The sequence below is a fragment of the Siphateles boraxobius genome, unplaced genomic scaffold (genome assembly GCF_051911475.1).
Source record: "Siphateles boraxobius isolate OS27281-9 unplaced genomic scaffold, OSU_SipBor_1 46, whole genome shotgun sequence".
NCBI lineage: Eukaryota > Metazoa > Chordata > Actinopteri > Cypriniformes > Leuciscidae > Siphateles > Siphateles boraxobius.
The window spans coordinates 5,587,980-5,732,158 of NW_027509097.1; the positions used below are offsets into that span (position 1 = coordinate 5,587,980).

Genomic DNA, 144,179 nt, shown 5'->3' on the forward strand with positions numbered 1-144,179 from the left:
GAAATCAGTAGCTATATTAATATCAGTGATAGGCCTACTGGCCTTCATTCGTAAAAAGATGCTATTAAACGATTATTAAAAATATACTGTCTTTATGTTGTTTCTACATTACAGTGGAAATTGGGTCTCACATAATTTCAATTTTATTTACACACAAAACATTAATGGTGAACATTTTTGACTTTATAAAATGATTCTCTCTAGTCTTGGCAATTGGCCCCTATTAAAAAATAAAAAAGTAAGAAATCTTTTTGTTATACATAGTTTAGTAGCCTAGCCTACTTTTATTTTTGGCAGAATTGATCATTACAATCAACTTAATTATGTCCTGCATTTTGTATCACCATAGTCCCTAAATGTATGTAAATGCAGGAAATGGGATTCGAATAGGAAAAAAAATTCCCCCATTTTGTGTCCCACCCACTTCTCAAACCAAAGTTACACCCTTGTATATATATATTTATATCCATAAATAAATTTTGATCACTTAACTTATTGATTGCTATCAGGATGTGAAGTGACTTTCAACCAGCTTAACAAAAAAAATAATTCTGGAACATATCGCCTACCTGCCTTAAAGTTTTGGAAATAGTTTAGCAAATTCTTAGTAAACTATATGGTTGGCATCACTTATGTAGTCAGACTCTTTTAATTTGCCCAGAAATACTACAAGAGAAAATCACAAATATTCAAGGATAATCAGAATAAGCAATTCTTCCTCCAAATTATTGTTTATTAGGCTAATTAACTTACTGCAGTTTGTGGTTGTAAAAAATGGCGCATTAATAGCCCACAGAGTTCAATTAAAGTAACGATCTGCATGTATTGGTAGTTGTACGTCATCTTTTAAAGTAGTTAATCCAATCAGAGCTGATTGTCGAAGTCGAAGAGCTGATTGCTGATTGTCTAAGTCGAAGATGTAGTCTACGTTTTATTTTAGCAATTATGCAATAATCCATATGTTTCCCCAGTACTCTCATCAGGGTAAAAGTTGTGAACCATAAAAAAGAATAACTTCGACACTCTAGTCAATTACTTTCGATCGTGTAGGCTACGTTAAATATTAGCGTCAGTCACAGCTGCGCTTGTGGCGCAATCTCCTCCCCTCCGCGGATTCCCGCAGAATCAGTCAGGAATCGCTATGAGCAAGATGGCGCTGTGTCTTTCAGCACTGAACAGCTCCCATCAGGCTTATTAACAAACAGTTCAATTGGGCTCAAACATTCGAAGGAAACGAAGGCCAGAATTTGTCTCGGTTTTTCTTCTCCAGTCGGACACATAAAGGAATGATCCACAGGGCGAGCGCGCGCGTCGTTTGGTGCAGAGAAGCAGAAGAAGCAACCGCAGACCCTCTCCTTGAAAATGACCAGAGAAGATTCAAATGAACACGGCAATGGCTTGCGGTGAAACACATCCATAATGGACTGCATAACCAGTGGATTTGTCCGGCTATTCCCCTATTCTAGCTCTATAACATGGAGCAGCGAGGGAATGACCTGTTTGACCAGAAAATAAACTCTTTATTTTAACATCAGAGACATCGTTGCAGGACTTCTTTGCACGTTATCTTCAGCATGTTAGACACTGTTACACTGCTGATCATGTCTGCGTTTTACAACCCTAGCTTTGCGCTGAGCTCTCATTTTGACTCAGGTAGGCTTTTTTATGTTTATTGTATTCATTTAACTACGTTTTGTACTATTTAGTACCACATTGCATTCTGTAAAAAAACGTTTCTGTGGAGATGCGCAAAATTCTCGTCTCAGCAGCACATGAAGGGCTGCTAGAATGAGATCTTCTAAAAGATGCGTTTTGAATGAATGTTTATTGCAGTTGTACACGGAAAACTCGTAATCTGATAATTTCGTTGATATCTAATGATCGATATCAAATTGTATACTTATTTCAGAGCATAAGCCATATAGGCGAAGGCAAACACTCAATTTGTCTCTCAACACGTCCACTGATTCACATGCCAGAGATGGAGGTGTAAGACTAGGAGATTGATGCACAGGTAGCCAATTCTGATTGGACAAGCAGGACACTATCAACCTCAAGGAAAGGTGTGTGTGTGTGTGTGGTGAATGAAATCGAAGAATATAATGACTGATAATGGGGTATAGAGTAATCTTTGTGTCATGACAAGGTCAGATAATGGAATTAATGGGTTGTTTTAGACAGGTAGCCTACACACTGATATAGAATCATGTTTAAAATTACACTTTCATACATTAAAGATGTGCATGAAGCATCTCTGCAGGGCACAGCTGATTGGTTCCTGCTGTATCAGTAGTCAACGAGGTTGCTGCTCAACCTTCAAATACTGGTCTGCTTTTTCTGTAGCAGTTGCAGCCCACTTTCAGAAACCCTCCCTCAGCTCCACATGTATAGATCTGCTACGGGTTATTCATGTATATAGTGTATATTACAACAGCAGCATGTCTTACTTGGTCACTGCAGTGATCGTGTATGTTGTATATTGGCAGTAGCGAGTCCCGTACTTGCTCTGCAGCAGCGTAGCAGATCTATTCCACCAAAACTAAACATATTAACATTGTCATTTCTAGTACCATGCCAAACACTCAGAGAGTTGTCATGACAGAACTATATGTTGTTATTTATTTATTTTCACACTTTGGTTGCTTCAGATGACAAAGTTAAGATAAAGTTATTGCTTAATTGTACTGGAAAAATATAAAGTGCAGATGATGGTAAATGCTAATTATCCTTAAGTGTCCCGCTTTAAAAATTATTCACTTTACTTGTTTTCACACTGCTTTTTTAATTGAAATAAAATACATAATAATAATAATATCTGTAAATAAATTCTCAGCTGGCACTCATTGAAGCTCCTCTGCAAACCCTGATGTTGTTCCCAAACTTTATGTATTATATTTATTTATGAAGAATCTTCGGAAAAAGATGTTGTCCATGAAACAACAGTTCGAAGTTTGTCATGCCCCAGAAAGGACACAAAAAAGCATTAGGAGATGTGCATTATAATCAAAGTCTCCTGAAACCATTCAATAGTTTTGTGAGAAATAAACCTAAATTAATTTTTTTATAAAAAAAAACATTTGCCCTCCATTTGCTGTCAAATCAATTACTGTCTGTAGAGGCATAGGATAAGGTTGGAGATCAATGTTTTTCGATCCCGAGACATTTGATATCATTGACGTCCAATCTGACGTATCTAAAGGCACCATAGCCTGTTTGTTCTCCACACAAAGCTATTTATTTGTATTTCACTGGCTCAAAAAACTACAGCATATGGGTTTGGAACAACATGAGGTCGTGTAAATGATGCAATTTTTGGGTGAACTACCTCTTTAAAGCCTCCCTATGGTGTGTAAATGAGCCATCATGTGGGTTGGTGAATGTGGGTTCACCAATGGTGAATGGTATTCCCTCCCTTTTATATTAGGACTCGGCTTGTTGCCTCCTCACATGGTTCCTATGGTTACCAAGAGGGTCTGCTGTTCCGGAGAGATTCCATTTCTCTGGATTTTTATTTTTACAGTACCATTATGAGATGTGCTATTCTTAACTTTATCAAACCCTTTTTGCAGTATTCTTCAAAGTCTCCATATAAACTTTCTCAAATTGGAATTTCCAGTTTTACATTTTCAATTTGGAGTCACAGACCTCTTCCCCTCCTCCGAATTTAATTATTTCCGTCAATGGTGATGAAAAGGGGAACAAGCTCTATCTGTCAAAGTGATGAATGGAAGTAGGAGTCATCCTGGAGAGGCTAGGAATGATTAGAAGGAGAAAAAGAAAACAAAATCTGCTCTCGTAGTCCTCCTGGACTTGTTTTAGACCAGGGTACTGAAGCCTGATTCCAATTGATTCGTTTGTATTCTTTCATCAAATCTTTGCGACAAACTTGTAGGCTATCTGTCTTTACAATAAATGTAATGCTTTTTTGTGTTAAGCCTCTGGTGCTCCTCGCGAGGCGGTCCAAAAATGACTGAATGTTTTTTATTTCAATTAAATAAATGTACTTTATTTTAGTTCGATAATGTTTTTTATTTCATATTTTGTATTTTTAGGGTATTTTATGGTAGTAAATTATATTTATGGAATTGGTATGACCCATTATTACCTGTTAATCACTTTTTGAATATAGGTCTGAAAGTTAATCACTTTTTGAATATAGATCTGAAAATTGAATTTCCTTAACTTAAACTGTTGTAAATCTTGAATGATTTGGATCACAGACTAAAGTCTGGTCTATTTTTAAAGAAGAAACTTGGCAGATTATTTCTGAATTGAAAGTTTATAAAGTTAAACTAAAAGAGTCATAGAAGTTTAAGTTTATTATTATGAAAAAATCATAAAAATACTATTTTAAAATTTTATACAACATTTTATATTTTTCAAAAGAAGTCTTAATCTAAAACTGTGAGAATATCAAAGCCACAATTTTCAAAAAGTGAATTTTGGTAAGATTTTGTTTGGGAAATGTACCAAACATTTCCACTAGATGAAATTAGCTTCCCATTCGTTTCCAATGTGAACAGTACAAATGTGACTTTTTTTCAGGATTTTTTGTGTGTGTTCACATAGCAAGTGTTAAAACCTTGTACCATTACGATGAAGTAAATAATTCTAAAAAAATAATTTAAAAAATGACATTAAAAATGTTTATGCTGTCACGGTGCAGTCTGAAATTTAAGGACACAATCTGGAAAGAATTCTTCTTTCATCCCATCATTTGAATTTGAATTGTTGTACTAAGGTGAATGACTCACAATGACTAAGCCAACAGTTTTGACCATGAATCATGATGATGCAGCACAGAGCCTCATTACAGCTGGATCTTCTTAATGGACCAAAACCATGATTTAAAAAATAAAACAGCGTGGCTCTAGTTGGACAGTTGTTCCTGAGAGTATGTTGAGATTTACTACGACTTCTCAGTAATATAAAAATTGAAACGACGGAGAGGCTTGGTTATTGTAATGATGACATCATCTTTTTGGAAGCAGTGTTTGTTGGGTAATTGCTGGTGGTGTTGGCGGCCATCCCATGCCAGCCTCCAGAGCTCATGTTTCCTGACCGCCAGACAATCAGACTGTCCTGTAGCACTGAGCTCTTCCTGAAAGAACAATTGCTGTTTATTCCTTGCCTGTGTTTATTACCCTGACCAGAGACAGAAGGATCGGTAAGAAAACATTACAATGAATTATAGTAGATTATATGCAAATTGATATATGCTAGTGGAGAAAAGGAAAAAGGCAAAATTTGACATTGACCATAATGAGATTTTGTGAACATCGACAAATTCCTCAAACTGTCCGAAAGAGTGTTTAGAATGTGGCTGAGATTGAGAAGAGAAGCTTATTTGTGCTCAATTGTGTTTATGAAAGACGTAGCTATTACAGGATGATCAAGTGATGGTGAAATGGCATCGGGTGTAATGTAAACAAGCTGGGATAGGTCAGTGTGTGGTGCGTGGCGCTTTGGTTTACTGTATGCAGTTTTGATTTATTTCAGGTTGACTGAATTATTTGGTACAGAATGTTCTTGAAAGAAGTCTCTTATGCCGAACAAGGCTGCATTTACTTGATCAAGAATACAGTAAAAATAGTAATATTGTGAAATATTATTACAATTAAAAATAATTTTGTCTTATTTAATATGTTTTAACATGTAATTTATTCTTGTGATGGCAAAGCTGAATTTTCCGCATCATTACTCCAGTCTTCAGTGTCACATGATTTTAATATGCTGATTTGCTGCTCAAGAAGCATTTCTTATTATTATCAGTGTTGAAAACAGTTGTGCTGCTTACTATTAGCCTGGCATACCAGACCTACATCAAGTTGTTAGGTCTGAGAACTCTCCATTGGCATGCCTCAATCCGAGGGGCGGGATAAACGGTTGTCTTTCAAATTCCCTCTGCACACAATAGGATAGCGCTTCAACCAACCAGAGCAACGAAGAAGGTGACGTAGTCAGAGCGACGGAGTCAGAGTCAGAGCTTCTTTGTTCTTGTTTCAAAGAAAAGTTCAACTTCGAGTCACGGCCAAAGCCGAATCGAAAGACCGCTGTTCGCCAGCAGCAGCAGCCATTCTTTGTTTTCAAGTAGCAATGAACCGTCGCAACTCTTTCGTCATTATGTTAAGCCCGCCCTCCGACTCTATACACCAGGGGTGTCAAAATCAGTTCCTGGAGGGCCACAACCCTGCAGAGTTTAGCTTCAAACTTTATTAAACACACCTGATCCAGCACATCAAGGTCTTCAGGATTACTAGAAACTTCCAGGCAGGTGTTTTTGGAGCTGGTTGGAGATAAACTCTGCAGGACAGCGGCCCTCCAGGAACTGAGTTTGACACCCCTGCTATACACGATCTGATTGGCCTGACCACACAGTTGCTAGACCACACTGGCTGCAAAATTATTTTTGCTGCCGCTAGGGTACGTCTAGATTTCTAGGCTAGCTTACTATTTTTGTGGAAACCGTTATTTTTTTAAAGTATTCTTTGACTAAAAAGTTCAAAAGAACAGCATTTATTTGAAAATTGATTTAAAATCAATTTAATGCATTCTTGCTGAATAAAATTCGGCATATTCCCCTCAGGTGTTCAGAGTTCAGGTCTGGGCTTTGTGCAGAAGTGCGTTGTGTTGCTGAAACACAAGATGTATGCCTCATCTTTCTCAACATGTTGGTTTAAGGATATTGCATGGCTGTTTGCTTGATTTTATGTACCTGTTAGTTATGCATGTAGCTGAAAAAGCCAAAGCTGTTAATTATAAGGGGGTGCCCACATGCTTTACCAAGCTTTCATTTACTCTCATCAGTTCTATTTTAAATAAAGCTCTCCACACCTACTCGTTGGCTCCAAGCTTAGTCATTTGTTCCTTCAGGGTCAGTTACAAACAAGCTCTCAGTATTGTTGCTAATGGCCTGTGGCATTACTGAAGAACTACTTTGAGTATGTGAACTTGGAGTTTTTGGAGTGAGGAAATAGGAGTATTTAGGAGTGCAGGAGATGGTGGAAGATAATCGATCCTGATTGAGAGCAAGAGACTAGAGCAGTTAGAACCCCCCCCCCCCCCCCCCCCCCCACTCCTAGGAATAGATGCCACTCCTGCATGATGGAGTCTGAATGATACTATTTTCTTTCTCTTTATTTCGAACTCTTTATTGATTAAGAATCATCATAATGGATATGATTGCACCCAATATTGACTATGCCACTCCAGTGCAACACTATATTTCAGATGGCAATTAAAAATAAGAGGGATATGTTTGCTTTGACTCTGACTCAATGAAGAGTTTTCAAATCTGTGTGTGTGTGTGTGTGCTGTTGCTTGTAAATTTGAATGCTTTTCCTGCACTATCAAACTATATTATCAAATCTTTGAGAAAACAAGGCCAAGTGCAAGACAGCAATACTATTTCAGGGACCTGCAATAATGCCCTGAGTGGAGCTATTCAGTGTAAGAGAAAAGGAAGATGGTGACCTAGAACAGCACTGAAGTTTTTTTTCCTTGATGAGATGCAGTATAATCATAGCAGGAAAAAAACTATTATAATTAATATATACATAAATAAATAAATAACTATATATGTGTAGGCAGCATCCCACTAAACAATTTTGAATGCCATTTTATGCAAAGATTATGCGATGCAAATCCCTTATCTATTTAAGGGATTATTTATGTTATCTATGTTTAAGGCAGATGTTGCTACAACTTATATACTTCAGTGATGAAACTGGCAGCTGTTTTGCAAACATATTCAAACAATCCCTCTAGATGGGTCATGACCCCCTGTAACCACCTCCTGCTACTCAGTTTCTCCCTCTTTAGTTCTACAGGACATCAGAGCACTAAAGGACTGATGGCCCTCAGTGTCTGGTTGAGAGAAGTTGCTCACCATCACACTCACTGCAGGCTGCAGTGACCCAGAAAATACAGATGGATTGCACAGGAAAATCACTCAATAGAACAAAACGCTGAAAGAGCATACTGTTGAGATGAGGCATTTGACTGTAGGAGTAGCATGTAAAAAATGAGTTTGTACACAAAGAATGGGCTTGTTTTAAATCTTGGTTCGAGATGGTATCGTGGTGCTCTGTAAACGGTACCTTGTGTGTTAAACTATATGTAGCAGACTTTTAATGCCCCATTACTTCTGTATCAGCACCACGGAGAGCTCCGGGGAGAAAAAACAAACACCATTACATTGCCTCCATTACATGTTGAAGTGCAGCAAGGCTAATATCCATTATGATCCTTGCTCTCTCTCCTTTTGCTGGCATTCTCAAAGGATCTTGTGAAACAGATAGATATTGAATAAGATAAAGGAAACCCTTACTGCATAAAGTGCTCATTGGTTCTTACAGCATTACAGAGAGCCCCCTTCGAACTGCTGTAGTTAATTGAGCCGAGAATTCTGTCAATGAAGACAGTGCTCCTGACTGCGCTGACTAGGGGACCTGCAAGCATTTTCAGTCAACAAATCGTGCCTGGAATTCGGACCGGCCAACTCTCACGTTGTCCTAAGACCCCAGCCTGGATACCTGCCCAAGGATCCCACCACTCCTTTCAGGGACCAGGTGGTGAAACTGCAGGTACTGCCCCTGGAGGAGGCAGACCCAGCCCTGGCTGTGCTCTGTTCTGTCCGCGCTTTACGCCTGTACATGGACCGAACGCAGAGCTTCAGGACCTCAGACCAGCTCTTTGTCTGTAATGGAGGCCAGCAGAAGGGAAAGGCATGCTTTCCCAGTGTTATCCAATAATCTCATTGTATGGGTCATCCAGATCAACTTTCTCCCATCTTCCGCCCCAATAGGTGCTTGGGGATCAGGTGGCCTACGCGGAGCTCTGCAAGGAGCAGCAATAGTGGCGCTTTGGTAGGGATCCCAATTCCCAATGATATGAGTAGTATGAAGCTGCAGAGTCAGAGCCTGCAGCTACAGTCCCCCACCCAGAGTCTCAGACCCCTCGTTTTTCGAGACAGCGCCTCCTATCAAATTGGATCGGATAAACATATGAAGAACTTAAGCCAAAACGTGAGTATCGTCAATTTTATTTAGCGAATCATACTCATTCGATTTCTTTTTTAATCAAACTACTTTATAGCTCATCGATACACCAACATATGAATAGTCCATTTAATATTTGTAAAGATAGTTTGTAACAAAATTTGAGCCGTTAATGTTTTTTCGCCTTTTTCCCCGAAAATATTTTGATAGCTAACGTTAGCCTAGAACCTTGGACTTTTTGTAGACAAGCCCTAAAAATTTGATTAAAATTAGTTGACATTAAAGTAGACCAATTAAATACATTAAGTGTGTTAATATCAAAGAATGTCATCATTAATTATTTAATCAGATTTACCGTTTGACCTTTTTTTAATTACCGGACATTTTCTCCTAAAACTATAAATTGAATTTATTAATGCCGGAGTAGCCTAATTATTTTACTTTATATAATTTATGTAGACTACTTAAATTAGTTCTTATAAAACTTAAGTATTAAAATGAATCAATATTAATTTAACTGTGATATGAAGTTGTTGCCAGCCATTTACAACTCATACAATTGCCTAATAATCACATTTACTATGCCTTCACTATGTATTAACCAGTCTATGGTATTAACATGTGAGCTAGAATGTGTCATTTGGCCTTTTGTTTGGGTTCCTTGTTTTAATTTGTATTGACTGAAATTTGACTGTATGGGCTCCGTGGGGTGGGCTTAATTCGCCTACCATAAAAGTAATTATTTTACCTTTTGCATTTACATTACATTTTACATTTATTCATTTAGCAGACGCTTTTATCCAAAGCGACTTATAAATGAGGAGTTTTTTTTATGCAATTGAAGACGAGAAGTAAAGTCACTAACACAATTCTTTCTTCTTGTTTACAGCAAGATGATGTTTAGGTGATTGTTAAATAAAGTACCGAATTGTTTATTATTGGTGTTTTGTCTATTCTTATTTGAGTTTTGCTTCGCATTCAAAATATCAAAAAACAGGTTCTGTAATGTTAGTATGGTATAATGTTAATTAGACCATTATATGTTGAACTGAAAGAAAAATTGGAATTTGAATTTAAAAAAAACATTGTAGCAATATAATATCACATAATATTTTTCAGAAGATAGTTCAATCTGTAATTGTATCCCTTCCATCAGTAATTTTCTTTCAATTACACCCACGCTCAAAAAATAACTACTGGGTAATTTGTTAGTCAGAGAAAACAATGAGTTTTTTTGGCACATGCATTAAGCAGGGAACGCAAATATTTCTTTGGATAACTTTAAATAAAACGTGACAGTAATATTGCATCCTATTGTTTTCAATGGCATTGACGAGGGGTCTGAGAACACGGGACTCTGTGTGCGGGTGTTATACGATCTTCCGAACAGCAGGAGGCGATGTCTCGAAAAACGAGGGGTCTGAGAATGCGGGACTCTGGGTGGGGGACTTTAGCTGCAGGCTCTGAGTCAGCAGCTTCATAATATTGAATGATATGGAATGTCTTGGTTACGTATGTAACCCTCGTTCTCTGAAGAATTTAGAGATGTTACGTCCCGTCACCACAGGGTCGCCACATCTTGTTTAGATTTGTAACACAAACCAAAAAGTTCCAGGCCTCAGCTACAACTACAGTGTTTGAGGGGAAAAGAAAATGTTGTTTGCTGGTAGTTAATGAAGACCATAGACGAGCATTATGCAAATTTGTAACGAACGTTTCTGGCAGTTCAGAATCGAATCTTTCTTTTGGGACACAATAACTGTTTTGGACTTTGATCTTTGAAACCTTGCAACCTTTTACATTTACAAACAGCTATATTACCACAGCATAATAGGGCACTTTAAAGGAGAAAAGATAGAAGCCGTTTTACTGGTGTTCTCAGATTTAGTCTGCACTGTTTGTGTAGCACATGTTCCGATAAACTGAAGGAATAGTTACGTAAAGCTGCTGTTCCAATCACCCAGGCTGGAAGAATCTAGATCTGTTTTTACTGTTGCTAGAACCGAACCTGCTATTTATGGATAATTGAGCCCTGACCTTCAAAGCCCACATCATGTGATATGCATTGAAATTAATGAAACATATGTAGCCTCCCTGTCTCCATGGCAACCCCTCTTCAGCATCCATGGCACAGTGTGAGCACACTTAAGCTTTCGGTTCTCAGTGTGTAATCACACCGTGGCCATCTATAACCACGGCAACAGCAGGAAGATTGCAACGGCAATAGAGGCTTTAAAGTAATTAGAGGCACTGCCTGAATTCTGTTCTTTTAGATCCATTATTCAGAGGAGAAGGGAAAATCCTCATTTTGCTTGAAGTGAATTGTGATTCTCCACCTGGTAGTTCAAAGACCTTTCATGCTGTAGTCGCCATTCTAATATTATCGTTTGGTGTACTTGGTAACTAGTATTGGACATTTCTGCTTTGTGGTTTGTTTACTCCTTGGTAACTGCCAATTTAGAATCTTAATAAAAGTTTCTTGCACCAAAAACAATTTTTCTTCCTTTAATTTACATTTATTCAACTATCCCTTTCCTGACCATTTGCTTTCAGATTACTATGTAAAGGGCCTCTTTGGATTTGAAGAGAGAAACAGCACTTTCTAAAACTTTTTGTATAGTTTTTACTAGTTATGCACCGATACCGATACCAGTATCGGTATCGGGCCCGATACCAAGCTCATGTACTTGTACTCGTACTCGTAAAAATACCCCGATACCAAAGACCGATACCTCACGTATATCCTCAGTTTATATTTCTTAATCCTTATAAACACTCTTCCTGCAGTTATAGTGTTGCTAGATTTAATAGTACACTCTAATATTTCACTTTACACTTTCGGCTGTGATTACATTGTTACTCAGTGTTATTTTAAACATTTGTTCTGTGATTTCTTTGGCACTTTATGACAAATTTGATTGTCTTGTTGTCTGTGATTTCTTTAGCATTTTGACAACTTTGTGACAGGCAGGTAAAAATTACATTCATTATGTCCTTGGTTTTGCCCTTTGGAGGTTATTGGACACTGTGAAATTTGGGCTTTGAAAATTTGTGATAAGCACAATAAGAATGAATTATTTTTTTAAGTTTATTTAAGTTGTTGAAAATAAAGATGCTGATATGTTCATTAGTCTCATTGTGTTGTTCTTAGAAAATTGCCACATAAAACGAGAACCCCCCAGTACAACAGGCATCGGTATCGGTATCGGCGAGTACCAGGAAAAAAATATCGGTACTCGTACTCGACCCTTAAAAAGTGGTATCGGTGCATCCCTAGTTTTTACTGTTCCATTCTTTAATAACACCTTCTTTGCATTGAAATGTGTACATGGTCCAGGTCTTATGGTGAGAAATGAATGGGTGCACGTTATTAATGGGTGCTCAACTTTCAAATACTTAGTCAGTGTCTGCTGTAACAGTTACGCACTTTCAGAAACCCTCCACCTTTCCCAGCTCCACCTGTATAGATCTGCTACAGGTTATTGATGTATGCTATACTTTACAGCAGCAGCATGTCTTACTTGCTCACAGAAGTGTATTGTGTATGTATTGTTGTGTATGTAACTGTCCCGTACTCTACAGCAGCAGAAATAATCAACAGCAGCAGCAGATCTATTACAACAAGACCAAACATATTAACATTGTCATTTCCATTACCATGCCAAACACTTCGAGAGTTGTCATGACAGAAATGTATGTGGTTAATTTCCAAGAGATATGTCTTTTAGTCAGACACAAATAACTCTTAGCCAGTGTTTATAATACAAATATTTAAATTAGAGAAATGGTTAGAGGCTGAAAACAGAAATAGTAGATCTGCATACATTCCAGCTCCTAATATCAAGAAAACCAGGGAAAAGATTCAATTAAACTCTATCACAGAGTCAAATATTCTTTGTCCTCATTTTATTCTGTAGTACATTGTCTTTTTTTATATTCCTTCATCATTCTTTTATCAAGCTGCCTGATGCTGTAGCAGCTCTCGGGAACCTTGTTACACAGCACCATTAACTCCTACTTCACTCATGTATGTGTTTAAAATTTAATGTCACATTCTCGTTCTCAGAGTTTGAGTATTCTCTCTGGGTATAAGCATCCTGACCTAAACCAGATAGGAGTGCGAGGAAAGACATCAAAAACAGACCTAGCAACATTTGTTTTTGGTGCAAGTTACGTAACTTGAGTGGCACGAAACCATGCAGAGATCTGCATCTCTGAGAGGAGATGATGTGGTGGGTGTCTAGCAGGATCAGAAATTAGGCATTTAGATTCCCAAAGGCCCCGCAGCTGGTTCCCACTACAGAGATGGAGAACATCAGAGAGAGAGAGTGTCAATGCTGAATGACAGTGAGGTTGATGGATGAGAGATAAAGCTTGGGCTCTGGTGAGCTGCCTACATATGCAGCATTTTAAGTAACTCCCGACACGAGGGCTTTTCCAGAAGTTAGGCTGTATTTTTTACCTTACAAGATATATCTTTTGGTCAAATCCTAAGGCGGTATTGCGTGTATCCTTTGAATGAATGAAGAAATTTTATTTCCTTTATATATCCTTCATGATGGAGGCAATCCCTAGCCTGGCTAACATCAGACCTAGTCTCATTGAGACTTGGGTCTGGGAACCACATGTTCATTTTCTGGTATTTGAGGCGTGGTTCACGAATACCCAGATCCGTTTATTAAGTGCTACGAATGTCTATCAAAAGCGCCTGTACGTAGCTCATAGCCAATCGTTTCAATTATACTAGATGACGTATGTAGAGCAAAAGAAATTAGACGAGGAAGAAGACGATGGGTCAGAGATTTATATGTAACTTACACGATGGCGTTCAGCGACTATTGCTGTTTGTGCTGCATCGAAAGGTAACTTTGCGTCTGCTGCCATGTTGGATCCATAGGTAGACATCCCAAGTCCCCAGAAATTCCGGGAGTCTCCCGCATATTGATAGCGGCTCCCTGGTGCCCGCAAATTTGCAAAATCATCTAGCTGCTCCCTCCCCGTTCTGCGATTGGTCCCCTTGCTGAGGCGAAAAATCTGGTCCAAGGAATCCAGACTGCCTAGCAGCGTGAATAAAATAGCGCTGCGCGCAAGGCATTATGGGGAAACCCAGGCTAGACAATGCCATCATGTACTGGAAAATCTAATAGAACAGACAAGTTAGAGAGAAATATTAATTATAAATATTCTTATAAATAAATATACATTTACCATGTCCTGTGATTTTTTAAGATTTAAGATTTTTGTTTGTTTGTTTTTGAAAAAAGTCTCTTTTGCTCACCAAGGCTGCATTTACTTGATCAAAAATACATCAAAAACAGTTATATTGTAAAATATTATTAAAATTGTAAATAACTTTTTTTTATTTTAAAATATTAATTTAAAATGTAATTTATTCATGTTTCTGCATAGGTAGAATGTTCCAAATCAGTCACTCATTGCAGTTGTGATGCTCTCTTAGCAGGTAACTGCTTTTTAAAGACAGTAAAACAACAAGAAGGCTCACTAGATTTTGGAACAAATCAATGAAGTGACTGGAGGAGGAAAAGACAGAGAAAGGTGATTGATCCATATGTTAAGTTTATCTATTGATTTTGCATTTCTCTATCCATCACTGACTCTTTTAGTGGCCATACGATGTGTCCTCGCTGCAGGTGAGCTTAGAGAACACACAGAGATGCTTTTCCTGTCACAAGCATTATGTAGACCCGCTGACTGAAGGGGAGTTAGTTGATTAGACAGTCTTCTTACTATGCACGGATAGGAATGCAGTATTCATGTGTGTGCGTTTAAAATGGGCACACGTTCCTGTGCTGTGACTGAACAGGAAGCCCAAGTCATCTTTTTCACCATCATACCCTGTATATCAATATTCTGAAGCTGTAAGATACATTTTGAGATAAAAGAAAGTTCTAAAAACTGTTAAAATGCCTTAGATGGAGCATCCACGCCCACAGTCCATTCACTGACCGTCTGATGCAAAATTGCATACCAAACTGGCAGAACTAGCAATCTGATTGGCTGGCGCTGAGCAACTTCTGGGAGTCGGGTGCAGAATTCCGCTTGAAAAAAGGTTTAAGCAATGAGCACCTTTGAACAAATCACTGGATTTGATAAAGTTTCCTAGTGGCATCAAATTTAAAAGATACTGACTTTTATCTGAGGCACCTCTTTGTTTTCAGAGTATGTCTATAAAATAATCTATATTTATCACTAGCAGATGGACATAAATTCTGTTTTCAAAGTCTGACCAGATAATTTCTTTTGTTTTCTCTTCAGTCATTCTTGGCATGGTTTTGTTGGTTTCCAACTGTTCCAACTAAAATAACAGCATTTGATAGATTAGACAGGTCCATGAATCATGCATCATAGAGATATACTACATAGAGATTTTGTTTGCCTTGCCAATGTTTTCTTGTTTGCTCAGGAATTATATTGCTAGTCTTATTTAAAGAGAAAGATCTGGATTGATGGAGAATAATGGGTCTTTGATCCATATAAACCATCTCATAATTCAAACCTTTAATATTAGTTTGCTTTTCTCAGCACTAATCAAGAGCTTCTTGGATCCAGGTAAATTCAGGATGTGCCGTAGCTTTTGAAAGAACACATTATCAGGGTTTGGGGTTGAGGAGATGAGGCGAGGACTCAAAAACTACCCCGAGGGGAAAACATGACTCGACTCGACTACAGGAAGAGAACACAAGGGTAAAAAAAATAAAAAATACCACATAGAAATAACTGCAAACACAAGGAGAATTAATAGGGAGCAAGCAAGGCATGTAATGAGAGAGGACAGGTGGGGCAAATTAACCAGTAATCAGGTAACAAGGTGGGCGGGGTTAGACAATGACAGGAGAGCACATGGCACAAGGAAAACACATGACAAGCCATGTGCTCACACCAAACATGACAAAAAACACAAGCCATGTGCTCACATAAAACGAGACATGAACACACGCAGCCAATGAGAACACGCATAAGCCACGTGTTCACACAAAACACAACATACGTGGACTGAAGAGCGTACGGCCCGAGTGAACTCGAAACCGCACGCTCACATGGCAAGACAGAGCGCACGAGAACGAACGTAAGCTCATCCTGTGCGCTCACAACAGAAAACAAACACGCGGAGCATGGATGTCCGAATCCTGACACAGAACCTAAACCAAACTAGACCGACGTGCCGGGATCCAAACACCATGCCCCGCACATGTAACAAGACACGTAGACAAGAGAGTTCACAGCTCGACCACGCTCTAAACCGCGCACTCAGACAAAGACGAGACAAAACCAGGAGTGTCAGAGCTCTGTCACAAAACCAGGAATTGAACTAGACAGAACTGACAGAACCCTGACACACATACTTTAAATGAGGCCTATAAAAAGTAAACATTAGGCATTGTTACGTCCCAGGGCGTAGTTATTATGTGTGCAATGTTTTGGTGTTTTTTTCTTTCTTTGTTCTCTCTCTCTCATTCTCTCATGTCCAAATGGGGGCCAGCTGATACGAATTACTATCATCTCCTGGTTCCCACTGATTGGCTCCTGACTAGGGAAGCTTGTGGATAAAGCTGGAAAGGAAAAGCCAGTTGGAGGAGATCCTCTTTTGACTCCAGGGTGCCCAGACTGTCTTCTCCTGCCTCACCCCTTTGCATGTGTGTTAAGAGCAATTGTACATCTTGTTGTCAATTGCTGACATTGTTGATTGTTGTTGATCTGAACAGACTTGGACTGCGGTTAAACCAGCTCTTTTTACATTCTTCAAACCAGTTACCAGACTCCTTTTTGATTTAAGTTTATTTTGGAAGCAGTAGGGAGGAGGATGCCATTTATGTTATGTCCACCTTTTTCTCCTGTGTTGGGCTAGAGAGGGAGTGAGGTAAGGTATTTGTTATTCTTTTCTATCTTATTTTGAAAGGTTAAGAAGGCTTTTCTCCTATAGTCAGAACTTTATGTTTATTGTTTTGGCCTTGTCCCCTCCCGAAGCCTATTGATGCTTTCCGTTTCCTTTTGTACTTTGGATCAATCCAAATAAAGTCTTTTTGAGTTCTAAAAATCTGTGTGATTTGTGGAGTGAGACAGGGGAGGAGAGTTCTTGGTTGCCCACTTGTTGATAATTTCCTTGTTACTGCCTCCCTGACCCCTTAGACTGGGGAGGCACGTAACAGGCATGGAAGAGTCTCAGGTCATAATGAGAAAGTTAAGAAAATGAGATTCAGCTCAATGAGCACAGTGGGAAAAACTTGATAGATTTTTTTCTCTCTCTCCTTCTTTCCATTGTGCTGATGGAAAAGTGCCAACTACTAAAATAAATTAACTGTATTTTAAAGTAGGTGTATAAGGACCAAGGGAATGGGAAGGAAGGACTTGTGGTTTATTGGGTTGTTGATTTAGCATAACACAAGCACCAGTAAACCCCAAAAGTGTTTCTGACAAACACACACTTCTCTGCTGTGTATCCGGCCTTCCTGCACAGTAGTGCTAAAGTAAGCCAATCTGTGTACCTGTTGTAAAAATGTGTCAGACTTTCTGGTGACTGTACAAAAAGAAGGCCATAAGTATTTGGGTTAGAGTCTCTACAAAGAAGGATAAATGACTTTGACTTGTTATTCTCTATCATAATGAATACAATACTGAAGGTTTTCCATTGTAGATGGCATATTTCACTGGGAGTTACATAATCCCCACGTTAGTGAGCCCAGCACGGTTCCAAGACCTTCATGCTTTAATGAAGACAGGGGCACCACGGGGCGCAGACTTCACTGCAGCTACACAGATGCTAACAGCCATGCTTAAGTGTGTGTGTGTGTGTGTGTGTGTGTGTGTGTGTGTGTGTGTGTGTGTGTGTGTGTGTGCATTAATAGATCCATGCAGCTTCTTGAAAACAGATACTTGAATAATTCCCTCTTTAAAACCTTTTGAAACGTAGTTGTTAAAGTTAATAGAAAACTTGAAATTTTGTCTTTGCTTGTCCAAGATTGCATGTCAGCACTGTATGCATTTATGCATACACTATGCGTACTTGTTCACTATTTCACTCTTCACTGCAGTGAATGACACATAGTTGCCTATATGAAGAAAGAGTCAGCATAAAACCAGCTTATTTGTACAATGCTTTTATATTTGAATAAACACTCCGCTGTCTACCGTTTGCAAAACACTGTCATAAAGGTCATAAAATGAGACATGCACATGTTGATCTACCATATAATCAATGGATCATTCATCAACATTGGTTAAAAACATTAACTGTTACATCCTAGGTAAGGATTCATGATTTATTGGCACCATATACCTCTGCAGATGATCTGCTTGGGGCGTCACAAATATGGCCGCAGATTCGGGGCACATTTGAAATTGAAACTGAATCTTCTCCCGGATGGAGCCAGTTTGTTTGCTCTGATGCGTGTATGTCTCTAGGGTGCTGTGTTTCTCATGTACTCAGGCTGTATTTGGGGTCAGTCTGACAGAGTGAGCAGCTCTTTGACCATATGTGCATTATGTCTATGTCCATTTTCAGTTTGTCTGTCATGGGCCGTGGTCCAGCTCCACCCCTCCACCCATCCCCTGATTCGCCTTCTGTTCTTACATTCTGTCTCTTCATCAATATTATTAGGCTTCAGCTTATTAGATTAAACACTTTATCATGTTTGAACAGACTGTCTCTCTCTTTTCTCTGAGCATGTTTGGCATTCAGCTTCTACTATCCCTCATTTTTAATCTTTCATCTCTAGCTTTTTGTCTGTTTTTCGTGCTGACTGTGCAAAGCTGTTGGAGATAGTCGAGTGAGAGATGTGAGTAATGCCAGCACATTAAAACTACCTGAGTAGCAGCGTAAGGATAAGTATGTGTCATCTAGAGAGTTCTCTCAGCACAATGTTTAAGCTGATGTCCTGTCTTTGCAGCATTTTCTATCTCACTATTGTTTCTGCAATAGCATTGAATTGCTTCCTAGCTCAGTGGTTCCCAATCCTGGTCCTGGGCTGTGTCCAAAATCGCCCCCATACCCTCATTCACTATTCCCTAAATTAGTCCACTAACATAGTTTACTTGAGGGAATGAATGAAAACGAGTGAGCGAATTCGTACACCGAGTGCGCCGGAAGGTCTGCCGTTCGGTTCAGATTGAATGAGTGCACTCGATAACTTCCACTATAGTTTCGGACACTACTACAAATGGCTGTTCCCTAAAATAGTGCCCTATTTAAGTGTAGGTAGGGGTGATTTCGGACACAGCTCCTCCCCGACTGCACACGCCAACTCTCGCCGATCGATCGGTTATATGCAGCGGAAGTCGAACGCACCTAGTTAAGTGCTAGAGTCATTGAATCATTCATTCAAACCAATATTTTTGAATAATTCATTCAGATTCATTAAACGTTTTCAATAGACTGCATCAATTATCATTTCATCAGAACCTCTAGTAAATTACTTTATTTGTTTAGTTGTCAGTTCAGAATCAGGAAAAAACTGTTTGTGATCTGTTTGAAACCAAAAAAAACGTCATTTTAAATTTATCCAAAATCGTGCAGCTCTAACCTGATTCATCAGCCTGGGGCATCAGGGCCCCCCCTCAGTTTAAACCATGTTCCGGGTTCCATATACCAAAATACTATGTTTTCTATGAAGTTTTGAAGATGTTTTTTTGAAGATATTAATACTAAAATTACACACTAAATACTAATAATTACACACTACTGTGTAAATTACACTAGTGTTTAGAAATTTAGAACACATTCGTATTCACATCATACAAATTCATATGAATTTTCCTGTGGGACCAGGTTGGAGCTTTGCCTCCTTATTTCAGTCCACCAATTTAAATGTGTATATGTCAGTTAACACTGTCTGATTTTGGCAAACAGACCTGTCACTGGCAAAATCTGTGTGTGTGTGTGTGTGTGTGTGTGTGTGTGTGTGTGTGTGTGTGTGTGTGTGTGTGTGTGTGTGTGTGTGTGTGTGTGTGTGTGTGTGTGTGTGTGTGTGTGTGTGTGTGTGTGCGTGCGTACGTTTGTGCGTGCGTGCGTGTGTTGACATGTCTAGTAAGGCTGAGCAATTTTATCGATTCTGCGATATAAATCGATATTTTTTTTCCCAAGAAAGTATCGATTTTTAAGCCGCGAGTATCGATACACAAGTCCCATGCAAATACCCCGTGTTTACCCCCATTCGCTTTAAAGCTTGGACGTTTTCGGTTCTGCTGTCGGTAGCTACTGGAGAAAATAGAAAATACACGTAGGCTACTATTTATTATTGATATAAAGACGTAATCTTGAACATATTTATCTCGCCAGCCAGTTCTATATATAATAATATTAAACCATTTGTCTGTGATGCAACTTTGCTATTCGCAGTCCAGAAGAGAGAGAGCGATCTCTCACGCGGAGCCACAGCGCGCGCGCACAACATGACACGACAGCCCTGCTCAATGACTGACAATCAAGACAGAACTAAACATTCAAACGTGGTTACACTTCTTTAGATCTGGGATAATATTCTAATATTATTTTAGATTCAGCTTTCAGAGATTATAAAAAGAAGATATTTGAGATGAAACCAAACTAACTGCATTATAGAGCAACTTCCTTCCCTTCACAGCGATGCGCTGTCATTTCTTCCCTAAAACCCAAACGTACCGTCAGAATCAGCACGATCGGTGATTGTTGTAAAATGCAGTCTCTACTGTTGCTAAATTGAGGACGCGTTTAATCATTAAAAGAGCTATTAAAAGCACAAACATCTGCGCAAGAGTTGTTCACAAGGCGACGCGCGCTCCGAAATGGACTGCAACGAGACAAGAAAAGTATAGGCTACTTAACTTTGGGCTTCATGTGCGCATCTAAACTATCAAATATACATAATAATATAAAAATGACCAGCTATGAGATTCACTGAAACACAGTTTATTCACTTAAACAGTTTATGTCTTAAATGGACGTAAATAGTTAGGAGAAAATGATGGTGCATCAGTCACCTATTAGATCTGCACTCGGTCTTAAAGGGGCAACGACTAATAAACCTGCTGACGATTGAGCCATTATGTGAATCAAACAACAAAAGGCACTCACAGCTCTTGAATGAATAACTTAAACTTGTCCACTCAGAGACATATATTGTGTAAATCAAGTTTTTAGTTTTCAGTTCAAATAATTCAATCCAAGTAAATGGAACACTCACAAGATGTCACCAAAATCACTCTATCCCCTTTAAATCTTTCAGAAAATGATGTAAGTGTATCGAATTATATCAAATCGTATCGAATAGTATCGTCGGCTGAATATCGTGATATACAGGTCCTTCTCAAAAAATTAGCATATTGTGATAAATTTCATTATTTTCCATAATGTAATGATAAAAAATAAACTTTCATATATTTTAGATTCATTGCACACCAACTGAAATATGTCAGTCTTTTATTGTTTTAATACTGCTGATTTTGGCATACAGCTCATGAAAACCCCAAATTCCTACCTCAAAAAATTTGCATATTTCATCCGACCAATAAAAGAAGTGTTTTTAATACAAAAAAAGTCAACCTTCAAATAACTATGTTCAGTTATGCACTCAATACTTGGTCGGGAATCCTTTTGCAGAAATGACTGCTTCAATGTGGCGTGGCATGGAGGCAATCAGCCTGTGGCACTGCTGAGGTGTTATGGAGGCCTAGGATGCTTCGATAGCGGCCTTAAGCTTATCCAGAGTGTTGGGTCTTGCGTCTCTCAACTTTCTCTTCACAATATCCCACAGATTCTCTATGGGGTTCAGGTCAGGAGAGTTGGCAGGCCAATTGAGCACAGTAATACCATGGTCAGTAAACCATTTACCAGTGGTTTTGGCACTCTGAGCAGGTGCCAGGTCGTGCTGAAAAATGAAATCTTCATCTCCATAAAGCTTTTCAGCAGATGGAAGCATGAAGTGCTCCAAAATCTCCTGATAGCTAGCTGCATTGACCCTGCCCTTGATAAAACACAGTGGACCAACACCAGCAGCTAACATGGCACCCCAGACCATCACTGACTGTGGGTACTTGACACTGGACTTCAGGCATTTTGGCATTTCCTTCTCCCCAGTCTTCCTCCAGACTCTGGCACCTTGATTTCCGAATGACATGCAAAATTTGCTTTCATCTGAAAAAAGTACTTTGGACCACTGAGCAACGGTCCAGTGCTGCTTCTCTGTAGCCCAGGTCAGGCGCTTCTGCCGCTGTTTCTGGTTCAAAGGTGGCTTGACCTGGGGAATGCGGCACCTATAGCCCATTTCCTGCACACGCCTGTGCACGGTGGCTCTGGATGTTTCTAGTCCAGACTCAGTCCACTGCTTCCACAGGTCCCCCAAGGTCTGGAATCATTCCTTCTCCACAATCTACCTCAGGGTCCGGTCACCTCTTCTCGTTGTGTAGCGTTTTTTGCCACACTTTTTCCTTCCCACAGACTTCCCACTGAGGTGCCTTGATACAGCACTCTGGGAACAGCCTATTTGTTCAGAAATTTCTTTCTGTGTCTTACCCTCTTGCTTGAGGGTGTCAATGATGGCCTTCTGGACAGCAGTCAGGTCGGCAGTCCTACCCATGATTGCGGTTTTGAGTAATGAAACAGGCTTGGAGTTTTTAAAAGCCTCAGGAATCTTTTGCAGGTGTTTAGAGTTAATTAGTTGATTCAGATGATTAGGTTAATAGCTTGTTTAGAGACCCTTTTCATGAAATGCTAATTTTTTGAGATAGGAATTTTGGGTTTTCATGAGCTGTATGCCAAAATCATCAGTATTAAAACAATAAAAGACCTGAAATATTTCAGTTGGTGTGCAATGAATCTAAAATATATGAAAGTTTATTTTTTATCATTACATTATGGAAAATAATTAACTTTATCACAATATGCTAATTTTTTGAGAAGGACCTGTATATCGTATCGTGAGCTGAATATCGTGTATCGTATCGTATCTTGAGATTAGTGTATCGCTACAGCCCTAATGTCTAGAGGCCCATTAATGCTGTTCTGGCATTTTAGAAATAAGTGAAAGTGTATGACCTGTCTAAGCACCAGACTGTTCCATTTAAATCACCTGTCAGTCATCTCCATGGAAACATTATCCAGCCTTATGATTGGTTAGCAGTTTGGGCTTAGTTAATGTTAATAAATCTGCTAGTTTGAATGCTGATGTTCTTGACTGCTGTAAGTTAAAGGTTCTCTTTTAGTGGTTTCCCACCAGGAACAGGGTACACGTTTCCTTCAGTTCTCATGGCTTTGCTCTGGTTCACCCCCACCCATCCCTCATCATTTAGTCATTAGAGCTGCTCCCGCTCTCTTCCTGAGCTGACAGAAAATGGCTACCAACCCCTAAGCTCCTCTGGAGGAGAAAGAGAGGAAAGAGCAAACAGCAGTCAGAAGTTATTTTTTTTTTCTTTTTTTGTAACCCTAGATGTTCACTGCTTTAAAAAAACAGTTTGCTCTTAAAACATTGTTCTGTTCCTGCTTCTTTTTTTTATAACAAACTAGTGCAATGCCCGTGCAAAATATGTTTTTGTGTGTTTTTAGTAATTGTTGGAGTTGCTGAATAGCCTAAGCTACTATTACACAGGAGCCTAAACTCTGAGAAAACGATAACGTTAAGAGCACCATAATAAAATATAATATTCAGAATTAAACAGTTTAGCTGACTTACAGATTCAGTTAACATCCACAAATTAATAAGCGCAACAATTCAGGGGACGTTCAGACCGGAGCAGCTACACAGTGAACTCAGAGAAAACGCTACGCTTGAGCAAACAGTTTGTGAATAGGCTATTACAAATGATGGCAGTGAATAAAATATAATATTCAGATATTTTTAAACCATAACTCTAATGTCAGAATGTTTATTTTGGGGAGTGGCCACTCAGTGTGTGTGTGAGAGGGGGAGTGGCCACTCAGTGTGCAGTGTGAGAGGGGGAGTGGCCACTCAGTGTGTGTGTGCAGTGTGAGAGGGGGAGTGGGCACTCAATGTGCAGTGTGAGAGGGGGAGTGGGCACTCAGTTTGCAGTGTGAGAGGGGGAGTGGGCACTCAGTGTGCAGTGTGAGAGGGGGAGTGGGCACTCAGTGTGCAGTGTGAGAGGGGGAGTGGGCACTCAGTGTGCAGTGTGAGAGGGGGAGTGGGCACTCAGTGGGCAGTGTGAGAGGGGGAGTGGGCACTCAGTGTGTGTGTGAGAGGGGGAGTGGCCACTCAGTGTGTGTGTGCAGTGTGAGAGGGGGAGTGGGCACTCAGCGGGCAGTGTGAGAGGGGGAGTGGGCACTCAGTGTGTGTGTGAGAGGGGGAGTGGCCACTCAGTGTGTGTGTGCAGTGTGAGAGGGGGAGTGGGCACTCAGTGTGCAGTGTGAGAGGGGGAGTGGGCACTCAGTGTGCAGTGTGAGAGGGGGAGTGGGCACTCAGTGGGCAGTGTGAGAGGGGGAGTGGGCACTCAGTGTGTGTGTGAGAGGGGGAGTGGCCACTCAGTGTGTGTGTGCAGTGTGAGAGGGGGAGTGGGCACTCAGTGTGCTGTGTGAGAGGGGGAGTGGCCACTCAGTGTGTGTGTGCAGTGTGAGAGGGGGAGTGGGCACTCAGTGTGCTGTGTGAGAGGGGGAGTGGCCACTCAGTGTGCAGTGTGAGAGGGGGAGTGGCCACTCAGTGTGCAGTGTGAGAGGGGGAGTGGCCACTCAGTGTGTGTGTGCAGTGTGAGAGGGGGGGTGGGCACTCAGTGTGCAGTGTGAGAGGGGGAGTGGGCACTCAGTGTGCAATGTGAGAGGGGGAGTGGCCACTCTGTGTGCAGTGTGAGAGGGGGAGTGGCCACTCTGTATACAGTGTGAGAGGGGGAGTGGCCACTCTGTATACAGTGTGAGAGGGGGAGTGGCCACTCTGTGTGCAGTGTGAGAGGGGGAGTGGCCAGCAGCTAGAGCGGCGAAAGCCAATGTGTGCTTCTTTTACCGATATATTTACAGATATCTTTTGCATTTCTAATCCAAATAACGTCAAACTTGGCACTACACTTACTTGTGCCCGTAGCAAGACACCTGTCAAGTTTGAAATCCATCGGACTTACGGTTCGAGAGAAATGCGAATAACACATATTAGCTGATCTGTTAGCTGATTAAACAGTAAACAGATATGCGAATTTCAAAATCAGTTTTTGTGCGTGTTTTTTAGTAATTGTTGGTTTGGTGTGTTTGAGTGCTTAATGTTACAATTACACAGCAAAAGTTCAGTGACATTTTTATTTGTGCATGGTAAAAGGCAAATACTGATACTGATATAATGACATACAATAAATATGGAAAATTTAACTACATGGATGCAAAAAAAAATTATAATGGTGATATTAGGTGACATGTATTTGGGTATCTGTGTACAGGTAGCAGGATATTAGATAAGATTAGATTAGATTAGATTAGATTAGATTAGATTAGATTAGATTAGATTGACGTTACGTTAGTGTCAACTTTGTTGTCATTTTGCAGATTACAATTATATAGACAATGAAAGGTAGTTAACGAGTTCGTTTGCCCATAAAATCTTTAAGATATTAGGTTAAACTTATTTGGCTTGCTGTCCGCTGGAGAGGGGCTCGATGAAGCAGCTTCGACTCGAGCTCTGATATACCCCCCAGTGGCTAAATGTAGGACCTGTTAATTAAAGGGCAAGGTACCTAAGATGAAGGTGGAGTTTGGGGAGGTGGAGGGATACTGGAACAGCTGATACTAGGGAGAGGTAAGCGGCTGCTTATATACTCTGTTTGTTGATTGAAAGATTGGATGGGCTCGCTCCTCCCTAACTTACGTTTAGGAACTTCATTTAGCGTCTTTTATGTTTAGTTGGTGAATAGCATAGGCTACTATTACACAGTAGCGATAATGTTAAGCGCACCAGAATAAAATATAATATTCAGAAGTAAACAGTTTAGCTGATTTACAGATTCAGTTAACATCCAGAAATGAATAAGCGCAACGATTCAGGGAGCAGCGACACAGTGAACTTCGAGAAAACCCTACGCTTGAGCAAACATTTTGTGAATAGGCTACTACAATTGATGGCCGTGATATATTATATAAAATATAATATTAAGATATTTTTAAACCCCAACCCTCTAATGTCAGAATGTTTATTTTTAAACCACAACCTTCTAAACATCATCTAAACATCTTCAATGTGTGCTTTTACGGAGATATGCGAATAACAGACACACAGACAGACGTTTCTGTAATTTATAGATAGATGTATGCGTGTCTGTGTATAGGCTATATTATATTTATATATACTGTATATTATATGTGTGTGTGTATTGTATATTTCTTAATCGCTATTAATCGATTTGACAGTATGCACTGTATGTGCAAAATCAGTTTTTCTGTGTGTTTTTATTAATTGTTGGTTTGGTCTGTTTGAGTGCTCATTGTTTCAATTACACACCAAAAGTTCAGTGACATTTTTATTTGTGCATGGTTGAAAGCAAATACTGATACTGGCATAATGACATGCAATAAATATGGAAAATTGAACTACATATTGAACTACTAACTACTGACAATTAACTACTTCTGAATAACTACAATATTCAGAGGTAAACAGTGTAGCTGACTTAATGTTTCGCTAACAGAATGTTTATTTTTAAACCCAACCCTCTCTAATGTCAGAATGTTTATTTTTAAACCACAACTTCAATGTGTGCTTCTTTTACCGATATATTTGATGATATCTTTTGCATTTCTAATCCAAACAACGTCAAACTCAGCACTGCACTTACTCGTGCCCGTAGCAAGACACCAGTCAAGTTAGAGATCCATCGGACTAACGGTTCTAGAGATATGCGAATAACAGACACACAGACAGACAGACAGACAGACAGACGTTCCTGTAATTTATAGATAGATGATTGGAGAATATCAGACATGCACATCTCCCTGTATTCCATGCTATTGTTTTCCTAGAACAGCAGTTGTTCAACCTATCTTATTTTTTAGATGTTAAAGCATGGGGTGCTGGGAAGCAGGGTTGTGCAAAATTTAAGAAAGGGTTCCTTTTCAGTATGTGGATGGAATTTAAATGGAATTGGATCCCATGGAATGACAGCAAGAGGCCAGGCTGGGGAGACGACCTGGAACAATTGAGTTCCATCATGTTTTTAGCGCCATTATAAAGAGTTTGGGGTAAATTACAATACCATGGGATATTTAGTTTCCTTCTATCATCCATCCATGCATTTTCCAAACCAGTTGTCGTAGGGCCACTGTGTCATCTCAGTGTCATAGGCCATATAAGGAAAACACCCTGGACATTCATTCTATCATGGTGAATGTTTTATTAAATATAATTAAATTTATACAGGTACTGTACACTATTGTTCAAAAGTTTGGGGTTGGTTAGATTTGTGTTCATATTTTTGAAAGAAGTCTCTTATGATCACCAAGGCTGAAATTATTTTATCAAAAACACAGTAAAAACAGTAATATTGTAAAATATACCAATTTAATATTGTCACAGTGTTGGTTTGTGTTTACCCGGGTGTCCACTAGAGGTCTCTTTCCCTTACTGTCACCATTCATTCTGGAACTGCATTTCCCACGATCCTTTGTCTGTTCTCATCACTCATCATTGCACGCAGCTGTTTCTTATTACATTGTTAAGTTCTGTGTATAAATACGAGGGCCGTTTCTCAAAACCAAGAATGCAAAGAACGGACTTGTGTTCTTGGGGAGAACGCTCTTGCTAGTTGTTCTTGGAAGAATGAACTTACAAGGTGACGAGCACACAGAACGCTGCTGACAGTTTGAGGCGATGTGTTCTTGCTGGTATTGCGCTATACCCCCACACAGCGCCGTCATCAGTACCCAAACATAACAAGAATTATTGATGATAACAGCCAGGTTTTTAGCATGACTGCCCGGTTGGCTCGCTATCTACACCCTCGTGCGCTTATGGAGATTCTTCACTACCGAAAATGTTTGAGCATATTTTCGATTCGCCATTAATTTTCGTAAAAATGGCAATATTTGAAATCTACACAGTAGATTTCTCGCATCAAATGTTCTCAGAAGTGAATTTAGTGATCAAATAGCATACGAAATTGTAGAAAAACGACTTACTGTTGTTCTGCCTTTCTGCTCCCCGCTTCTTCCTTGAATGCCGAAATGAATGCTGGGATATTTCTGCCATCAAGTTCACACAAGTTAGCAACCGATGCATCCTCGGTAAAATGGGCGTGTCAAGAACACTTCCGGGATTTTTAACCGTTCTTGCCAAAATGCAAACTTGTGTATTGAGACAGTACTTGGGCAGCGACTGATGACGTTTCACAAGTCCACAAGAACACAAGTACAGACAAGAACGCATATTGAGAAACAGCCCCTGTCTGTGTCAGTCCATGTCACGGAGTTGTTGTTAGATGTCACCACTTCCTTGGTCGGTTTTCTTGTTGGTTTGTGTTTTGTTTTCATGTTTAGTTGGATTATTTGGATTTTGACCCCTGCCTGGAAGACTACGATTTGGATTACCCTTATATTAATAAACTGCTGCAAACTTCTGTCTCGTGTGTGTCGTGACAAATATAAATATTTTATTTTTGAAATGTAAATTATTCCTGTGATGGCAAAGCTGAATTTTTAGCATACTTACTCCAGTCTTCAGTGTCACATGATCCTTCAGAAGTCATTCTAATATGGTGTTTAAGAAACATTTCTTATTGTTATGATGAAAACAGCTTAATATTTCTTTGTGTCTGTGAAAACCGTGATAATGACTTTGTCTTTGATGAATAGAAAGTTCAAAAGAAAATGATTTACTAGAAACAAATAATTAATTGTTACATTACGAATGTCATTAGTTTTTTCTTATAATTTTCAAAATATCAATTGTGTCAATCAAATCATTATTTTAACACTTTGGATTATTTGTTAAATTTACCTTTGTACACTAGTCAGGTTTTATTTCAAAGAAACCAGCAAATGAATTATTTTATGGAGTTCCTTTGTCACTAATTATCAAAATAAAGTTTTCAGAAAACTATATACATTTCAGTCCATTTATATACCATTTGGGTTTGAGTCCAAAAGGCATGTACAATTTGGTCAAAGCTGATAAACATGAAAATGGCTGTATTTTTGTGGTCCTTGGCTCAATTTTCATTTGTGAAGTATATGGTGCATTGTCTCTGTCTTTGGTGCTAACTGGCTTTCTCTTTATTTTCTGCTTTTAAGCTTTTTATCTTGAAAAATCTAGCCTTCAATGTGCTTAAACTGATGATTGCTGCTCATATAGATGTTCTGTTTAGACTTTTATTCTCTCTGGGTCAAGGTTATTATAGTTTTGCATTTTTCATTAGTTTTTATTTCTATTTCGTTTTGACTTTTTGTTTTCAAATTCAGTTTAGTTTTAATTAGTTTTTAAAGTGGGTTTGCTAGTTTAGTTTAGTTTTTATTTTTTGAAAATGCTTAGTTTTAGTTTAGTTTTTATTAGTTTTAGTGTTAGTTTTAGTCTTTTTTTGTAATTTTGGTTATTTGTCAGGGGCAAGATTCAAGAAGGTCCGAAAAAAGTATTGTGTAATAATAACTCAACAAAAACATCATACAATTTTAGAAATATGTATTCAACAAAAACACCAGTAGCTACATAAAATGTACATATGTGACCCGGGATGACAAAACCAGTCATATGGGTCATTTTTTTAAAAATTGAGATTGAGATCACATGAAATCTGAATAAATAAGCTTTCCATTGATGTATGGTTTGTTAGGATAGGACAATATTTGGCTGAGATGCAACTATTTGAAAATCTGGAATCTGAGGGTGCAAAAAATCGAAACATTGAGAAAATCGCCTTTAAAGTTGTCCATTTATGTTCGCGATTGTGCTGCATTCACTCACAAAAATAAATGTTTTATACATTTACGGTAGGAAATTTACAAAATATCTTCATGGAACATGATCTTTACTTAATATCCTAATGATTTTTGACATAAAAGAAAAATTTATAATTTTGACCCATACAATGTATTGTTGGCTATTCCCACAAATATACCCGTGCTACTTAAGACTGGTTTTGTGATCCAGGGTCACATATGAGCACAAATATGTAAATACGCTACACAACACTACGCAGTAAGTGCAAAATGTGTAAGTGAGTGTGCCAGGAAAAAACCTAAATAGCCAAAAGACTAAAGAAGACACACATGAACGGCATGTATCAACACATTTATGAGCCACACAAGACATTGCTAGGAGCTCAATCTCTTTACCTCTACAAAATCCACACGCCGTACCAAAAATCAACGTTACACATCTTCTATACAAAATGCACAACCTATACAAATACAAACCTATACAAATCCCACAGCTGTACAATTTTCACACCCATTCTAAATTTACCCTATACAATACTCATCTGGATTGAAGCAGCAAACATTAGAGTAAAAAAATGACATAACATTATTTAGCTTTAGCTAATATTTGAATCACAGCTTATATCGTGTTTTGACATCGACAACCCAACTGCATTTTACCTCAAACTTTCTAAAGAAGCCGCAATCGCTTCTCGGGTCGACATTAACACGCTGAAAAAATTGTATTCAGAATTTAAAATATTTGTTATACTACTTTTTAATGTGTGATTGTGTAAAGGTGTTCACGAGATACCAACCTTTTGCGAACTTGCTTTCAACGAACACTCGTTTTCATGGAGACGCGGTGTGCACGGAGGGGAGGGTCTGTGTGTGTGTGTGTGTGTGTGTGTGCGTGCGTGCGGGCGCGTGTATGTGAGAGAGAGAGAGAGCAGGGAAAGGAAATGCAGCTGAACGAATACGCTGCGTTTTTTAAAAATGAATAACGAAACGCAATATGTGGCGGCCGGTGCGGCGGCCCAAGACATTGACAAAGACGAAAACTAAGGACATTTACTCTATAATTTTATTTTATTTTAGTTAGTTTTGCCAAACACACATTATAGTTTTAGTTAGTTATCGTTTTTTTTGTAATGCCTCGTTTTTATTTTTATTTCAGTTAACGACAATGTTTTTTCCCACCTTTTCGTTTTTTCGTTCGTTTTCGTTAACGATTATAACCTTGCTCTGGGTTCATTGTTACGCTATAAAACACTTTTAAGATGAGAATGTTCTGTCAGTTCCAGTAAACATTTTAGACTAAAGTTTGATTGCCAATTGAGAGTTTGATTGGGCCAAATCAAACCTCAAAGACAACAAATTTTGAGAGTACCTGAATTTGAAAGCCTTGTAATGGCTCGATTAAATTGGAGTCATTGCGGCAGTCGCACTTTGAAAATACGGTCTGGAATTTAAGCTCACAGGATCCAGACATTGTGTTTCAGAGAATGTGTTAAGATGAAGATAACTAGACAGTCATCTCAGAAATAGCTTGTTGACTAATGTGACTGTCAATTGTTCACACATCTAATCATTGTACAGTCTCATTTGAGCAGAGAGGCAGAATCATTAGTTCTGATTGTAATTACTACAGCAAATGTCTTCATTCTAGACTAGCATCGAAACCAGATCTACTAGATAGTAAATTAATTGTCTGTAGTTTTAATTTTAAGCATCATTCATTATTGATGCTTTTCATAAGGTTGTGTGTAGCAATTGACACTGACTTGGTATCTGAAATTTTGTTCTGTCACATTAGTCAGTGTACACTGGTTTGTACTGTGTTTTGCTCATGACATATTTGTGCACTCATGCAACCAGTCATTATTTATTTAGATTTAGATAGCACTTTGCTATTCCTTGTTTCTGTAAGTATATTGTGTATACAATTGCCCCAAAAAGCATTTGGACACTGTTGTCCACATTTGTCACATTTGTATGAATGTCATTATAAAAATATCAGCAATCTGCAATAAATACTAAAGCTTTTCTCAGAACTAACTTCACATTTTTGGCTATTGCTTTTAACCAAGGTTTACCAAGATGATTTTTAGAGGATTAATGAAGTCACTTCCTCTCAAGTTCACACAGGTATTATTTAGCAGAGTAACCACACTACCTTTCAAAAGTACGATTTTAAAATGTTTTTGTAAGAAATCTCCTATGTTCACCAAGGCTGCATTTATTCAATCAGAAATACAGTTAAAATTTAATATGTGAAATATTATTACAATTTAAAATTGAACGAATTAGTGGACCAGAAATGTTGTTCAGTATAATGTAAATTTTAAACTTTTGTTGCTGCATTTCTGCTGCAATAGTGTAAGTAAAGGAGTTTAGTTCAAATTAATTGAGGGATAAGAATAAATGCAAGTACAAATCAATTCTAAAGTCTTATTTCAGTTTTGAAGTGTATGTGTGCCCTTCCGTTAGTAATATCTGTTCTCAGGAAGGCTCTCGGGCCCTCTCAATGTCTTCATTAAGACAGGACTCAATAGCAGTGATCTCACAGTATGTGGTTTTATAGGTTTGACAATACTTTTTTTGAAAACATCCTCACAAATGTAGTGGAACATGTCAAAAACTGATTTTGCAGACATTGAGTTGTCCTTACTATTTGACAATTTTATTAATGGGTGTGTGTAATTTTATCCCTCACCCTGTAACAGTGACAATATTTTTTTCTTCCAAACATCCTTTTGTGAAGGGTGCTTGAAAGGGTCTTTGTCACTTCCCTTCGGTGTTTCATCACTGCATGTGATTTGATTCATGAATACTAATTTCAGCCTTCATACTGTGCACTTTGATTCATCCTTTTTTACCAGATATGCTTATGTCAGAACGAGACCAGATTGCACTTAAATTCATTCTCGATTACCTGCTTTACCAAGCACAAACGATGTAACCCAACTGCATTAGTGCAGTGTCTCTATAGTAGTGGTTTAGCCATATTTCTGGTGTTTCTGCTGGTTTGAACTTAATGATTTACGTCTGATTGTAATGCAGCTGCAGTGAGTTGTTCAGCACCAGAAACAATCAAATATAGATGAATGCATTTCATGAGACCTCACAACATATTGCTTATGAAATGTGCCAAGTATACTTGTATATAAACATACTCACATAAAACCATAACTTCATCCTTTTTAGATAGATAGATAGATAGATAGATAGATAGATAGATAGATAGATAGATAGATAGACAGATAGATAGATAGATAGATAGATAGATAGATAGATAGATAGATAGATAGATAGATAGATAGAGTAGCATGGAGATAGATAGCATGTATTCTTGGATTGAGGGAATGTGTCGGAAAAACAGAGCGTTTTGCAGCCAACTGCAGATTTTACACTCATTCCAGTTTCCACGGCAACTACTGAAGCTGAATTTGAAATGAAAATAAGACCCTGCCTGTCCAATAAATAAATGAAGTAGCAAATACGGCATCATTGACAATAACAATCATTCCTAGGGTTTTTATTTTGTTGTCCTAGTTGATGAATTAGATTGCATATTCCTTGTATAAATTATGAATTAATTATGCTCTTTATGACTTTATGTGCTTGGCCTAGCCCTAGCACTTCTTTAATAATATATGCGACCCTGGCCTGCATATCACAATATTAGATCAGACAGTTTAAAAGGTAAGAGAAAACAGCAGAATGTTACAATACATACATTCAGCCCATGGTCCTTTTGGCTTCAGCATTTTAATTTGTTTCCTGAAACAGAAGAAACTCAATGGTGGATTAAATTCAGTATGTGAGGCCAAACGTTTCTCTCGCCGAGGTCATATGTCATATGGGTGAACAACACAGCAATAATTTAATGCCATTAGTTAGCAGCAGACATTCGATGCTAATGAAGTCCTTGCAACTAATTGATCTAAAATCTAAGGCTGAGCAATTTTATCGATTCTGCGAAATAAATCGATATTTTTTTCCCCAAGAAAGTATCGATTTTGCGAGTATCGATACATAAGTCCCATTCAAATCCCCAGAGTTTACCCCCATTCGCTTTAAAGCTCGGAAGTCATCGGTTCTGCTGTCGGTAGGCTACTGGAGAAACTAAGAAAATACACGTACTATTTATTATTGCTATAAAGATGTAATCTTGAACATGTTTATCTCGCCGCCAGCCAGTTCTATATATAATAATAGTAAACCATTTGTCTGTGATCCAATTTTGCTCTATAGTCCAGCAGAGAGATAGCGATCTCTCACGCGGAGCCACAGCGCGCGCGCACACATCACAGCCCTTAATGAGGACAGAACTAAACATTCAAACGTGGTTACACTTTAGATCTGGGATATTATTCTAATTTTATTTTAAATTTAGCCTTTTAGAGATTATAAAAAGAAGATATTTGAGATGAAACCATTACAGACTAGACGCAGAGCAACTTCCTCCCCTTCACAGCGATGCGCTGTCATTTCTTCCTAAAACCCAAACTTACCGTCAGAAACAGCACGATCGGTGATTGTTTTAAAATGAAGTCTCTAATGTTGCTAAATTGCGGACGCGTTTAATCATTAAAAGAGCTATTATAAGCACAAAAATCTGCGCAAGAGCTGTTCACAAGGCGACGCGCGCTCCGAAATGGACTGCAACGAGACAAGAAAAGCCCTACTTAACTTGGCTTCATGTGCACATCTAAACTATCAAATATACATACATATATAAAAATGACCAGCTCTGAGATTCACTGAAACACAGTCTATTCACTTAAACACAGTTTATGTCTTAAATGGACGTAAATAGTTGGGATAAAATGATGGTGCATCAGTCACCTATTAGATCTGCACTCTGTCTTAAAGGGGCAGCGTCTAATAAACCTCCTGACGATTGAGCCATTAATGCGAATCAGACAACAAAAGGCACTCACAGCTCTTGAATGAATAACTTAAACTTGTCCAGTCAGAGACATATATTGTGTAATTGATGTTTTTTGTTTTCAGTTCAATTAATTCAATCCAAGTAAATGGAACACTCACAAGATGTCACCAAAATCACTCTATCCACTTTAAATCTTTCAGAAAATGATGTCAGTGTATCGAATTATATCGAATCGTATCGAATCGTATTGTTGGCTGAATATCGTGATATTTATCATATCGTGAGCTGAATATCGTGTATCGTATCGTATCGTGAGATTAGTGTATCGACCCTCGACCCCTTCATTTTGACCGAGTCTACTCAATATGTTCAGGCAGATCAATAGACCACAATGCAACACGAATGTGACGTCACAGCAGATTGCGCTTAATTTACCCTCACCTCCACACAACTCTAGTGTATGATATTGGAGTTATTTTGACATTTAACCGCATAATACTTGTAGCTGACTGTTATAGTTTTTTGTATTGCTATCATTTTTTGTTTGTGTAATTTTTTTGATTTTCTCCAACAGCCCAAGCCTACACATAGGCCTACAGGTATAGAATGGTGCATAAAACTAATTCATAAGAGGAAAAAAATGTTAAATAATAAATCATCGCAGATTCCAAGTGATCAAGGGTTTTCCATTTCCGCCAGTGGGCACACATGCAACTTAAAGGGTTAGTTCACCCCAAAATGTAAATTATTCCATAATTTACTCACCCTCAAGCCATCCTAAGTGTATATGAATTTCTTCTTTCAGCCAAACACAATCAGAGTATTAAATATTTATAACTTTTGTTAACCCTAATCACTAGCTTCGGGGAACTGTCGTACACGAGTCCAGTTCCGGTGGAAGAGTGACATCTGACCCGACACATGACATATTGACGAACGGGAAAGCGCAGAGGATAGAGCAAAAAAAAAAAACATCGATGACGAATTAAAAGTCTAAAATGAGAATTTTTGAAGAGAAATGTAAGAAAAGCTTGAGTTTGCAGCCCAGCCCTATTTGTTTGAACAGCGAGAGGCGTCTACTCTCATCTTAGCTACTCCTACATCATATGTCATACGTCAGGTCGGAGGTCACTCTTCCACCGGAACTCGACTTGCGTACGGCCGTTACCAGAAGCCAGTGATTATAGTTTATAATGTTATAAATATGGAAATTTTCTTACAAAAATGCAGCGCTTCGCTTCAGAAGGCATTTATTAACCCCCTGGAGCATTATGGATTACTTTTATGATAGATTGATCCGCATTTTTGGGCTTTCAAATCTCAGTTTTTCACTTCCATTAAAAACGCTTGGAAGCCAGGATATTTTTAAATATAACTCCAACTGTGTTTGGCTGAAAGAAGAAAGTCATATACACCTAGAATGGATTGAGGGTGAGTAAATTACATTTTTGGGTGAACTAACCCTTTAAGCAATGGCGGACATCTGAGTGAACGAGATGGAGGGAAGTTAGCGAGGGAGGGGCATAAAAAATGGACTTAAACGCAACCATACAGAAAGGCAGGACAATCCTGAGAATGACGATCAGTAAAAAGTAATGTTTGCTTCTCATACTATTTAAACAAACATTACAGCTTTAATTTGATCATTAAATGTATCATTTTTACTGAGAGGTAAAATGCTAATAGTTAGCGTTAAAGTTATAAAATGGCCACAAAGTTCAGGTGTGACAAGTGTTCAAGTGTGACAGGCTAAATTCCATTTAAAACTGCTTTAATCAGCAGTCATATTGTATTATAATTATTGTGCATGCAGTTTTTATGGCCTTATCGACATTTCAAACCAATTACTGAAATTAAAAGATTGGTAAAAGCAGTGAATAGTGACCAGTTACAGCATCTAAGAACACAAACTTATAGCATTATATATATTTCTTCATGTTGAAAATCTTTTTTGTATCTGTCTTGCAGATGGCGCTCCACTGAGTGACCTGCCCTTGTCGTACTCTCTGACTGTGGTGGCTGTGTCTTTCTCTGGACTCTTTACCTTCATCTTCCTCATGCTGGCTTGCCTCTGCTGTAAACGAGGTGACATTGGCTTTAAGGTGAGACCCTCTTTCATTTCAATCTCTTTTTAAAACAATGGCTCTTAAATCCCAACATGATTTACAGGGACTAATCTTTGAAATAAGCCGACTCAGTAAATACAAGTTCCGATCAGAATATTCATAATAAAATACACTATGTTAGTCTCAGGTCAATGGTATAAGCACACAATGCAAATCTCTACAGTATATTTCTCATGTTTTCTTGTCAATTTTTTTCAGACTTTTTTATAAAAATAAATAAATAAAATTATTGTTTCAAGCTAGATTCATTCATGTTTATTGTTTAGTGAAAATGTAGAAAAGGACAATATATACTTTAAATTCAAGATGCATTCTAATAATAATTGCTTCTCCACTAAATTTATCTTGTTTTACATTTTTTTTTTAATATTTTACATTTTTAATTAAAACAAACACTATTCCTTAAGAATATTATTTTCAGCAATGCACCAACAATGATAAAACGATAACATTCTGTATTGTATAGTAAATGCTCTGGCTTTCTCATGCTACTGTCTGTGAATATGTAATGCATAATGTGCATTAATGATGTGACGGAAGACCCGGAGGCAAAGATTTATTATATTTACCAAATAAGTAAATAAATGAGCATGAAATATTGATGTGAGTTGAAATTATTATGCGAGGAGAAAGAGAGCATGGAGTGAAACATGAGCCATAAAACTAGCTATAGAATCACTTATTATCATTTAGCCGTTATTACACAAAAAATTGACCAATTACAATCAAGTGTTAAGACAAAGTGTTAAGTGTTTAATCACGAGAAAGGTTTCTGGCTGGGGGAGATTTCAATCAGTCTTTTCAGCAGTGAATTAACACAAAAACATCTCTCTCTGTTGCGACTTCTTGGCCTGTTGTCGTCCTGCAGTTATGAATGAAATTGTAAAGTCTGAAAAGCATCATTCATGCATCACTTCTGAGCCTGTTTCAGATCTGTAGGAATGCTTTGATCAGCTACTTGAAAAGTAGCACAGCGCATGCACACATGCATCCTGTTCAGCTGCATGTCCTCTTGCCCTTTTGAAGACCAAGAGTTTCAGAGAAAAGCCATTTCTGCCGAGCAAACCACTTAGTCCTGTCTCATAAGGTTAAAGGAGCCAAGGTAAAGAGAGCGCAGGGACACAATCCCTTCCCTGTAGACGTGTTTTTGTAGTGAGCAGCGGAGGCCTTCAAAAGGCATATGGCCATAGATCTCTGTGCATTTTTCAGCAGCAACTGGGTCAAGGCACAGGAGAAATGAGACTTGTGTAAGTATGTGACGGAGAAGAGGATAGCTCGTTCATGCTTCTAAGCACATGGTCTCCAGTAAAGGCCAAATATTTGTAATTACAATCCCTCAGTGGAACTACATCTCAGAACTTCAACACCATCTCTCTCTCTCTCTCTCTCTCTCTCTCTCTCTCTCTCTCTCTCTCTCTCTCTCTCTCTCTCTCTCTCTCTCTCTCTCTCTCTCTCTCTCTCTCTCTCTCTCTCTCTCTCTCTCTCTCTCTCTCTCTGTCTGTCTATTACCTAACACAATTCCTGTCTCTACTTAAAGGGCTTTCATTCTTATACACAAGTTGGAAGTCTGACAGGCCTGAAGGTAATTGATTCATTCCCCTTTAGCATTCTCGAGGCTTCACACGCACACTTACACAATATGTGAGCACTGCAAAAAATGTGTTTGTTAGGTAGTGGTGAGACTGTAATACAGTGCTTACATAAAGTGCAAGTGTGTTTTTGTGCTAATATGTTGGGAGCTGTATATGCAGGGTCAATATTGAAAACTCATCAAGTGTTGGTGAAATAAATTGGAGTTATTCATCTGTTGTCTAGTACCATTATATGCTTAAAAAGGAATTTTATGAATGATCTTTATTGATGTAACAATTCAATTCAATGCATTAAGACCCTGTGTATAAACCTGCAGATTCAAGTTATCATTGTTCATTGATGTCAATTTGTACCTACATTTTATTTGGTTTTGTATATTGTATTTTCTATAGGGTTTATGTTGAATTCAATTGATATTATTCTGTTATAAAAGCCTGAAATTAGGTGTATTTGTGCATAATGCACCTATGCTACCATTCAAAAGTTTATGGCCTGTAATATTTCTAGAAATGTTTTTGAAAGAAGTAGAAACAGGAATTTGAAATAACAGTTTTCTTTTATATATTTTAACTTATTTTTAAACGTAATTTATTTCTGTGATGGCAAGGCTAAATTTTCAGTATCATTTCTCCAATCTTCAGTGTCATGATCCTTCAGAAATCATTATTTTATGCTGATTTGGTGCTTAAGAAAAATTTCTTATTAATGATGCAGTTGTGCTGCTTAATATTTTTGTGGAAACTGGGATACCACAAATTTATTTCCCCAGGATTCATTGATGTAAAACCAACAGCATTTATTTGAGATAGAAATCATCTGTAACATCATAGATGTCTTTACTGTCACTTCTGACATTCAAACGGGGATGTACTCAGCTCAAAAAGACAGTGTGGTTAAAACAGTAAGCAGATATGCAATATCTAACCTTTGCAATTGGATGCACATGCATATACAGTATACAGTAACATGTTTAGAATATCTCCCTTGTTTTATCTGTGTTGGTAAATGCAGGCATACATGTTAGGATGTTCATTGTGCAAGGGCCTGTCATGCACATGTGAGAAAGAATGAGCGTGAGGAAGAAAGGATGAAGAAAAAAGAGTGATGTCATGAGCACAGAATGTGAAAGCCTTTCCCTGTTAGAATTTTTTTTTTCAGCCTCACATTTTTGTGGAAGCGTCTCCACTACTATTAATCTCTGGTCGTCCACACACTCTCAGGGGAAGAACACAGGAACTGCCCCTCCCTGCATTCTCTCTCTCTCTCTCTCTCTCTCTCTCTCTCTCTCTCTCTCTCTCTCTCTCTCTCTCTCTCTCTCTCTCAAGTAGAGGATCTATTTGCTCTATATGTGTATGTTTTCTGGAGAGTTATCATGATGTGTTCTCGAGACCTGGTCTCTTCGGTTGCGCAGCAGCATGGGCTGGTTCCTATTGCTCTGTCCAGTGAGGGATCCATCTGGGGTCATGTGGACACCTCACAGGTGCTCTGTGAAGAGCCCAGCATTGCAGGTTCACAGGGTGGAAGGGAAGAGTTAAAGATTCAGCACAACCTGTTAGATCTAACACGTGCATTAAGGGCAGGTAAGGTGGGAAATTGATGAAATCTTTGAAAAATTGATGAAATCACTTTTAGAAAAGAACTTTAAAATGTTGTTTTAATTACAATAGCGGTGTGTATGCTATAGTATATTAAAAAAATAAATGCTATTTAATTATAAAATTTAAAGTGTAGCTTATAGTAGATAAGGTTGAGTGATCTGAAACCGAAAAACTGAAAATGTTTTATGTACAGTATCATTATTGGAATCATGCATTGCTCAGTGATGTTGGTGCACATAGAATGCAATATATTGTGCAGACCGGGGCTAGTTGTCACATGGAGAAGTTGCCACACGGTGCCACTTGCCACTTTGTGTCAAAAGTCCAATTACATAAATGCTGTTTTGCCCTTTAAGTGGTTAAAAGGATCTCGAATCATTTCTTAATCTTCCTTTAGAAAAAAAAGATCGATATCATAATTTTTTTTAGTATAAAAATATGTAATTTTGGATTTTAATTGCTGCAAGTTATCACGTATTAGAATATGTGGTAATTTTTTTAAACTTTTTTTGAAAAAACAATTACTTTTGACTAACAGAAAAGGTTACCTTTCACATTTCTGCAGCTTGTTATGTTTCATAATTGTTGTACTGTATAAATGTTGCTTGAAAACCTTTAATTGTCTGTTTAATGACAGGTTCTCGTTGTGACAATTTACCCCATATTGTGTGACAGAATATTCTTTATAATATTTTATTTTTGCATGTTTTTACTGAGATGTTTATAAGCCATTTCCATAAAAATATTTAGTCAAAGATGATTGCCGAATGCATTGTTTTTCGGTGGATGTGTTGGCTTGTATTGAAAAATAATCCCTAAATACTTAGAATGGACATGTACTTGCTTAAATCAGATGTTTCTTCTACAGAGTATATGACAGTGCAGAGAAGATGTTTCTGATTATCAGCCTGATGTGATAAAAAATGCAGTGCGATTCAGCTGGCAGGAATGTTTATCCTGTGACTTGAGCTTAGCAATGTGGTTTTAGGCGACACATTAGTGCAGGCCTTTACTTCGAATCACAGCGTGCCCTATTGGGAATCTCAGCACTGTCTGTATCAAGACAGTGTTCAGTAGCGCTGCCTTGTGCTGGGCAGATCAGGAGCCATGTGGGGCGTGTGAAGATGTGGACGATGGGGCCCATTGGGGAATTTGAATGTTTGTGTGTATATGTCTGTTAGCTTGTACTTTTAAGTGTGTGCGACCCCCCTAGGTCACTGTTTTCCATTTCTTCAACCCCATATCTCTGCACTCGCGTTCACAGAAAATTTGCTTGCATCTGGAGGAGCATTTCCGATTTCTAGATCCTGCCAAGTTTTTTTCTTGTCTTTTCTTAGCACTGTTTCATCTCTCTTTGTAGTTTCAGCACATCCATAAAGAGATGAAAAACACATTGGAACACAACCTACAAGTTTGAAGCTCTTCAGATTAAACTGATGGGTCATTATTTGATCTGATTATAGTGACATGCTCTTTAATGGACTGTTTAATAAATTGTCATTTGTTCCATTAAGCATTAAATTGACTTTTTATGTTAATTTCATTAAAATAATCAGGTTAAAAGCTCTGCAATTAAAGCAGCCACTGCTGTTTGTTCTCAATTTAAAGAAACTGCTTGTTTATTCTTGTACATCATGTCTCAACACACACACACACACACACACACACACACACACACACACACACAACAAATAAAGGGTCCTTGAATCTGTCCCACAAAGCTGGAATTGAGCTGAGCAACATAATTTGACTACATGGATCTCTTCTAAAGACAAAACATGAGGAAGAAAACATTTTTGGAGGGAAAATGTTCTTATCATGAAAATAATGCAAAAAAAAAAAAATCTTAACAGTTCTAAAAACTGGGTTCATTTTCTTTATGCAAAATATAATTTAAAAAATATATTTTTGAACTAGGGATGAAAAATAACCTGGACATTTTTTTATGACATTTACCCACTCAGGTCAAGAGTTGCTACCTTCACCTCTGACCTCTTGTGTTTTTCATTTCTACCGTAGGAGTTTGAGAATGCAGAGGGAGAGGAATACCCAGCGGACATGTCCACTCCGGCATCGCCTGCATCTCACACCGGTCCCGACGTCTACATCCTGCCTCTCACCGAGGTCTCGCTGCCCGTCGCCAAGCAACCTGGCCGATCAGGTGGGTCTTTGTCACACTGCATAGTTTGATTATTAAAGAGAAGCTTTTGATATGAGCAAGACCAGATGTGATAGCACTTAAGAAAGCCCAAAGCAGATTGGGCTTGTTGAGGACTTCCTCCCAGTCCTGAATCCGCTTTGACCCCGCTTATGCAACTCCCATACGGGTTTTACATTCTCTGGACTGGACCGAGTTTTTATATTTTCCAGAGAATATTTCTTAATGTGTTCGGTTTCACTTCCAACCCACAAGTTCTCCAGTGTAAAATCCAGAAGAGACCAACGCCCTGCTGCTGCCTCCACTCTTCCCTTCTGGGATGGACACTGTCCCACAACCCTGCCTTGCTCTGGACCCTCAGAAGCCAGGCCAGCTGTTCCATGCTGATGGCCATGGCTGTGCAAAATTAAAAATTAAACTATTAACCTTACAATTTATGAGTGTGAATTTGAATTGAATTGTCCTCACCCCACATGAATCTGAAATGAAATTTGAATGGGAATGATTTAAGTTAATTTAATTAGAATGATGAAATATACAAATTATTTCTATTCACTCTATGGTTCCACGAAGAACCTTTGACATCCATGGAACATTTCAAATCCACAAAAAGGTTATTTATATTGGAAAAAGGTTCTTTAGATTTAAAAAAACAAACTTCAAACTAAGAATAAAGGGTTCTTTTAAGAACTTTCCACTAAAAAGTTTTTTGGAGAATCATAAAGGGTTCTTCATATGGCATCGCTGCGATAACCCCTTTTTTGAAACCCTTATTTTTAAGAGTGTATGTCGCTTTTCAAACACATATACAATACTGTTCAAAACACTGTTTAGACACTGAATTGGAATTTAAAAGGCAGTTTCAAATCGAATAGTGCACAACTCTGAACAAAACAGCTTCGGTTCTCATATGGCCTTCAACAGTTTTCTTTCTTTTGTCTGTATCTCTGGACCGGAATCTATGGATTGACCCGAGACCATGGCTGGCGGGAGCAAATACATTGAAGAGAGACAGACTGGAGTCAGTATTCGCAGAGTTCTTTGATTTGCGTGCACTTTACTGATGCAAATTCTCAATATTAATTACATTTCTGTCTTGTTTCTCAGTGAAAACATCCTTAAAGATTAAGACTTGTTTACATAGAATATTGTGTTAAATTAAGTTTATTTTTCTTACCCCACTAGCAAATTGTTTTAAAATCCAAACAATTATTCACTCGAGCATTTTTTCGTCTTTCTCTCTCTTATTCAGTATTGACCAGCACAAACATCTGTTGCATAATTCCGCCTCAGCCAGCCTACATAAATGTGCCTTGGAATCTGAGGAATCTGAGAGACGATGTGTACATTCCAATCCATCTGTCTCCCTCTTTCCCATAACAACATCTCAATTTATTATAGTCTGACAGTGATGCTAACAGCTATGTGGTGCGATTAGTAAAGGTCAGAGGTTAAGAGGTTGTGGTTATCCATATCTAACTCACAGAACTCTCACACAACCCTCTGATATGGCATTTAATTTATGTGCTAAGTGAATAATAGATGCAGTATTTTGCCACTTGACAGATAAAGTGCTAATTCACCAAAGTAAAAATCCCACTAAGGTTTCTTTTATGGTATAGTCTACAGGGCCCATCTGTAAGAATGTAATAAACAGCCTGGTTTCAGGCATGGCTGAGATGATGTCACTCCTTAAGGATGAGGTTGAGGTCAGATACAATCCTCCTGCCAGGAAGTGTAGGTCTCAGTCACTGTGACACAGATAGCATCTGTCTGTAATCAGACGTGTCTTTCTTCACAAGAGAAGTCAGTTAGACATGAAGAAGCTAATTGTAGTGTTTAACATCTGATTTGAGAGGTTTCAGCCAAACAGATCATGTATTGCACTCTGGTGTGCAGTATCCACCCCAACACAGCTGTGCTCGTAAACACACCCTCATACACATACACACACTCACACACATCTACCTCCGAGCAAGGGAATACTTTAAAAATCACATCATTTCATATATAACATGCGCACACACCCTCTTTATCACACGGATTTTCATTGCTGGGAAAAATAGACTAGAGGGACAAATAAAGCATGACGTGCGTAGCAGCGGTAAACACGTTTGATAATATATGATAATTCTATTTGGTTAGAGTGGAATGATTTAACACCATTATTTTCCCAACGACTGCATTCCCGGCAGCCATCTGACCAGCGTGTCACTGTCACTGACCAAAACTGTGGTAATGAGCAAGCAGAGTAGTCATTCATGTATATTCATATACACATCGAGCAAATCCTGATACATGATGTGATTTTTGTTGACATCTTGTTGTCATACTGTTGGCAGACCTCAGTGTTTTCTGTTCAGCTCTGTTTTGTTCATATTTGGACTTTTTGACTAAATTAAAGATGTGTCTGAAACCACTCCTTGTCTCCTATATAGTGAACGACATCAGTTGTCTGACATTTCATAGTGGTGTACGACTTCATTCCCTACATTCGTTCACTCCTTTATGCCCACAATGCACTCTGATTTCAAAAGTACATCTGAAGTACACTCGCCGAAGCACTATTTCCAAAAATCCAACACGAGCTTAAAGATGATTCTTATTCCTGCTTTAACATTTCTTTGACGCTACCTTTTTTTAAATTAATAATTACTTGTTTAAAACATATTAAAATATAGAGATAATAGGCCTATTATATAGGCACGTTTTTTTTAGGCATTAACTCTACATTAGCTTAATGTATTTTACTATTTGTTTTAATACATTAATTTACCAAGTAATTTAAGTAATTTACCAAGGTGCACTGACAAGACTAAAAGGAAGAAATTAAAATTTGGTAGATAGTTTAAAAATATTTGTTAATCAGCATATTCATTCTAATGAAATCATAACGGTCGCCTTGCTATCTGAACAGTGAACACAAAACAATGTACGTGTTAATAATATGATATGATGAGTGTTTAATTATTCATTTAATGATTGTGAACACAAATTAATATTTATTGTATCGATGAAACCACAAAGTTGGTGTGGAGGTATGTATAATTACAATATAAAGTTTATTTTCTAAAGTAAGATAAAAGTAGCTATATATGATGAAGCTGTTTCTGCGACAGCTCCAGCTCTCCGGTATACCTTCAGCGTCCAAATTGACTCACTTATCGTTCACTTCTTCCCCAGCATACTAGAGATTTAGTTTAATATAGTTCTGTTTTTACTACTATTTAAATACTATTATAGTATGTGTTCATATTTTGAATTAGCTTTTCATTTTATACTTTGAGTTTTCATTTAAATTTTAGTTTAATTTTAGTCATTATAAAACTATTTTTAAAAATATTAGTTTTGCTTTTTTATTTCTATATAGCTTTAATTTATTTTTATTTCAGTTTTAGTCATTTTAAAGTAAACTTATTTATTTTAGTTGCCAGGGCATCATTTTTGAATTTCGTTTTTTTTTTTTTTTTTTAGATTCATTTTCAATCTAATATTTATATTTTATTTCAGCTGTATTGCAAATGACCAAAAAGTTTTGATTGTTTTCTTTCTTTCTTTCTTATTGGCTTTGTGCTGCTAATGGTGGATATAAACATTGATTTGATTCAAAAATGAATTTTACGTAATTGCAATCCATGCAATTTATAACTATCTTCAATCGCTTCATAAATGCTGTATGGCTGTTTGCAACAGTTATTGTAATATAATATGTAGTATCCCGTTCCCACATTAAATATTCTGATTTGTTTACCAGCCATTTGCTTTTCCAGACTTAAACTAGAAACCTCAGGAATAATAGCATTAGTGTTTCCATCCTCTCAGTGGTACCAAGCAGCACCGCCGGCATGACAAAGAGCCGAATTCTCCCCAGCGAGGGCTCTCTGAGGGGGCAGGCAGAATGAACAGCCTCTACAACATCACATGGGCGTAAAGTATGGCTGCTGCATAAAAAGAGAACAGGGAGTGAGACAGTATGTCATGCACCCTTACAATAAACTGTCTGTGTGTAAGCACGATGAGATGAGAGAAAGAGAGAGAGGGACTGTTATGGCTTTTTGAGACGATAGAGATATACAAGGGTCTGTCAGACGGGAGGTTGAACGATACAGAAAATCACTGGTCAAATCTATCTCTACAGCAGCAGTCTTCATCCATTCCCTGCCTTCTCTGATTTCTGCATTTCAGAAAAATGCTTTTCAAGCAGTTTGATAGATCACGGCGAGAACTCTTTAGACAGACTCTCGAATTTGAATTTGTGCCGTTTAACCTCACTCTTGCTCAGAAGATTGCTCACTGCCTTTTGGAGAGGATATTTGGAGGATGATTTTTTTTGCTGGAGGAAAATCTTGATGAGAATTCAACGTAATGCACTTACAACGCTCAGTTGTGCACTAAGGGTGTGTTATGTTGGAACAGTTCAAATATTGTTTAACTAATTATTTAACGAGTTTAACAAGTTTTTGTTGTTTTTTGCATTTTACATAGGTTTAATTTTTTTCTATTTTCTATATTTTATCAGTTTCGTTTTTATACATTTGTTTATTTGACGATGCAATGATTTAATATGTATTATGCAATGGGGGTCGAAATGCTGAAAATGCTGCTGTTCTGCTTTTTTGTAATTTAATACATTTTTTATTTCAAATTATATTGTCAACATATGATCATCCTGATGATCATCTTCTCCAGCAATAGAATAGAAGCAAGAACATCTGATCGTCTGCACAATAGAAGTATATTGTATTTGTGTTACGTCACTTTTCAATATTTTCAACTTTTTTTGATTCCATTAGTTTTTGAATGCCAGATTTTGCCACTGGTCCATGTTGCTAATTAATATATTGCTCTGTCTCTGTCTGATAATCATCCTTTAGTCCAGCTCCTGAGATCCACAGATCTTGGCCGCCATAGTTTGCTTTATATAAAGGAGATTGGACATGGCTGGTTTGGCAAGGTAAGTCTAGTTGGTCTATTGTTTATTCTATATTTATTTTGATTGTCCACTTCGTAGACATGGACGCCCTCGTGTACTGCTACGGATCAAAGGTTTAGCTCGGTTTAGCTCTGTAGTTTAGAACCAAGGATGTAAAAATATATTCCATGCAGTGTTACCTTTGCCATGCCTCAGTAATACTCAAGCTTTGATGTGAGACTCGTGTCTTGACTGTTCCCTGTGAGAATTTCTGTGTTGCAGTAAATTCCAGAAGCACTTTAATATTTCATAGGAATAATTTGTGCCTCTTTCATTCTCATTCTTTTTTCTTTCTCTCTACTTCTTTGTCTTTGTAACACACATACATAAACACACACACACACTACCCCAATTACCCCAACTTTCCATTGAATGGGTATGTCCATCTGTATGTCTGTGTCTCTGTGGCTGCATGTTTACGGATGTTTCATCTGGTTTTGTGTTGTTTTGTCTTTCTGCATTTTACTTTGAGCAACTTAACGCATGATTCCTGGACTTGATTTAAATCTTTTTGGGTTTGTTTGTCTGTCTTCGATTTCCTTCCTGCCTTCCTATGTGCCCATTTCCTTCTTGTGCACATCTGTTTGTGTCTTTCTGTGTCACCCTGTCCATAATTGTGTGTGTTGTCCATTTTCCCTGTGTTCATACCTGTATGTGTGTTTCTGTTGTCTTTCCCTTGTGTGTTTGTGTATATGTGTGTCTGTGGGGTGTCATTCTCAGGTATTGTTGGGGGAGGTTCACTCTGGTCTCAGCAGTACCCAGGCGGTGGTGAAGGAACTGAAGGCCAGTGCCAGTGTCCAGGACCAGATGCATTTCCTGGAAGAGGCTCGGCCATACCGGTAAACAAATCTTGCATTTATATATTTCATTTAATTTATTTTGCAAGAATGAATAAGGAGATGTGTTAATTGTAGGTTCAAACCCCTTCTAGGCTGATTGTCCTAAAAATATACTGTATTATTATTTTGTTATTTTTTTCTGTAGTAGAACCCAAAAGAGCAATTTAGAAAAATGTCACTGTTTGTTTCCTTTTTTTATTTCTCCATACAGTAAAAGTCAGTGGGGTCAGTGTTGCCTTTTTTTATTTCTCCATACAGTAAAAGTCAGTGGGGTCAGTGTTGTTTTAGAACCCTAAGTTGCTTTGGGTAAAATGTCTTGTAAAAAAAAAAGAGTCATTTGTAATGACATACTAAAATGTAGGACATTAAATGGTTAATTCGCTCAAAAATTAATATTCTGTCATATACATTTACATTTAGTCATTTAGCAGACGCTTTTATCCAAAGCAACTTACATTTGAGGATTAAACCAAGCGAGTCATCGTGGAGAGGGAAAAACAAAGTAAGAAGTGCTCAGAATTCAAAGTTCAAACATTGCTCAGAGTAGCATAAACCAGACAAGCGAAGATTTCAAGAAAAAGGTTTTGTTTTTTTTGTTTTTTTATATATTAAGTGCTCACGGAAGAGATGAGTTTTCAGTTGTCTTTTGAATACTGTCAGGGATTCTGCAATTCCGGACGAGGGTGGGGAGATCATTACACCAGCATGGAACATGGAACCGTGAATGAGAATGTTCTGGAGAGTGATTTTGTGCCTTGCTGTGATGGTACCACGAGCCGTCGCTCATTGACCGATCGTAGGCTTCTGGTAAGGATGTAGACCCGTAGGAGCGAGTGAAAGTAGGAGGGAGCTGAGCCAGTGGTCAATCTGTAAGCAAGTGTCAGCGCCTTGAACTTGATGGGAGCAGCGAGTGGTAGCCAATGCAGGGAGATGAACAGAGGAGTGACGTGAGCCCTTTTGGGTTTGTTGAAGACAAGACGAACAGCAGCATTCTGGATCATTTGTAAGGGTTTAGTTGCACATGATGGAAGTCCAGCTAGAAGAGCATTGCAGTAATCAAGCCTAGAAATAACCAGGGCCTGGACAAGAAGTTGTGTTGCATGCTCAGTTAGGAAAGGCCTGATCTTCCTGATGTTGTGCATTGCAAACCTGCATGATCGAGCTGTCTCGTGGCTGTAATGTGGTCTGTGAAGGTTAGCTGGTCATCAAAGATTACTCCAAGATTTCTGACCGACCTTGATGGGGTGATTGAGGATGACTCTAGCTGGATAGTGAAGTCGTGCTGTAGAGATGGATTGGCAGGGAGAACGAGAAGCTCAGTCTTTGCCAGGTTGAGCTGCAGGTGATATTCCTTCATCCATGCCGAGATGTCCGCCAGACAGCTTGAGATACGTGCAGCTACTGTGGGATCATCTGGTTGAAATGAGAGGTAGAGCTGGGTGTCATCAGCATAGCAATGGTAAGAGAAACCATGTGCCTGTACTATGGGTCCCAGTGCTGTGGTGTAAATGGAGAAGAGGAGCGGTCCAAGAACTGAACCCTGAGGTATCCCTGTGGTCAGTTGATGTGCTTTGGATACCTCGCCTCTCCATGCGACCCTGAAGGACCTACCTGTGAGATAGGACTCAAACCAGTGGAGGGAAGTTACAGTGATGCCCAGTGATGAGAGGGTGGACAGAAGGATCAAGGATCTGACAGAAGGATCAGATGACAGAAGGATTAAATGACAGAAGGATCATTTAATATTGTCATTCTTCATGCTGTTCAAAACCTGTATGACTTACTTTCTTCTGCTGTACACAAAATAAGACATTTTGAAGAGGGTTGTCCCATAAAATGAAAACTACTCTGACCCCCCTGACTTTCACTGTATGGAGAGAGAAAAAACAGCGAACAGAGACATTTTTTAAAATTGTTCTTTTGGGTTCTACTACAGACAAAAATAATACTGGTTTGGGACAAAATGAGGGTGAATATAAATTATGACAGAATATTCCTTTTTGAATGATCTCCTTAAAACTAAAGTGGAGACTGACTGTTGTGTATTGCATTGATAATTGGGGTAAAATTATTTCTGCAGGTCTCTCCAGCATCCGGCTTTAGTGCAATGCCTCGCTCAGTGCACAGAGGTCACACCCTACTTAGTGGTCATGGAGTTCTGCCCACTGGTGAGTCTAATAGTTCTGTTTTTCTGTTTTTATTTTATTTTATAATTTTTGTGCTTTTTCCTCTCTAAAATCTCTAACCTAAAGTGTTACATTTTGGCTTATCTCATAAACACAATTCATACCTCAAATCAAGCGAATTTGAGGGGAAGAACTGTATTTTTGTAAGCAGTGTGTAACGCATTACAAGTAACGTGAGTTACATAATCAAATGACTTTTTTCAAGTAACATGTAAAGCATTATTTTTTCAAATAAGTAACGCAAGTTACTGTGTTGCATTTTCGTGAAAGGGACTTTAATTTGCCAAACAATTGTTTGTTATTAAAAAACAAACAAGAAAGCCCAGCCCAGGTGATAAAAAGTAAGGCAAAAGTAATGTAACAAATTACTTTCCATTAAAAGTAACTAAGTAACAGAATTAGTTACTTTTTAGGGTGTAGCTCAATATTGTAATGTATTACTTTTAAAAGTAACTTTCCTTAACACTGTTTGTAAGTAACCCGATGATTTTTGCCTGGTGGATGATAAAACAGGTGATAAAAATCCCATAGTCCATATCTTGAGACCAGAATATTGTAATCTTTATAGAATTGGGCTAGTAAGCAACCACTTAGCAGCCACCTAGAACACTCTACCTAGAGCACTACCTCGCAACCACATTGCAATGTACTGAAACCCCTCATAATACTATAGCAACCATATAGCAATGCCGTGGCAACCATGCACAACACCCTAATGTTGTGCCTGCTTGTTTTGTATGTAATTGGACTTTATTTTATATGCAAGAGCCACACACGATAGTGTGCTGCTTTATTTTATATCATTCTTCTCCTGTCATTGCTTAGATAGGTCACATGTGCTACATCATTTAAGTCAACAGATCAACCCTTAGCAACAACATCAAATGTTGCTGACCTAATAAGGTCTTGTTATATAACTCCCCCCAGTGAATAGCTGAGGCAAATCAGTCTGACAGCACACTATTTTAAAGATTATGCATACTGACTTGAATTTACACCTTACCTTTGTATTTTAGCATTTGTTTTCCCATGATAACAGGGTGATGTTAAAGGTTACCTGCGCAGCTGCCGGGCAGCAGATTCCTTGACCCCTGACCCCTTCCTGCTTCAGAGAATGGCGTGTGAGATCACTTCAGGCCTGCTTCACCTTCACAAAAACAACTTCACCCATAGGTCAGCCAACATTTTCATACATAGTTTAATGTATAAAATTATATTTTAATGTGCAAATTCTTGTTTAGAGAACCTTTGAATCCTTTAATTTTAGGAAGTACTGTATAATAGTTATCATCACAACCTTTATTTTCATTCTCAAATAGACTATTGGGAGACTGCCATCAGATTTAAAGTATGAGTATGAAGCTAATGATTGGGAATATCTGCTTCCCCTGCTTCCTGTTTCTTGGTTTCTCCCTGCAACAAACTCCTGGTGCTGCCTGAGTGTTTTTACTCCACTCCAGCATCAGTGATTTTGTTGCCGGGGGTCACCACACTTCTTCAAGCAACTACAACATGTCCTTGTCAAGATACTTTGAACAGGTTCCTGAAGACAAGAGAATTATTTTTGGAAAGTAACATCATAATACAAGTAAAATGATGGCTATTTCTGGCACTGCATCTGTCCTACTTTGTAACTACTACTGTGTTCATTCTACATGTGGTTCCAATTGAGTAAATAACATCGTTATCTTTTGAGCTAGTTAGTGGTATGAAAACATTTAGGCCATGTTCTATTTTCAAAAGGTGCTCATCATATGTTTATTTATTTATTTATTTATTTATTTATGTTGCTCTGATTTTCTGCAGTGATCTGGCTTTAAGAAATTGCCTGCTAACTTCAAACATAAATGTCAAGATTGGAGACTATGGACTATCCCACAACAAGTACAAGGTCTGACATTTAAATCTTTAATTTTATTATCTATACAGTATATATATATATATATATATATATATATATATATATATATATATATATATATATCTATAAACTAATAAACATGAGTGTGGCGAGCAGGACGAGAGATACGAGACCGGTGCGTCACGCAGGTGTCGCTCATCAGTAATCACGGGACCGGCCTCGCGCCGTCCTCTCACAGCCCTCGACCTCGTCCTGCTCGCCACAATGAGCTTTAGATTACATTAATTTACTTTTCAAAGTTGGTTTTGAGCTTTTTCACTCTTCATATCTGTTCATCCCCAGGACGACTACTTTGTGACATCAGACCAGACCTGGATTCCTTTACGCTGGATTGCCCCTGAACTGGTGGATGAGGTTCATGGTAACTTGTTGGTGGTGGACCAAACCAACGAAAGCAACATCTGGTCTGTACCTTTACTCAATGCATCAACAAATAGCAAATTTTTGCATCTGTGTGCAGGAAGTATAACATAAATATAATGTTGAATTTATAATTTTGCAGTTAGGCTGTTTAGGAAGAACGCACCACCTCTTAAAAAACCTATATTATTGCAGTGTCTATATGGCTGGATAGATAAGTCATTATTGACTGATGCAGTAATTGCTATTAGTTACCAGAATATGTTGTACTTTCTCTCGGTACATAGGTCACTTGGTGTAACCATCTGGGAGCTGTTTGAGTTGGGGAATCAGCCGTACCGCCATTATTCAGACCGACAGGTTCTCAGCTATGCTGTGAAAGAACAACAATTGAAGCTGCCCAAGCCCATTCTTAAGTACCCTCTTGCTGACCGCTGGTGGGTGTCTAATAAACTTTATGTTGCTCTTCTTACTCATTTCATTAACCATTACCTAGAGTTTCTAGCTCAGAATTTTCACTCTTGTCTTTTGGAGTCCTTGCTCTTAAAACTATTTTAATTCTCTCTTTTCAGATCACATTCATGATCGAATTTCTTTCATACTATACATACATTCTTTTGTACTATATATTTTAATACTTAATAATATTATTTTTCTGTTACAATCTCTAAAAATTCGTAAAATAAAATAATTTTACTAGAGGACCAACACTGTGTTAGTTATTAAGACTTGTTTTTATAGATTGTATCTTGAATATAATAATAATAATACGTAAAATACATTTTGTCTTAGTGAATGGTCCGATTTTTTTAAATAAAAAAACTACTGTAACAAGAACTGAAAAAGGAATGTAAAAAGAATGTTGTAATGTCTAAGTTAAGTGGTTGTGTTCCCCCGTGATTCTCCTATGTATCCATTGGATTTTGGATTAAAGACTATTCTTATGGTATTTTCGCGTTCATGCACTTTTATGTAGCAGCCATCCGTGACAAATGTAAACAAATTGAAAACAAGTGAAAAAAATTTCCCATCCGTACTAAAAAATACAATTATATTTAATATGCAAACTATTAACAAATGTAATATCTTATGCGGTGTTGCTTCTCAAGTAAATTTATCTTGTTTTAAGAATTTTGTGATTTATTTTTACTGAAAATTAGATTTAAAAAAAACTAAAAGCTCATTAAGAAGTTATTTTTGCAGTGTATTTTTCTGTGTTTGCCTTAAATGTGTTTGTGTTTCTGTTTTACCAGGTATGAAGTAATGCAGTTCTGTTGGCTTCAGCCTGACCAGAGGCCAAATGCAGAAGAAGTTCATCTGCTGCTTAGTTATCTATGTGCCAAAGGAGCCAGTGAGGCTGAGGAAGACTTTGAGAGACGCTGGAACTCCATGAGACCAAACACAAATCATGCTAATCTCCATGGAGCTGGTGCACTTGCAATTAACATGCCCCTCTCAACCACCACTTCATCATTCCCCCTACTGGAGCAGTTCGCCACTGGAGACGGCTACCATTCAGAATCTGGAGATGACATCCTGACAGTTACTGAAACCAGCCATGGCCTCAACTTTGAGTACAAGTGGGAGCAGGCACAGGCTGAACAGCACTACCATTCCTCATCCACCACAGGCACTTTGGGTCAAAGCAATCCACACTGTCAGGAGGTCTACTACCCTCCAGGTGGAATAGTGGGGGGCTGTTCTGTTGAAGGACTCACCCTAGGGGTTTCTCCTTCATATTATGAGCCCAAACAACTACATACCCCTGTCGTGGTACCAGTCCTGAGTGCCCATAGTCCATCAGTGAGTAATGAATACTATATCCGCATTGAGGAACCAATACAAAGCAATATTGATATGGATTTCACCATGTGTGCTTACAGTCCAGAGTTCGGGGGCAGCAATGGAAGCTTTCTAACAGGTAGTGGAGACTCTGGGGACTGTATAATCTGTCCCCCTGAAGCTAAACCAGACATTTATTGGTCAGCAGATGTCCATAAAAGCAGTGCCTATGACTCTGATACCAGTCCTGCCATGTCTTTAACTATGGAGCCTCTTTTGGGACATGGTAGCCCCCTTAGGGCATGGGAGTCTGGTCACTATGTCTCATACAAAGACAGGGATGGAGGTTACTACTATGAACCATCACCTCCTAATGTTATGGAGCACTACCTGATACGAGACCCAACACAGCCTCCACACGAGAGCTGGGGGTCTCGAAGTCTGAGACAGGCTCTTGGGGAACTGGAGGACCCTTTAGGCATCTCACCATCACTTGGAAGTCCTCCACAAGGCTATGCTGATCCTTACTTGGAGAACAGCCAAGGCTCCATTATAGGGAAGAATGTTACAGGAGGGTACTATGATATGATGGGCTCCTTGAGGAAAACTATGCCAGGTAGCAACTCAGTTTGTATTGACATGGCGTCAGGTGGTGCTATATTTGTAGGACGAGATGACAGCGACTCTGATGAAGAGGAAGACATTTTTGTGGAGAGACGAGGAAGAAGCTGGTCCACCGGCAATCAAGCAAATACAAACACAATGACTCTGCATAAGAGGCAGGGGTCTTGTCTCCAGGATTCGTATGCAGACTTCCACTACACTATGCCAATGACAGACATTGAGGATACATGGCCAGAAGAGCAGACCCTGCCATACCATATGGCTAAACCGGTTGACTACTTAGAGACAACGGTCAAAAGCAACACTTGCTTGGTGCATGGAAGACACATAACTTCAAATCCTTCACCTGAGTGCAGATCGTATATTCATATGTGCCATGAACCCAGAGAGGCTGAAGTATATCCTGTACCATGTTGTCAAGCTTTGAGCAGTTCACATTTTGTAGACCCTCTAACAGGAACACTTGTGAGAAACTGCTTCATGATCGACTGTATTCCAGGGAAAACCATGACATTGCCCCCAAAAAAACAACATCTAGGCCAAGCACCTTTATCTGCTGGACATATAGTCTCCAAAATAGAGTCATCAAGGGAAGAAGCCAAAGAGTTTGACATTTCAGAGCAATATGTGGATATTGCGGCTGGGGAAACCAACTTAAAACAAGAAAAAGCATTGCATCAAGATGCATCTCCAGCAGATCCTAAAACTGAAATTACTGTCATCCCTTCACAGTTGAAACAATCCCTATCAGAGTTACCCAAATCAGAGCCAGAGTCAGAGTTGAGTAAGACAGTGGACAGCGGTGTGGACCGTGGATGCTCTAGTATCAGCCTAGTAGAGATTGATGACTGCAGTGATGATGACATCACTGATGTAACCTCAGGGATTTTTTGTGAATTCACAGTAGAAGCAGAAAATGTTGACTACGCCAATCCAACATTCAAGTCATTACAAAAGCAGGTTGGTACCCCTGATTCCATGGACTCCATTGACATACCATCTACAGCATGTTCTAGTCAGACACTCAGCCCTGCCTCCATCCACCCATCAAGCTCTCCCAAGACTGTGGACAGTGGTTATGACACCGAAAACAATGAATCTCCAGAGTTTGTCCTAAAGGAACCCCATGAGCTACAAGATTCCAAGGCTTTTATCCAACCATTGGGTAAGGTAACATCTGCGACTAACTTTGTCAGCGAAGAACAAGAGATTAAAAGGGCAGAGGATGAGAAGCTAGAGGGCAATGTTGATACTGTAATGGCCTTTACAACATCTGAGAGCAATGATGGAGAGCTGAAAGCACTGAGTGATAATACTCCATACAGAGATTCGGCCTACTTCTCTGACAATGATGCTGGGAAAGATAAAGAAAGTGAAGAGGACATCAATGAACTTGATGATCAGAAAGATGGACTGGAGGAAATGATAGACAAAGAGGAGCTACTTCCTCCACAGAAGGAGACAGAGGTAGTTGAATATCATATGCCATCTACAAGGGGCCATGAAAATACTCCAGAAAAGGCTGATGATTCCACCTCAAACAATCCTTCTAAGAGAGATGAAGGTGTGTCTGCTTGCGACACAATCTGTAGTGTGTCCCTCTCACCTCCTGATAATGAAGTGTCTGCCATAGAAGATCATTTTGATGATGATGATGATGAAAATCTTGGTATAGATTCAGATCTTTCTGCAGAACTTGCACCACCAAAATTTGAAGTATCTGATTCAAATACTTGTTTTGGTCCTGATGTAAAGCAAGAGGACTCTTTCACACAAGTTGGCATTGAAGATAGTCTGACTCTTGACCAAGTAACTTCTGAAGGCGGTGTTGTAAACACCAAAATTGAGTCTATTTCAGAGGTCCTCGTTGATGAGAATGAAGCGGCCATATTCAAAGATGTGGGCTGTACTATTTTGTCAGAAGAGGAATTAGCGTCTCAGAAGGAAACAGCAGGAAGGCACAGTTTCTCTACACATGAGGGGCTGGAATCCAGGAGGAAGGACTGTGAAGAAGGAGGACGTAAACGAAGCTCTATACGTTCTGGCTCTCCTCCCCCTCCATTAGAAGGACGGGTATCTCCCACAGATGGAGAGGAGGCAGATGAGGAAGATGGTGACTCTGAAGACAGCGATGAATCCGATGAGGAGCTGCGCACATACAGCATCCAGGAGCAGAGCGAAGAAAGCGAGGATGAGATCTTGACCGTTCCTATTATTGTGAGCGATTGCAGTGATGCACACAAACTCAGAAGCCTACTTAAGATGCCAGTGGTGCTCGGTGATTCACTGTCTGATGAAATGGAAAGCAAAAAGAAGGTGGTGTCATTCTTCGATGATGTCACTGTCTTTCTGTTTGACCAGGTATGTATTGTCCAGGTATTTCAAGATGGTTTTTGAATGACATATTGAATCACATTTGAGTACTTTTGAAGTTTAATCATAAAATTTTGTGTCAATGCCTCCAGGAAAGTCCAACCAGAGAGTTGGCAGATCACAGTTTTTCCTTGGGCGGAGAGACAAGCAAATCGAGCGCAAAGAGTAAAGTGCAAAACCAACAGGAAAAAGTCAATGCTTCCGATGAATCTTCTGATGGAAACATGTCAGAAGAGAGTAAGCTTCTTCTTTTTTTCGCTGCACAAAATATTTAAGTATCTATCACACTATCTATTTTCCATCCTTCTTTGTCTTTAATCTTAGGTGCAGGATTTGAATGGGAAGATGATTTTCCATTGTTGCCCCTTCCCACATCTTCCGAGGTGGCTCCTCCGGACATCACTACAAAGCCGAGCCTACCGACTGGCATCACTAAACCTGTTGCACAAGTCTCTCGTTTTACCATTTCTCCATCCAATGTGTCACGTTTCTCCATTACACATGTCTCGGATTCAGATATGGATTCTGCATGAGGTGAGACAGCATGTTTGAAGCAGTGTTTTATAATTAACGGAATCTAAAACATTAAAACATTTGTATATACAATATACAATTAAAGGGGTCCTATTATGCTTTTTCACTTTTTCGACTTTTGTGTATAATATTGCTGTTTTAACTTAATAAAAGATCTGCAAGGTTAAAAAGCTCAAAGTCCACTCCAAAAGGAGATAATCTCTTCAACAGAAAACCGTTTTCAAGAACTACAACAAACGGCTCGTTGGGACTACAACATGCTTTTTCCGGATCTTGTGGAGTCACAATGTCACTCATTTAAAATACCCGCCCACAGAATATGCAAAAAAGGGGGAATCATGGTTGAACTATGCTACAGAAGATGAAGAAGACCACCTGCTTTAGTAGCGTGTTGAAGAGATACTGTTTTTCTTTCCACTCCTGTTCCAAAACCCCTTTGTTTGGCCTTCCTAAGGTGGATGAATTAGAAAACAGTTGCAAAAATTTATTTTTAACACTGTTCCTGAACATTATAGCCCCAATGTTTATCGCTGTGCTTCACATTTTATGGAGGACAGCTTCCAGAACCTAAGAGAGTACAATGGCTGCTATGCACAAAAGCTTCTCCTGAAAGACTGAGCGGCTCAAACTTCGCCAGGACAAGCAGTTGTTTATGGATCACAACATGTATGATTTATTATTTGTGGCTCCGCTAGCATGCCAGCTAACATTACAATGTTGATGAAGTGTTTAGTTACGGGGCTCTTGCTTTTGTAAGACTGTTCACTGATCTTTAGGAGCCTACCACTCTGAAACGCCCTGTAAAATCCATGCTTGCAAAGATTATCTGCGATCTTCTTGTTCGAAAACATTCTCAGGGTCTGAATCGACCTCATATTGGAATGGCAATAATTGACGCCATTGTTAATATTTACACCTGAGCAGATGAAACTCATGGTTGTAGTAAGGGGAGTGACATTTCTGGAAAACACGCTCTAAGTGGTTCGCCAATCAACACACTGGGCCATCTAACCAAATCAGAGCACATTTCGTATTTTGTAAGGAGGGGCTTCATCGAAACAGTGCATTTGAGACTGACTAGGAAGAGAAGTGCTGCAATAATGTAAAATATGTGAAAAATATTGAATTTTTTGAACAGTCAAGCATGAAACCCTATTCTAGTACACACCAAAAAGAAAATCAAGACTTTGTGAAAGGACATAATAGGACCCCTTTAAACCGTATACATTATTATTATTACTATTATTATTATTATTATTAAAATAATAAATTGGAAACTGTATTAAAAGGTTTAAAGTACATAATGTTTAGATTTTTTAAGTTTGAATACGTTTCACATAATATGTCTTTGAACAGATTTATTCTACAGTAAAATCTTTTTTTATTTTCCAAAAGCTTTAGACATTTATTATGCAATAATATGTGATAAGAATTACATATAAAGCTAATGTAAAGTTGTGTTCACTTTCGTTGTCACTCCGAGTTATGTCGGTTGACGACGAATGGGGTTTCGCTTAGAAAGCCTATCAACTTCCCGTATTACAAAACGAGCCAATGGCAAAGAAATACCATGGGTCTGCGGAATTTGCATAGCGTATCTCCGCCCCACCTCGTGGGTATAAAAGGAGGACGCCGGCAACATGAAGATATGTTTTCGCTTCGGAGCCAAGTTAATTTTTCACTCCAAAAGCCATCTCTGAACTGTCAGCTTCTTACAGACGAGCGAGATTCTCTGGTGTTGGTGTGATCTCGAGCGATCTCCCGGCGAGTGCGCGCTTCCTGCTTATCTGTGCAGTGGTTTGCCAGTGAGTGTGTTTCTCCCCGGGCGCTTCAACACTTTCAGAGTTTCTTTTCTCTCACAAAAGAGCTCGCACGCGGCGCGTCTTTTTAAAGACGGCTCGCCCGTGCATTTCTGGTGGCGGTTGGCTCATTTCCGATTTTGATGGCCACATTCTCTGCTCTGCGTGCTTGGGCTTGATCACGCTAGAGCAGCGTTTGCGGATGACTCACGTTCTCCCCGCGGGAACGTGACCATCGCGTCATTACGGTCGAGACTCAATGATCTTGTTTGAGAGAGAGTCCCCTCATCCACACCCCGATCTAACACTCTGCACGTGAGGTGCTACTTCGGCTGGTGGCCAGGGTGACCTGAGGGTCTTGGTGTGGAACAACGCGCCGACTATCGGTCCGTGCCCCACGCCCCCCTCTTCATTGACGCAACCCGTGAACGATCACGTGACGCCCGCGGGCCCGTCTTTGGACTCCCCGCGGGTTTCCTTTGACGTTGCAGAATCGGATCTGCTGTCCATCGCAGCATCACAGGGCGGGCAAGAATCTTCAGGAAATGAAGATTTGACAGTGCTGCCACTTTCGGGTGTGCATATGGCATTTGTCGAGTCAGATCCTGAGATGACGGCCATGCTTTCCCAGGAACCCTCCACCCTGTCCTGAGCTCTCGCTGCTGTACGATTGGTTTTGGGGTGGTCGCTGACTCTCGTCGCCGTCTAACCCCAATACCTTTCTTCCCGGATGTGCATCAGGAGATCTCAAAATCCTCGAAGATCCCCATGTCTTCCAGCCATCCCTCGTTGATCTCCTCCACACTTCCTTCCCATGGCCACTGCTCATGGGTACACTGGGGTTGAACGCTCTGTTGTGATACTAAAATAACTGTGTCCTCAGAGTGCTTCTTCTCGGCGCGATCCTAAGCACCCGTCCGAAGCCTGTAGTTTTTCGTCTACACTTGTGGTGAAATCCTATAGCGCCCAGGACAGGCAGCCGCCTCACTGCATGCCATGGCCATTCTGCTGGTCTTCCTTGCCCAGGTGTTCATGGACATGCAGGAGGGCAAGACTGAGCCAGGGCTCTTCATTGAGCTGCGCGCCGCCACTGACCTTGCTCCCCGAGCGACGAAAGTGGCCGCACACTCCCTGGGTCAGGTGATGTACACCATTCAAACCTGTGGCTTAACCTGTCCGATGTACAGGATGTCCGGCGGTTCCGTCTGCCCGACACCCTCATATCCCAGGTCAGCCCTTCGGCGGTGCAGTTCAGGGCTGTACAACAGTTCTCAACCGCCCATGAGCAAACTGAGGCATATTCTGTCCCGACGGCCCCACCGTCCGCTCAGATCCGTCAGTCTGCCCACCGCCGAAGGCTTCCAGCCCGCCCATTCACCCGCCTGGCTCTGGAGGCCGCAGGGGGACGCCACAGCCCTCTCCTGCCCAGACCCCCGCTAAACGCCGGGCCAAGCGGAACCTTTGAGACGGGCTGCTCAGGGATGATGGTCACTGCTCAGGAGATGGTAGCAGTACCACTCCTTCACCCGGTGTAGGGCCGGGAGAGAATCCTTTGTTTTCCACTCCCTGCTGCTCACCCCCGGGTGGGCAGCACCCTAATGTGGTTAAAGCAAGAAGTGACATGTTCATCCCTGAGCACACAGAGTTCTCGGACGACACGGTGCGCCGCCCCCGAGCCGTGCACCCCTCGTCCTCCTCTGTCCCAGAGCCGGTTGACAGTGCGCGCCGTCCCCGGACCGTGCTGCTCTCATCCGCCTCTGTCGCCAGCCCCCTGGCAGAGCAAACCCCCGTGGAACGTTCATCCTTCCCTGGACTCCTCTGTCAGGGCGCGGTTAATGACTGTGCCCCCACACCGGGCCACTATGCCGTCCACGTCTGGGCCAGTCATTCCGCCCTGCTGCACCACCGGTGGGAAGTCTGTGGTTCGTATGACCCCGCTGGTACAGTTCTTGGGAGCCTGGCTAGAGCTTCCCCTCCTGTCCCGCTGGGTCGCATGGACGATCAGGCTCGGCTACGCAATTCAGTTCGCGCGGTCTCCTCCCCGCTTCAGGGGAGTCCGCTCCACTTTGGTCGGTGGCAACGCCCCTATCATGAGAGCAGAGATCGCTACCCTGCTGGCGAAGGGTGCGACCGAGACCGTCCCTCCGGCCGAGATGAGGACCGTCTTCTACAGCCCGTACTTGATTGTCCCAAAGAAAACCGGTGGGTTACGGCCAATCCTGGACCTGCGCGTGCTGAACCGTTCCCTTCACAGGCTGCCGTTCAAGATGCTCACTACCAAACGCTTTTTCGAATGTGTGCGGCCTCAGGATTGGTTTGCAGCAATCGACCTGAAGGACGCTTACTTCCATGTCTCCATTCTCCCTCGACACAGACCGTTCCTACGGTTTGCTTTCGAGGGGCAGGCATACCAGTACGCGGTTCTCCCTTTCGGGCTAGCCCTGTCTCCTCGCGTCTTCACTAAGGTCGTCGAGGCAGCCCTTGTTCCCCTTCGTGAACACGGGGTTCGCATCCTGAACTATATCGACGACTGGCTGATCCTAGCTCACTCGAGACCAGGTTTGCGAACACAGGGACCTAGTGCTCCAGCACCTAGCTCGTTCCAGTGAAACTTTTTGAGAGGTTCCTGGGGCATATGGCATCTGCAGCCGCGGCAACGCCGCTCGGATTGCTTCATATGAGACCGCTTCAGCTTTGGCTTTGCGACCGAGTCCCGAGGTGGGCATGGCAACACGGCACCCTCCGAGTAACAGTTACTTCGACCTGCCGTCAGACCTTCACCCCGTGGTCGAACCTCAGTTTTCTACGGGCCGGAGTGCCCCTGGAACTTTGTGGCATGTTGTTGTAACGACAAATGCCTCCTCCACGGACTGGGGTGCCATGTGCAATGGACGTGCTGCCGCGGGCTCATGGACAGGACCCCGACGCCTCTGGCATGTCAATTGCCTCGAGTTGCTGGCTGTACGTCTTGCTTTGCGCCGCTTCCGGGCCGTGCTCAAGAACCACCACGTACTAGTCCGTTCTGACATTACCGCCACTGTAGCGTACATCAACCATCAAGGTGGTCTACGCTCCCGCCGTATGTCGCAACTCGCCCGCCACCTCCTCATATGGAGTCAGAAGCATCTGTGGTCGCTTCATGCCATTTATATCCCCGGAGCCCTGAACTGTACAGCTGACAAGCTCTCACGGCTTCAGCCCCTCCCGGGAGATTGACGACTCCATCCCCAGTCGGTTCAGCTGATTTGGGACCAGTTCGGAGACGCACAGATAGATCTGTTTGCCTCTCACGACTCGACCCATTGCGCCCTGTTTTATTCCCTGACCGAGGGCACGCTCGGCACGGATGTACTGCGTATATGCGTTTCCCCCAGTGAGCCTTCTTGCGCAGACCCTGCGCAAGGTCAGGGAGGACGAGGAGCAGGTCATTCTGGTCGCGCCTGGTTGCGCCGCCCCGCCCGGACCTGGTTCTCTGAACTAGTACTCCTCGCGACAGCACCTCCTTGGCCGATTCCCCTGAGGAAGGACCTCCTTTCTCAGGGACGGGGCACCCTATTGCACCCTCGTCCCGATCTTTGGAACCTCCCCGTGTGGCTCCTGGACGGGACGAGGCAGGTTTGAGTACCCTACCACCAGCGGTGGTTGCTACCATCACTTCCGCTAGAGCGTCGTCCACTAGACACGTCTATGTGTTGAAGTGGAACCTCTTCGTCAACTGGTGCTCTTCTCACCGAGAAGACCCCCGGAGATGTTCGATTAGTGTCGTGCTTTCCTTCCTTCAAGATGGGTTGGAGCGAAGGCTGTCTCCCTCCACCCTGAAAGTCTATGTTGCCGCTATTGCCGCACACCATGACCCGGTCGAAGCTAAGTCTGTTGGGAAGCACGACCTGATCATCAGGTTCCTGAGAGGAGCAAGGAGACTGAATCCTCCTCGCCCTCCTCTCGTTCCCTCTTGGGACCTCTCAGTGGTTGTAACTGCCCTGCAGATTGCTCCCTTTGAGCCTTTGCAATCAGTGGAGCTTAAGTTCCTGTCTATGAAGACAGCGCTCCTGGTTGCATTGGCCTCCATCAAGAGGGTAGGGGACCTACACGCATTCTCCGTTGACGAAGCGTGCCTGGAATTCGGACCGGCTTACTCTCACGTGTTCCTGAGACCCCGGCTCGGATATGTGCCCAAGGTTCCTACCACTCCCTTCTGGGACCAGGTGGTGAACCTGCAAGTGCTGCCCCTGGAGGAGGCAGACCCAGCCTTGGCACTGCTCTGTCCAGTACGCGCTCTCCGCGCCTATGTAGACAGAACGCAGTGTTTCAGGACCTCAGACCAGCTCTTGTCTGTTATGGTGAGAAGCTGAAGGGAAAGGCTCTCTCCAAGCAAAGGTTGTCTCACTGGATAGTGGACGCCATTGCCTTGGCATACCAGCAGCAAGGTCGACCGTGCCCCCTTGGTGTGACTGGCCACTCCACCCGGAGTTTGGCGTCCTCTTGGGCTCTAGTGCATGGCGCCTCGCTAACAGACATCTGCAGAGCTGCAGGCTGGGTGACACCTAACACATTCGCCAGATTCTACAATCTCCAAATGGAGCCAGTGTCCTCTGATGTACTCGCTTCAACCAGCTATTACTGGACCCGCTTAGGTGTCTTCGCTTGCTCGCCATTCCACTCCACGGACTGGATACATGCGATATTCCCCTCAGGTGAGCTTCTCCGAAAGCCCTGAGTTCCTCCAGCACTCCTGACGTCGGTGCCAGTGTCTATTGCCTGCGCGTCGGCTAGGTGCCTCCCATGTGCATGCTCCCTCCTCTGAGCGACCCGCACATGTGTATTTCCACTGTAAGCCTCTCTGAGCATGTGTCTTTCTCTTGGCAAGCCACCTTGCCACCCCTGGGGTTGAAATATTCCACCTGCGGCTGGACACCCCAGTGTTCTCCATATGCATCCCTCTGGGTCATATGTGTATTCTCTAAGTCCCCCCCTCTGGGTTGGCAATAATTGCATATTTCCTCTAAGCTATGGGATATGCTTCCCAGTGTACCTTGGTATTCCTGTGCTAAAGAAGGTGGCGTGATTAGACTGGTAACCCCATTCATCGTCATCCGACGTAACTCAGAGTGACAACGAAAGGGAACGTCTGTTACGTCTGCCTGCCACTTTCCGCTGTACCGCGGGGATCGCCTGAGCTCAGTCTTGGCTCCTCAGCGAAGAAACATATCTGCATGTTGCCGGCGTCCTCCTTTTATACCCACGAGGTGGGGCGGAGATACACTATGCAAATTCCGCAGACCCATGGCATTTCTTTGCTATTGGCTCGTTTTGTAATACTCGAAGTTGATAGGCTTTCTAAGCGAAACCCCATTCGTCGTCATCCGATGTAACGTCTCCGTTCCGTACTCAGGGAACGAGGGTTACATACATAACCGAGACGTTTTCCCTCTATTTTGAAGGTAGCAGGAAAAGAGAGGACGGGGAAAGAGAGTGAATCATCATACTAATGTCAACAGTGAGCTGCACTGACAGACCCCTCAGTAAGAAGAAGGTTTGGATCTCTTTGGGAACCGTTTTTGGATTTCCTCAAAGACGGTGCCACTTAATGTCAGCAAACACTTCAGAGCAGCCCTTTTAAAAAGGGCCCAGAAGAAGAAACACGTGGAAATGACTAAACTTATTAACAAACACAAACTAAAATTTAGCATATTATAAATGAAAGAGAATTTGGATGGATCTGCTTTGTTCTTATGGACCTACTGAAAACTGACTATGATTGTTTACAACATCATATACTGTATTTTTGGAAAGTGTTTGAAAAGACGCTAAAGGTATTACTGCATCAAAAATTGAAAGAGACCATCTTAGCGAAATGTAACAAAACTAAACCGAACTGATTTTTACTGTGACATACCAATGCAGTGTGTTTGTAAAGGAGGAGTTTAAAAAGGAGAGGGTATTTAAGTGTTTTCATGACTAAAATGAAGTTAACGACACACAGCTGCCTTGTGTATGTTACCTGCCTGAGAGTAGCATTGTGTTATGGTGACATGGCATTTTGAAACCACTTTTACGATTTTATTAATAATCACACTTTATTATCAAATCTCTTTCTTCATAATTTGCTTAGTGTTTTAGATCATGTTTGTTATTTATTTACTTGACTCAGTGCTTCAAATCAATTTGCACATGAGGCAAATTACTTTGATATTTGAAATTATGTTCAAATGAGCTGGACTTTGAATATCTGCAGCTAAATCCATGAAGTAATATATAAAAGTGAAATGATTACCTTTTTAAAGTATTGAAGTTTTAAGAGTAGGCGAGTAGAAAATCTTCATAATACTCAAAAATAAATATTAAACAATAGATAATTGACAACATATTATGTAATGGGGGATTTCAATGGTCTGACATGTATTTAATGATGTATTTAGAGTGACTACTGGTGAAGAGGGACACTTAAGCTAAATCATCATCATTAACATTAATGTAGCCATTTAAATCATATTATTCAAAATAAAGGTGATTACAAATGACCAGAAAGTGTTGCACTTTACCTGTATTCACCCTGTTAAAATGATGCTGTACTTGCTATCTTTTGAGGATTGAAGCCGGGTTGTATCATGATCAGAGTGTTAATAACATACATAAAGAGTGTTATTTATTAGCCAACACATGTTTTATATTTCCTTGAACTTTGAAAAACGGATAAATGCTTTTAGCATTGCAAGCTGCAACGCTTAACAGAATTTCATGCTGAACTAGATGTTGGACTTTATAAATTGATCAATAGGAACAATTTAAACTGCTGTACAAAATGGACATGATCTTGTGACTTTTTTTCACATAATTGGGAAACAACACATCGGACTTGATCAAGGAGGACGAGATGTGACTGAGAACAGTGTACAGTGCGGAGGGATTCGATGCTACCTGCACATTTCTGTGCGTTAAATCTCCATACGCTACTCTCGTTTGTTTGCCCGTGAAGGCGTTTATTCTGTGTAACCGTCTAGCTTAGATTGAACTAGACAACAGTCTGTACTATTTTTGTATTTGATTCAACAATTTTAAACTACTGAAAGATCAAATGGGAACTCAGGAGGTAAAAGAAAAGTACTGTATGTGTTTTCTGCCAAAGAAATGTATCACGTGATATGGCACACGCCGGATTGGTTTCCCTGTTATTCTGATCCAGAGCGGCAGATTCACTGATTTTTTTCCCTGGGAAATTTGCCTGTACGATGGTTTTGAATTGCAGAATAATGTTAAGCGAGAGTGGTTGTATGTCTGTTCCTCAAATGTGTCAAACTTAGTGAGAAAAATAAAACTATTCTGTTTGACGGTACTGTCTTGCAGTTTTTTTTTGTCTCAATATATGCACTTTTAGAAGAAAAGGTGTAATATAGAACCTTTTAGGAGTTCACATCATGTCATCGCTTTATGGATTTAGTTTTAATTTATGAATTTTATTTTAATTCATATTTTATTTGGATTAAATTTGATTATACCGGATGTGAGCGTTGCGGATGTCATATATTATACAGATACTGTATAACTAAAAACTTGTATACTGGTACAGTATACAGATGCCGTAATGTACAGTATACATTATACGTGCATGCAGTAGGCCAGTGCTGACAAGAGGACAAATGGAAGAGTAAATGTTCTATTTAAACAGCTCATTTGCTCATTTCTGTAGAGACTTCAGAATCAGGAACAAGAATTCACCAGAATCAGGAACAAGTGAATGGTTTATATCTAATTTCATTACGGATTGCGTTGGAGGATTGTATGTTTGTGTGGAGATTTTGACAGCAAATTGTTTTGTAAAAGATGCATAATGTAATGGAGTTTGCAAAGAAAACTTGTACTTGACAGATAAAGCAGTCACTGTATTGGATCTGACAACAGCTGCATGGCAACCCGTAAGTAAATTATTTTATAATGATTTGTCTGTAAATGACGGTTTTATATGGTTAATGTTTTCAAATACTTAGCCTACGTGCAATAGCGAGTTGGCGTTAAAACAGTTTCCTACAGTATGCATTAATGTAAGCCAATCAGAACAGTGGTCGTTTACTGACAAGCCTTAAAGGAGCCGCCCCTTATAAACGGATCATTTCAGACAGAGTGTCAGAATGAGGGTTGAAAGTAGTAGTTCTTCGAACTATCTCTTTAAGAATTGATATCGGTTAATCAAAATGAGAAGCGATTAAAATCAATATTTTTAATCCAGCACTGATTACATAGAAAAGTGATAATAAAAAAGGTGACGCAGTAAAAAAGATGTGCACAGTGTGATTTCAATTAAAAAAGTAGCGATTCTTTACGAAAAAGTAGCAATTCTTTTGGAAAATATACCGATTCTTTTTGAAAAAGTATCAATTCTTAAAAAAAAGTAGCGATTCATTTTGCAAAAAATAGTGATTGTATTGATTGATTGTATGTATTGATGCTATTTGAATTAATGTATAAATGCATTTTGTATAAATGTAGCGATTCTTTTTGAAAAAGTAGCGATTCATTTTGAAAAAGTAGCAATTCTTTTTGAAAAATATATAGATTCGTTTAGAAAAAGTAACGATTCTTTTAGAAAAATAATTTTTAAATGCATTTTGTATAAATGTATCGATTCTTTTTGAAAAAGTAGCAATTCATTTTTGAAAAAGTAGCGAGTTTTGAAAAATGTATCGATTCTTTAGAAAAAGTAACTAAAAGCAATTGATTAATTTTATGTATTGATGCTATTTAAATAAATGTATAAATGCATTTTTGTATAAATGTAGCAATTCTTTTTTTTTAAAGTAGCGAATCATTTTTGGAAAAGTAGCGATTCTTTTTGAAAATGTAAAATTTTAATATATTTTTTTTAAATGTATTGATTGTACTCTGAATAAACGTATTGTTTGAATAAATGTATAAATGCTTTTTTTGAACATGTAGTGATATTTTTTTCAATATTTAATATTTTTTTCAATTTAAATTAAACCATTTAGTTAACCTTTTATATCAACATAGAAACAATAAACATAAACAATATTGCTTTATGTACAGCAGGATTCTATGCCAGTCTTTTAAAATTAACTCCTTTCAATCAGAGACCATGTAGATCTGCAAATGGTTTTGAATCAAAATCCTCCAGTTTACATGCAAATGTATTTATTTATGCCCCCAAACTGTTTGAACAGGAAATAACATCAAACTCAGAAAAAAACGGCATTTTGTGGTGACTTTAAAACAAAGCACACCGAAAATACAATTGTGCACAGAATATAATAAAATGGATGACTTAAAACAATTACATGGAATTATTATATCTGAATTTATAAAGCAAATGCCAGGAGCAGAGCCTGGAAAACTATGACGACCTGTATCTGTAAATACCAATGGAAACTCATCAACAAAGATAGAAAGAAAGAAAGAAAGAAAGAAAGAAAGAAAGAAAGAAAGAAAGGTAGCCTACTACAGAAAGAAAGAAATTAAACATTACTCTGATGAACTCAGGGATTTCCACCACGAGCTGTTCATGGTCGTAACGGAGCCATTTTTTGCACGGTTGTAGCAGGCCTCCTTTTTTCCACCTAAAGGCACCTAAACAAATAAAAACAAAAAGAGATGTTAGAAAATATTTGAAAATGTGACTAATTATACATTACAAATGTAATACAAAATTATAGGAAGCTTAACATTTGATAAAATGTTTACATTTAAGTAAAAACATGCTGAATTCAAATTCAAGACTTAAAGGTCCTATATGTAGCTTTTCTTCTAAAATGAATCCTTTTTATATTGCCTGTGTGTGAAAGGGTTGTAATCACACATTACAATGATCCACTTGTCGGGTTTTGCTATTTCCACTGAAGGCCAGTATTCCTATTTCTATGTGAAGGCTCCGGGTCGGATTTACCGCGAAATCCATCGGATGTGACGTGATGCGCGCTCCCGAGCCTCTCTCCTTTTTATATACAGTCTATGCGACGGCACTGCAGCTAACTACATGGAGTCTGATAACACCAAAAAACGACCTGCCTCCAGCACAACACAGACTCCCAACACAAACTCCACATAAATATAAAAAACTAAAAAAAGTTTTATCTGCTGAAGCTCGTCATGCCAAACGTGAATCGGATCAACTTCAGACGAAAACACAGATCAACATCGGCAGAGCGTTTGAATTATGGAGAGACCTCCGCTTTGTTTTAGGTAGAAAAACAGACCCGGAGTTGGCTTTCATCCCTATTTTGATGCTTTCTCCGTGTGTTGAAAGTCTCAGTGTGGCCGGTACCATGAGTGCTCGCTCTTGAGTTCGAGCACTCGCTCGAGCGCTCTTGTAAAAATTGGTTGCAATCTGAAACATCACCGCTAGAGGCCGTTAAAAACTACAAATAGTCCCTTTAATGAATTTTAGTATAGACATTTCCCTTTAAAGGACCTGCAGACACACAGGAGGACTGAATGTAAAAGCAAGGTGAATAGATTTAAATAGGAAGATAATTATTTAGTAAATATATTACTATATATTTAGTAAATAAATTCCTTAATTACTTGCCTTTAACTCTCTACACTGAATCAGGAGATTCCATTCTCTGATCTATAAAAAAACTAAGAAAAAAAATTAAGAATATTCAACACCTGTCGCAGGTACCAATTGGCAGAAATTCATTCTTACCATATGTGGGCGAACCTGGGAGATGTGTCCCTCTGATGTGCCTACAAAAAGTGAAACATTATGAAACCTAGCCATAGGTTTTGAACCACACATTGGTAATTTTGGCGAGTGTATTCTATTGACACACACAGGGTGTCAAAGATATACATAATACAAAAGTAATTAATCTCTACTAAAAAGTCTGTAGATGTTCTTTTTAACTTACCATTAAAGGCACTCTGGCTTTAATACAATGGGTCTAAATAAAACAAATATTGGTTGTAGAATATGCTGCTTATCTATGTGTAGATCTTAATTCACCTGCAATATTGACATATAGATTTTCGTGTTTAAAAAGTAACTATACATAAGAGACGGAAAGATGCAGATAACCACACATTATTTAAGGTTATTTCTATTCGTTACGATATTGATATGAACTGATGTTGTCAAGTAAGCTTCATGCTTTCCCCGTTGCGAACGTGCACTCCTCTAAACTGTAACGTTAGCCTACAGGTGCTGCACTGCTAGTGACTGCTGCTCCTTTCCCCCGAAAATATCATGTTAACAACAACCCTTTAGAAAACGTAATTCCTTTGTGGATTCTCTAGATCTGCTTTCTCCATGCTTCTTTGACTAATCTCAGTGTCTCAGTCTCACGCACGCTGCACGCGAGTTAACTGTGTTCGACACATTTAACTGTGAGTAGGGCCGTCCACACTGTTTTATCCATTGTAGGCACCGCTCACGTTGTGTTTTCGGCTTTGGAAACAGAAAGAACACAAATCCTCCAGACAATCTCTCGGGGTAGCTAATGTCCGATTTACAAACGCCGTGGGCGCACCGCTTCACCATCTTGCTTGGAGTCAATAGGCTTGTTTGAGATCGCCTTGCCTCGCCTGAAATGTAGTCGAGAGTATATTAAACAAGCCTAATGTTTGACGGACCTGCTCACATAGTAACGGTTGCTATGATGTGTGATTGGACAATGGCCGTTTTGGGGGAGGGGCCGGCAAAAGGTCAATTAGGGTCTCTACCTGCAAACTGAAGCATTGAGAACTTTGTAAGTGTACAGATAGTTTAATAAGAAGATACTTTATAAATAAAGAACACTTCACGTATACAAGCAGGAGCCATCTTTGGAAAACAGTCTCGACCAGTCGAGCCACGAACGCCGTGCTTTGTGAGCTGAACTGTGACTATCGACCACTGATCTATACAGAATGGGTGCTTCTCAATATCCCTCCTCGTCTCCTCGTTCCTCTGTCCTCCATCCTATGACCCGGAAACCGACCGAGCTCAGCCATCTTGAAGGACATCTCAATTCTTTAATTGCACCGCGAGGAGGCGAGGATCGAGTAGGCTTCCAGAGTGGTCATGAGCGAGGATACACAGGTGTATCCTATGCGGAAGAGTTTTATCGACTGTGACGCGCGTATACATTCTCCTCCGCCTTCACATCGATCACAATCTGTTTTAATGTATACTTTACCTTTGCATTTTATATAAACCACACATTAAACATATTTCAACAGGGTATCTTGCTTTATTATTATTTATTATGAATTTCTTAAATAAACAAACTTCAACAACATAAGGGCAGATCCTTTGAGCGCTGCTGATGACGCTATGAAGTGACGCTCGAGTGATCAAGTATTCCAATGTATAAAAAAGGGTGCTTCTCATTTCTTATTTGTGCATCCTCGTTTCCTTTCCTCCCTTCCTTTCCTAGCGTCTCAGCTCCACCCCCTGTAGGTTTTGAGGGAAGGACGCAAGGAAAGAAAATGAGGACGGAGGAATCGAATGAAAGCTTTTTTTATACATTGGAATACTTGATCATTCGAGCGTCACTTCATAGCGTCATCAGTAGCGCTCAAAGGATCTGCCCTTATGTTGTTGAAGTTTGTTTATTTAAGAAATTCATAATTAATAATAATAAAGCAAGATACCCTGTTGAAATATGTGTAATGTGTGGTTTATATAAACTGCAATGGTAAAGTATACATTAAAACAGATTGTGATCGATGTGAAGGGGGAGGAGAATGTATACGCGCGTCACGTTTAGTCGATAAAACTCTCGCTCATGACTCATCTGAAAGCCTCCTCACTCCTCTTTCCTCGACTCCTCACGGTGCAATTAGAGAATTGAGATTTCCTTCAAGATGGTTTAGCTCGATCGGTTTCCAGGCCATAGGATGGAGGACAGAGGAACGAGGAGATGAGGAGGGATATTGAGAAGCACCCACTAGCTTTCATTCGATTCCTCCGTCCTCATTTTCTTTCCTTGCGTCCTTCCCTCAAAACCTACAGAGCTGAGACGCTAGGAAAGGAAGCGAGGAAAGGAAACGAGGATGCACAAATAAGAAATGAGAAGCACCCAATGAGTCATTTATTATATACTGTAGATCAGTGCTATCGACCAGGACGTATACATTCGCACGTATACATTCTCCTCACCCTTCACATCTGTCCCAATCTTTTTAATTTATAGTTTACCTTTGCAGTTTATATAAACCACACATCTCACATATTTCAACATGGTATTTTGCTTTATTGTTATTCATTTTGAATTTTTAAATAAACAAACTTCAAAAACATAAGGGCAGATCCTTTGAGCGCTGCTGATGACGCTGTGAAGTGACGCTCGAGTGATCAAGTATTCCAATGTATAAAAAAAGCTTTCATTCGATTCCTCCGTCCTCATTTTCTTTCCTTGCGTCCTTCCCTCACAACCTACAAGAGGAGGAGCTGAGGCGCTAGGAAAGGAAGCGAGGAAAGGAAACGAGGATGCACAAATAAGAAATGAGAAGCACGTACCCAGAGAATGTCTAATAAGAGGAGAATTGGCACTGTCTGGTTACTTCCGGTCTCTGTCCATGCGGGGGCGCTCGCAGGCGAGTGCAGAATGAATGGGAGTCTATGGGGTTTCACCCCCAGATATCCACTTTTCTCAGGATGTAATTGTAACCCAGGTTACTAAAGATGTTTTATTTTTTGAAATAGAAAATAAAGCGACTGACACTTATGTTAATTAACAGTTATTTTATTAAATATCTGTAAAGAAAAGAGAAAATAAGAATACATAAATTAGAGAAGAGTGATTTGATTTAGTGATACAATGATTGGTCCTAATGGACGAATCAGAGTTGGCCCGCCTTAGTGGGTGGAGTCATCGGAATCAGGAGATGTTGCAGTGTTCATTTCCGGGGGAAGCAGCGAGCGCGATCCTGGAAGAAGAGAGGAAAGTGAATTAGAGTGAGCAAGCTAGTAGTTTGTTCATAGAAACATAGAGATTTTGAGAAATAGAAACAGAACTTGATATTGTGATAATTGATTTTGAGTAAAAGTGAAACTAGCTTTTTGTACGTCCATTGAAGTACGGTCCTAAAGCTGAAAGAGCTGCCGCGAACTTCTTCTAATTGATATTAGAGCACTCTTGGTAAGTTAAGTTTTCGTTTTATTGTTATTACTAAGGTTCTTATGTATAAATATCTGATAAAATGTGTTCAAATGCTGGATATGTGTGTTATATTTAGCTACTTTTATGTAAGAGACAACCTTCTATAAAAAAGGGAAAAATAATAGAAGATTTCTTCATAAATGTGTTAAATAAGTGATATTATAAAGGGAGAAGTTATTTTTGATGATCTGTGAAATGTAAATTTAATAGTTTTCGTCGTGTAATTGAGCTTGAGCAATCGGTCGAGTGTGACGCACATGTAATTTGAGCAGATGAGGCCTAGCGCGTCATTTGAAAACTTGCTCTATGTATGTGAAGTAGTGTGTTAATGTTATAAGAAAAGTGAAGTTTGAAATGTTAATAATTGAATATATTGAAATTAAGTGTTGTAATATGTGTATTTTTGAGAAAAGTGCCTAATTGTACTTGTGGCCTTGTTTTTTTCAAGGTTGGGTTTTTTTTCCCCCCTTGGGCTTTCTATTTCTATTTCTATTTCTTTTTATATCCTTTCTGGATTTTCCTTTGGTTTTGTCTGCTATTTTCTATTTGCTGAGTTTGGATGCTGCTTTCCGGAACGAGGATCGGGGAAGCTGCACATGAGATGTCCCTGCTAAACGGCGAAAGTTCGAGAGTTGGTGCAAGCAGGAACTGGCGAGCCATGCCCGAATAAGGATCAAACTGCGGATCGAACTGTGAATAGCGTGGTAGGATCGAGCACAGGTTTTCTTTTCCTTTCCAAACAACAGTGAGTCAGCATGCCATTGTGGAATATGCTCACAGCTCTGCGATGCTGGACTTAGCGCCAATGTTACCCATAACTTTGGGAAGCCTTTCGAGCGTCATGTTCCAAGTACGAGCTTTGGCTAACGTCTGTAACCAGACGACCAGTGAGAAACCTCTCTCAAATGTGTTTCAGGAGGAGTTGGATGAACTCCAAGAAGTTCACTCTACTAACTGTACTCCAGAGAGAGCACGAAATGTGAGCTGTGATGATTTCAGTAATGCAGAAACAGTAGGAATGCAAACTTTAGAATCCAAAAACCCAATCAAGAGACAGACGGGCCCTATGGCCTTTCCAGAAACCACCGTTGATGGTGTTACGGTAACTACACGTTCTGGTTTCCCCATGAACATTGTAGACCCACCGAGCACTCAAAAGATGGTAGTAGAGCACATAGTGAAGTCAGCTGATGCTGCGATGTTACAGCAAACGTAACATCGTCTTAGGAATTTCTCAGGGAGGTGCCTGCGTCCCCCAAATGAACCTGACTTTGACACTTTGCGAGTAAGTGTAGAACTCCTGCTAAGTGATCCGGCTATTTCCGATTTGCAAAGAGTACGTAGGATCCTAGATAGCTTGTTGTCTCCTGCCGCCGACGTAGTGAAGTACGTGCGACCTCCAGCTTTGCCTGCGGTGTACCTTGAGTTGCTAGAATCAGTGTATGGTTCCGTAGAGGATGGTGACGAACTGTTGGCCAAGTTTATGGGCACTTTGCAGAACCAAGGTGAAAAGTCGTCAGATTTTTTACACCGGTTGCAAGTTCTTCTGAGTTCAACGATTAAGAGGGGAGGCATCGCGGAGAAAGATCATGACCGTTGTCTTTTGAAGCAATTTGTGAGGGGATGTTGGGACAATGGTCTCATTGACAGCCTTCAGTTAGGGAAAAGCGGAGCCCAGCCACTCACTTTCGCTGAGTTGGTTGTGTTAATTCGAACAGAAGAGAGTAAACGTACTTCCAAAGGAGAATGAAAACGCACTTTGGGTTGCCAAAAACTCCTGTTGTTTACCCGAAACCTCGAGCTGCCACCCAGCAAGTGGCAGTGTATTCTCATGAAACACCAAATGCCAGTAGTTCTGAAACAGATTCTCTAAGAAAGCAACTTGCAGAAGCTCAGGCTCAACTTGTTACTTTAGGTAGAAATTCAGATCAGAAACGGCAGAGAAATTTTAGAGATCACTCACATGTGACTGCTAGTTCTCGAGTTTTTCCGCCTCAGAGTTTGATAGAGACCGATACTGGTCGAGATGTTAGAAGGGCCCAACCAATGACCAATCGACCTCGTCCCCGGATATTGCTTCCGATGCGGAGAGAATGGTCATTTGGCTGTTGCCTGTGATAATCCAGCAAACCCCTTGAGAGTTGAAGAAAAGCGTCATAAGTTGAGAGAGCAGCAGGCCCAGTGGGACTCTCTGCACAGGAGTTCTTCCTTGTCTTTAAACTAAGGGACGTCTCTGTAGCGGGGCATACGGAGACGAGGTGTAACTTGAACCGCCCTAAGTGTTATAGACAAGCGGCCGTCACGAGTAACCAGAATAGATCACCATTAAAGAACCTGCCAGATGGGTTAGTAGGAGTAAAGTGCACAGCGCAGATTGTTATTGGGGGTAAAATGGTTAGTTGTCTCCTAGACACAGGATCTCAGGTTACTACCATTCCCAGGTCGTTTTACGAGTCGCATCTGTCTGATCATCCGTTGAAGTCATTGGGAAACCTACTAGAGGTAGAAGGAGCCAATGGACAAGCAGTTCCATATCTAGGGTACATAGAGTTGGTCTTGAAGTTTCCAAAAGAGTTTGTGGGTGCAGAAGTTGAAATCCCTACCTTAGGTTTGGTAGTTCCGGATCTCAAGAGTCTGTCACAAGTTTTAGTAGGTACCAACTCCTTGGATGTGCTTTATGGTCACTGTATCAACGAGAAACAGAACAATCCTTGTTCAGACTTTCACGGGTATCAAGCAGTGCTTAGAGTTCTTGAAGCGAGATGGAGACAAGCTGGCAGTGAACAGTTAGGACATGTGAAGTTAATGGGAAGTATACCCGAAGTTGTGCCTGCCGGGAACACAGTAGTCTTGAATGGCTATGTTCAGCTTCGGGAACCTTCTTAGAGAAATTGATATAGCTCTTGAACCGCCTTCAACCCCAGCGTTTAGCGGTCTTTCGGTGGTGAGTTGTGTTCACACTTTGCCATCCAGACGATCCTCTCAGCTGTCAGTTCTGCTTAAGAATGACACTCGGACTGATATAACGATTCCTCCTAAAGCTATACTTGCGGAGATTTACGCTGTAGAGGAAGTGATAGAGAGCAACAAGAGTTCTTGCGGAGTAGAGTCATCAGCACCTACCTCTGCCAACCTTACCTTTGACTTTGGAGATTCTCCTTTGCCTTCACATTGGAAAGAGCGAATTTCGAACCGGCTAAATTCCATGCCTGAAGTTTTCTCTTTGCATGATCTTGACTTCGGTTGTACTAGTCAAGTGAAGCACCAGATTAGATTGACAGATGAGACACCCTTTAAGCATAGGGCACGTCCAATTCAGCCTCAAGACATCGATGCCGTTCGAAAGCATCTGAAGGAATTGATTTCTGCCGGAGTCATTCGCGAGTCCGAGTCTTCCTTTTCTTCGCCCATAGTGGTGGTCCGGAAGAAAGATGGTTCGGTTCAGCTCTGCATCGACTTTCGGAAGTTGAACTCTCAAACGATTAAGGATGCTTACGCGCTACCTAATCTAGAGGAGGTCTTTTCTGTGCTTACTGGTTCCAAATGGTTCTCTGTACTTGATCTGAAATCTGGATTCTACCAGATCGAAATGGATGAAGCTGATAAGTGCAAGACTGCTTTCGTATGTCCCCTAGGCTTCTGGGAATTCAATAGGATGCCTCAGGGAATCACAAATGCGCCAAGTACATTCCAGAGGTTAATGGAGCGGTGTATGGGTGATCTTCACAGGAAGCAGGTCTTAGTTTTCATTGATGACTTGATTGTCTTTTCAAAGACTTAGGAAGAACATGAGTCGCGGTTAGTCCAGGTCCTAAACCGGCTTAAGGAGTACGGGTTGAAGCTAGCGCCTGAAAAATGCCGTTTCATTCAGACATCAGTCAAGTATTTGGGTCATGTTGTTTCAAAGGACGGAGTAAAGACTGACCCAGCTAAGGTCGAAGCTTTAAAGACTTGGCCGAGACCTACCAACTTGAAAGAGTTAAGAGCTTTCTTGGGCTTCGCGGGGTATTATAGAAGGTTCGTGCGTGACTACTCGAAAATAGTCAAACCTCTCACGGGACTCACTGAGGGGTACCCTCCACTTCGCAGGGGCCGCAGTGGGAAACGAGGGGGAAGCGAGTATTTCAACACGAAAGAGCAGTTTGGTGATCGATGGACTGATATATGTCAGAATGCGTTTGATGTTATTTCAAAGTTGACCTCTGCTCCTGTCCTGGGCTTTGCTGACCCCAGACTCCCGTATACGCTCCACACTGATGCTAGTACTACGGGGCTGGGTGCGGCATTGTACCAGGAGCAGAACGGGCAGATGCGAGTGATAGCGTTCGCCAGTAAGGGATTGACAAAAAGTGAGGCGAAATATACGGCACATAAGTTGGAATTTCTTGCATTGAAGTGGGCTGTCACAGCTAAGTTTAGTGATTATTTGTATGGTACAGACTTCACTGTTGTAACAGACAGTAATCCCTTGACGTACGTTTTAACATCTGCAAAACTTGATGCTACCAGCTACCGTTGGCTGTCTAGTTTGTCAACCTACACTTTCAAGCTCCAATATAGGGCTGGGAGTCAGAATCAGGATGCGGACGGTCTTTCCCGGCGTCCACATGGTGAGCCTATTGATGATTTGGTCTCTCAGAAAGAACGAGAAAGAATTGAGAAGTTTACACTTCATCACCTTGCAGATCCTGAAAGCAAGTCTGATGTTCTCATGGCGGATGTAGTGAAAGCCATATGTGAAAGGCATCAGGTGATTAGTTTACCTGAAAGTCTCAGTTTGACACACCCTTCTATTACATTAGTTGAGTCTCTCGCTCATTGTGTTAATGCTTTGCCGAAGGAGTTGCAACATGAGACTCAGCATGGGTTGCCTGCTCTTCCCAATCTCTCTGAGGCAGCATTGGCAGAATGGCAAGAGAAAGATCCAGAGCTCAAGGTGATAGTTGAGTGGATGAGAAATGGAACTAAGCCAGGTACTCTGAGGGGTCAGCCATCTGATTTAGCATTGTGGTTGAGGGAATGGAGTTGATTTGAGTTGAAGAACGGAGTGTTGTATAGGAAGAAGCAAGAGAACGGAGTCTCTCACTATCAGTTAGTGTTGCCAGTTGGACTAAGAGACATGGTGTTGCGTAGTCTTCACGATGATATGGGGCACTTAGGTATTGAGAGGACTTTAGACTTAGTGAGGTCCAGATTCTTTTGGCCAAGAATGTCCCAAGCCGTGGAGAAGATCAAGACGTGTGAACGTTGCGTGCGCAGGAAAAGACCTCCAGACAGAGCCGCTCCCCTGGTTAACATTCAAACCAGTAGACCCTTGGAGTTGGTCTGTATGGACTTCTTGTCATTAGAGCCAGACCGCAGTAATACCAGTAACGTATTGGTTATTACGGATCATTTCACGAAATACGCCGTAGCAGTACCGACCCAGAATCAAACGGCTCGTACAGTTGCGAAGTGTTTGTGGGAAAACTTCCTGGTACATTATGGGTTTCCCGAAAAGCTACATAGTGACCAAGGACCTGATTTTGAATCCCGTACAATAAAAGAGATGTGTCATGTAGCGGGTATTCATAAGATTCGTACCACGCCTTATCACCCCAGAGGTAACCCGGTAGAGCGTTTCAACCGGACGCTTCTCCAAATGTTGGGAACGCTAGAGAATGAGAAGAAGTCTAAGTGGAAGGAGTTTGTAAAGCCCTTGGTTCATGCATACAATTGTACGCGTAATGATACAACAGGGTATGCTCCTTATGAGCTTATGTTTGGAGGTCTTCCTCGTTTGACCGTAGATTTAGCTTTTGGATTGCCAGCAGAATCTCCAGCCAAATCTCACTCTCAGTACGTTAAAGATTTGAAAGAACGGTTGCGAGAGAGCTATGAAATAGCTAAGAAGAATTCTGCTAAGATAGCAAAGCGCAACAAGGGACGGTTTGATAGACGTGTGGTTGATTCAACCTTGGAAGAGGGTGACCGAGTTCTTGTGCGCAATGTTAGGTTGCGAGGAAAGCACAAGCTCGCAGACAAGTGGGAGCAAGGAGTTCAAGAAGTGGTTAGGAGAGCGGGAAATTTACCGGTGTACACTGTCCGACCTGTTGGGCAGAGTGGTCCCCTCAGGACATTACATCGTGACTTGTTACCTTGTGGATTTTTGCAGCCGAGTCAACATGAGAAACAGCCTAAGCAAAGGGTTCACAGGCCAAGAACTAGAGCCTGTGCAGATGATAATAATTCACAAGAGCCAGAATCTGAGTGTGAATATGAATCTGACACTGATCGATTCATTAATCCTGCATTTAGGGATACATTGGATATTGAAACCCGAGTTTTGGTGAGCCCCGAGCACTTACCTTGTCGAAATCCTTGTAATGTCCCTGTTGACTTACCTGTGGATGAACCTGTGAGAGGGAACTTACCTGAATCTGGAGAAGCAGAAGCTCCTTCTGTTGAGATAGAACCTGTTCGTGTTGATTTAGAGATTCCAGTGAGAGAAGATAAAGAAATTGATCCCTGTTCTGAGTTTCCTTCTCAGGAAGCTGAAACAGAAATTGGCTGTGAAGGTGAGAACATAAATGAAGAGAATCCAGTTTTGATTGAAGCTAGAGATGTTGAAATTGATCAAAGTGAACGAGAGAACGACATAGAGTTTGAAGAGGGAGCTATTCCCAGACGTTCGCAGAGAGAGCGAAAACCTGCAAAAAGGCTTGAATATCCCCAGTTAGGGAACCCACTTACAGTAGTGATTCAATCTCTGTTGCAAGGTCTAAGTTTGGCATTCAGTACTGCCTTAGAGGAAGTACATGCTTCTTCTGTTGATGTACCTGTGGTTTTGATTCAATCCCAAAGACGTGTAGATGCAGCGGGACGTGCATGTATTCAAGAGGGGAGGGTGTAACCCAGGTTACTAAAGATGTTTTATTTTTTGAAATAGAAAATAAAGCGACTGAAACTTATGTGAATGAACAGTTATTTTATTAAACATCTGTAAAGAAAAGAGAAAATAAGAATACATAAATTAGAGAAGAGTGATTTGATTTAGTGATACAATGATTGGTCCTAATGGACGAATCAGAGTTGGCCCGCCTTAGTAAGTGGAGTCATCGGAATCAGGAGATGATGCAGTGTTCATTTCCGAGGGAAGCAGCGAGCGCGATCCTGGAAGAAGAGAGGAAAGTGAATTAGAGTGAGCAAGCTAGTAGATTTTGAGAAATAGAAACAGAACTTGATATTGTGATAATTGATTTTGAGTAAAAGTAAAACTAGCTTTTTGTACGTGCATTGAAGTACGGTCCTAAAGCTGAAAGAGCTGCCGCGAACTTTTTCTAATTGATATTAGAGCACTCTTGGTAATTTAAGTTTTCGTTTTATTGTTATTACTAAGGTTCTTATGTATAAATATCTGATAAAATGTGTTCAAATGCTGGATATGTGTGTTATATTTAGCTAATTTTATGTAAGAGACAACCTTCTATAAAAAAGGGAAAAATAATAGAAGATTTCTTCATAAATGTGTTAAATAAGTGATATTATAAAGGGAGAAGTTATTTTTGATGATCTGTGAAATGTAAATGTAATAGTTTTCGTCGTGTAATTGAGCTTGAGCAATCAGTCGAGTGTGACGCACATGTAATTTGAGCAGATGAGGCCTAGCGCGTCATTTGAAAACTTGCTCTATGTATGTGAAGTAGTGTGTTAATGTTATAAGAAAAGTGAAGTTTGAAATGTTAATAATTGAATATATTGTAATATGTGTTACAGGTACAGGTCTCTTATCAAATTTTAAAAGATTGTCTTGCCACCTATCAAAAGTCGGTCAGTGATGAAAAGTCTCAATATCTTTCAAATTTAATTGCTATGAATGCAAACAGGCCACAAGTTCTTTTTAAAACTATAAACTCAGTTCTTAATCCAGCCACCTGCTCAGCTCCTGTTGGCAATCTCGAGACCTGTATAGAATTCTTAGGTTTCTTTGTACAGAAGATACTAGATATCAGATCTCGCCTCTCTCCTTCTGACACGGCTGTTTCTCCCCTTATCTCTCCTTCTAGTAATTTTACTAGTTTTAAACCAGTGTCTCAGTCTCAATTAAGTGCATTAATTTCCAAAATGAAAGTGACATACTGTCAATCTGATGTACTGCCTGGCCGTTTGCTTAGAGAGGTATTAGACACTATTAGCCCTGCGCTTTTAACTATTATAAACAGTTCTCTGTCCACTGGGGTTTTCCCTGAGTCTTTTAAGCATGCTTCTGTACAGCCCTTGCTAAAAAGATCTAACCTTGATCCATCTGTTCTTAGTAATTACCGGCCAATTTCTAAACTACCATTCATTTCAAAGGTTTTAGAGAAAGCAGTGCTCTCACAGTTTACTTCTTACTTAGATGCCTTTAACATTTTGGATAAGTTACAATCTGGTTTTAGAGCACTTCACAGTACAGAGTCAGCCTTGCTTAAAGTTACAAATGATCTATTGTTGTCTACTGATTCAGGGTCATCTGTCATTCTGTTACTGCTAGATCTGAGTGCAGCTTTTGACACGATTGACCATGACATCCTCTTGAAACGACTTCAATATACAGTAGGGGTTCAAGGCACGGCATTACAATGGTTCAACTCTTATTTAAAGGGTAGGACGTTTTCAGTAAATATCGGGTCGTTTACCTCACCTACTGCACCCGTCACTTATGGTGTTCCCCAGGGTTCTATTCTTGGCCCTTTGTTGTTTTCACTCTACATGCTTCCCCTGGGCTCCATTCTCCAGAAACATGGCATAAACTATCACTGCTACGCCGATGACCTACAACTTTACCTTCCAATCAAACTTGAAAATGATTTCTCTATACAACTCCTTTTATCATGTCTTGATGAAGTGAAAATTTGGATGGCGAACAATTTCCTGCAACTAAACACCGACAAAACTGAGGTGCTTCTGCTAGGCCCCACTGCACTCAATACTACTCTGACAAGTAGGTTAGGCTCCCTCAGTGATAGCTTACAACCCTATGTAAAAAATCTAGGGGTCTATTTTGACCCTTCACTACAATTCGACAAACAGGTGAACACGGTTGTAAAGAGTAGCTTCTTCCACCTCAGATCTGTTGCGAAGGTAAAACATTTTCTTTCTCAAAAAGATTTTGAAATTGTCATCCATGCACTAATCTCTTCTAGACTGGACTATTGTAATTCTCTATATGTCGGTCTTCCACAAAGCACTCTATCTCGGCTTCAGATGGTCCAAAATGCGGCAGCCAGACTGCTGACAGGAACAAAAAAACGGGAGCATATTACTCCTGTTCTTGTTTCATTGCACTGGCTCCCTGTCAAGTTTAGAGTTGATTTTAAGGTCCTTCTTTTTGTATATAAGGCTCTCCAAAAATCAACCCCGGATTATCTCTATGAACTTATCCAGCCACATACAACCTCTAGGTCATTAAGATCCTGTAACCAGCTTCTTTTATCAGTTCCTCGTTCACGTTGCAAATCAAAAGGCGACAGAGCTTTCGCGGTTGCTGCACCTAAACTTTGGAACAGCTTACCCTTTAATATCAGGGCCTCTCCATCGCTCAATGCTTTTAAATCTAGCCTAAAGACTCATTTTTATACTCTTGCATTTGAGTGACACTGTGTATGGTACACTGTGTAAATGTACGTAGAAATGTTCTTTTATTCGTTTATTATTATTAATAGTTTTCTTTATTAATTTTTAATTTTTATTTTTTGACCGTCTGTAAAGCACTTTGGATCAACTAATGTTGTGTTTATGTTGTGCTCTATAAATAAATTGACTTGACTTGACTTGACATGTGTATTTTTGAGAAAAGTGCCTAATTGTACTTTTGGCCTTGTTTTTTTCAAGGTTGGGTTTTTTTTCCCCCCTTGGGCTTTCTATTTCTTTTTATATCCTTTCTGGATTTTCCTTTGGTTTTGTCTGCTATTTTCTATTTGCTGAGGTTGGATGCTGCTTTCCAGAACGAGGATCGGGGAAGCTGCACAACGAGATGTCCCTTCTAAACGGTGAAAGTTTGAGAGTTGGTGCAAGCAGGAACTGGCGAGCCATGCCCAAATAAGGATCGAACTGCGGATGGAACTGTGAATAGTGTGGTAGGATCGAGCACAGGTTTTCTTTTCCTTTCCTACTGAACAGTGAGTTAACTTGAGTTGCGGAAGAAGGATCTCGTGAAGGAACATTGAACTGGATCTGAGAACTGGTACAATCTCATATCACATTGAGATTTCTGTGAACACTGAGATAATTTGACGGTGATTTATTTTCTTTATTGTTGTTATTGTGTTTCAATTCTATTGTGATTTATTTCTTTTGATTTATTAAGTGTTCATAATTTCTATTTTGTGTAATAAGAGTGAACTGAAAAGTAATTTGAAAGGTTGAAATTGAAAAGAGTTACATTTAAATCAGACCAGAGGAGAAGAGTATTCTTAATATAAATAAGTCAAATTAGGAATAACTAAAGAAACCTTATATCTTTCTTATACCAGAATAAAAGTTAATTAGGTGAAATTAGATTTAAAACTAAATAGAAAGTTAAAATTATAATCGATACAAAGAAAGAATAAAAGGTTATAATTAGGATTTTAAAAAAAAGTATTTATTTCTGGTTTATTTTCTTTTATTGACGTGTTGAGTTTAATTTTATTGTCTTTTTGAACACTTTCTTTTTTTGTCTTAATTGTTAATCCTCTAAAATATATCTCACCTGTTTTTCCAACTTAAACAGTGTGTCCCTGTGCTTCTTTGCTCTTAACAGTCTCTTGAGCGAATTCTGGTCTTCTGATCGTTGGTCCATAGATTTAAGCAGTGTCTTCTTCACGTCCCTCGGTGTCTTTTACTGAGGAGAGTGAGGGTAACACTTGCCACGACACGGGTTACATAATTTTTTGTCAAGTAATTTGAAAGTTGCATTCAAGAGGGGGGGCTAAGATAATACACTCAGCTGAAAATTGCATTTTTAAGTTCACTTATCTGTTCTAAAAATCCATTCAAAAATGTGATGATGTCACATAATAGCAGAATGCTAGCGTGTTCCGGCCAACAACGACCTAACCTGTAAGAAATCGAAAGGACATAAGTACTCGTTCATTCGACTTTTGGTCTATAATCTATATTGAACTTGCGGAATCAACAATAAAATCTACGTTGATTCAACGACAAGCAGGAGAAAGGGATACATTTAGCCGTCTAGCTCCATAGACTCCCATTCATTCTGCACTCGCCCGCGATCACCTCCAGTGGAATTCTAATGGAACTGCAACCAAGATGATATACAACGGGGCTAATAGGAAGTGCCAAGACTCTCCATAGACGGACTCTGCTATAAACAGAGAATGTCTAATAAGGGGAGAACTTTCACTCAATAAACTTCTGGCTTCTGAACTGGTTGCAGTTCCACTATGGTTCCATATGAGGATGCTCACAGTGCGACGGATCTCTCTCTCCGCGCCACTAAAACCGCAGCTCAAGCCATTGGACAAGCCATTGGACGAGCCATGGCCGCGTTGACTGTAACAGAGAGGCACCTCTGGTTGACGCTCGCGGATATAAGGGAAACTGAGCGAGCCACCTTCCTGAACGCGCCGCTCTCCCCCACTGGTCTCTTCGGCCCAGCGGTGAACGGGATCGTTGACCGTTTTTCTGAGGTACAGAAGACCACGCAGGCCATGAACCTCTTCCTGCTGCGACGCTCGAGCTCGGCTACAGGCCGCTCTCGCGAGAGACAAAGAAAAGAACAGCGCCCAGCACAGCCTCAGCCTTCGCAGCGACGTCAGGGCGGCCGCTCCGACACCCGTCACAGACCGCCGCCCCCCAGAGGGCCTCGGCAGAAGATCACGCTGAAGAGTGAGCACGCGAAGCCCTCCTAACAAAGAGAGAGAAGACGCGCGTGTCCCGCTGCGGCCGGACCGCCGTCAAAGTTTATTTCCCTGTCAGTCCCCTTCAAACAGACTACTGCAGTGGTTCATTTAGCAGCCAACGAGGCGGTTTGTTCACCCTCTCGCCTGCACACAAACGCCGTTTTCACGGCGACCCAGAGACATCTCCAAAAGAGTATAATGTCTGGTCCGGCTCACGCCGTAGGTGTTTTAAGTGTAGTGAAAGTCCCCACGCCACCAAGAGCTTTTGGATAAGGGGAGGTCCCCATCCACGCTCAAAGTATACGTGGCGGCCGTGGCAGCGTTCGCAGAATCGACGCACGGCCAGTCACTGGGAAGACATGAGTTGGTCATCCGCTTCCTTAGAGGAGCTAGAAGGATGAACCCGCCGCGCCCCCGGTCGGTTCCTATGTGGGATCTTTCATTGGTCCTCGAGGCCCTGAAAGCCTTTCCTTTTGTTCCTAAAGTGATGGGCACTCCATTCAGAGCGCAAGTTATTTCGCTGTCAGCTCTGCCAGCATCTGACAGCGAAGGTGAGGTGAATCTTCTCTGCCCTGTCAGGGCGCTGAGATTTTACATTACACGCTCCGCCACCTTCAGGCGTTCAGAACAGCTTTTTGTTTCGTTAGGTGGGCGCACCAAGGGTCTCGCCTCCTCGAAACAGAGCCTGTCCAAATGGATAGGCCACCTTGTCCCGCGTGGCTGGCCAACTTATTTTTTCCACTTATGGTGTTCCCCTGAAAGTTCGGGGTGTAGGGTCCTCTTTGATTCGCGATTTTTCTCTGCGACAGATAAAACAGAGAAGGTTACTTTTGATATGAACAATTTCTCAGCTCTCAGATTCTGTCAATTTTATTTCAAATTCAAACAATATACTGTTGTGGCGCTTGTAAATGTGACGTGACAGATCGTTGTAGCGCCACAGTTCAAGAGCACGTGAACCGATCATCTAAATAAATAGGAATGAACAATAGGTAGGGTGAATTGCCCTAATGTGGGACATTTTTTGCACTTCAGACTTCTGAGACATATTGCGATGTGTAACCAAAACATTATATCCACACCCAATACCTTTTTAAAAAACCCAGTGCGTGAGAGTTGGCAGCCCTGAATGCGTTTTGAATAAATGTATAAATGTGTTTTGAAAAAATTTAGCAATTCTTTTAGAAAATGTTATTTTTCCTAAAGAATTGCTACTTTTCCAAAAAGAATTGCTACATTTATTAAAAATGCCAGACAATCAATACAATCACTACACTTTCAAAGAGATTCGCTACTTTTTTGAAAATAATAGTTACTTTTTTTGAAAAAGAATCATTACTTTTTTTTTAAAAAAGAATCGTTACTTTTTTTGAAAAAGAATCGCTACCTTTTTTTCCGAAAAGTATAGCTACATTTTTTCCAAAAAGAGTCGCTACCTTTTTTTCCGAAAAGAATCGCTACTTTTTGAAAAAGAATTGCTAAATTTTTCGGAAAGAATTGCTACTACGAATTTCAAAATCGCTACATTTTCGAATGGAATAGCTACTTTATAAAAAAAAGAATCCCTACTTTTATTCAAAATGCATTAATACATTTATTCAAAATGAATCAATACAACACTTTTGAAAAGAATTGTTAAATTTTTTTAAAGAATCGCTATTTTTTCAAAAAGAATTGCTACATTTTTTCTAAATGCATCAATACATATAATCAATACAATCACTACACTTTCAAAAAGAATTGCAAATTTTTTGAAGGGTCACTTCTTTTTTTTTTACTTTTTTCAAAATGCATCAATACAATCACTATGCTTTAAAAAACTACTTTTTTGTAAAGACTTCCTGCTGTTTTAAAAAGAATTGCTACATTTTCAAAAATTGCTACTTTCTCAAAAAGAATTGCTACATTTTCAAAAAAAAAACTAAATTTTTCATACAATCAATCAATACAATCACTACACTTTCGAAAAGAATCGCTACATTTTTAAATAGAATCGCAACATTTTTCGAAAAGAATCAGTACTTTTTCAAAAAGAATTGCTACTTTTCCCCCCACATAAGAATCACTACTTTTTCGAAAAGAATCACTACATTTATTCAAAATGCATTTATACATTGATTTAAAATGCATCAATACATACAATCAATCAAGAACTGCTTTAACTAACGGCTAATAATTGTTTCAAAATTCACGTTTTCACTATGGGTGTAATTTATGCTTTAGAACAAAACGTCAAGATTTGACAAGATTTCATCACAGTAGAAAGTTGTGAATAATACCTTTATTAAAGTAAAAACTATAAAGCAAAATAATCCATTCAGACCAATATCTAAAGTAATAGTGCTAAGTGGTTTTGTAAAGTCTGTAGGCTATGATGTCCTGTTCCCTTAATGGCTTGGGTCTTTCAAGAAATGCATAAGACTCAATAACCCGAGTGAAATTTTGTTCTGTTTCCTTTGCAATGCATGAAGAGTCTTTCTTTTCCAACTTGAGCTGTTGCAGGACATGACGAGTTTCTCTAAACTATAATAAATGATTGTGCCTGTCTAGCAATTGCTAACAATCTAGTAATTTTTTTGGATTGCTGGTTCTAGTCTGTCACTATATCATATTCATTCAGCCAGAAGATTTGTAGGCTAAATGAGAACAGCTTTATTTGACATTCGGCTATATTATGAAAATACAGCAGGCCTTGTGGAAAACCGATATAAAGTGCTGATGGTTGGCGCCATCTAGTGACATGTAAACACTTTGAGCAGGCTTTAGCTACTTTCCATTGAAAATGGATGTCAACACTGAATAAGTGTGATTATTGGTAAATATGTGAATATTGAGGAGGTTTTTTTAAAAGACAAGTAAAAGAGGAAGTTGAGGGAGTGGGCCATTCTTGGAGAGCAGTCTCTAGATTTATATAGAGATAGAAATGAATAGAGATGACAATAGCTTTGAGATATGCTCCAGGCCCTTAAGTAGATCTAGACTTTTTGATATCTGCAGAAACATCATTGCAAAATGATTATGACACATGAAGTGTGCATTTTTCTTTTTCTGTGGAATACAGATTAATGTCACCAAACAATCTGGTCCTTTTGTGTTTGACATGAACAAGCACCGGAATCATGATTGTGATCCATAGTGAGAAATCGTTTATATATCAATGCTGAATATATCATAAAATGCATGATATTAAATGAAGACGTGCATTGCTGTTCAAATTAAAAACAAGATGTTTTGCTTGAATTCCCTTTATTGAGGCTGAACCTTATTTTAAATTATTCAAAGTGCAAGAGGGTAGAGGGTAGAAACTGTGCTGTATGAGACAAAAATACATCATGGAAAATATTATACTAGGTGTTATCATGGTCATTTGAGCAGATTTCTTCAATGGACCAAATGTAAAATTGACTAAGTAGAAAGGTCTTACTAAATATATTTGCATTTGTTTAATTTCAAATATCGAGTGATCAACTTGTAATGGCGACAGTAGAATAAAGAGAAGCTCAGAGCATGGCGTTCTGTGGATCGTGGGTGAAAGATAATGTTCTGTACAGTATCTCCATGTGGCCTGCCAAAATGTGTCCTAATAATGGAGTCGAGATCCAAGGTCTTCAGCTATGAGGAGTTTGGGAGTCTGCTTGCTGATGGAATTGCTTTGTCTTTGGCGAGATGTGAGCGCAAATGTGGTGAATTGGAGAGGGTCCTTCACTCTAAAAACAAAACAAAAAAACATACAAACCATAGCATCATATAAAGGACGCTTAAAAGTGACAACAAAACGTGCAAAAAATATAAAAAAGGATGTTTGAAACTTTATATTTGAGTGAGTGAAAATGGAAGGAAATGAACAATTTTTTTTTTTCAAGATTATGCATGCCATAAACACAGACCTACTGATTATAATTCAAGTTTAGTCTCTCTTCCCTGAGTCGTTTGTGGCTGCTCAAAAGATTCAGATTAATATTAAGTCATTTCAGGAAATGATCGCATCATATTTTGCATTCAAATATGAAATTGTATGTGTAAATTGAATTCTTTAGAAAGCTGGAGCTTTATCAAATGGACTGGGGAGGAAAGAACTTGAAGCTGAAGTAAAATAAACCTTCAATGCTGTGGATGAAAACATAAATATAGAGACCCCAAAAGTTCAAATCATGTTTGGGGTCACTTACTTATTCAGTGGTGTCATAACCATGCAATCTTCTTTAAAATGTTTAATATATAAATAAATGATCATGGATATATATTTTAGTTGTATAGTTTACTCACTCAAAAGCGTTCAAATTCAGGAACCACACTGGGGGGGAAAACGAGAACAGGCTATATAGGAATGTGACTATTTGTCTTTAACGAAAGAAACTCTACTCTTAATGTGAATATTTAAAAAAAAATAATACAACAGGCACTTTTACTGAAAAGTGTACAAAATAGAACATGGAACTTTCAGATGTAGCCTATTATATATTGTGCTTAACATTCAGAAAATGAACAAACCAAACGAGAGCTCTTTTTTATTGTAAATTAGAAATAAGTTTAGCAGACTGTCACAGTCATCACATCTAATAGTTCTTAATATGCTTTTTGATCTTTCTTTCTTTTTTTTTCTTTTTCTTTTTGGTTTATCAACACTTTCCCCGCCAGCGTTTTTTGTTTTAAGTTGCCAGCCAGCGTCAGCCTTTTTGACGATTTTAACAAAACTTTGAAAATTCACCTCTGAAATGAAATTATTGTTACTGTGAAAAGTCATTAAAACATCTTTTAATAAAAAAAAAAAAAAAATAGTTGAATTCATTATTGAATTTAGCTTATCATTTGGCAATATTTATTCATCAAAAGTAATTTACAAGCCTGACCATGTTTAAAAACAGAAAAACAGTACACTGGGGAAAAAAAGTTCCTGCCTTAAATGTTTAAGTAATCAGTTTTGATTACAATGTATATGATGTTTAAGTCATTTGAACTTAAATTACATTAAACACAATTAAACAAATTAGTTGAATCTTGTATAACTTACAACAAAGCTGAAAATCGCATAACTTATTTTGATGAGTTAAAGCAATGTAAAAATATGTTGTCAACTTATTGATCATATAATTTTTACAGTGTATGAGCAGTGAAAGCTGAGTTGCAGATTACAGAAACACTTCAGATTGACAGTGTCTGCAGTTATCAATCTGAGAACTGACCATCAGCAAAAACTGCACAGGTATTAATATTGAAAGACTTAATCAGCTATCATCTGATAGTCGATAATTTCAGATCAATTTAGAGACAAACGGACTAAAATTTAGACAATCTCATATTCTGTTGATCGGTCTCATGGCACAACAATATACAGCTTACCATGAAATCAAGTTATGACAAGACGGGCATTAAGAAAATCTACAAAAATCTAGCTTACATCTGAAGAAATGTTTATTCATCTTCTCAAGAGTAGAAAGTCACATGATCATTTAGCAACATTACACTGTTCTAGTGTCGCCCAAAATACATGCATATTGGAGTGTATAAATACTTTGCAGCACAGTTATTGTAATTTCCCTCCTTTTACATCCAGTAGTGGGCATTCCAAAAAAAGAAAGAAAATTAAACCGACAAATAACATGACAGAGGTGGGTCTCTCTTTGAGCGTGGCGGCTGTATCATGGCTTTACTTTAGTGCAGAAAGAAGAAACACTGGCACTGGCTTCCAGTCCTTGACCCCTTGCTTTTGTCTCTAAATTCATCAAAACATAGATGGAGAGTGTTGGCAGAGCTACAGCAAGACGTTGGTTCAGTCACACACAAATAGACAAACAGAAGGTAAAAGAAAAAACTAGGAAGATAGACAGACACAAAGCACCTGGCAGGATCTTCAGTGCAGGAAAACATGAGAAAACCTTTAAGGGAAAGTGAGTGTACAATCTGGACATCTTCACACATACTTTACTGAAGGTGCATTTTATTTCATTGTGCATCACCTTGTACAGCGATATATCGGCATTTCAAGTACAATACAGAGAAAATGTAAAGCAGTGCACCTTTGAACAATACTGTAACTGTTTTGCTGACTAATAGACAAGCACTGTAGTGTTTCTATCACATCAGAGAAACATCAACCCGATCGCCTCTTTTAATCAATTTGTTTCTATAAAATGGCAATTTCAAAGCATTTAATCAGTTCCCTTTCATTACAACACTGGAACTAAATGACATCAGCGTTCACTCCTGTGAAAAAGGCTATAAAACTCACACAAGTAGTGTGTAAGTGTATTATAAGCATATAAGATTGTGTAAATTGTTGTTGAACAACAAAAAAAGATGGTATCAAATTTGATTATTGCTAGTGTTTACATATGTTTTGAATTAAAAAGCTGTACATGGATCTTGTTGATCCAAATAAAATAAATGCATCAATTTCAAAAGAAAATAAGAAATATTCATGATTACAATTCAGTGTTTGATTAAAGTTATATTTACAAATATTATGTGCTATGTACAAGGCACTGGATCACATGGATTATATTAAGACTTGGCACATTAATATGGATGTATCGCTGTAACGACTGGAGAGGAAAAAATACCGTTCAGACTGTAAAATCTAATTGGATTAGTTGAACTTTATCTACATTAATAAAGAAATCTTGCTTGTAAGCAACCTATATATTGTTTATTCTTTCTGCTTTTCATGTATATGAGCAATGAGCCACTCAATACCATGCATTACAGTGATTTACCATATTAAGCGAGTTATACCCCTTATCTGTGGTGAAATCACTAACTTGTGACTTGTGGTTGGTGAAGGGACATGGAAATGAAGGTACCAGTTGTCTATTCTTTCATGCATGAACCACGAATTCCAGAAACAACTGACATTTGTCATTTATATTAAAAGATTTTGTTCCAATTCAGCTTCAAGGCTTTCAGAACACAACAATCTTCACTTGAGACAATGCATGGGTCAAGTATTTGCTGCACATCAGAACCGTCCTGCTCTAATCAACACTTGACGCATTTAGAAAACAGAGAGTTTATTGAAGGCACTCCAGATGAGATATGAGATCATGGAGGCCCTTTACATCAGCAATATAAGCAATGAGATGGAAAAACACTGAAACCTCTTTAATAATTACATCATATCCATTCAATTGTAGAATGCACATTAATAATTCAAAAACACCTCAATATAAATGTTTTTTTATCCTCAGTTCTGTTTCATTATTAACATTTGTTTGTACTTGGATAAACTCACCATTATTGTTACAAACAATAAATTCCAAAAAATTGTTTCACTGTCATTTTTTTTGTTCAACAAAAAATTTAATTCATTTACTTGCCCTCATGTCGTTTCAAGCTCAGACAACTTTTATTTCTTGCATGGAACACAAACTAAATTTAGATTTCTGAGCTTCTCTCTTCAATAAAGTGAAAGTGGATTGGGACCAGTTGCTGTCAAGCTCCAAATAAATTAATAAAAAGCACTATAAAAGTGGTCCATATGACTTGAAGCGATACAATAGGTTTGTGTGAGGAACAGACAATCATAAAACAAGAAAATCTTGCTGGACAGGTCCATTCGCTTTCATTTTAAGGAAAAAAATCAGCTTCTTTGTGTTCCACAGAAGAAAAAAGTTACGCAAATGATGAAAGAACTTCCATTTTTCGGTAAAAACTAAATCCATGGACCCCTCGATGGCAAAAGTGATGCACTTAGTTTATACATTGCTGACATGTACATGCATGAAAGACAGGCAAGAGATACATATAGACAATTTAACATATTTATTGAAAAAAGTTCAACATCCTCATGATAGGAACGTATGATGAGGAAGGTCAACATGGAATATTCAGCATTCCGGTTCCATTAGGGTGCTTCCAACTTGGATAAAATAAGGGAAAGAGGAGGAGGGAAGGGTGGATCTAGAACCTCTTCCTCTGAGGGTGGAGTGAAGGGGAATGGATTGTTGAGAGATAAAGGCAGACAGGGAAGTGAGTGTGGACGGAGGGGAGGGTGGTGTCTGTGTGTCTGTCTGTCCTCTCACACTGTCGAAATCAATTTGCCCTCGGCACTGTGGAACAAAGAGAGGGAGATGCTGCCAGACTGGCTTTGGACACGGACACATTGATGCACAGAGAGCATAAAGCACTCTTGTTGAAGGAATAGTTCACACATAAATGAAAATTGTCGCCATTTACTCACATTTTCCAAACCAAAAGTTATAATGAACGGGGACTGAGCTTATCAGGCAAAGGCACCATTAAAGAATAATAAAATTAGTCCATATGAACTGTTTGCTATACTTGAACTCAAGAAATGAATGAGTCTGATTCGTGAAATAATCATTGAACCTGGTTTTGTGAACTTGATCAACCAATTCACAGAAAAGATCGTAATCAAAAGAATTATTTGTTTTTGTACTTCTCTCATGAAAGGAGAGATAGGTGGTGATGTCAAGATAATAATGATTTAAATTCTAGTGTGTTCCTTATACAAAGCTATTGTATGGCTTCAGGGGATTTATGAATATAGGAAATGAGTCATTTAGACTACGTTTATGGTGCTTATTGAAGCTGAAAAGTGCCAATCTCCATTTATTTCTTGTGTTCCAAGAAAGGAAGAAAGTCCTCTGTAATGATGTGAGTAAATCATGACAGAATTTAAATTTTTGGGTGAACTATCCCTTTAACGTTACTAATTTAAAACTAATCTCTATTAAAGCAGGTTGCAAACATGTGATGGGCTTAATTTCCTGCAAGACACGTGTGTGTGTGTTTGGTTCAGAAGTAAAATGAAAACAATTCAAACATACTAATCAGAATCAGAAAAAAATTCCAGATTCATACACTTGTATTGAGAAAATGGAGCCCAATGTTTCAAATGCATCATGGGAGTCAAATCTAAATGGTGTGTAAAGCAAGGTGTAAAGTGAACTAGAGATTTAAAACACTCAGGAAAGCATGTGGAAAATCACTTCTCATGAGAAATTCCCTAAAGAAACTAAAAGTTGGAACAAAAGACGCTTAAAGAATATTTAAGACAGACACACATGGACAGCAAAAGCAAGAATGGAATGGAAACGTAAATGGAAAAATTAAACCATTTGAGAAATGTAATCTCAACATACTTCAAATTTTGGGATGCTAAGGAATTTGGAATAAAAGCTGGGAATGGTCAGCTTCCCCATAGATGACCCACAAGGGGTTATTTATTTATAGGGATGTCACACAAGGTCCTTTCTAAAATTAAAAAAAAAAAAGTTTTACTTTACCTCAAATTGGTAAAGTATGGCTACAACATGTTTGAGAGTAGGTATGCTTCTCATCTATGGGAAATGACCATAAATGACTTATTATATTATTGCGAGGTTTATGAAACCCATTTAAACAAACAGAGGTTTCTCTCTTGTTCAATATGGGTTTAGGTGCCCTGTTTGGTCACCCGCCCACCTTATGTTTGGGCTAGACCTTCAGAAACGTCAGCTATGTTCGTCTGCTCCGGCTGCAGGTCAAGCAAACAAGACTTTTTTGCTTGCCATAATCGCCATGGATTTAGAATATGTATGTAACATTTTTAATTCAAACAAAACCAGAGAGAAATAATTCAAATAATATAGGAAACAAAGAAAGAACTTATAGACAAACTAAAATGCATTTTGTTTACATTGTGTCACTGTTCAGAGGGCTAATGAGTAAGTGAAAACTTGGTCTTACCTTGTTTGAAATCGAGACTCATACTCCTCCAGCCCTTGCTGTGAAGGAAGAGAGAATATGTTTAAGTAATTTACTTTTCCTCACATCTCCAGTAGATGGCAGTAGAAGAACACAGAACACTTATGAACTGCAGTATTGATGATACTGTAGCTAAAGCATTGCTATTGTAACAGGGAATAAAAAAGGAGGTCATTGGGTGCATCCTGAACAGAAGCAATGGGAAGAGACAATTGAGCAGTGTCTCCAGTCCAGAGGAACACAAGCATGACAATATTGAATGCATTAAGAAGGGGACCCTGGGGTTTCTTGCTGGCTTTGTTGCACGTGTGGATATGTACACTTTGCTGGCTTTGTTACGTATATGGATATATTATATATGTGGATATATTTCATAACAAAGCCCTACTTCTGAAACTGTGACAAAAAGCATTCCACCATACCTCTGATGTATGAGATTGTGATGCATTTTGATGCTACCCCAGAAGTATGCTTATTCATATAAGTCTATAATGCCATTGCAAGTGGATATATTTCAGTAAAGTTTAGTACAAAAACAGACTTTTCATGCAAACATTTCTCAAAATAATGTTGGGTTTTAAATGCCAAATCCTACATTTTGTTTGTTTTTACATGCAACCATGCCAGCTTCCTTCAGGGTTCAGGGTAATGTCCTGGAACGTCCTCTATGCGGTTAGCTGGAGATTGGGCTGCTCTAATGGAACTGTCGCACCGCTATATTTCAGCATGTCTGATAAATGTCTACGAAAGGTGATTGATACTACGGTACTACTTTTATAGAAAGGTATACTAATATCTGCATACATCTGTCAAGTTTAATCTGTGAGTACTGGATGTAAGAATGAGAATAGACTGTGTGTGTGTGTGTGTGTGTGTGTGTGTGTGTGTGTGTGTGTGTGTGTGTGTGTGTGTGTGTGTGTGTGTGTGTGTGTGTGTGTGTGTGTGTGTGCATAGCTTACTTGTGAGAATCCTGGCACAGCCACGCTGTACGGTCTCTGTCGGCTGTGTTGTGTGCTCTGCTGCTGGGCGAGGAAGCGTGCGGGCATGCCGTAATCAGGTGTTGGCAACGCCATCTCTCTCTCCAGAAGATTTCCTGTGCTGCTGCTCCTGTTATGCTGCAAACTACAAACACATACACATTCAATTCAAGTCAACATGATTTGCCATCTGCAGCTCATTTATATGTCTATAATGTGACATTTTTCGATATTGAATTTAGAAATGTACTTTATTTTATCCATTAGGAATTGATTGAATGTTGCATACTAGAATGGAGCCAAACTGAATTCACATTTGCTCAAATAATGTCTAAACATTAAGATATTGGATAACATTATCCAAGTGACATCAGTGAAAAGCAAAGTGAGACTGAGAAGAGACATTACATTTAAAAAGGACAGCATTTTTCTTCTTGGAATAACATGCACTGATCATCAAACACAATAATATTATGAATGTGCCTGAATAAAGTAAATTTTGATTTGTCATGTCAACATTAACATCCGTATGCACAGGCATCAACTTGTCTAAATTGCACGTTTTATGGTTTTATTCAGCTCATGATGATTGTAGTTCTCTAATTGCACTTCATTCATAGGTTGAGCCAGCACAATATTAAATATCATTTATACATTGAAATTATTCATTAAAATTCATTAATATTCCGACAGACTCACCTGACATGGAGTTTGTTGCTGTCTGGTTCGGGAATCACACGAGTGTAAGAGAACGGGAACCAGCCTCTCCTGATAAGACACATACAACATGGCATTTGAAGCAGATTTTCGGGTTCATCAATTCGCTTTAAAATAACATTTTCATCATCAAATATCTTTTTCTCTAAAATCATCCTATGCATTAGGAAATTTAGTTGTGATGTTAAGCATAAGATGCTTACATTCTGTTCTTCTCGTTTTCACCGTAGTGCCAGCCATCTCGGGCTTCAGGCACCAACAGTGTGATGATGTCTCCTTCCATAAAACTGAGGAGAGTGCTGTTGTCCCCGGCGGCATGGGAGAAGAGGGCCTGAACGCGTGTCCGGCCATTTCTCTCCAGCCCAGCTGTCATTGAGCTTGACCTGGGCAGGGTCTGTGTCTCTGCTGGGGTCAGAGATTAGAAATTCATGCTGAGTAATTTTTCATAATTGATTATGCAAGAGAAATATCAGTGTATAGATCAATGTATATTTTATAGATTAAATTGTTTTTGTGTTTAAAATATTTGTGTTGTTAACACACTAACATCAAACTATTGGAATTAGTTCAGTCAAATACTTGTTTGCTGCATGTGAGAGGCACTATTTGAGTCTCTCCTCTCAAATCGGTCACTTCCGAGATTTGCTCAGTAGGTTTAGGAATATATTTAAAATTTGGTTGTACTTTATCTTACAGTACGTGTACTTGCAGTGTACTTTCACAAGACAGTACGGGTTAATATAAGGTAACTACATGGGTTAAGCTTAGGTTTAGGGGTAGGTTCAGGGTTAGTACCTAGTTATTACCCAGTTATTGTAAAAACTATAGTAAATACATAGTATGTACATGGGGAACAGGACTGTAAAATAAAGTGCTACCAAAATTGCACGTAAAGGTCGTGTAAAACACTCATTAAGAGGGCTCGTTTCTGCTGCTTCGTAAAAATACTTCCTTCAAATGAGAAGCTATAACCTTCACCCATTTTCAATTCATTTTTAAAGCTGTCCTCTATTCCCAGCTGTTCTGCCCTGTTTTCATTTCCAGCAGTGTTTGCCCTGTTATTGTCCACTCACTAGAGGAATACTCACTAATTTCTTGAGGAGAGAGAAACGCACAGGTGCACAGACCCTGACAAAGCTATAAAGCGCAGATTCCAGTTTGAAATTAAGTTATATAGATGGGAATTGAATAAACAGCACTGAAAACTTCCATTTGTCGTGATCAGAGAGTTAGATGCAATGAGAGATATTTTGCTTGATGCATCCTTAACTTACCCAGAGTGCTCTTGGGCTTTGGAGGAGCAACCTTGCGGACAGGCAGGGTATTGGAGAAGGTCTCTACACCGTGTCTGTGAGACTGCAGAGACGGTTTCTCATGTGCGGCTCTGGTCTCCATCCAGCGTTGGTAATCTTCTCCATGGACCCCTGATCCATTCATTATGGGTACACATTCTGCTCCCATCATCCTCTGCAAGAGGATTTTTTAGGAACAACTAAGACACATAATTTTCATGTGTAAAAACAAACACTTTACTTCCGCTATACAGAAACTTCTTGCTTCAGCTGTGCCTCGGTTTTAATAAACTGTAAACTAAAGAGTTGTATGTGCCCCCAGTTTTCTGATAATTCTTTCCACAGTATTGTGGTCATTATCAAAAAGAGAGATGAATATAAAGTCATTAAAATGCTCTTTCATTTGGCCGTGAGTGGTTCTCACACCCCCAAACACCCTCAGGACTTAATTATACACATCATTAATGCCACCATTTACAAATTTTCTAGCTGCACTTGAGACATTGTATCATTTTGTGGCTCTCATTGTTTTATTTAGGTCAAACAGGGTTTCTAACTCACCGTCTGTTGGCTCCCCATGAGAGCTGCAAGCTCAGGTGGCACAGGAAGTGGCTTGGCCCCAGGGATGGGGTCTGAGATGGTCAGGTTAGATTTAGAGGTGTGGTGTCCCAGCGTCCCCACCGCTCCTGAGCCCATCTGTTGAGCCAGAAGCATCGCCCGCTCCGGGAGTTTATTTGGGTCGGCACATGCTTGTTGCCACAATGGGATCTTATGCGTTAGCAAGTCTCTGCCCTAAAATAAACAATCCAAGCCACAAATATTAGCACCCAGCATGAGTGACAAACTTTACATACCTGCAATAGAACAATTTAGAAAACTCATGTGGGTAAATCATGAATAGACCAATACAGACTATCAATGTGAAAATAAACTTCAGTTCCTGCAAAGCTGAGGTTTCAGTGGTGAGCTCTTCAACTGATGGACTGATAGAGGGAAAGTGATCCCTCCTCACCTACCGTTCCTCTGAAGCTCTGAGACATCCCTCTCTATCCTGATAACCTCCCCTCCCTGTGGGTTGAAGCCTGAAATAGCCTCATTACTCTGCCCTATGCACAGGCAGTGAGCCTGGCTGAGTGCTACGACCAGTAGCTGTAAAAGTGACATGAGGAACGCCTAGAGACCTCCGAATGTAGAGCACAGGAAGTGCAATTTTATCTTTGGACTCTTTTCTGTAATTCAGATCATCTGCTTGAGCTTGTTGAGCATGGATGCTTATTTAAAACTCTGAAGATCCACATGTGTTGTGACATTTTTATAGTTCAGGGATAGTTCACCCCAAAATCAAAATTGTTGTTATTTACTAACCCTTGTGTTGTTCCAAATCAGTATACATTTTGGTTTGATACTAACAAATAGTTGTACTAGTTTGGACGTTCATGAACATGTAAATTTAACAGTTTTGGACACAAATAATGTCACGTCTCAGTGTTTGTTTGTATGTTCATTAGTCACATGTCTTCCTTTGTTCCGCTTTCCCACCACTCATTTGTTTCCATGGCTTTGAGTGAAGGGGCTCGAGGAAGCAGCTTCAACAATAGCAAAATGGCTTAATTATGTTGGTGTAGCTGGGGAGGTGGAGGGATGCCAAAACAGCCGATGCCGGAGCAAGGCGAGCGACTGTTTAAATGCTCCGGCAGTTAATTGAAAGATTAAATGGGTTCACTCATCCCGAAATTACATTTAGGAACTTCACTTAACATGTCAAAACCTTTCTAATCTAATCTTTGTTTTTATTCTCCTTCACTCTGTTCTTATAATATCTCTATTTGGCCAGCACAGGTCAGTACCGCATCTACTGGGCCCCCATGGTCCTTTTCTAAGTCATGACATCATACCACACCACCCAAACCAATTATCGCCCGCCTGCCTGTCCGGCACCTGCAGACTCTGTCACGATCTCATTGGGTTCATGAAAGCAAAAATGCTAGCGCTGTTTTCATTGCACTGAACACAATTGGCAGAACTTAAAGTCAATTTATCCATGCACATTATATTTTAAATTCATAATCTTTAATCAAAAACATGAACTTCCCCTTCTCTTTACAACATAATTTCATGTGATGTGATCTCACATGCAATCGCAGCAGTTAGTAAACTCCAATAATCTAATCAATTCCCAAAAGCCCCGTCCTACATTTTACTTGGATATACTTCACAATAGGGAAGAAAAGACGAGCGCAATTTCTAATTCTTCATTATTTTAAATGCTGAAAAGTGTTTCAAGAGTCGAAATGACTTCAGTAAGTTCATTAAACTATTGCCAACATGGTTTTAACATGGATTTAAAGGGCTAGTTCACCTTAAAATGAAAGTTTGATCATAATTTATTCCTATTTACTCACATGTCATTCCAAACCTGTATTATTTACTTTCTTTAGTGGAACACAAATGCAAACTGGTATTACAATCCTGAACTATTATTCCCTAAAAGTCTTGCTCTGTCATACAGTAGTTCTCAAATTTCATTCATTTACATTCAAAAATGACAATTAGAGACTGCTAAATGCTACTGGTTCACAGCACAAAACAAGTTTAAGAATGTGGGAGAGTGAATAAGATTTGAGAGTTTTGAATGCAATATGTGAACAACCATTTAACATTAGCCTCTTCTTCATAAAAAGGTATTGTAAGGCCAATTGTAAGCACAAAAAGAGTAAATTATTCTGCAAAACATCTCCTCCTTTTGGCATATTGGCTATACAACTCAGGGCTACTAACTGGCATGTTGATATAGTTCAAATACCTCAAAGAGTTAGACACTCTTTTCTATTTTCTTCTCAGTGGTAAAATATCTTAGCATCTGAGCGTGAGAGAGACTCTTAAACTTTCTTTGTTCCTTCTGCCCTCAGTTCCAGACGAGTGAGTAACTATCAAGTACTGCTGCTATTGCATGACTGGCGTGGGCAACGGTGTTAAGATCCAACCATGACGAACTCTGGCAGATGGTAATTTAGTTCACATCACTTTGTTCTTCCTGTTCTCACAAAAGTAGATCATAAAGAAGGTGAGATTTGGCCAGTATTATGTACAGTAGAATAGACCCAATACAATTTTACCCAATTAAGTAAAGCCACTTTGTCTAAAATATTTCTCCATTTGCCTGCAGAGAAAGAGTCTTCCTACACACATGAAAACAGTGATTATCGTCTGAACAGTCTGTTCTTGTAAAAGTGGGCCACTCTCTGCCTGGCCCTCCCTTTTCCTTCTTCTCTTGCCATCGTTGCTCCCAACGCTCTGTCTATCACCATCTCTGAAGAGTGGGCGTCACAGTAGAGGAGTGAATCTCGCTTACTTGGGAATGACTGGTGTTCTTCTGGATGCTGGTGAATCCACCAAATCACTGAAAATCTACTCTATTTTTGATCAGTGTGAACGATGTAATGTCCTAAAAGAATAATCATCCTTCACTGCATAATTGTGTTTTATGTATGGAGTGAACCACCTTGATTAAATCTTAATACGATTGATAAGCAATCAAATGAATCTTTTCCCAGTATACATTCAAGCACATTCTCTAGCAAGCATGGTGGAATGCTCAGCAATGAAATGAAATGAATGACTGAATAAAATGGGAATTGGGAGCAGAAACAACTGAACACACAATATGGAGTTGTCCAAGTGTATTATTTACTTGGCAAAATGGATACTTAATTTATAGTATATGATCTGCTTTAAAGACATAGTTCATCCAAAAATGAAAATGATGTCATCACTTACTCACCCTCATGTTTTTCCAAACCTGTATGAGTTTATTTCTTCTGTTGAGCACGAAAGAAGATATTTTAAAAAATGTGGATATCCAGACAGTTGATGGTAGCCATTGACTTCCATAGTAGGAAAAAAATACTGTGTAAGTCAATGGGGCGCATCGACTGTCTGGTTAACAAAATTCTTTAAAATATCTTCTATATTTTAAGAAACTCATACCGGTTTAGAACAACATGTTTTGGGTGAACTACGCCTTTAATGCTTACATTACATGACTGAAAGGTTAAAGACAACATGAAATCCAAATTGAACATATATACTTTCTTAAAAGTCTTTTGTCATGTAAAGTTTTTCCAGAATATTTTATCAAATGTATAATTTAATTAATAATTTTCAATTGTTAATGTAACAAAGGCCAATTTGACATAAATGACACTTTATCAATAATATTAACAAATATCAATTTAACTGAACAAATGATCCAACCAAATATGGATAAAATCAAATTACTGATTATTCAGCTTCACTTCAAAAAATGTCACAATGCGGAACTTAAATCTGTTGTAAATGCCATTTAATGTTGTCTTTAACATTTAAATTTGCAATTAAGGGCTAAAATGCATGCTTAGTGCAATTTTACTTAAATTAACTGAATTTCAGTGTTTCTGCCACCCAAATTTTCTTCAGCATGACATGGATTCTCACCTTGGTGTGGTAGGTGCTGCTCGTTTTGGCCACTGCACATTGACGGTCAACAAGGAAGCAATACCTCCGTCTCTCTTCGGACAAGGCGTTCTTGTAGCTCTCAGAGATGTAGTTATCCAGCTCATTTTGTTTGCTGCTGATGGTCTCGACGTACTGGGGGACAGGGAAGGTGGCGTGAAGCAGACAAAAAAAAAAAAAGCAAACACTGCCCAAGTTTGACTCAGACTGATGACTGATGTAACATCATGCTAGGAGAAATTGACATGCACATTTCAAATGACAACCATGTAGGCTTGCTGTTACTCTCATTGCATGATAGCAAATGGGAATGCTAAAGCTCAATGGTCAATGGCACACAGGTGAGGGCTTATTTAGCCAGCCTATTTGGTTTGATCATAGAATTCAAATAGCAAAGAAGGTCATGTTCATTATTTAGCATTCAATAAAATAAAATAATAAAATAAATGTTAAAAATGGATAACTAAAATAATGCTGCTGCCTCAGTAGAGATCACACTACAGTCAAAACATCATCTAACAAGGACATACACCTTGCAGGAACTGGATGTGATCCAAACGCACACACACAGATGACACCTTTCATAAGGTTCCTCAACCTGTGTAGGCATCGTGATATCACAGTGAGTTATGCTGATTCCTTCCCACCAAGTGTAAATGAAAAAGGCTGGAATCACTGTTTGCAAGTCTATTATTAGTTTTCAGTTAGAAAAGGTCATTGCATCATGTGAAATGTGTCACAGGTTCATAGTGATGTATGGATATGTACAATATGTTCACCCAGACTCTCAATCTTTGACGTGTCATGAGTTTACTGACTTGCACAACTGAAATGAATAAAGCAGTGCCTCATATGTAATGGCACATATCCAACCAGCACCAAAACAGCTTTGTAGGTTTAGTTACTCTGATGCACATCAAATGTACATCAGATAGACTTGTACTACTTTAGCATAAAACTCATCTGGGAAAGAAAGTGAGAAGTGAAAGAGTGAAAAAAATGAAAAGCTAAAGAGAAACAAAAAAACAGATGTTGTAGTGTCATTTAAAAGCAGATATTGAGTTGTCCAGCTAGTATACATGCAATCAGCCTGTAGGTAAAACACAAGATGTAAATGTAACAGGATTTCCAGGATTCTCTCTGATCAGGAGTGGGAGTTTGGTCACACCGCTGAAAGGTAAACAGCTGATCGCAGAATATTTCTGCACACAGCATCAACCCAAAGTGTCAGTCACGTCACATTATCAAGCTTGAAAGACTTTATTTAAAGTGAACTGTGAATTGCTCACCAAAAAACATTCCAGGAGACTGAAAAGAAAATTCTGAGGGCAAAGCATGATGGTTACACTAAAATAGCATCTGTTCTTTCTAGGTTTTTACCAAAATAGAAACAACATACTTGGCAAAAATTTTGAAGGCATTTCCCTCCCCTTTGGAGTTCAGTTCTCCAGTGAAAACACCCTTAAAGAGAAACTCAGAATTTTTTTTTTTTTAAGACAACCTAGCATATACTGTAAAAGTTCTGTCACTGTGGTCTGGTTTATTATTAGTTTGGTGAGAAAGCCCTGACACTCTTATCGTCTTGTCTTTGTCCTTATGCTCTTCCGTCCGATCGTGACATTGTATGTGCGGAGTACGGTGTTCGGATTCCGGCACTTTTGCCAAGTTTGGTTTCAGTTCAGTGTCATTCATGCTCCATGTTTAGTCTCTTATTGTGAGCGCACAAGTTGACTGTTCATTCACTCATTGTGCACTCTAGTTTTTGTCGAGCGCCTGATCTACGTGTTCATTGGCCAGGCGCTCTTAAGTTCTCGCGTTCTGTGTAGCATGAGGCTTGTGTTTATTATTGGCCGTGTGGTTTCATGTTGTTATGTTTTGTGTGGACACATATTCTGTGGGACAGGGTACTTTTGGTTTGCTTTTTGTTTTATTTTCTATCTAAATAAAGACTGCTGAAGTGCTTCTCTGCATTTGGGTCCTCTCTTCCTTCACCAAACCTGACATATACTGTACACTACCGTCCAAAAGTTTAAAGCGATTTCTATTTTAAATAAATGTTCTTTTGGACTTTCAACGAATCCTTAAAAAATGTTTCCGCTTTTCACACAAATATTAAGCACCACAACTGTTAACTGATAACAAAATAATAAAAAAAAATCTTGAGCACCAAATCAGCATGTTTTAATGATTTCTGAAGGGTCAGACTGCTGTAATGGCTGCTGAAAATTCAGCCTTGCAATCACAGAAATAAATGACATTTTAAAATATATTAAAATAGAAACCAGTTGTTTTAAATTATAATAAAACAATTGTATAAAATTTAAAAAAATCTTACCAACTCCAAACCTTTAAGTGGTATGTAACCTACTAACATAGCTGTATTTGTGGGCAGCAGTAATTTAAGATGATTGAATCTCTATTTTGGAATTTGAACATGTCGTCGATGTTAGAGTACTTGCTGAACCTCAAGGTTTAATCTTGGTGTGCAGCTTGTACATGAACTGTAGATGTAAATGTACTCTTCATGACTCAGACACTGAAAGAATAATTAATAGGAGCAGAAAAGTGGTCTTGACCAGGGGTCATTCAATTCAAAGAATATCCTGCTGTATAGTGCTGTCATTATCCAGAGAGACTGTCAGACTGTCATATCTGATCCATTAGCGCATAAACGTATGCAGTCTACATGCAGATGTGGGAACTGCAGACGTAGAACCAGTGAAAGTCCGTTGCCAGATACAAGTACAAAAATATTTTGTCACCAGGCAAAGCTCAAATGCATCATATTTCTGCATCTTACAGTTACCAAACTGCCCCTGCACTTGTTAGTTTACACACACACAATAGTTTCAGTAAAAATGCTGGCAGTAATTTGCTTTATTTGATTTATTGGTTAAGTAAATTGTATGAAAACTAGTATTTTTTTAAGTTAGCTGCGATAGATGTTTACTGCAATACAGCGTGAGGCAATAGGTTCATTCGTGATTTATTTAAACAACTAAACTATATGTAAACTATATTTTCACCATCAGACATTACAATCATAGGAGCATGACAAAACATGGCATTCAACATCTGTATTTACAATCTCCTTTAGTGATTCTAGTAATAGACAGCCAGTGTGCTAAGTATGTTAAGTACTACTTGTGAAGTAGCTAAAATGATCATACTCAACCGAGCAACAGTAAACACTCTTTAAATAGCTGTCAGGATAAAAAAAACTGCATTCAGCTACTGCAGTGGTTCCCAAACTGTGGTCCGCAGACCACTAGTGGTCCGTGAGGGTACTGCAGGTGGTCCGTGGAAAGGCAAATTAAAATTTTACCAGGAATCCCCATAAAACACATAAAAAGTAAAAAGAATATGTATGCCTATATTGATATAAAATTTAAATTAAATGGTCAGGTTATTGTGTCATTACTAAAATAGGCTAGTGGTGCTCGGCCGTGACGTTCAAGTTCATTGCCGTTAGAACCACAACATGGATCGGTGGATAGCAACAGGTTCTCTGAGGAGGAAAGCGGCAGAGGCAAATATTTTGCCATTATATAAAATATTTGTCTGATTATAATTTCACCAACAGTAATTCTGGATTGCCTCCACCAAACAAGTAAATAGGAAATAAGCAAATCCGAATACTGCACGCCAAAACAGCAGTAGCCTATGCGCGCAAGCGTGAAACGCTAGTGTTTCTTCTTGCTGCGTATCTTTTACTGGGGTCTCCAACACGTCGCACGATCGGAGGTAGCTCGTCAAGAGGCCGTTCACATATCGTGTCTTTTGCGCTCTCAAGTTCATTATTTCATGTAGGCGCGCGGCAAGTGGGCTCATAATTGAAGTGACGCACTCATTTTTTTAGGCGCAGCGAGATGAAAACACCTCAACTTTTCATAATGCATCAAACGCACCGCAGTTCATGTGACAAAAACAAACAAATCAGCTTCATCCTTTCCGTAAACATTGAAAGCTCAGTCAATGAAGAATGTAAGAATGCACGTGCACCCAAACACTACGTGTGTTTTTCTCTTCTCCGTAAATAAATCTTGTAGCAGAGCTACAGCAAGCGTTTTTCGGTGCTGGAAATCTATTAGCTACTAAGCACAACTAAGTTGTGGAGAGCTAGCGCGCATAGCAACGACAGACGGCACGGGAAAATCGGACCGAATTTTACTATTATAATAAAAGATAAGCTAATGTGCATCGATGTAAATGTCAAGTAATTTATCTTTTTTTGACTCATTCTTTTTATAAAAATGATTTAAAGGCTGAAATATGTGAGGTTTATCTTTTTATAAAACCTTTTTTTTTTTGAAAAATGATTTAAATGCTGAAATATGTGAGGTTTATCTTTTTGTAAAACCTTTTTTTTTAAAACTTTATTTGAATTTCATTTTACTATATGTGCCTATAGGGGCGGCAGGGGTTGGCGGCAATGTAAGTATCTGGATATTTGCCGCGGGGCGAGGGCTTCGATTAGCTCTCTCTTTTTTGACCATACATGTTTGCATCCCTGAAATGAACCTGATTATGCCCTTCCCTCGGGCGCTTGAGTAAATAAATAAATTAAATCTGTGGCAGCCGTTGTGTGCAGTATACTTTCTTTTAACAAGCTGTTGTACTGATGTGATGACCAGTTATAGTTTTAATGTTAGTAAGCCTATTTAGAGGTGCGGATTAATTCAGGAAGGACTGTGTGTAGATATATTTTATTTTGTGTATTATGAGGTGGTCCGTGAAAATTCTTGATTACAAATAGTGGTCCACACTCACAAAAAGTTTGAAAACCCCTGAGCTACTGCACTGTCATGGTGTGTTTGTATGCTGGGCAGTAAGTAGCCGTATGGCTCATTGTGGTGGAGTCGGGGTAAATGGGTTCAGAAATCATATTCAGATCAAAATTCCTGCACTATGTGCCTTTAGTTTGATACCTAAGGGGAATACAAATGTACACACATATACACGCACAAAGATGATGTAATGTGGGTCCATATATCCTACACTACTGCAGTCTGAAATCATAAGCAACACTCCAGTTGAAATCAATCTGCCTGCCCTCCATGTGGCCTAATTTTAACACGGGCTGAATATGAATGCAGGAAACGATTGCAGTGCACCATCATTTCTGTGCATTATGATTCCTCAAGGAAACAAAAAGAGACAATGAGTATATTAAATTAGTCACGGTATTAATATTGGCAGCAGTTCTGTGAGAACTGGAACGTTTCTCTTTAGTAATCAGGGAGGAAATTGAAACGGAAATTGAACTGTTTCTTATATAAAACAAAACCTATATTATGTTTTAACAACTGTGAAAAATTACAGACTTCAAATTGTAATAACAACAGCTGATTTACAGAATAAATAGAATTTTCCTAGAAAATATTAAGAAGTATATTGGCATTTTGGGGCAAATTCAGATTTTTTAAAAGGTTGATATTAAAATTCAATTTTGTCTAAATAGATAAAGAATTTGTCATTTTACAAGTGAATTTACGCATCACAATATTACAATGTAGAGTTTGAAAATGGATATTGATTTGGGATTACAAAAATTACATTTAAAAATTATTATTATTTTTAAAGATTAACTTTTACCTTTTCTGACATCTAATGTAGGCCTACACTAAATCTAAATGAAAAATAGGGTAATAATCATGCACAATTAAATATCCAAAATTGGCAACAAAAAAAGTATAATTATAATCTATAAAAAAAACTCTAATATCAGCAAATAACTAATATGGTACCAACTATCAAGTCTTTGTAAGATATTCCCTAAGGCTTGGTGTAGTGTATTTTGCATTTTTCTGCTCATGGCATCTCTGAAGAAAGACCAGGATCTCCACAGCAGGATTCACAGCAGGGACCATGAGCCCCGCATGTAAAATTCATCCATGGTTCACACTGAGCTGCTAAGTGGAATGAGCACCCTCACACACCTATAAATAATTGACAAAAGCTATTACAGACAGAAAAAAGAAAACAATCACATCCATTGGGCATTTAAGAAATCTCATGAGAGAGATGCCACATGTAGGGAACCAAGGGAAGGGTTTACACATACAGTGTTTTCTCAGCTTTCAAATCTCAGCTTTCACAAAAAAACAAACAAATACAAATAAAATCCTGAGGAGCGTCTGGGGTTTATGGGCTGGGGCCAGAGACGTTTTAACTTGCAGCTTCAAATATCTGTTTCTGCTTGGAACTGAACCTGTTGAGGTCTATGGAGGCATCCTAGAGCTTTCATTAGACTCCAGAAGAGGAACAGGAAGTTGCCTTCACTCTGTTCACTTAATTTAAACAACCCACTCATCTTATTCCTTTCTGTGTTTTCTTTTATACACACCTGTGGAGTGTTTAAAATGCAAGCAGAGCCCACAGCGTTTTACGCAACAGCGTGTTCCCACGCCACTACGAGGAGCACACCTACAGCTAATGGCATGAACTGACCGCAGGTCAGTTCACAGCATAACACTCCCACTTCCCCCTGACCTCACACCTGGTGACGACGGTAGTGAGAGGCGTACGTTCAAAACAAACAGCGGCCCCGGATATTCAACCCCCGTACAATGAGGGCTCGGTGAACAAAAGCACAAGGACGCCACACACAATGAAACCCACACAAAACAAGTACAATATTGCATGGAAGGGCTTCAGCCAAACAGAGTGGGATTTTCTTTAGCACCTAAAAAGCCAAAGAGACTGAAACTGGAATGTTTTCTCTGTTTTCACAGCTTCTCGTCTGATTCAGTGCAAAGCAGGAGCATGAAAAGACAGCATATCATAAAGGAAAAATACACTTTTAAACATTTAAAACCCCTGTAGATCCATAACTTTTCATAACATTTTGAAATAGATTGTGAAAAAATGCCTGTGCAAAACTCACCGCCGACATTGTTATTTTTAATGAACCTTTCGATCCAACTGATTATAATTTTTTTTTAATAAATAGTATAATAATTGCAACAAAACAAAAATATGTTGGACAAAATAGCATGAATTGCCAATGTAAAAATGTGATCATGTGCATGTTTAATTTCTCATATCCTTTCAAACTGTGTATATTAAAACTTTGAAGGGAGAAAAAGGTGGATTTATGGAGATTATTTATAGAAATAGAGGGATTTATAGAATTGCCACAAAATTCAATCCCAGCAGGAAGACTCAGTTGGATATCATGGATTGCACACACATTAAATACAAATTCAATGCCTATATTCTGGAACATTCCAATCTACTGCCAAACTCTGAACGTAGGGTCATAAATTTTTAAAGATTGAATTGATTTATGCTTACTCATTTTAAAGAAATAATTCATCCAAAAATAAATTCTCTCATCATTTACTCAACCTCATGGTGTTCCAGACTTTTTTCCATGCTTCCATACTTCAGAAAGGATGCACCGCACCATAAAAGTATCATAAACTTCATACAACTAATTTGTTATATTTCAGGTCGGATTCCGTGTAAAGAGCTTTGGATGAGAAACTAAAATCGTTTGGGTCTTTGAAACAACATTCTTCAAAACATCTTCATTTATGTTACACAAAAGTAGGTCATATGGGAAAGACATGAGGGTGAATTTTGACAGAATTTTTACTTTTGGCTGTAATTAGTCCACCAAAAAAGTGACTACTTAAAAGTAATTATCTTTGTTGAAATTTGAAGAGAAGAGCTGACTCACCTGCATCTCCTTGTCTCCATATTTGGAGGGGTTCTTGCTGCCCTGACTCTTCCTGCGCAGTTTCTTCAGTTCAGCCTGGCACTTTTCCAGACTCTCTCCTTTACTTTTGTGTTCCATCTGATATTTCTTCAGAGCTGCCTGCCAGACGAAATAACACAGCTCTCATCACAACCAGCAGCTAAGAAAATTAAAATGGGCAAGACGAGGAAATTAATGGTCGTATTTCGAATATCTATGTCAAGCTATTCCAGAAGGGCGGATGAATGCCAACTAGAATGGAATAAGATGCGGCAGTATTCTTGATAACTTTATTCTGAGGACATCCTGAGGTTAAAAGGTTAAAATAAATGTTTAGCGTGCACATCGTGAGTCAATTGTTTCTTAACTGAACTGAATCCAGAATCGAAAAGTCCTGAAGGTCGTCATGTGTTCTTTACTAATGGTAACTTGGCTGAGACAGCCCAATAAGGTCTTTCATTGTCCTCAAAGTGTCTTCCCAGAGCTCCCTGCTTCATGGATTCATTGTGTTTCAGACCAAGCCTCTTTGTTTCCCCTAGTCTTCACTGCCAAAGCCTTCTGCTTCATTTGACTGAGCAGTTTTATTTTGTATCCTTACTATGTGTGGAACAAAAAAGCATGGGAGCATAGTTAATTATGTTTGTCATAGCTGGAAATGAGTGACCGAAAAAAATAGGCCTTTGATTTTTTTGCAAATAAGCTGAGGGTCAATCTAATGCATTTACAAACAAGCCTGTTAGAGACTCAGTAAGAAGACTTCACAATGTGTGTTGCTGAAAGCCTTTTCAGATGCTCAGCTGATCTTTCATGCATATAAACAGACTTCTCTCAAGTAAAAAAAAAAAGATCACTTTTCCTAACACAGACGAGAAGACTAGCCTTTTAGAAAATGTTAGTGTTAATGGTGGTAATGCTCTCACTTTCATTACATGCAGTAAACTCAGTTATTGCATTTAAAAGAGATGGTATTTGGGGGTGGATGAAGCCAATTAGGTCAAATGGAGAATAAATCAAGTTATGTTATTGGAAGAGACTCTACATGTTTTAAAACAATTAAATGAAGAAACGAGACAGAGAGATAGCCCTTAACTTTACTGAGTTAGGTAAAAGAGAATCTTGAGAGAAATAAATTTTTGTGAGTGAAATCGAGTCATAGCGATCAGGAACTTCATGTGAGGGTGAGAGTTAAACACAGATTTCACAACTGGTTCAAGTTGCTCATGCGGATTCGCCACGTTGACCAACAGGAAGCTGAAAGTGACTTCAGCGTGAGCGGTGCTTTATGCATCGCTACACTATTGACAATAGACGATGAAATTTTTTCCAGGACAAAATTTCAGCATCATTTTACAAATGTGACCGTACCTTAAGTAAGTGTTTGTGTGTGCTTATATACTTACATTTAAGTAGCGAACATCCAATTCCACTTTTTTCTCCAGTTCTGTGAGTAGTTCATTGTGGAATGATTTCAGCTGAAAATTACAGAAGACAAATACAATTTATATTATACACACATACTACAGTACAAAGAGCAGCAATTTTCCTTTCATATGACAAACATTGATTCTGCATTTCACATCAAACATTAACACTAGACAAAGTAGCCTTACAGAATAAAAACTGATGTCCTATCCATAACACTCCTTTGTTTACACCTTTTTCTGCCCTGTTATCATTTTTTTCAGAAGGACTTAGATATGGTTTGTTTAAGATCTGCAGCTGTGTCACACAGCACAGGAAAGTCTGTGTTCTGTCTAAGTTGGTGTGTTTACGCATGTGACCATGGGCTATTGTCCTCCATGTATATACGGAAACGTCTGAGTCAATGTGACATTTTGAGACACCACTCCCTTCCATTTCCTTATCCTGGGGGCTAATGTGGCCTCTTAGATACAACCTGATTGTCTCAGTCATGTTGCGAGAAAATGTAATGAGAAAATGTGAGCCTATGAGGCAATACGATCTTCATCACATTAATGGTACTCACCATGTCCTCTAGCTGCATTTGGATCTGTCTGTGAACCTCCGCCATCTGAAAAAGCACATCCCCTTGAGAGAGAGAGAGAGAAGGAGAGAGAGATAGACAGAAGAAATAGATGAAATTGTCATTATAATACTTTTGCATCTGATATCGGAACATCATGCAGTCAGAAAAGGGTGCAGGGAAGAGAAAAAAAGGAGGTAGAGAGAAAAATTATGAACAAAATACGAACAAGGTGAGCTGACAGTCAGAGCTGGCGCCAGGGCACATAAATTAGGGGGGGGGGGGGGCTTTATATTTATATTTTTTAATATATTTTATATTGCGTGTTCGCTTTTCGCTTTTACTTTTGTTTCCGAATTCGATCGTGTGCAGCGGGGAGGGAAAGTGGGGGGAGGGGGTGGGGGGGGCACATTAACTCATTTTGGGGGGGTGGGGGGCATGGCTCGCAAATGCCACCCCTTGGCGCTGGCCCTGCCGACAGTCAAGCTATAGGTGCAAGAAAGAATCTGACATACAAAACACTCAAAAAAACAACAACAACAATAAAACCACCACAAAGTGTTAAACCATATTGCTTCATAAAAATAAAAAATAAATAAAAAATGAGAGATCATACTGAAAAAGTATATTCTTCCATGAAGATGCAAAACAAAATAAAACATTCATGGGAAACAGCAAAAGAATATTGCAAGTGCATGTTTAATAAACATGAGAAACAAATAAGGCTGAACAAAAAATGATAGAAGAGATGTCAAAAAGATCATGTTGTTAGCACACAGTTTTCTCATATCAACGTATCATTCTGTGGTACAAAAGAGAGAGAAAAAAGAAGAAAATCGAAAGAAAAGCACAAATAAAGAGAGAAGAGGTGAATCATGCAGCCATTTAAGGCGTGTGTGTTGTGCAGTGTCGGGGTACCTACATGCTGCCTCTTCTGATTAGGCAATGCATTGTAAAAAAGGAACAAAAGACCTAGTTTGAGCAGGAACAAATGTACAGAAGACCTTAAGACAGTAAGAAAGAGTGAATGAGTAAAACCTCCCCAATCACTAAATGCATAAATAACACAGGCCAGAGGGCTGCCCTAGTCTCATGGGCACAAAATCAAAGCAGTGTTTCCTACACCGCTATTTACTGCAGAATACAGTGGAAAAAATATAGCATTAAGCCACAAGGGCCATCAAAGCAAGTGTTTTTGAAGGCTTTTGAAGGCTCAAACTCGCTGGTGGCATCTTTGTAGGTGTTCTTATAAAGCCTCGAATCATATCACTCAATCAAAGCAGCCCTAAAACAAAACTTCCATTCATTACATTAGTAATACACACTTCCACAGGGACAGAAATGATTGTAGAGTACTGCTGAGACATCTTCCTTCCATCCATCCATCCATCTATCAAACTGTTGTGTAACTCTGCATTAACCAGGTTTTAACTGGCTTGATAAAATAATGAAATAAAATAACAAAAAACGCATACAGCAACATAGAGGGCAGCATCAGCTGCAGACACTTTGAAAAGACAAGGCATTTACACACAAATCAGCTGTAAATGCACAATGACAGACGTTCACGTTCATGCACTCGCATGACATCTATCTACCTCCTGAACTGGTAATGGACGCAAGTCTTCATAGGGTTGTATGTGTGGAGGCAAATCATCCCTCATCCCATCATTGTTTGTGCTATGTATGGACGTGAATGATAACTCAAATTGTGCTGCCTGTTATTTTCCATATCACTAGATATTAAATACCTTATATATCAATGCAAACGTTTATTTATATTTGAAATCCATGCACATCCCTCTGAGCTACTGAGCCACACAGTGTGTTTCATAAAGCGTGACCCTGCCTGTCTTTGAATCCGTCAAGCTGGACCCAGGACAACTGCACCAGCCTGCAGTACATATCTAATCAAGCCTTCCCTTTAAGCCCTGCCTTCTGAGAAATAGAGGGACAGTCCGTTTTATACAGTTGTTTGAGTTCAAGGTCAGCAGACTGCATCCAACCAGTAACGTCCAACGAAAACAGAGAGATTAATAAGGGTAGACATGCAAACACATATTACATATGCTTATCTTGCTGTATCCAAATTCAGTCGATAATTTTTGTTGTGGTAGAATGAAGAAAAAACTTAGCATGAAAGGGGGAGCAGGCATGAATATGAAACTTTCTGAGGTACCAAACAAGAATAGCCATTGTTTTCTAATATGAACTCAATTAAATATTTAGAAAGAACTTCATTAGATCTTATGGGCAAGTGACTCATTTGACAACATTCAAGTGACAATACTCAAGTGATAATACTCATGTGTTATTATTCAAAACAAAAAAATTGTTGGTTTCTCTTTCATAGCTCTGAAGATCTAATGGGGATCTCAGTTAAACTTCATCTAAGTATCACAGATGTTTCCTCAAAAATTCTTTAGGAGAAATAAACAAGGCAATTGTCTAAATACAGTAAAAGTATAGTGATATAAAATTAAAATAGATAGCATAGCTTAGATAATTTGGCCTTTGAAAAATTTCTAACTGCTAAGTCTGCAATCACATCTGAGCACAATTTGTGAGGTGCACACGTGAGATCACTAAGATGTTTTAGGATGCTCTAAGGTGTTCTAGGAGAGACAACTGAGATATTAAATATCATCTGTGATTTTTCTTCCTATGGGTATACTATATCACGTTCATAAAAAGTGTATGAGTAACTGGAGACCCGCTGCTGCTGACCATGCCCTAGTCGCACCCGGTTGTCCCCAGTCCAGATCTCTTCTGTAGGTCGACACACTCTCATTTCCTGTCTAAGTCAGTACAATCCTGCACACCCCCGAATCTCTCTGCTGCAATTCTGCCGTGCTCGGCAGGCCTCTAAGCCGCTTACCAGTAATCAGCACGGATCACAACATCTGCAGCTTTGAAAGACTTAAACGTATTGTTGTCCGCTCTTAAAGGGCCGAATCAATTAAGGTACAGTCTGAAGAAACACTGGGGCATAGTCAGCACCCTAAAAAAACATTTGGGCTTGTTTGACAAAAACATCAATCATCAATGCATTATTTAAATAAAGCACTGAGGACTTAGTAAGGAATAAATACAAAAAGATAAAGAGCTTAAAATGAGAATGATTTTTGATTTGTTGTGCACAATTCAACATGAAACCCATTTTATTTTTGTAAAATGATACTTTTCTATGGACCCACGCACATGGCATTCGGAGTGGAGGTCAAAATAACATGGCCACGAATTAAGAATTTGTTCCCACCACAGCTTAATTTGTTTCCTTGTTGGCCACAATTTAACTAAAGCGAGGGAACAAATTACAACGTGACCATGATTTAACACAACGTGACCATGATTTAACTAAAACAAGGAAACAAATAATAAAACGTGGACACAAATTAATAAGTCATGCGAACGAATTCTTCATTTGTGCCCACTTTTTTTTTTACTTAAACATGTCATGTGTGGGACTCCATACCTCTCAAAGTAAAACAGGATATTCGAGAGAGAAAAACAACTTGGATTGTGACTGAGAAGTGGCCTTTTTATGCCATGGTTGGTTGGTGAAGCACTACAGCGGCATCGATGTATGACACCGTAGTCTCACTGGGCCAACCTAACCTTCTTTTTACTTATCTTTTTCTTCTTTCTTTGTCCATTCTTTGTTGTCCTGTCTCTTATTAAACCAACTCAATTCTCCCTCTCCATCTCTTGTTGTTCTTATATTATTTTACTCTTTCTGTGACCTTGGTAGAAGTAATAAATATTGGGTTAATTCACAGCACAAAGATGGATGTGATAAACTTTAGTGCCTCTGCTGAATGCTCCAATACGCTGGAAGACGCTTTGTAGCAGAACTTTTAAAATTAAAAATTACATAAACCTAATGCACAGCTCTTTCTTTCCACTAAGCTCACATAAGGTTGTATATCTATAGGCAGAACAAACAAAACTGTCAAACTGATCCATATGCTTCAGGATAATTATCCGGCCGTATTTTAATCTGTACAACTCAGTGACCCAAAACGAAATGCATTGATGCCTCATTGAGCTTGAAACTCCTAAATAATTCTTTTGCAGACATTATTTGGTGGCAGAGGACTGTATACATGACTATTAGAGAGCAGCTGATGAGGTCGTAATGGAGATTGATTACTGCAGCAGAACAGATTCAGGGAGGGGTGTTGTGGATTGGATGTGCTGGGCAGCCAAATTCATTTTATCAAATATCGAAGTAACATTATTATCATCGTCCATGACTATTGAACTTTATTTAGACCTACAGGTGGCTAAATAATGAATCATTTGAAGCAATAGCGTATGAGTATTAATTATAAAACATCTCTATTTCCAAACCTAGTGAGCTGCCTTATTATCTATACCTACATAGATGTCTAAAAATGTAACCTCATAAGCAACTGATTTAGAATGCCCTACATTGGCAGCAACTAATTCCAGTTGGGCATTAGAATGTTGCTAAGCTAACAAAAAGATACTCTAATGAGAGTTAAAATTCAGAGCACACCCATATTTTAAGTATTCACTTTACAAATCAACACTCATCTGCCATTTTACTATTATTATTATTTTATTCAAATTTGGATTCATTTTATTCATTCTGCGATATTTTAGAAGTCAAGTACTTATGATGCCTTAAAATGCTGTCTAAGTAGGTAGCTCACTAGGGTTTGGAAGGCTTACAAGTTACATCAACATAAATGTATTAATGTTCATGAGCAAATTTTTCTCTATAGCATGACTTAATAATTTGTCTACCTGTGAGAGGGTGAAATGGTCTTAAAAGAATGTTCTCCAATAGCAGCTCTGATGCAAGTCACAGCAGTGGATCTATCGCCAAGCGACTCCTCTGTTTCCAATGGAATCTGTAGCAGCAATTATCAGCTCTGTGATTCATTCCTCAGAGGTGTTTGAGCCATTTGGCTTTTTTTGTATGTGTGCTTGTTTGTGTGTGGAGGGAGAGATACCCAGAGAGTGAGACAATGGCTTTCAGTGTGGTGAGGAAATACTCAAACCATGTTATAACACTACAATACTTGTAGTGATAATGAAACTTAAAAGGTGAAAGTGAGTAAGGCAAACCATACTTGGAATTTGTCCTCGGGATTTGACCCATCTAAGTTAGAGCACACACATTAGGAGTAGTCAGTAGAGAACACACACACTGCAAACCATGAATACACACACAGTGGGCAGCCATTTTTGCTGGCGCCTGGGAAGCGATTGGGGGTTAAGTGCCTTGCTCAAGGGCACATCAGTCATTTCCTGCCGGTATTGAGAACCAGACTCTCTAACCATTAGGCCACGACTGCCCAGAACTTTGTCTGTGCCGACCTGCTGCTGCGCTCCCAACATCAGAATAGAGTCAATCACATAATAAAGTGCTATTTCAACTGTTCCTGTGGTGAGCAGGAATTGAAGGTTTGAGAACTGAGAGAGAGATCCAGCTGTATAGATTTTTTTTTTCAGTTTATGGTATTCTATTACATGTTTTATTGTATATACTGCACTAAACATCTGAACATCTTAACTATTATGTAAACCAAAAAACACACATGACATGCAGTGCTCAATTTAATTGTGAACATTATGAACATTTAACATTGTTTAACATTGTGAAATAATTGCTATTTTAAAATAACTCTGGGTTAATATATTTTAAAATGAAATTTATTCCTGTGAGGATTACTCCAGTCTTCAGTGTCACATGATCATTCAGAAATCATTCTAATATGCTGATTTGGTGCTCAAGAAACATTTGTTATTATTGTCAATGTTGAAAAAGTTGCTGCTTAATATTTTTGTGGAAACCATGATACAATGTTTTCAGGATTCCTTGATGAATTTTTTTCTACTCTTTAATTTTGATCAATTTAATGCATCCTTGATGAATATAAAGCATAATTATTTTAATTTTTTGTTGTAAATCTTACTGACAGTGTAGAAAAAATCTAAATTTAAAATTGTAACTTTTTTGTAGTATATACATAAATCAAAATTGCATTACTTAAACTTGTTAAAGAAGTGTTTTTATTCCTTTGGATAAAATTATTTTATTACTTTATTCAGTCTGGTCAGAAAAGGCTATAATGGTATTGCAGATGTATTCAATTTTCACTCTAAATTAATTTAATGAGTGATTTAGCCTTCGGGCCATTCTCCATAGATGAAAAATAACATTCATTGTGGTGTGCCACAGTAGCAAAGAAGCTAAAGATTCAAATTCTCAATTTTTGGACAGGAAATCTGATCTGTGAGGCATATTTTAAAGGATTTATTTAAATAGCTTATCAAAAATGAGACCGGATGTGTTGCTGGAGCATTTCAGTTTGCACCAAGATTTGCCAGCATTAATTATTCAAACACCCCTGAGTTATTTTGTGACTACAGCCAGAGCAAGATGCTTGCAGACGCAATTAATCGTGTTTAGTCAGAGAACACAGTTGCCTTTCTGCAAACATTTGTGCTTGAGCGAGAATATCCAGGATTTAGACAAATTATCAGCACAAAGAGTTGTAATTTGATGGAAAACTCCCAAAGCTTAATCTACAAACTTGAGAAGACAATGACCTACTGGTATCTCACATCCATGACGACTGATACCCCTATTTGGGCAGGAGGAACAGGAAGCTGTTTATTATTCCTCACACTCGTGCAGCATTGAAAAGGCAGACAGTGGAAGCTGTTTTTGGAAACACATGACATCACCAAGGAGGCATTCTGGGACTCTAAATCCACAGCACAGGCTGCATTCACAATACTCTTGCTCTCTCATTCTCTCTCTAGCGGAACTTCTCCTGTTAAGGCAAGTGCTTCATCTATTTTTAGCTCACGGCTCCCTCTCTCTCCTCAGGCCGGCTGCGTTCCTGCATCAGTGCGTGGGCTGACTGCGGGCGTTGGGTGATGCGATACGCACAAGTGCTGCATTGAAGAATCACTGTGCATCTCTCTTCACAGCAAGAGATTGCGAGTTATTCACAGTTGAGAATGCGATGAAGAGGAATATAACTGCGCTTAATGAAATCTCACCATTATCCACTACCCCGAGAAAGAAGCTATTGCAATGATATAAAGGAATTTCATAAATTTGATTACTTCCGCTCATTTAATTTTATAAATAGAATTATAGGATTTAAGCCTGACATCATTACATATATTTTGTAAATCAACTAGTGGGTGGGTTGCATGACTGACTGTAGTATCATTCTTAAAGGAATATTTACCTCAAAATTAAAAATTCAGGAATCATTTACTCACCAAGTCATTCCAGTTTTTCGAACTGCAAAGAACACTAGCCAACCAATGAGATTTGTGCTTTTAGTCACATGCCCAAAAATGACGCAAAGGCAAGAAAACTACAGAATGTTCTTTTTTGGGTTAAGTCTCCTTTTTCTCAAGAAAATTCTGTATAGTTGGGCTGGTTTTAAGTTCACCTGACCCTGATTGCATTTTTTACAGTGTAAGATGCATGTTCGCATTCAAAAGAACATTTTGAACATCAAAGTGTCTCAAAATCACAACACTCATGGTGGGAGTTAGATGTGATGCAGTGTTGCTTCATTTAAACAACTTTACGTGGAGGATAAATATTTTTTTTAAATCAAAAATATTTAAAAAAAATTAAATATGAAACTTAAAGGTGCTCTAAGCGATGTCACGCATTTTTTAGGCCAAATCTTTTTTTGTCACATATAGCAAACATCTCACTATCTGCTTGTTGCCTGTTCCATGAACACACTGGAAAAAAACACGGTCTCTGCAGACACCCCAGGCTCCACAAATGGCAACAAAAACAAACTGGGCTAACCCGCACGAAACATAACAAACTGTTCCAGCCAATAACCGACAAGAAGGGTTTGGGGGGTTAGTGCGCGGATGAGGAGGAGGGAGGGTCTAGTTAGCCTCCGTTTTGTTTGACAATACTTTAAACGTCAACAAGAAGTGACGTCACCCAACATCGCTTAGAGCACCTTTAATGTAAAATAAATATATGTAATATAAATATAATATAAATACAAATCATAACACAGGCCTGTTCTACATACATAAATTAGTCAACTGCACTAATCAACTAGGTTGTTGGATGACTAGTCGACATCCATAAGAAATAGTATAACATGGGGGACAGCAAGTGCACACACACCTCAGGCATGTGAACTGTGCTACCCATTATGCTTTAGGTCTTACATTATTAATGTGGCCGCTGTGGTGCACATCCTTTAAAAACCCTCCAGTCCATCTCAGGGACATGCTAACAAGTCCATGAAGACAGGAACATCTTGAAGCTGACTGTGGTGGGCAAAAGTGCTTGACTGAGATTGTGTGACTGATTGTAAGGTTTCATGGCCATCACGATGATCTAAGGCCAGTGAAACCTCCCATCTTCAGAGCTGCCTTCCTCATTGCATACAATTATACTAAAGCCAAAAATAAGTCTGCATCAATTATTAACGCTGGGGTAAGACCTCACTTAAGAGATTTATTTAGGCACGAAGCAATCGGTTGGGTCCACATGGCTGATGCTATGGTTCCCACGTGCTTAAATGCACGCACCCTCACCCATGCATATGTCTGCATGAGTATAAATTCATAACACAGACTCCTTCTGCCTGTGGCCAAATTGGATAAAAGTTTCCACTTCATGCCGATGCTCTCTTGCAAGCTCTTTCAAAGCCTATGGCCCCTAACTAACACTGACATTCAACATATACTTACAGATCAGATCTGATCTTAAGTAAACCTGTCACTCAAAGAGGAACACACACTTCTTTGTCTTGCTCATGGAAATCAATCATAGTACTCACACAACAACCAGACAAAGGAACAGGTATGTTTTGTGGTTATGTCATGCCACTGGCATGCTCTGGAATACCATGTGAAGGATAGGAAAGATACTATGACACCTTTTATTAGTGTCAAGAAATGTAAGACAAGAACGAGACAAAGAAAATAACAGACACATACGACAAAAGTGGGAAGCACTGTTGAATACTTAAAAATATATGAGCAATATAGAAACAGCATTTTTTTAAAATATGTTTTGGCTTACATAATATTTCTATGCTAATAAAAAATTAGAAGGGACTTCTGGGATTGCCAAATAATAAATAATTACAAATAATTAAATATACAATATCTGCTGCTACTATAATAATAATAATAATAATAATTAATAATAATAATCATAATATAACATTTTAGCAGAAATTGGTCGAATATCATGTCAATATAATGTGCATCCCTAATAAACGCCACATGGTACTGGTGATGTACAGAAAGTAAAAAAAAAAAATAATAATGTCGTTAAATCAAAAAAGTTAAAGCATAAGACAGTTAATACATGTGGGAGGGGGGAGTATACCGATATAGTCAGCAAAACAGTTTAATAAACAATTTATTAGCAAATATTAACAAAAATATTAGTAAACAAATAACTACTTGTTTGGGACACATCCACTTCTGTAATTTCTGTAGTCTATAAAATCTCTATTGATGGGCACTATTCAACATTAAAAGATATTATGTGCATAATCATAATGCCACACATGCATATGACATTAATGCATAAAACAAACACAGACGTGCTGTAATTTGTCTAGTGATGAAAGTCTCTATTGAAAAGGCTGAGACTTAAATTCTCATTAAACTTTTTCATATAGAGATATTGCTGCTTTTTACAATGCTGAGACAGCAGCAGAGAAATAGCTCTCCCTCAGCCCAAAATATAATCTCATAAGGTCTCCAGCTCGGCTGTACTGTTTAGATATTGAGAATGTTGTAAATCAGGTAACTAATATCACGATGAGATGAAGCAGAATTAATTCAAATAATAGCCTTTTAATGATCAAATTAGAGCTGGTATCGTGATCTCCATTGAACATATATTCAATGAGACACCAGCAATGAAATGAGAAGGTGAATGCTCCGAAAAATGATTCTGAGATAAATAATGGAAGTATAACTAGTCTCTCCCCTCCAGTCCTCTTCTAAGATAAAACGTCTTTTCAAATTTGCTGCTGCGACACTGATGTGCTTTTAGCATAATCTTGAAGAATGACAGATTATGCAATAGATTCAACAGCCAATCCTATCAAGAGTCTCACAATCCACTGAAGTCCATCTAATCAGACTCCAACTCTACCCAGAGTGATGCACTGGACACACAATTGGACAAGGATTGTTTGTTTGAAGTTGAGCACTGAGGTTCAAACCCACACTCTGGTCAATAAATGTCCCCTTGAAGATCAAGAAATCTAAGTCTAACCTGATTTAAATCAAATGATATTCAGACTTACAGGTCTAAAATGCTCTTTTCAGCAAGATACCAGTAGAACAGAACAACACTTCCTAGAAAGGTAAATGCCAAAAGATTTATTTGTACGTACTGATATTTGGTGCATCCATCGGTTGCTATAGTGTTTACTGCACAGTTAGTCACTGCTAGCTACAAGGCACAGTCACTTGTAAATAATGAATGGACAGTGACATTGAGGAAAGAAAAACATACTTGTACTGTGACTTCAGTTCTCTGAATGTCATCTCAAAAGGTTTTCACATATTAAATTTTTCATGAGGGCATAATTCATAATTCAAGGGCTGGAGTGAAAACAAATGATTCACAAATGCCCTAATGCACAAAACTTCATAGTGTATTCAAAATTGACATTCATTTTTAATTGATTAAAAAACCATATGCTAGACAAAATATTATATATAATGAAAGGTGTTGTGATGTGCAAAAACTTCCACTAAACTGAAATATTTAAAGAATATGACTTTACCTAGCAAAGATGGTACAGATGCCATCTGAAGTGGCATGCTTAGAAGAAAAAAATTACACAAATTTTTTCATATGGTTTCAGGTACTATTAATTCATTGTTTGTTCTCATGCACAGCCGAATGGCAAAGTTTAAGGTCATGAAAGGGCAGAGCAGGTAACTAGATTTTCATATTTTACTGCAAAATAAATGCACACTGAGACTGTTCATAAAAAGTTAAGATGCGTCAAGAATGGTTTTATAATCTCATCATGACTCCCTAAATCTAAAACCTAATAGTTACAGTTGGATGATTATTCATAAAGAGACAAGGAAATGAGACAACAGTATAGAATGAACATAGTGCAAATCACCAATGAGCAAATTAATGAATCTGCAGAGTGTGTACATTTGTACATGTGTGTTATGTCCAAAGATACAGTCTTAGATATTCTGTACTATGTACTCATACATCCAAAGCCATTCACACTGAAACCATAAGTTATTCTCTTTTGCAATCCCCCTCCCAAACACAGGGGCCACTGCAGCTACAGTCTATAACTCACCAAGATCCTTAGAGCCGTGACTCTCGCTGGCCAGCTCTCCCATCCGCACCAGTGCGTCGAAGTAGCCTTTTGCTGCAAATGTCACACCTGGAAACATGGAAGCATTGGGGACATAAGAATCGGGGTTGTGCGAACTTGCTGACCCGAAGCTTCCCTCAAACCACAGGTGCAGCATCTATGAAAACAGGAGTGGTGGATGGGAAAGCTTTAAGCTCTATGTTCTATGATGTCTCGGCCAAAGAACTGGGGAGGTGGGAGTGGAGCTTGTGATTGGTGAGCAATGAATAGCAAAAGTACTATTACTTTAAAATAATAATAATAAAAAATGTTTGATACCCTCCAAACCTTAACATTCACATCAGATAGCGCATTACTGAGAGCAATCACTCATTCTGTGTGAGGTTCCGCCACTTCTGTGCCTCTTCTACGTCACTATGGAAGAGAAGGGCTGGCTCTGAAACAGGCTCTCTCAGAGCCAGAGGATCATGGCAGTTTAGCGAGGCAGGAGAGTGCCAAGAAGCACAAAGTATCTTGGAGCAAAGGGAAATTTAGAACCAGAAGGTACTGAGCAAGTGGTTAGCGAAGGTTAGCATGTGTAGCAGAGTAGAATAAGCCAAGTTCTTCCTTGACTTCAGTTCATAGACTTCATAATTTTAAAATCAAGTAAGAATCATACAGACCGACACAGCATGTTTAATTTGATGCAAATATAAAAGGCTGTAAGAGATAGAAGTACATCCAATATGTTAAAGGATCATTGTTCACATCTAATTTTCATTGCATGTTTTTGAGGGCTTTTTGTCCATTGGAAATGTTTTTTAAAGACTTTCAGTTTTCATTAGAAGAACAATCAACACCATGGTACATTTAACTATATTGCCTGAAACGAACTAAATATGCGAACACAGACATTTGTCGCAATGCACGTTTATTTCGTTCATTGTTGCGTCTCTAAATCCTGCAATTCTAGGGATGCACAATATATCTGTTCCAGTACTGGAAATTGAATTGTGCAATAGGGATAGTGAAGAAATTTTACAGACTTTTCACTTTTGTGTATGAGCGACATTATCTGACCGCACATTTACACTATAAGATATTTGTTAATGATGCTCAGGATCTGTTGAGCACCAAATCCTCCACTATCCTGTCAATCATCTCAAGCAATTTCTCTAATTAAAGTTTCTCAATTTCTTAAATTCTCTCAAATTAAAGCAGACTCTGCAGCTTATGCTGTATGGAGCAGTGAAGATGCTTTCAGTTATTGTAATATCCTAGGTCCAACTGAACAAAATGTTTTTTATTGTATTTGCGGTGTCGCGGTGGGCAAGTAATGTAATCGGTATATGGCCAAACACTGTGTAACACCGGTAACACTGAATACCGCAGCAAGCCTACTGTGAATGTTCATCATTTTTACATTTTAATATGAGCTTTGTCACCATCTTACTTTGGCATTAATCTTTAAAACACTAAAAAATGTATAGCACTGTTAAACATTGTAATCTTTAGCAAATCTCAAAATGAATATCCATTTTTTTTTATAATGTTGTGACATCTAAATTCATTTGTAGCATTTAAAAGCGTTGCCACATGTACTTTCTGTTCTCTGACATTTGAAACAGCCCATACTTCTGTCCCTAACAGACTTGTTGACACTCACATCAAATTAAATATGCTGTATGGCCATCCCAATTCAATGCAGAAGGAGTGTTTGGGTGGAGGTGGTTAGGCGACACCAATGGCAGCCCAGTCACATAGGAATGTATAGACTTATTTGCTAGTGTCCGCACAAATCCCATGCTCAGGATAAGGTGTGTCCTGGTTGTGAGGGATTAGAGGGGGAAATCTGGGGGCTTTGGTGCTCCAGCGGTTAGGCTGAGTGGTGAGGGGTAAAGAAACGAGAGAGGCAGCAGAAGGAAAGAGGATTACAGAGGTCTGAAAAATAGGACAGAAAGTCTCTCCAACCATCTCTGAGGAAACACTGATCAGCCACAAGAGACAATCTAAAGTTAAAATCCACAGAACAGCCCAATCTATACCCTGTTATCACGTTATCACGGAGATACTTTAGGCTTAACAGCTGCTTATGCACAATACATCTCAACATAATCATCTACTTTAGGGCATGCAAATGGGCCTCCAAGACCTGCAAGCCACTGTTGAACAATGTTTTTTTTTGTACTAAGATATCTCGTTATCTTCAAACCATCTATTAGTTTTACTATTGGTTAGTTTTATTTGTCAAGCAACCCAAAAACTCGCTAATGCCCATTGGCCACCATTTGTATCATTAGTGGGTACTGTGGAGGGTTTCCACTCTGCTGCCTGCAAGACCTGGCATATTTACAACTCCGGCAAATCCCCATGAGGGATTCTGTGAACCTCCATAGATCTACAAGGATGGGAGCACAAATCTCACTCTAGTTCGGCCTTTTTTTAACTTTATCTCACAGACTTCACACTCTCGAACACATACACACACTCTCATGGTCTATCCTCCAGAGCGTTGGTCTTTTTCTTGTATTTTCTGCCTCATAAAATATTAGATGGACTCTGGAAGGATGAGTGAAAATATTGGTTCTCTGCAGTTCTTGGCACAGTGCTAAAACTCTACAAGGATTTGTCCTGAAACTTCTGCCCTGTCCGTGGGCCTAAACTGAACACAGGAACACAGTACACATCATACCCTGAGATCAGACAATGTGGCACCATTATTTACCTGATTATAATGCAAATCCTATGAGTTTAGCATCTGTTTAAAACTGTAAATCTCCCTAACAATGTAATCTAACCAGAAACAACGTTTAAAAGGGACAAGTAATTTAAAAATGTTTCAAAAATGTTTCTAACCAGCCACGATCGCGATGAGTGACACCAGATTTTGTCTGCTAGTTGTTGTTTTTCTCCTCCACTGCATCGCACCATTGTAGCCTCACACACACCGAAATCTCCCTGGACTGAAATACTACTCCTCATATATATTAAACATCAAACATGGATGAGGAGACACTGAAGAGACTGAGAATCGGATATTATATTGGATATTAAATAACAAACTGAAAAAACATGAAAATGCAAGGTTTGTGTTCTTATTTTTATGCTTAATTGTGCTGTGAGAGCAAGAGAGAGCACAAACGGCAGAACAAATGGCTGTTGTAATTGGCTGTTTTGTGATCGATTAGGTCACTTGTTTGATTTTCCTCTTTTGTTGCATCGCACCTGGTTTGGGTTTGTCATAAAAATCTGTTTTTCAAGAGTGATGGAAGTTATAAATGAGACAATGTTAGTAATTATTAATCTCAGAATAAAGCATTGTGAAAGAAGCAATGCAGTAAAGGGCATTTAAGTATTGCATTGAACACCAAATAACTGTGCTGCCTATTGTCATTTTTGCCATACTTCGTCCTCCTTGCAGTGACATACCATTCTTGTCCTGAATATACATCTTCCCTGTTCCCTTTTAGCTTCCTTTGCGGGACAGTGTCTGCTCCCAGAGCTCTCTCTGGCCTATTTACGCCTGTTCTCTGTTCCATTTTACTCTCCCTTCCTTCCAGTGTATATTTCTTTGCTCTGAAATGCCTACGTCCTTGTCCTTGCCCAATAAACATCTTGAAAACACACACAGAGATCCGTACATCATCGGGTGTCATGTATGTGTTACATGTATGTGACAGCTCTGAAGATGCTACATGCATGAACCAGATGGAAGTTTAGGGGGTTTCAGGGTGCAATATGGATTTAGACATGTAACAGTCTATGACATCATTAGTACAAAGGAACAGGAAGCCTTCCACCCCACAAAGATAAAAATAAATTCTTAACAAACATTCAACAAACATTTAAACAACATTCTACTATATTTCCATACAATAATTTGATTGGAGTTTTTATATTAGTCGTGAATGTGTATGCAACCAAGGAGTGTCAAGGAGCGGAGCTCCTCATAAGCATGAATTTCAAGCAATTTCTTCTCATAAATTAAAGCAGACCAATGAAACAAGAGCTTGAATAGCTGGCTCATTGCCTGCAGGAGTGATAATGAACAAGCCGCTGATGTACTCACTGGAGAGGGCCTTCTCATAAGTCTTCCCCATGGCAACAAAGTTCCTCAAGCAAGGGTTGAACTGCTCCATGATGGACTGCAACAGAAATAGCACAGCTTTAGTCAGCAGCACTTTAACAGGCATACTCACCACTAACAAGAACATCAGGGGGACAAACATAAAAAGTTTAATGGGAGGTCACATTTTTAAGGATGCAGATAATTGAAAGGTGAACTTCTAATTCTAAGTCTCAAATCCATATTACAATAAAATTTCTGTCTGTTGATGCAGTGCATGTGCAGATACCAAGAAAGATGGATATAGAGAGAAGGAGCCAGAGCTCTCACACCCCCACTTTTCAGAACACTCTCATTAGTGGGACTTGGAGGGCAGCCAGCTGGGATTTGCCGTTCTTTTGTTGCTGTGAGCACAGAATTGTGGGAACGTGTGGAGATCTACCCACAGCCTGACTCACCTAATCCAACATTAAGAGTTGCCCTCTAAAATCCATTAATTTTCTATTGAAACTCCTTATTGACCTCATCCTCTTTTTAAGAAAGAGCTTCGCTGCTCCATTCAAAGTAAAATCTCTCAACTTGACAATTTTTTTCTGAGCACGTTTGCATCAATGTCCCATTGTTCCTGTTTTTAAAGGCTTTATCACAGCTTCCAAAATAGTAGGGCGACATATAAAGAGACAGAAAAAGGGTTCAAAATAGTATACCAAGAGAAAGAATCTAAGAAAGCCAAGAGGAGCAGAGGATGTACAAAAAAAAACAACCAGCAAGAAAGCACTACAACGCAAATACTGTGGCAGCTATGGAGAGAGAATGAAGCTATGTGAATGAAAGTCTCCATTCTGGGTTTTACAGAATCGGAGTGAAGTTGGTTTATGTGAATAATTAAGGTCAACGGTAATCTGATTTCTTGGGAATATACGAAATCCCCGCCACCCTATGCTCCAGTTATAATGAAAGCAGGTTTCCAGTGAAAATGAGGACAAAGGCAGAATGTTTTGTTTTTTTGCTGCAGAGAAAATTGTGATTCAGAGGTCTTGAGGAATGCACTGTCAAAAAATTAAAAACAACAAATACCGCAAAAAGCATGCAATTAATAACATTTATAGCGAAAAGGACAATATATCTAACTACGCTAGTTAATCAGATGCGTTGGCTCTTTAGATAACAGGCATTGGCAAATCTCTACGTCCACTAGGCCAATTAACAGAATTGCACATTAACCATTTTTCAATATTTGTCTGTAAATTTATTGTGTACATATTAGGGATGCTCACCACTATTAGGGATGCTCACCACATATTGACCGTTTAACAGTTAACCAAAAGCACAAATTTTGACCTTGTCCTTGCCCAGTCAACATCTTAAAAACACACACAGAGGTCCGTACATCATCGAGTGTCATGTGTGTGTTAGACATGTAACATTCTATGACATCACTAGTACGAAGGAACAGGAAGCCTTCCGCCTTACAAAAACAAAAAAATAATTCTTAACAAACATTCAACAAACATTTAAACAACATTATATTAGTAATCTTCATCATTAAGTCTTTAAAAAGGAAATACAGACCAACAAATAAACACCAGCAAAAGAGATGAGAATCAAATAAAGGCACAGGAGAAATTCCTGGTTGGATACAAAGCATGCACAGCTGGCATGTTCTCATCAAGGAAGGATTACACAATCATAGTGTGATGGATCTCACTGCCCCACATGCCTAAGAGATGAGAGTGCATGATCATATGACTGAGGTGAAATGTGCGACTGGTATTCAGGACCAGAGTGAAGCATTTGCATGTCAAGTTTTGGTAAAACATAATCGTGAAGTGTATCATTTAATTTCTGCACATTTTAAAACCCATACATGATCAGTATAATATATGTCTAGAATCTATTGCAAAAATATCCAGAATGCATTGCAAACCTTAAAATTTCTATGTGGACCAAGCCAATAAATTTAACCAAACTGCTTTTCCTCTCCTCAACATTTCCCACAAAGCTCTGTCCTAAAGAAATCAGTATTATACATGGACCAGTGCCACCCTGATGTCCACCCAACATTTAATCATTAAAATCATTAAAAACACACTGCTGGGAAAACTTTCTTTCCTTGATTAGTCCCACAGCAATCAATCTAGGTTTAACAAGCATGAACGAGAGCAACCAAAAAAATAGTGTCTCTGCCAGACACTAAACACAGATTACCACGTGATTTTCCCAGCACTTCATTACAGACATGTTCATTAGGATGCAATTAATAGTCTTAACTAATGAGAAAGATTTTATATTGATGCATATTCAATCAGCAGGACTGCCAGTTCAAAAACTGCTGAGGGGAATTGTATGCTCGCCCTGAAATGAAGGTGTGCATATATATTACAGTATAAAGTACAGAACTAGATATGCATGGTTTCATTAGATAATACAAATGCTCACCGAAGAAGAGTGTATAATTTTTCCTTTTTTATAAAATAGTGCAAAGAATCAAATGAAGCACCATTTCCACAGTCCATTAACAGATACAACTCCATCAGCAGAAATACAGCATTTGTGGCAGAAATGTTCAGTGCATCAATTCTGTTACCACTTTTATTTAACTTTACCCTGAGAATGCCTTGATAAACCAACTACAGCATAAGGTACCTTTGAGAATATGAATGAGTCTCTGCCTCAGATTTTCTCTGTGCACATGCACACAGACTGGCTTTGTCATGGTAATACACTGAGAATGGTTAGTATTTGTTGAACAAGCAAGGTTCTAAACATGCCTTATTTACCACAAACACACCCTTATATCAACAAACCTGTACCTGTATATAAACCTGCTACAACACAAACTTGTGATTTGAAACTATTGCTGCAGTCTCAGACAGCTTGGAGCAGATTGACGGATATAATCAACTCTTAGGTGTGTGTGTTTGTGTCGGTGTTTGTGTGTGTGTGTGTGTGTGTGTGTCAGTCCTATAATAATCTATGCTTCAGTGTCAGGTGGGTGCACAAGTGCCCGTTTTCATCTTTATGTCGTCAACATACACAGTAAAACAGCCGTGTGGCCACTGATGTGAGTTGCAGAATTGCAGCCTGGCAAAAGCTTCCTGCTGTTCAGCGTTATGTAATGCTCTTGAGTCCTACTGCCTCAGGACAATTGAGTAGCGAAATGGATAATTATGATGTATATTAATCATTGTGTCTGAATAGGTTTTTGAACCCAAGTCTCAGGGGTTGATTTTAAACGACTAACCTTCTGTTCAAAGCATTGCATTACACTGTCCATTAATTACATTATTCTGCGCTGGAAATAAACTAAAAATAAATCTAAAATTATTAAACTTATTAGAATGATACACAGGTGGCCTCAAAAAGTACTTACGTCACACTGTATAAATGTCACTGCATGACATTTATACATTTTTAAATGTGGCTTGGAACTATTAGGGCCACTATAATTCCAAATTGACAAATTTGCAACTTTATGCCAATATTCTGCAAGTATATAGAGAACAACGAACTAAACGTGGGCAGGGAAAATTAACTCGCTAAATAACTAAGCTCAAGGTGACCCAGGCTTGCATTTTTCCAACTGTAGACATTTTCGCTTGTTCAGAAAGACCGCTTGCACCCTGAAACACTGTCATTTACATATAGTACGATTACCTAGTAAACAAAACATTTCAGCTTTGTCACAAACTCAGACACTTTTTCTAAGAGATGTAAAAACAATAGGCAATTCACACACCTCCTACATCCATGTAATTCTACAGAAACTTAATGTGTGATGTTTGTACATATTACATGTGTGTATTTAAACCACATAAACCCTTGTTTATCATGCAAAATGATTCTATCTATCTATCTGTCTATCTATATATCTATATCGTATACTTACATATGTTAAATGATAATTCACCCTATGCATTTTTAAAAAGCATGTTAATGACTTTATTGTAACTAAAATCATATTTCTTTTCTTTTTTTTACCTTATAATTCTTAATCATAATGCCACAACTCGATCTTCCGGTGAAACAACAGACTTTTATCTGGTGAGTATTACAATCAGCTGAAAGTTCGCATTCAGCCAATTCTCCATCCAAATAACAAATAGATGTAAAGTAGTCTGGCCCCTACATTTTTTCTTTTAAGATTTCTTTCGAATGTATGTCACAATATTGAATAAAAGATCTGGTGTTACTTCCATTTCATCACAACTTTGAAGGATTGGAATTTAACAATTTACTATCTGTGGCTCCACACATACACACACACATACACAAACACACACACACACACACAATCCTAGCTTCAAGACAACACTGACTCCAGATCAGTTTAATCATTTATCATCACACTACTACACTAAAAGCAAGAGTATTCATCCCTGATATGTGCTATCTTCCCTCCACCTTCCCACATGGACAAAGATCTTTCGTTGTCCACTGCGGATGCTGCATGTCATTTAGTTACAGCTGTCTCACTCCTACAAGTCGCCCTGGCGCTCATCTTACCAATTTCCATTTCTGATGAGCCCCTGTCTGTGTACGTGCGTGGTTGTATGTGTGCCTGTGCTAGTTCACCGTGAACATCAGCACTGCGTGTGCATCCCACTTCAGAGTGAGCTTGGAGAGGTGAGATGGAGAGAGAATGACTTCCTTGCCCATATATGGTTGTGTCGGTATTCCCCCGCATTACACTCTGCTACAGTGTATTCCTATTCCCTGCACGTTTGGATCATACCATCTGATCGCAGCAGGAGGGGGAGTTTGTGCAGCTAGAGCTCATTACCTTTGACTGATGGAACAATGTGTCCCCCTTGGTTCCATCACCTTAATTCATTCACAGAATCGCCAATGAGAAATTAGTGAATGGCAATTTCAATTTCAGTGCAAGGAGACAATGATGAATATGACTAAGATGCATGTGCTGGTACATGTGCCTATGTATAATAAATGTATATAATGGGGGCTGTGTGTGGGTGGGTTCAAGCACACGGACACGGTTTTGTCTTGCTGCTGATGTACCCTCCGGTGAGATCTCGGTTGAAATGTCACTGCAAAGATTCCAGCATTTCCCAAATATCTTCTCCTGTCTCAAACACACACATATGCGTCAAATCATTCCTCTTCCATTCACCTTCAATCAATGTCTCTCATTCTATTGTTTTACCTCCTCTTGCACTCTCTGACTGTTAAAGACACAATAATAAAAAGGAGAAAAAAAAAGATATTATATTTTGCAATGAATAAAGGAAAGCATATTTTAGGTTGAGATTTAATAATAATGTATCTTTATTTAATTATATATTTTTTTCAGTATAGTATTTTAAAATGTTTAAAAAAAGAAATTGCACTACAATAGGCTACCTAGAATTGGAAGTAATGGTTTGCGAAATATAATTTCCTTTTTTTATGGGTGAAATATAAGATGAATATTCCCAGACATTCCTTGACAATGTCCAGTCACTCTATTAGACTGCTACCACATCACTTGCAGTGGAGAATTGCATTTTTTTTCCCGGATGATCAAGACAAATATAGAATATATTCACTGTAACCTACACATTTGTGCATCAAGGAAATTTAAATAGGTTTCTCTCATTCCTTGCCAATTCCATCCTCCATCCTTAATCCACTCTGCCTGGCAGGCATGACAGTAGTATATTTGCCCTGCTGTCTATTCATAACAGGCATGAGAGAAACAGAATCATCTTTACAATATACATCATGGCAGCCAAAGGACCACATTAGCCCATGGACTGGGATGAGGGGGACGGAGCCAAAATATAGTCACATAAGCAGATCACCTTTGGGTTTGAGACAAAGATATCACAGCCTTGTGATTAAATTTCAAAAGAGATGTGTTCATACAATCTGTATCTAAGGACCAAATATCAATATCATAGACATGGGAGTGGGCTCTTTCAGTAAGAAACAGTTTGCACAGACCCCCGCTAATTTTCTTTAGAAATTTTGAAATCTAGTTATGCTAAAATAGTTACTTTGCAGATCTGTCTAAGCAATGTGCACCATTAGATATTTTCTATCAATAAATCTGGAGTGGATTTCAACATCAAGCTGCTGAGATACAAACAATTATAAAATAATTCATTAGAGCACAAAGATGTCTCTGTTAGTGCTCCAGGAGTATATCTGTGTGATTTGTTTGAAGTACAAAAACATTTTGTGCCTATGAGAATATGATAATCTGATGATGCGCTGCTGGCAAAATAAAATCTTTTCCTCCTCTTTTTCTCATTCACTCTTTCATCATCACTGACATTCAAACAGCTGGGCAGCCTCTCACCTACAAATCACACAGAGACAACAGTGCAGTCTCTCTCTCTCCATCTGGATACACACATAAAACTGCTTACCTTAGTTTTAACCGCAAGACATGTATGTGTCTATTACTAGCTATATTTAGAAAAAAACAATACATTCACAGCCAATCTACTGTGAAAACATATTTTCAATGTAGAAAAGCAACAACACAGGTCACTGTGGTGTTCAGCTTTAGCCAAAAGTCCAGAAAGCAGGACATAAATTAATCATTAAAACATGGCATTATGATGTAAGTAAGGCAGTACATTCATAATGTGGCCATCTGTAGATACCAGGTTTTTGCATAAAGTCATAAGCTTTGCCCTTTTCAGAAGCTTTTGTGATCTACTTGTCTCAACTAAGAATCCCATTCCCTTCAGAGGTACCACAGGCATAGACAGTCAAAAAACACAGACGCAAACACACAATCCAACAGCTTTCGTCCAACATACTGTTAAGCTACCATCTGTCTTCTATCGGACAGCTTACAGCACAAAAACAAAAAAAACAAAAAATTTAGGACAGATTTTTAATGACATCTATATTCTTTTAAGGCACTCCAGATGACTTGGAGTAAGATACGAGGAAAAGCTGAAACTAGGACTTGTTATATAATGCCAAAGGGATGCATACTGTGCCACTCTAATTGCTATGCATATGAAATGGGTAATCAAAACAGAGAGAAAACCCAACTGACCTCACCCAAAACTCATAGCAAGCCTATAAAGAAATCCCCGCTCCGCCCTGAAAATACACTTCATCATTTCATTGATAACCCACACCTAAACACAAAACAAACACACACACACACACAGATAATGTTGATTTTGGAACGAGGTAGAGATCCATCAAACAAAGGAACTTTGGGTGGATATAAGCACTGTTTCGTTGTGTTTATAAACACATTTCAAATGTGATTTCAAAGGTGAGCTTTGACAGTTTTACCAGTTGTACTCTCGCCTATTCAGCACCACTTTCATTAACCTCAAAGGGACAGTGAGTTTAAATCAGGGGTGTCAAACTCACTGTCCTGCAGAGTTTATGTGAACCAGCCAATCAAGGTCTACAAGATTACTAGAAACTTCCAGGCAGGTGTTTTGGACAGTTTGACATATGTGGCTTCTAACAGAGTAACTCCTTAACTTCCCATAACTCCTGTTTGCAAATACAACATACCTCTTAAGAACAAACAACACAAGAGTATAATTCAGCCTGATATCTACATCAAAGATGTGAGATCCAGCATGAGGCCAGTTCAAGCGTGGACATGTGGTCAGGTTGTGGGCAGTGCAGCGTGGTATGAAGGAAACAGCCTCCAACAGATGACAATATCTCTGAGGTCTAACTGTCCTACTCACCGTGGGCACACACAAAGTTGAACTCACACACAAACCCTACGCTTTGGCAGAGGCACATTCGCACAATCAGACCGTTTGGTCTGCGAGACACTACCCACACACACAGACACACACACACACACACACACACACACACACACACACACACACACACACACACACACACACACACACACACACACACACACAGAGAGAGAGACAGAGGCACATGCACGTACTGACACACATAATCCATTGGCCCGTGAGACACTGCCCACACACACTGGCAGATGCAAGCTGAGTCACTCGTAAGTGCAGACGGGTGGATTCGAGCTCCCAGGGTCCTGTGAGATTACTAAGCAGCTGCCTGGTGTACACACAAACATACATCGACATGCTCCCAAAATCACACATGAAGTTGGACAAAAGAAATTGCCATCAGATCCAGTTTTACATGAGACATGTTACATCGAACTCCATTGAAAGATTTGAAAGTTTCCCAAAAATTGGCAGGCTTGTCATTCACCAAGTTCTACACAAGCTTTGTGCCTTCTGTGTTGATTAACAGTTTGATCATATTTTACAAATAACAGTGTAGTACATCTCCATTCAAAACATTTGAGCAAATTTAAATAAATTTAAGAGATTTCTCCCCCAAAATCAGTAAAAATGTAACAAATGTTTAAAAAAAGGCATTAAAAAAAAGCTATCCAGTCTCATGAATCTACAACAGTGTTTCTCAACTAGCTTCGGAACCCAGATTTTACATTGGACATTAAGTAGCAACCCGACACATTAGCAAAATTGTTTTTTGTACAAAATTGAATAGGCCCAAAAACTTCCAAAATTATAAACATGACATAACCTGAATGGGACAATTGAAATTTCCAATATTTCAATTAAACAAAACACACTGAAGTCAGCACAAACCATGTCTATTCTAGTATTCCAGTTCAAGACAAGTGAGCCATTAAAAAGAAGGTTCACTTGGACTAGAATTCTAGAAAAGTTTGTTCATGGTTTTGAGGAATCGAGGATAAAGGAAGTAACCTGTACATATTGGCATCTGTCTTATTTGCGGTAAATCAACTTGTAGCAAAATACTATGCACCAAAATGATTTTTTACCAAAAATTATGTTTGGGTAATTATTGGTTATAATTTGGTTAATTGGGTATTGGTATTCTGTTCAGGGTGTCTCAGGTCAGGTGATAAATTAAACAAGTTGTATTAAAGTTCTTCGGCAATGAGCCGACTATCTATATTTCAGCCAAACAATTCTTACTGTTGCTATTCTATAATCCTGTTTCGGTCACGGTGAAGAGCGTCCCCACACATTGATATGTGTACCTTATGTTTACCTTATCCACTTTGTGTGCACAGTATAGACACTGACACGGTCAAATGCGTCATCAGGGAAGCCAGTGTTTCCCCTACCATTGTTTTGGGGGGGCGCCCCGCCCCCCCAAAACGACCCCCCGCCCCCCCTAAAATGCTGACGAAATCCAGTCATAAAAAAGGAATTTAGTGTATAACGCGGAATTTCACGGAATTTGTAAATTTGAGGAAATAATAGAAAGCAGTTCAGTACACTTGAAATCAAATCGCGATGTAGACTAGTGTGTGTGAATATTAAAACACAAAGACTATTTAAATACGAATCCTGCATGTTCTGTGTGAATGAATGGTGCCGCCGACGCGCAGTTTCATTTACCACACACACACACACACACACACTGAAGCACGTGTGACGCTTGCGCTATTTTTTGGCCTATATGAAGACACAAACGCATGAACTTCCTCTCCAGGCTCTAGATCCACTCTGAAAGTCACTTCGTAATAGGGTTGGGAACCGAGAACCGGTTCTTATGCAGAACCGGTAGTGTTTTTGGTTCTGATGCGATGTGTGGACGAAGTGCTGGGAGCTTATCCTTTAATAGCGACGTCTCACCACATAAATATTAAAATTGTAATGAATGCACTGTCCCTCGCGCTATTCGTATAACAAGTTAAAAAAAATTGCGTCAGATATCAACGCAGAGAGAGAGAATAAGACAGTAGAGCTGCACCATTAATCTTTAAACGATCTCGATTCAAACACCCACGCGATCTTATTCCTAAATGACAAAAACTTCACACCGGGACATTCAAATCTGTTTGCGCTGTCGCTGACATGAAACATCTAACGTTAGCTTTACTTTCTGTCTTTTCAACAACACAGTATCGATATTTCTGTGTTAAAAATATTCAAATGATCACAGAAGTACTGAGATAAAAGTTTATAGTTCGAGAATAAACACTGATGTTAAAACAGTTAATCACCTTTTGAAAGTCGCTTCAAATAACGAAAATTCGCTTCAGAATTTACAAAATGTATATAATGAGCGATTACATCATGAATGCCTTTTTTCAAAACGTGTTTTTGTCTTATCCTGAATCACTACGGTAAGGCTGTAATAAGCGTTTAGACTCAGACTACTTTACACTGGTCGGTTCGGCACTGCTGCGGAGTAGCCCAGTGCCTGCGTGACTCACTCGCGTCATTGACATAAACATAGAGAAGTAGCTCCGGCTACAATGTTCTTCCGCAAGACGCATGCATTTCTGTTTATTAACTGCTAGAGCACTTTAATCCAGTAAGGAAACAAGTGAAGTTTCACAGAAATCAATCATTCAAACCGATTTAAAAAATATTATGTTTCACCTGTCTGGATCTTACATGTGTGTTCAAGCATATTCTACCCCTTCTGAGAGGGTATTCCACTGCTGGATATACAATAAGATATAGGAGAGGTCCCAAATTATCCTTGAGAATGCAACATTTTTTATTTTCCTTCAGAAAAAAATATTGCTAAATAATATGTTGCATTTGTTGACATTGCCAGTCTGTTAAACTCATTTGACAAGTAGGGCCTATCAGAAATAAAACACAAAAAGGATTGTGTGTTTTCCCCGTACTACTATTTGTATTAGTTTTAATAATTTTTATTGAATGGGAACCGGAACCGGAATCGTTTGGCGGAACCGGAATCGGAACCGAAAAATTTCTTACGATTCCCAACCATAGACAGTATGTTCCCAACCCTACTTCGTGATCATTTAACCGCTTCATTTGAGAACAACTATCATCATGACATAAACACACAGAAACTCAAAAGGTCTTCACGGCAACCCGTCAAAATAAAAGTTCGGTTTAACTTGACAGAAATATATTACTGTTGTACATTAGAATTTAGATATGTCCCAATGTAATAATACACTAACACTAATCCAAATAAATTATCATCAAAACTGAAATTTTTAAGGAATAATCCATGTTTTAATTTTAACAGTAAAGCTCATTGTGCAGCAAGTTATTTGACAAAAAGTTTATTTAATTTCACATGATTAAAATTGATGATAAATGATACAATTTTTGTTTTATGTCTTCATTTTATTACCAGAAAAAACACAACACAGAATTAGTGTTAGTGTGAATTAGCGCAGAATTAATTAGTGTGACATTTTTTTTCATATATTTTAAAAAAAAGTATTGTTTAATGATTCATAATACATGATTTCAATTAATTAGACATGCTTTTTGATTGCAAAAAAATTACACCACGTATCCGTAACACGCCCGCTCCGCAACACTAGCAGTACCCCCCCCCCCCCCCCAAAAAAGAATCCTAGGGGAAACACTGGAAGCACTAATTAAACATCATAGTTTCGGTCAATGGTTTCAGTCCTTCCAAACTGTTTGGCCAAAACGGAAAATTAACTTTTTTTTTTTGTTGCTCTTTCTGCCAAATATTTTAAGTTGACAAAATGTCAGTGCATCACTACAAAATACTGTACAGTTTATGTATCCAACAACAAAAGATACATAAGATAATGTTACATTGCGTCTTTGTGAATTTAACAAGGTTTTGCCATGCTGTCTGTCATAAAATAGACCTGCGACCTAATTCTGGATCACAAACCCCAGTTGAGAATCACTGAAGTGAAAGATGATGTCTGATGATGTCAAATGGCCCGCTACTGTGTTCTTTTATCTGTGAGTGCAGTTTACTGCTCCACTGCATCCGCTGTCTCTTTATTTCTTATAATAGAGAACCCCACTGCGGCCTCACGATACCCATAATTATACAAATCACAGAGACTAAAGAAGCCAAGAGACCCAATGAGAAATGAATACTCTCCTACTTAAAGTCTGAATGGACAAAACAACCTCAATGCTCAAATCCAAAGGTAACGCTGGTCATGAGTTGAGTTCCCACTTCTCACCGCTCATACACTTGATACAACATATGCTACAGGATATCGAATTAATGATATAATGAGGTTTAAAGTCATTATTCTTGGAGATAATTACTTTTTGAAGTAGTCAATTTTATAAATTATGACTTCATCCTACTTAAAATCATCATATTTATGAGAACATTGGTAATGCGTAAGCTTGATGTCTTTAGTTAATCCTGAAACAATCAATCAAGTACAATCCAGCAGAAAAGAAATGTCAACATTTCATCAAGGGTCAGAATAAAAACATTGGAGATGGTTTCACTGTAAATACTCTGAAACTTCTGCCATCGACAAGAAGATAATACTAATGCATGCAAAATAATCCTGAAGGAGGATTACGTGGTCAAGAAACGTCCAGTTATTAAACTAAAGCTTTTCTTTTGGCCGGTTACACAACTTCTCCAAGCTCATGAAAAATGTATCTTCATTAGTAAGACTTACAGTACAAGAGAAATAACTACCTCCTTCAGGACCAGAGATATTATCATGACCTCATTTTGACTAGGTTAGTGCAGCTTTCCTGTTTGTTCACATACTGTTTGCTGCAGGTTGTCATTTCCTCATAAGCACACATGCACATGTGACCAATCATGTTTTTTCCCAAGCCTGCACTTAAAACTACCATACATATCCAACCAGAGGAAAAAATAATCCTAATAGTAACAAGTCAGCTCTGCAAAAAAGTCATCTAATATTAGAGATGACTGACATCCAAGAGAGCACTAAAAATGCATTTTGTACACATTGTGTATATATTACTATATCTAATATGAAAAATTATATAACATGCAGTGTGACATACATAGTAAGTTAATCTAAACCTATTTACTATTGATGTTTGTTTACAAGCCTTACTCAACTAATATTATTATCCAATATATATTCTGCTTATTTTGATATAATTACCATACATAAACATTTTATGACCTCATATTATTTACTATTTAACTGTAAAAAAAAGTTAAAAAAAGTAAAAGGTGATTTAAAAAGAGGCAAAACTTCTTATTGTGAATGCTTTTGTATAGCAATGGACGAAATGTACTACATATGCCGCGACGCCTTATCTTCATATATCAGATTAAAATATTGACATTAAAAAAGATGCATTTGCAACAGGGTTTAAGGCAAAAATATTCTGCACAGTTTTCCTCTGAACCCAGAGAAAAGTTTAAAATAATAGTAATAATATTAAGTAATAATAATAGTGTAATAATAAGTAATAATAGTGTCCCTTCCTTCTCTAGCCAAGGATATTAGCTCCATGGGTTGGAATTAACAGCCTAAACATTAAAGTCCCTTAACAGATGTCTGCAGGATTGGACTAACACGCTTCACTGGGTCAGCCTCAGCAGCCACCAAGGTTTAGTTTGGTGAGTCAGGTGGTTTCAAAGAGGTACGCTACAACAGACGTGAGCTCCACCAGGGAAAAGCAGACAGATAAAAGAAGTAAATGTACGTTCGTATCGTAGTCCTATGCACGTGCCGTGGGGATCCATGGAAGTGCGTTAGTCGCTCTTTCCTGTTGGGACTCAGATATGCTCCAATACAATCAGCTTCATACCACATTACAAACCGAGAGCTCATTTAGAGCAAAACAAACCCTAAGTTACAAACAGGGAAAACATTTACATATTAAGCTTTTCACAAATTCCAAACATGAAAGAACAACAACACTAGAGGAAAATGCACAAAAGTAAACTTTTGAAACATATTTATGCTCTTCACATACAAGTGATGAAATCAAATTATTATAGGCACCCGAAACTCACTTGTCTCCCAGTGAGATGACAGGTTCAAGTATTTGGCTAAACTGGTTCTACACTGAAACCAGATATGTCTGCCTTTAAGTAGCCTACATGAGCCTCTACTCTGCATCATTTAAAGGAATAGTTCACTAATACGATTTCTGTCAAAATCTAGTCTCAGTCACTATTCACTTTCATTGTAAAAGATGCTATGTAAGTGAATAGTGATTGAGGCTGTCAGTTCCTCACGATCTCTATTTGGGTCCCAGAAATGAAAGTGACAGGTTTGGAACAACATGAGGGTGAGTAGTAGGCTAAATGATGACTGAATGTTCATTTTTAGGCGAACTGTCCCTTTAAGCAAGTTATTAATCAGCAAGTAACTTTAAAAGAGAAAACCTTTGCTTTTACATTTTATATTAAGTTTACAATATGAATAAATAAATCTAACAGCGAATGCGGAAAATACAACCAATGCAGTGTAATTACAAATATAAAACTATATAAATATGCATCTCACCTTATAGACATTCTCCGTTATACGATGCACCTCATCAGTCCGGGACATTTTGGAAGCTTGAGTCAGAACCATAGACGAGAATTTAAATTTCTACTGCAGGAAAATGTTTCCGAGGAAACACAGGAGGAGGAGGAGGAGGAGGAGGAAGAGGAGACACTGTATCGTTCAAACAGAGAGTGTCAGAAGCTGAGGAGGATGCGGGAGCTTTTATATGGAACTCTCTCACTGATGCCCACGCGCAGCCGCCGGAGTGGCGGGAATCCACCGTACGCGTTCATCCTCGTCACTGGAACTGCGCTTGATATTCCAAAGGACTCCGCCTCTCCTCTTCACCTTCTACGCTGCGAATGCGGCGCGACATAAGAGCTTTCTATCTTGGTTATAACAGAAGCGTTCGGTTGAGTTTAACAGGTAACGCGGGCAGTGAGAGCTGCAGTCAGATGTGAGACCATTTATTACAACATTACGTCACGTGCAAAGAGTGTAGACTGTTATCATCATAATCGCAGCGTTCATGTTTGGCGCGTCGTTACGCTGTGTAGAGGGGTGTGAGGAACAGTCTGTCCTTTGGAATAAGGATACCATAGCTATGTTCAAAATCGCCCCCTATACCCCATTCTCCTATCCTATTTCATATAGGGCAACACTTGACGGAGTAAATGAAAACGATTGCGCCGGAAGTGCTGCCGCTTTTGCATAGTTTGTGCTTGCTGTTTAATAATAATTTGAAACCTAGCAAATTGGCAGCTCCAACAGTAATGAAGATCTACATTGAACTCTGTCATGGAAACTACCCTGTATAAACCAATTAAACAATTTAATAATCAATTAAAAAGGAAATTAATTATACCTGTATGATATTAGCATATAAACATGGGCTGCATCCGAAATCGCATACTTCCCTACTATATAGTAGGCGAAAAGCAGTATGTGACAAAAGAAGTATGCCCGAATTCACTAATAAAATACTTCCGGCGAGATTCTGATATGCATACTATATGGACAATTTACTATCGAGGCCAGGAGAGAAGATCTAGTATAAATTGCAGTAAAGTGACGTAGGCTAGGTCACATGATAATGACAACATGGTGAATGCAGTACGTCAAGATTATATTCATACTACACAAATTCGTACTAGAACGTGAAATTTATTCAAAACAAGTACCTCAAGAGAGAATGCGATTTCGACCCGAACGTCACTGGTGCATTATGGGTATTCTCTTGCCGTTGTTGTTGTTGTTGCGGTGCGTAATGGGATTGAATGAGTGCACTCAAAACGTCCAATATGGTTTTGAAAACCACTACAAATGACTGTCCCCTCAAATAGTGCCCTATTTAAGGGTATATGACGCAATTTCAAACACAGCCCTACTTTTTAGTGGGGGGCATTTTAATGAGCTGAATCTTTGAATCCTCCTAAAAAGACACTGACCCTTTGTCGTGGCGACATGCAAGTGTGTGAAATGAGCAAGTCATTGCATAATTCACTTTTAGCAAAAGGTGTGTTCGACTTGAAATGGCGCTACTATACCGATCAGTTAGCATCAGTATATGGCATCAAAGTACTCATGGTAGCCTACTTTCGGTCAGCGAAGGCCGCAGCGCTACTTCAAGTCGAACTCAACTTTTGCTTTAGTAAACAAAAAAGATTTCGAACAATTTGTTCGCTTAAAAGATTCAATACCACAACTAAGTTTAAAAAAATGGATCTTTAGAACAATATGTATCGTATTGTGAAAAACATCAAAATCTAATTTGAAATGAGACAATGACGAGACAATGTTAAAATGAAATTTGACATTGTCAATTAGAAAAAAACATCACAGATTTCTTTTTTCATTTATGAACGAGCTATTGGAGTCATTTAATCATGGATTTTTTGGAGGGGTTTTTTTTCTGTTTTGAGAAACATTTGCTTTAGCCTATATTCCCAGAATCAAGCGTCATGACTACATCACTCATAGTACAACTATCACCCAAGGAGGAGGATCAGATGGGATGAGTGGCCTACAGTAGTGGGCACTGCGCAATTCATGCGTGGGTCTGTGCGTGTGATGTAGTCAGGGATTCCTTTTGTATCTCTCAGCAGCTTCTACCCACACCACCAACACAGTTTTTCCCTGCTGCACTATCCCTCTCTCTCTTATAATAGAGAACTACAACTAC

General features: G+C 39.1%; 2 protein-coding genes and 1 long non-coding RNA gene across 21 annotated transcripts; 2 read left to right on the forward strand and 1 right to left on the reverse strand.

Annotated features, from left to right (window-relative positions):
- The first annotated feature begins 1,116 nt into the window (after nucleotides 1-1,116).
- aatkb (apoptosis-associated tyrosine kinase b) lies at nucleotides 1,117-66,912 on the forward strand. Of its 6 annotated transcripts, none has more exons than XM_077200361.1 (14): nucleotides 1,117-1,653; nucleotides 36,683-36,816; nucleotides 42,051-42,192; nucleotides 47,064-47,143; nucleotides 47,882-48,000; nucleotides 50,081-50,168; nucleotides 51,226-51,359; nucleotides 51,993-52,077; nucleotides 52,390-52,511; nucleotides 52,755-52,904; nucleotides 53,721-57,234; nucleotides 57,339-57,483; nucleotides 57,571-57,780; nucleotides 65,021-66,912. In XM_077200361.1, exons 1-13 carry the CDS (start codon nucleotides 1,575-1,577, stop codon nucleotides 57,777-57,779), a joined length of 5,001 nt encoding a protein of 1,666 aa, XP_077056476.1. In that variant the 5' UTR covers nucleotides 1,117-1,574; the 3' UTR covers nucleotide 57,780; nucleotides 65,021-66,912. The 6 variants fall into 6 exon arrangements, with proteins under 6 accessions (XP_077056476.1, XP_077056477.1, XP_077056478.1 ...); XM_077200362.1 differs by having other exon boundaries at nucleotides 1,122-1,653; nucleotides 65,025-66,912; XM_077200363.1 differs by lacking the exons at nucleotides 1,117-1,653; nucleotides 36,683-36,816 and adding an exon at nucleotides 39,628-40,013.
- Nucleotides 24,249-24,680, forward strand: LOC143709771 (uncharacterized). Its single transcript, XR_013194393.1, has 4 exons — nucleotides 24,249-24,315; nucleotides 24,417-24,478; nucleotides 24,518-24,550; nucleotides 24,652-24,680. It is a non-coding gene; the product is annotated as an uncharacterized LOC143709771 (long non-coding RNA).
- Nucleotides 66,913-88,768: 21,856 nt separating the features above from the next.
- On the reverse strand, nucleotides 88,769-142,537 carry baiap2b (BAR/IMD domain containing adaptor protein 2b). Of its 14 annotated transcripts, none has more exons than XM_077200404.1 (15): nucleotides 142,013-142,398; nucleotides 127,813-127,888; nucleotides 123,747-123,833; nucleotides 112,411-112,472; nucleotides 111,824-111,895; nucleotides 110,406-110,543; nucleotides 102,704-102,856; nucleotides 98,792-99,022; nucleotides 98,213-98,405; nucleotides 97,142-97,343; nucleotides 96,921-96,989; nucleotides 96,204-96,366; nucleotides 95,227-95,264; nucleotides 94,963-95,014; nucleotides 91,461-93,584 (listed from the first exon to the last, which is right to left on the reverse strand). In XM_077200404.1, the coding sequence occupies exons 1-14, from the start codon at nucleotides 142,082-142,084 to the stop codon at nucleotides 94,996-94,998; spliced, it is 1,575 nt and encodes a 524-aa protein (XP_077056519.1). In that variant the 5' UTR covers nucleotides 142,085-142,398; the 3' UTR covers nucleotides 91,461-93,584; nucleotides 94,963-94,995. The 14 variants fall into 14 exon arrangements, with proteins under 14 accessions (XP_077056520.1, XP_077056518.1, XP_077056519.1 ...); XM_077200415.1 differs by having other exon boundaries at nucleotides 123,733-123,833; nucleotides 142,013-142,347; XM_077200403.1 differs by lacking the exons at nucleotides 91,461-93,584; nucleotides 94,963-95,014 and adding an exon at nucleotides 89,008-89,246.
- Nucleotides 142,538-144,179: the final 1,642 nt, after the last annotated feature.

Coding starts and splice junctions, on each gene's coding strand:
- aatkb (XM_077200361.1), top strand. CDS start 1,575: ATGTTAGACACTGTTACACTGCTGATCATGTCTGCGTTTTACAACCCT. Junction 47,144..47,881: donor GACATGGCTGGTTTGGCAAG/GTAAGTCTAGTT, acceptor TGTCATTCTCAG/GTATTGTTGGGGGAGGTTCA. Junction 52,512..52,754: donor ACCAACGAAAGCAACATCTG/GTCTGTACCTTT, acceptor CTCGGTACATAG/GTCACTTGGTGTAACCATCT.
- baiap2b (XM_077200403.1), bottom strand. CDS start 142,084: ATGGTTCTGACTCAAGCTTCCAAAATGTCCCGGACTGATGAGGTGCAT. Junction 97,344..98,212: donor AAAGCCCAAGAGCACTCTGG/GTAAGTTAAGGA, acceptor CTCTGACCCCAG/CAGAGACACAGACCCTGCCC. Junction 96,990..97,141: donor GAAAACGAGAAGAACAGAAT/GTAAGCATCTTA, acceptor GTGTCTTATCAG/GAGAGGCTGGTTCCCGTTCT.